We start from the raw sequence: 143,565 nt of genomic DNA on the forward strand, positions 1-143,565 counted from the left end.
AGTCTTTTTTCTGTTTACAGTTTACCTCATGCCACGGAAAGGCTTACTTAGTGGTTGCTCGATCAGTTAAAATAAATCACTCTTTGTGTCGCACAACCATTCCATTTTCCGGGGTGCGTTCATTTGTTTCTCAAGGCTACGGGTGAAAACAGTTCTCTTCAGAAGGAAAACTGCGTCATCAACAAATCGCTCGGTAACCTCGAAGGTGCTCGATCCACTGAACCGCAACCTGGTTGTGGCCAATCCGGTGAATTTTGGCACCCTGTGGGGCGATTTGAGGTTGGCCCTTTTTGAAGAAGAGATTAAGGTAGAAGGGGTGGGGGGGAGGGGGGGGGGGGGGGGAGAAATAAAAAACAAAACTGAATCCCACCGGAGGGGGCCTCGATGCGTCACTCGTCATTCCGGCCAGTGCGTGTAATTATCATTTACATAGCGTTACGGGAAGGATGGCGCGTGAAGTGTGCGTTTGACATTTATTTTTCGACTCTGATGAAACATATTTGCCATCAGTTGCAGCAGGGCCGAAAATCAAACGACATCGACGGGCCTCGAGGCCGTGATCACGTGCCATTCGTGGCTTTCGGGGTACGGCAAAGACCAGGCCAGAGGCTGCGTAGCGTTCAGACTGCGTTACGAAACAGGTTTCCCGAAGGATTGGATTGTAGCTGGACTCGATTCACACACAGCCACACAACGCGATGCGGTACGCAATACGCACGCCATTTCCCGGAAGTTCGTGGGTACGGAAAACGGCAGAAACGGTGGGTCATTTTTTTATGTTTGCGTACGAAACGGTATCCAAACGCACTGGCACGCACAAACACCAGCAAATTCGGGATTCGGGAATAACGGGAGCACGAACTGAGCGTGAATTTGGGGAGAGCTTGCCCGAGCTCGATAGTCCTGTAGGTTCCGCTCAGGAATCAGGGAAGGCACAGTGTCTCTTCTTCCCACTGCTGTCCTTTTCTCCTCTTCCCACTGCTGACATTGGTCCCGAAAAACAAAAAATTCTGGATGGTATCTCTTTTCCATTTAAAGAGCCCCCGGGTTACGCCTCGACGCCGAAAGAGTCCTTGAAATGTGATTGAAGCATAAAGTACCGTTCTTCTTTGTTCGGCACGGCACTTCTTTGTTGCTGAATCTGGGCGAGTGTCAGACCCATTACCATCATTTTTGTATCCCTTTTTTTCTTCCATGCCTTATAGCCTACCCCTAAGGGTAGGGAACGCTTCTAATGTTGTCCCTGATGTCCTTGCAACTTTGTTGCGTATGTGACGTAAGAATGTGATTTTTCGAATAGATTTTAGTTGAGGAAAAACAAATTCTACGCAGCACAATCCTAGCATATGGGTTTGGGAAAACGGGATCAGGCTAGAAATATAAATGTCAATCATTCGCACCGAACAAGCAACACCATTATCCTGAGGATCCATCTTTCGGAAATCATCTCTCAGGGGTAAAAAAACGGATGAAGACTGACGTACCGTACGGCATGTTTAATTATGAGGCTTGATTTGTTAATTTCCGCTTCTGCAGTCCATGCCGATCGAATATACCATTCACAAAACATACGTCGTAGTAACGCACGTAACAGCGTTCCATCGCACGCAATGTGCCCTAGTGTTCCTGCGTCGTAGCATCGAGGGAGTGCGTAAAATTTCGTGCCACTTGGTCGTTAGGACTCTGGGCCGGGGATAGTAGAATAGAAATTTAAGCCCATGATGAAATATCTTTCTTTTCCACACTTCAGTCCTCCCTTCCGTCGGTAATAGAATGCTACGCAAAAGCAGGAAACCGCAGTACGCATAGGTATCCATAGTTACTCGAGGTCACTACGCCGAAATGGAACCGGAAATCACGCAATCTGGGGTGCTATGTATTTTGTCGGCTTCTTGGTGATTGTTCACGTATTTTGTTTTTCCTTTCCACCTGCTTTACCCCTATTTTCTTTCCAGTTTTCCCATTCCTCCCATTGTGCGTGCGTGTGCAAGTCCTTCCGCTCGGTATGAATGGGAGTGAGCGTAATTTGGTTTTATTGATTTCCACCACATTTTCGGTGCGCGCACAAACACAAATAGAATGGCTTAAAATGAAGGAAAAAAGAACGAAGCGGCCAACCCCGCGCGAAGCAACGAAAATGTGGTTGGGCAAGGTTAGGCAGTGTGAAGTCATTAATTCCCTCTGTCCCTCCTTCAATAACCCCGAGCAACCTCCGGTTGGTCATTGAAAGTCCTTCGAAGGAGCGCGAACTGTGCAACTTTTAAGGCATCCATTATGTTGGAATTTCTCCATTTCTCCCCCCAGGGCGCTGAGCCACAACAAAAAACAAAAGGGGCAACAAAATAACACCCTTAAATGTATTCTAATATTTCCTTCGCTCCATCAGCTTCTCTGCGTATCGTAATTTGATACGATGCGATATTTTATCTTCGTTCGCTCGTTTGCCCCCTCGTTAGAAAAGATGCCCACGGCTAACCTTCATCCAGTGTGTGGCTCCGGAAATCCAACCACCAATGTCACCTCGTATACTACTACCACAGGACTACGACAACGACAACAACAGGAGAGCAATGGACCGAATGTTGAATGTTTCTCGCTACGCACAGTGTTTTACGTCCGCTTCCTTGTTCGGCCGCCAGCTCGGGGCTAATCCAATCGTACGTAATCCTTACACGTACACGCACATTTACAACATGCACTGCTCCTCGCCCGTGCTTTGGCACGTGAAAGCACCTGCCATCCTGTGTGGTAGTGATCGAGGACACGCAAATGCGGTAATTCAACAGTGGCCAGTGAACCAATGCACACTGGGGTGACAATTTTACTATTATCTGTAGTATATATAGCGAGGCGGGATGGTGACACCCGTGTGTGCGTATGTGTGTGGAGCGAGTAAGGTTTGAAAGTAAATAATTCTCACCCAGCGCGTTAAATTTACCTATTGTTTATCTTTAAACATGATTTTTTTAAATCTTAAGCCGTTTTCAGCTTCTGTTTTTTTTAAACACTCTTGTTTAACATTTAAATTTACAGGAAGGTGAATGGCGTCATGCATATTTATTAAATTTTTCTTAACACGTTAAGCGCTATGCCCAAATTGCACTGCTTTCCGTTCTGCCAGCGATTCGTAGAATCGCCGGCCTACCCAACGGGCTCTGTCGGTCCGAGCAGACCGACGCCGGCTTACGGGGAAGAACACTGTCGGCCCCACGGGGCCGACGTAGCGCTTAACGTGTTAACACAAATTGTGCGACCTTGAACTAATGCTTTGTGATTATATGTTTTAATAGTGGAACTTAACGTCGCTTAACTAATAGTGACGTGTACTAAAATTTCAGTTTAATTTCAAAATTGAGCAACTATAATCGGTTGGAAAACACATTTTTTTCAATCAGGCCCACTGAAGAACAAATTCGCAAACCCGATTCGAACAAAACGATTCGCCAATCTACGCCATGCGGCTATTGCATCACCAAGCAATGAGGATGATCGGTTTAGGAATCTTCTCATGGTGTTTCTTCATGGGAGTAAACAACATTTCTTCGAATGACCTCGATTCCTCTTATCAGGCGCTAACTGCGCTTACCTTACCATCCCTGATTCCGTCCTTCCTCTTCCGTACCGGTACTGTTACCTCTGCCAATCCTATCTAGTGCAAAACCCTGCTGCTGTTGCTGCTGCTGCTATTGCGATCGCTAGTATTTCTTTCCACCGAACGCATCCCTTTTCTAGCCGTGACATGTTGTTGTTTCTTTGATATGTTTAAGGGTTGGTTTTATTATTCGGTTCATCGCTACGGCCGGCAAAGCATTCCGCCACCCCTATCCCTTTGATATGAAATCCCTTCAATCGTCTTTTTTGGTTTTGTTTTCTGCTTTTGCTTTCATCATTCTGCCTTTGTTAAGCCGTATAGGAATCATATGGTGGCTAAGTGATGCTGCCATTGCCATCGGTGTTGTGAAGCTGTATTTAGTATCACCGTTTCCTCGCACTTCAGCTTTAAGCGTCCCCCATCTACCACCCTTCACCCTCATAACCACCCACTCAGCTTGATCTCGAGCTCTCGAGAAGTGACTGTGTGTGAGTGTGTGTATGTATAGGCTCGCATTGTGCTGGCCGGTTGTTCAAAACCATCATATCGCCGATGTCGCGCCCGTGTCGGTTGCCTACATAAAGTCTTTTGAAATCCAATTTGATCTCATAATAACGACATCACAATTTTTTTTTACTGCTCATCACACCATTTGTTTCAATCAAGTTACTTTTATGATAGTTTTCCCGGCTGCAAAGTATTAAACGTGTGACAATTGAAGATATTGTTGTTTTGAAAATACAGCTAATCGTTATGAAGGCGAAAACACAATCTACCAAGTTAAATTCCGACCGAAAAAGACTCTGCATTTTACGAGCCTTTGTCTCGCGGCTACCTACCGGCATGCTTCGCGCCCCGCGAGAGTGAGCGAGAGTGGTGTTTGTGTGGTTTTCGATTCGCGGTACTAAGATCGCACTTGCACTAACGAGAACCGCGGCGCACAGTGGGCAACAAGAGCTAATTAAAAAAAATAAAAATAGTTTTTCCATGTATTTTAAAATTTTCGTATCCATTGCTTGCTAATCAATTCTATCTGTCAGTACACTGCATTGATCCAAGGAGGGCGCGGTTCTAGATGACTTCGAATGCAAGGTCACCCACTAAAATGCCATTCCCTCGCGGGCTTTGTTACAGCAAATGTTGGAACGTCTCCGATGAATCGACGATAAGGTTAGCTTTTCATTCCATTATTTTCAGATAACGGTTACATAGACTGCATTTTCTTGTTACCAAAGCAAGGGTAGTAGCAGATAAGTTTCGAAACCATGGTTTCAAGTTTCTACCAGGCACTTGACTTGAGGTCATGGTTATTCATATGAGTCTCACCGTTTGAGTTAACTACAGATTTTTCTCAGCTGATATTACAAATTATTGAATTATTGTAAACGATAGAAAACCAATTTTGTCTCATATACTTTGTAATATGCTTTGGAAAATAGTACAAACTGCGCAACAAATTCGTTGTGTCCCTCTCAGGTTGTAAAGTGTAAGGCTGTGGGTAACATCCTACAATCCACCTGTACAATCCACAAAAATAGCCACCTTTGTACCCCGTTGTAACCACCGTGCGGTGACACACAGAGGCGAGAGATACATCCGCCGTTCGCTCCGCGGACCGTGCTCAGTTCGACAGATGCCGTCGTCGTGAACGGTCTTGGAAGAAACGACTCGCAGCTACACTCTAGCGCCGTCACCAGCGTAGAGCGAGGTTGCCATCAGCAGCAACGAGTGTTGTGTTACCGAACGGAAGCAAAATTAGAAGCAGTTGCAAAACGTACCACCAAGTGTTGTGTTTTTTGGTGCAGTCCCTACTGGCAACGGTACGAGCATGAATTTCGATTCCCGGCTCATAAATGTATTTTGCATTGATTTATTGGTTTCGTACCGGACTGGCTCGGTTCCATTAATTGATGGTACCGGACAGAAACAGGTTTACTTTCAGTTCGAGTGCATTTGAGTGCGGTTAGGGAAGTCGGGATGGGTAAAAAGGACAAATCGATAAACAGTAGTTCAGTGATTGGAGGAAAAACAGGCGATTACTCGATACCTTCATCTAACTTTAACTTAACGTATTGAGAAAATTTTTGAAAATGTGTGATAAACAGCGATAAAAGAAACGGGTTCGAAATATAGCACGAGTTTATTTGTAGACACATCGTCGAATTGATTAACATATTCGAAAGCCTCTTAAGGTACATTTTAAATGCAGTTTAACGAACAGTGGCTAGTGCAGTGTGAACCGTCTTACAGTTGTTTTTCCAACAATCGCGAAAGTAGTGTTCGGCGCTATGCGATGTGCATGCACCGATGCGTGTGATCGATGCACGGACGCGGTATTTGTTTTGTGTAACCGTTTTTTTCCCCTTACATGCATGCAATTCGCCAAACCAACTGAAAAACCCAGGAGGCTACGATAGGATCTGATTTGAAAAGGCAAAAAATAGGCTCGTCTTAGCCACACTACCGGGTACTTGTAAGGCAGAAAAGCGAGGCTAACGTGTTCGGTTGCCCTAGCACTACTTCACAATTGCCGTCCTAAGCTAGGGCTGTTGCACTGGTACAGCTTTACCGGGCAAGTCGCCGGGGGGGGGGTTTGCTTTTTTTTGTATTACCATTTATGTTGCATGCACTTTACTATTCCGTTCAACCGATGCAGTAGCTTTCCTGTACCACTTTTCCTTCGACACTAAACACGTGCAAGCCCGGCGTGAGGGAAATCGGCTCGAGAAACGGGTTTAGGGGGGCGTGCGTTTTTGCAGCAGGCGAGAGTGGCTTGAGAAAAGGCCGCCTTCACCAACACCATGCATTATTACTGCCGGCATTAGAAGAAGCTGGTGACTCTATTGGAAGTGACTAGTTTCCGATTCCAACCATCCAACCGCCGCTGCATATACACCACACACGCGCTCGTACACACACACCCACACATGGAAGAACAGGGAATGCACTTTGGGGAGGCAGAGAAAGGGCTCGAGAACGGCTCGTACGTGTCAAACGGTGCATTGAAAGTGAAATGTGCGTTTCGTTGTGCGAAGCATGTTTGGTGTTTGGCTTATTTAAATAGTTCCTGATAAAATCTTTGCACCTTTAATGTTAGATTTGAAACTGTTGAGCAATGTGGAAAACTAGCCTAATACGTAACATTTATGGAAATAGGTAAACGTTACCTTCGATATATGAAATCAAACATGTGGAATTTCCACCGTTCAAACCCCATTCAAACTGTCTCCAACAGTTTGAAATATCAATCAAAACCACTCATAACGTTTCTGATGATTGGTGAAAAGGGAAAAATTGCATCAGAATTTCTCTTCGGAAATGTTTGCCCACTCACGGGAAGAGAATTTAGATTTCTCTCCGAACAGAAATGCAAGCAACAAGTGCATGCGGTGAGTGCAATTTCCATAAACAGTTGCTGCACAGAAACAGAATGGTTGTTCAAACGTTAAAGAGAGTGTTGCAAAGTGCATTTGTTTAATATAGTGTATGGCAGGACATTTTAGTGGTTTTTACAAAACTGTTTCTTACTACTTGAAAATAAAGCTGATGTTGGTTTTGGTTCGTTTTTGCTAAACAAAGTTGTAACAAACGAACGAGTAAGGAGATACTTAACCGTGGGTACACTTTAGCCTGTAACTGTATAAAAACTAAGTGCATCAAGTGCGACTCCTCCACTAACGATAGGAGTGTTCACAAGTGGCCGCTCGGTGGCATCCGTTTTCCGTGTTATTGTAGTTGAACATTTCGATCTGATCAGCCGTTAACGCAAAACGTCCGTTCAGCCGGTTGATAAATTAGGCCGAAGGATACCGTTGCGTTGGAATTCGATTATTACGTTATGATATTCGCTCGAACTTGGTCTCGATCGGGACGGGGCGACACGGACAGGGTGCGCCCCACAGCTGGCCATTCCACGGCCGTTTGTCGCACACCTCCTTCACATCCGATTTATATCGATACACCAGTCCCACCGCTAAACCGGTTTCCATCTGAGCAGCAGGAAGGCGGCAGATAAAACAAGATGGCATAGATGTTCGGTCTCATATTTGGGTGTTTTTATGGTGATTTGGTTCGGCCCATCCTTTGCCGCTTTCTTCCTGTCGATTATTATTATGGCCTCTTGGCCATCCGCATGTTCGTTGAGCGATCCTTTTTGCAGACTGAAACAAACAACCCATCCGAAGGTTTGAACCGTATTGCCTGCTGCCTTTCCGCTGTGGGATGTGTTTGCGAACCGTGCCGATTCGGTTATCCGATTGGATCAATTCAGTAGCTCCTATTGCTTTAAGAAACCGATCCGAAATGGCACGTACTGTGTCCGCTGTGTGTTTGGACACAACTTGTTGATCGAAATCAAACGCTCATCGTGTTTCTCATCGCATCTCGCGAACCCGCGCCGGTCTATCGTCGGTGTTGATAAGCGCCGTTTCGTGGTAGTGGTGTTGGAGCACGACCCAGCGGGGGAGAAAGAGGACGGAGCGAAATCTCACACCGCGGGATGGTGGGGCCGCGAACCGCGGTACCCAGATGAGAAGAAGTAGGCAACAAACACGGCCAAGATCGGGTAAACAACAACCGGCTTCGGTTCAGCACGCATCCGCGATGGGAAGCTTGCGAGGCGAGAAGGAGAAATATGAACACACGAGCACAGACAAGGCAGGCAGCAATGTGCGAGTTGGTGGTGCGTGCGAGTTAACTCTGGCCGGGGAGCCCTGGCCCTTCCCGCGTTCCTTCAACGCCACGCCACCCCGCTGTAGCCAACCTTGGGTAGCCCGTCAATCTGTTGTGGTCGCCAGTTTGCCTTCGACGACACAGCAGCAGCAGCGACATGGCGACGCGCGAGTGCGACCCGAAGCTCACGGTAAAACGCATTCGGCAGCGCCGTACGACAAACAAGCCATTTATCTATCACTTTTCATACCCCTGGACCGCCGGCTTCTCGTCTCCTTGCGGGGTAGCGCTTCCACCGGGTTCCGGCACACTGAATAGAATCTCGCAAAGCTGCAGGGCAAATACAGGGAAAAAATGTCCTTCTGACAGCAAGGAGCCGGATCCCTCGCGGTCTCTCAAGCTAAAGTTGTTCGTAACGTAGATTTTGTGCAGCTTACAACATCATTGAAAATTAAATGACAAGTGAATATTACATTCATACGGCACGGAGAAAAGTACAACAATAAAGTTTTAGTACCTTGAATTTTCGGTTGGAAAGGTTCCACTGTAAATCCATAGCGAGTAGTGGACGCGCTTTGGGGCTGGTAGATGAACACACATACACCTTATGGCTATATATAGTGTACGGCATCAGCAAACGAACCAAACCTGCATGCTACTTGCCCTGCCACTCGTGGCACACTAAGGTTTGGGTTGATTTTAAAGGGATGCAGCCTAAAAAACCGGTGAGTCTAGCGATTCGATTCGGCGTGTGTGCGTTTATCCGACGGCGTGTGGCGTACAGGTTAATCAAGTACCCGCTTAACAGGATTAACCACTCTCGCTGGCCTCACCACAGCGTACGGCGTTTTTAGCGGCCAATCTCGAACCGGAGGACCGGAGGCAAATCCCTGCCATCCATCTCGACTGCCGTGTGGGTTGTGCGTGTGTGCCGTTGCGTGAACGTTTTGTTACTTTTCATCGTCCATCCTTGGAGCTGTGAAAACAATATTGTGGCATCATAGGGGCATGTCGTTGAGATGGTTCGCGTCTATCAACACGGCAAACCGGGTGGATGCGTTCACCGTTCTCGCGTGCGTGAGACCCGCGGTGAGTGCGTTCACTTCAGGGACCGTGGTTTATTAGCCTAATTTAACCGACAGCACACAGAACATACTCGCGCCCGTGGTGCTAAAGGTTTCGTTCGTTTCAGTTTCATTTGTTCTTCCCTTAACCGTGCCATAATCTTTTTTCCACCCACCCCACAGGAGGTGTCCCATCTCGTGCGCATCTCGTGAAATTGTTGTTACCGTGTGAAAGTGAACACAGCCGTGCTTTTAAAACGTACACAACAGTGCAGTAACGGGAGTGGAGAGTGAAAGTAGTAGGCTACGATCGTACCAACAAGTGCGCAAAGGTCCGACCAGCATCCCGCAGTGGTGGATGGTAGCAGTGCGTGTGCGTGCGTGGCCTGCTTTGCCAAGTGTTCTATAGTGCTAGCCTTCTATGCTGCCTCGTGCTGATCGTTCGTGTTGTCCAATAGATTGGAGCGTGAAAAGTGAAACGAAAAGCAGTGAAAAGTAAATAACAAATCATACGTAGCGAGGAAGTGCAAACAAACAGCATCGAATAAATTGACAAAAGTTGACCATCGGGACCTGGTCACGCGAAAGGGTCGGTGAAGTTTGTCCCCATCTCCGGTTTTGGCCCGGTCCAAAAACCTTGGAGGCCATTTTAAAGTTCGTACACGTGTGTGCGTGTGTGTGAGAGTGGTTTTTATTTCTCATAAATCAATCAGTATAGCTCCGGAACGCAAAACTAACCGAAATCAATGTACTCGATGGTGGAATACTATAGCGACATGGGGCAAATAGGGCAGGACGTAAGTATACCGAATGTTTAAACCAATATTTTTTCCACATTCCATAAACGTAGGAATATCGTTTTGGTTCATATAACGTCGCATACTGATTCTGACATCGATCACTTAGATTTCCTTTGCAATAACATGGATACTCTAGCGTCGCTCGAACAGTCCCATTTGGTCCATTTGACTCGTGTTCCAAGCGGCTGATATTCACCGAAACCTCCCCGGCAATTGGAGGCACAAGAGTATTTAACCTTCGACCTTTTGCATCCCAGCAACTTAACGCATAGTGAACGCTGTGTTTCGCGACCGTTGGGCAAGATAATGTACGGCTGTTGCTAGGGGGCCACCGCGTCCCACTATAGTGCCCCACGTTAAGCAGTGGGTTGAGATAAGAAACCATCAGGCTCAATTCCCCTCCACCCCGTCGGGCGTGCGACAATATGTCCAACCTGCATAGACGGACAAGGCAGACTGTATGGGGGGCAGGCGTCGTCGAGCCCAGAACACTGTCAATCTCGGCACTCGATAGCGATATGTCCGTAAGGCGATTTGGACAGAATTATCAACGTAAGACTTTTGCCGTATCACACTTTATCATTTAATTTTTTGTATTTCGTCTTGCGTGCTGTCACCTCGATTAGGGTGAACAATCTTTGACCGACTCGTGATACTAGCTGGCTGGTTGCGTGTGGAGGTCGTGAGGTTGTTATCGGTGGTTCGTCTGCTACTAGGTTGAAGAACAGCTACACTTTTGGTATATTTGTTGTTTCATTAGAAATGCTCTTTCAATTATCATAGCTAATTGGTTTAAATTTCCATTGACCTATTTCAAAGGGTACTCTATGACACCAACCATCAACCACGGATATTTGCGATAAACTCTGTGTGCAACTGGTGCAGGCCACTCCTCAGTTCGGTTGTTTTCTTACCCCTTGTTGGACGGATGCACTCATCGTACTGCCAGGTCGATGTCTTGTTAAGCCTTCGGTCCGAGATTGACGGTGGTAAACCTTTTGGTTAGTAACCGTATTTTTGGTCCCAGTACTTTCAACGCTATCGTCGCGGGGTCGTGGACAGAAAGAGGATTCAAGCGATTGTCGCGACCAGGCCGAAGACAACGTTAGCGTCCCCTTTCGGGCCGGGTTTGAGGACACCGCTAGGTGAGGGATTGGGTGGGTTGGTGGAGAAGGTCAATAAAAATTAAGCTTTCCCGTACCGGCTTCATCGAGCGGATTGTTGTTGTTTGTTTGACGGTAGAATAAATCCACGTCGAGCGTCGAGCCACATCCCAACAGCACACGCCCCTCTTTCCTTGCCTGCTACGGGGTACGGCACATTAAACCAATTACCGTAAGGATGGGCAAAATATATTTTATAAGCCATGCCTGCCCACCCCCCAGTGGCATACCCTGCTCCGGAGATGTTGTTATTTTTCCCGCGAAATGAAAGCCCCGGCTTAACGATCTCCGATCGCACAACGAACTTTACCAGCGTTGGGACGGGAAAGGGACGTTGGGCCTGACTAATTTGTTTGTGTGTGCCTGGGCAGGGTTCAACCAACCCTCCCTCCCCCGCAACGGCAACATGTTTGATTTGTTCCAACGCAGCTGATTCAATTTTCAAACAGGTTTGTTTTGGCAAATTTGTTCCATTGCCATTAATTACGGTAAATTACACTACCGCCGGAGTACTCGATCATCCGGATTATTCGTGCGTGTTTGATGCGAATAAACAACAGCGATCGGTCTGTAGACATCCTTACAATATTGTTGTTCCCATTAAACCACTCGACATCTGATTCTCCGTCGCTAATAAAACGCTTAAGGCAAAGTAATTTTTGTTCAATATTATGGAACACTGTTAATATGTTTTGTGGTAATTTGTTTAACGTAATGGAATTAAGATTCGTTGTTAGAGTTGAATCTTTTGGCGAGATTCGTTCAGATGGATTTATGAATCTTTATTGATTCGAATCTTCCACCCTTAATTATTCTTTCGAAACCTTAATGAATCTTCATGAATCTTTCATGGCTTTGTCACGAATCTCCAAAACTCTATCCTTTCATGGGCGTGGATTATGCGACCAAAAAAAGGGTGGTCCGTCTACCCGTTTTTGGCTCATAACTTTGCGTCAGTTAATGTAATCGTGAGAATCATGAATTTCTCATCAAAAGATTCATGAATCTCCAAAACGCAAAGAATCATGCGGATTCATGAATCTGAACCTCAATCACACAAATCTAGTCGTTGTTAGCGGACAAAATAATGTTAATTCCAATGTAACTTCCCCTCCAAGTATAGGCTTATCGAATAAATGTTGAAATGTAAATTTCGAATTTTTTTTTGTTTTACCAGGTTGTAAAAAATGATATGCAATGCCAGTAAAAAAAAAATAAATAGTGTACATTAGCTCAAAAACAACACATCTTATACATAAAAATAATATCAAATATACGTTTGAGAAATAAATTTAAATGTTGAACTATTAACAAAATAAACTAGAAACTCAAAACATGTTTTAACATGTTTATCTACTCAACGAACTTATCACATTCCAACTGTTTAATAAAAAGAAAAGATCCGATCTGCACGAAGACCAACAACATGGTCTGTTACATTAAGCAAACAGACAGAACCTTAGCACTTCTAACCCCGATCGAAATACGCGATATTGGTTATCGTGTGGAGCCGTTACCCCCCCTCCCCCGGTCCCTATCGTCTGCCTCGATTTCTGCAACCATCATCATCGTAATCGGCTTGGGCCGTTGTTGTTATGTTGTTGCAATCGGAATCGGTGCCTGAGATGCCCGAGGTGAATGTAGGTGAAGAAGTACTTGAACGATTAGCATTCGTTCCCTCTCTCCCTCCCTCCGCGCTAACGGCCCTGTTTTGTTGCAGACAATGTCTGTCGATTGAGTCGCGTAAAGTGTGCGTGTGTGTGTGTGTGTGTGTGTGTGTATGCCGTCCCGATAACGAGGCTTGATAAGCATGATGAAGGAGGGGGGGGGGGGGGGGATCGTGGGATGAGAAGTTACAACGTTTAGTTAGTTATCACACACGGTCGGTGGGCGATTGTGGTTGTCACGGGTCGAAATTCAATTGCATCTGTCCACTTTCTCCGGCTACCGGTTTGGTGGGGAAAACCGGGGGCGGGGAGTGAAACAAAGATGCACCGTGCGAGGAAAGATGGCCCAGCTGGAGCTGAGACGGGGGGGCAGATAAACAAGAAACAGCACGCTAGTACTCGCCACGCTAGGCGAAGGCCGCTGATAAGCCGGCACAGAAATAGAAAGAAGCCGACCCGTTCGTTGCTAGGCGGCGTCCGTCCAAATTTTCTTGCCTGAAGGTGCTAGGCACGGGCTGAGGCCTAAGGCGTGCCTGGGAGGTAGCGGAGGTCTTCACTTAGCATCGCGACCTGCCGACTCTACCCCGCTCGTTCTGTTTGTTCGCGGCGCGATGGGCTGTCTCGATGAACACGAGACCGGCGAAAAACGCACCCGATGGCAGTCAGCCGACCTGTTGTCAAGTGCCATCCAGAGGCCCGGTTGGAAATGTTTGTGCGTTGCCGTTCATGGGCTGATGTTGTTTTCACCTTCTTCCTATGTCTCCTCACGTCCCCGGGCTCAGGTCCTCATCTGTCCGGTGGGCGAATCATGTTCCGCTTAGTCATGTTCGTCAAGAGGCTTGGTTGGAGGGAACGTGCGAATCTTTGCCCGATCGCGTTTGGTGTTGTTTCACTTTCCATCGATCGGGGAAGGGGGAAGGGAAGCGTGACACACGGGGCGGATCGATCGGATGTGATGTCTCAAGCGCGTTTTATGACACACGGAGTCTACCTGATCCAGTTCGCTTCCATCGCATGACGAGCGGGATTAGACATGCATAGCGCTTGTTTTGTTTGTGTGGACAAGTAAGACACACAACGATGCCGAACGGAACCTATGTGTCACCTCGACGAAATTAACAGCCATCCATTAACGCTAGCCATCGTGTTTTTGGTGGAAGTGGGTGAGAATCAGCTGAACGGGTACGAGAATGGGTAAGATAACGATAGTGCAACCGCTGTTACCATCTCTCAACTTCTGAAAGATGTCCGAACCGTATATAGCGGTGCAGTGCACTCCACAAAATGAATCATCTTCATTAGGTGCGCAGGTCAATGACTTCCCCTACAGCTTATCGCGAATGGTACGATACACATCTGCGTGCTGTAAGACCCTTTTTCGGCTCCCCTCCTTCGGGGCGGGGTAAAGTCACCCTGGCGATAAGGTAGAAACTTGTAACTCCTGTACGTACCTGTTACTATCCATATCGTTCTCGGGTGAAAATCTATCTCTGTATCCGTTTATGGTTGGTAACTGGAGCGGGTCGGTTCGCACTATCACTGAGCAAATGGATCGGTTATCGCACCGTGGTGCAGTTTACTGATAGTTGCATACAATGAATGTGGTACACGCAACCGGGCAACCATCCCTTCGACGACACCGTTTGATACTCCAAAGAACTCCAAACCTTTTTCAGGACAATGTGCAACTCTAGTGGTGTCAAAAATCTGCTTGAAATACCCTTGTCGGCCTTCATGTAGGATTTCCTGACGTCACTCGGGTACTGGCCACCGGTTATCACACAAACCTTCTACCTTTGTCAGGACGTAAGCTGTTTAAACCTGCTGGTAACACATGCTGCAGGGGAGAGCTCTTCAATGGGACCAAAGTAATTGCACATTCGCACATTCCTCATGGTGGAGTGCGCGATTCCCAGCGAGAAAGTCAAGCCGCACGTCGTCATCGAGTTGTAATGTAGTCCGATTGTGGAACTACATATTACGAAACGATACCAAGTGCGTGCGCGTAAGTAGGTGATAATAAGAAAAAGTGAAGAAAGAAAAAAAAAACAAACGGTACGTACGTCGGGCAGTGCAATGCCCTCCGCTCCGTGTGTACATATCGGCCGGGCTCGGGCACCGTATGCACTGACAGCACACGCACGCAAACCCAAGCTATTACCAAACCACGACGCAGCACGCTAGGAACGTGGCCGCGGACGTGGTGGAATAAAACACCAAAGGAGGATTTAAGGATTATGTAATATCTATTATGGTACTGAGGTTTAGATATTAGAGTATGAAAATTTCGAATTTTTTTTTATTTCTAGTTTACGGTAAAATTTTGGAAAATAATCTATGCGGAATTCGACACCTTCACTCAATTTACAATTGCGTTTTTACACAATTTATATAAATTTAAAAATTGACTCAATGTTCATGTATGAACGAGCAGTCTTCTAAACAATACTAGCTACCTCAAAAAGATTAGTGTATTTTTGTCGATTGTTATAAAGCATATCTAGGATAGTATAGCTATATGCCATATCTGTACACTTTATCAAGAATGTTTATGCAAGGGTGAAGCAGGACCAAACACATAAGTAGCCATACGGCATAAGATCAGTGGCGGATTTACACTTATGGGGGCCGATGGTAGGCGGTAGAATGAACGGGACCCCTACGCAATATCGTAAAAAATTATAAATTTCGTCTTGTTTATATGCTTTTAAACAAAATCAATGTTGGATATTACTTTTAACCTACAATCAATCAGTTTACTGGCTGATTCCTCGAAGATTGGTTTTATCTATCTTGTCTAATAATTTTCATTCTATAGTCAGAGTAGAAAAATTATATAATTTTACTTCACCCATAAAATATTCGTTTAAACACATACCTCGTTTATCACGTACGTTCGTTTAAACACGTACCAGAAGAAGGATTGAATCACTTGGTTAATTTTACGTTAGTCAACAAAAAGGAGACTTTTTGTATTTTATTTTCCTTTTTTTATTATGTGAATTTGATTTGGTTCAAAAGCTTTTTTTTATTTGTTGTTGCCTATACATTACTCTAATCTAAAAATCAACGACGGAAAGAAGTGTTTTTTAATTTGCTAAAAATAGTTCAAAAATCATTACAAGACCGCTAACAGCTCCTGTGTCATAGGACACGCCCACGGTGCGGGAAAATAAATATCCCATGATTTGTTTGCCAGCTTCCTACTGTGCAAAGGCCACCGCACATCGTAGTGGCCAGCGGCAACATGGTTCAGGTTTTCTTTTTCCACCACCATCATCGCACTAGGCAGACGTTTGTGCACGCGAGGGAACCCGTCTTCGCGGCTTCGTTCGTGCTCGAACTTTAAGTAGATGCAGCAACACCTTACGAGCCGGCGTCGAAGGGTTGGAGGCATGGGGCATTAAAGTTCAGCCGGCACCAGGCCGGCACAGCAACCTTTGCAAGCGTCTTGTAAACGGTGAGGGAGGGAGGGAAAACTAGAGAGAAGGTCCCATCGTAGGGGCCTGCCCCTTGAAGGGAGTGCCCGAACCGAACCGTCTGACGCCCGGTGTAGTGTCTCGTATGGCACATTGGTTGCTGCTTGGTGGTGAGGTAAAGGTAAACAGAATAACACCCCCCACCGGACACCCCCCCAACGCACCCGGTCACGTACGCGATGGTGTTGGCAGCAAACTCCTCCTCCCCCATGGTGCTGCTGCATCAACATCACGTCCAAGCCGGCAGTGGAGCACTGTTGTCAAGCGCACTTGGCAACGTGCGCCGTGTTGCAACCCCCTCACTCGCCAAGGGTGGGAGGCCCAGATGGAGCCGGTAAAGATTCCGTGTGTATATCGCTTCGCTTGTGTGTGAGCTGCATGCTGATCATGCTTTGTCCTAAGTACTGCTACTCTCTCTCTTTTGGAACGCGCGGTATATTGATTGAAACCGAACCTCCCGGCCGGCTCGCGGCTTGGTCTTCGCCGGCCGGGATCGCGAACAGCTGAGGGAAACAAATGGTTCCGCAGCATCCACCCTGTGGCCACCTGCATGGTGGCGGTTTGGCGAGTTAACGGTAATTGAACAGTAACGAGCAAGAATTTGCATAAACACCCGTGCGGTGTGTGGTTTGTCTGTTCGGCCAGAGCGAACCCGTGCCGGGTGACACTGTTCCGGTGGTTTGCGCACTTCAGCCCATCCGGAAGCGCGAGTCGGAAAGGCAATGGACAGGTCGTGCCGCACACGTTGGAGGTCATCGATAACAGGCGAACTAGGCAGATAAGAAGCGTTAACTGTATCGATGGGATCTCGCGCAATAACAGGGTATTACAATGGTCTATATATGGCACGATAAATTGCAGATTCCTTTATCATCATCTAATCTAAGCCAACCGATACAGAATGTATAAAAAAAACTATAACTTTTCCAGTGAGAACGATGTCTTCATACTATCTATTGCTTATCTGGTGAAGTTAACACTTCAAAGCAGAGTTGGGTAATTCAGATACAGATTCATGGATCATTAAAAGAATGCCTGGCACTTTGAACGAGAAAAAGATTCATGAATGTTTGAAAGTCTATCAATGTCAAAAGATGCGAATTTCATAAAACTCCAAGGAAATAATTCAAATTTATTTCGTCGAAAGATTGATAAGACCAATGCTCGTTGGAATCTTATGTTTGCAGCCACGCAGAGATAGATTTCTAGACTCGTTTTCTTGCGCTCGTTAACCGACCCCAAAAAAGGGGTTCTGAACTGTATAAAAACACTCTGTTTTTAATTACTAAAACGGTTCTAGAACGTGCCCTTCCACGGCCATGTTTCAATTACCTCCAAACCTCCAAACTGGGCAGAGAACAAAAAACGCGAACCTAATTCCTTTTAAACTCGCTCATTAGACTTTAGGATCTTGATCTCTTCGCAGAACCGCGGGAGTAACTCTTGGCAAGTAGTGAGGAGGAGCCGGACTTCTTTCAGCTTGAGGTAACCGTGGGCGGAAGGGTTGTTGCTAATGCCACAGAGAAGGGGGGGCGATAATTACTTAATTACTGACCCAGTGCGCGGAGGGCCGTTAGAGGCGTGCGAGTGCGCACCGGAGCGCGAAGTCAGTGTCAGCTGTGTCTTCTCTCATAGTTGGCGTCCCAATGGTAGATCCCTGGTAGGAAGCAGGAGTTGAAGGTGGCCGGTTGTTTGTTTTACTGATTTACACTGTCGCGCACCAGAAATACTTCCATCCGGTCGAACAGTAGCAGCAGAAACAACACGCTTCAAGGTGTACATTTATCAAGATTTATCAAGAGCAAAGCCAGAGGAGTGCCAGCAAAACATGGCGCATGTTTCAACGGCGGGCGGCGAGCCGGTGTGCCAAGAACGGCCGTCTAAGAATAGAACCTGTTCCAGCGCGATCGGACCGATTCGGAACGGGCGGCTTTCGGCGGCAGATCATTGTTGATGTCACTGGATCTCCGTGTCGCGCCAGGCATTAGAAACCGGTTTCGCGTGGATCGGTTTCCAAAGCCGGTTGTCTACGGTCGGTCGGTCGGAGTGGAGCCTCGGTACCCGGTGTAGGTGTGCTAACCTCGCCGATCGTGACGCATGCTAGAGCGATCGCGCCTTTTGGACCTAAGAATTAAAGTCGTCCGACTCAAGCGAAGCGGGTCTCGCTGCCGAGGCCAACGAGGCGAGACGCTCTAGCTGGTTGGTGTTGACCGATAGTCTGCGACTCGTTCGCGCAGGTCTGATGATTAGTCGGGGCGGAAGTAGCGTGCGGCCCCGTCTAGTCGTGGAGGTCATTTGATTAACAATTTCGGAACAACAACATTTTGTTGTTCGTATTTTTTTCCTGCCTCATGACTACGCTAGATATCGTCGACTCCACTTGGGAGTTTGCTCGGTGGTCAAGTTTGGAGTTCGCCCTCTCGCGAACCGAGCGAGATGATGGCAATTAATATTCCTCGCACACAGCCACCAATCGGCAGCACATTCAAAACTCATGAGACGGGGTGTCGAAGTACAACACCACCAGCGATATACAGCGCTTCGAACGAACGGCAAAGGATCACCGAGCCGGGCCCGGTATATCGGTCTGCATGGCGCCGGCAGCATCGTCGACCCCGAACCCGAGACTACGTTTGCTGCCACTGAGGCTGCGCGGACGATAAAGCTGTTGAAACCGCAGCGCAGCGCCGGAACCCATGGATGAACAGTTATGGTCTCTCAAGGTTACAAATTAATTGGTGTAAATTAAGCTTTATTATCATCGCTGAATTTGAATACCTCCCCGAGCTGGCACTCCCCAGTCGCCGCCGTCGTAGTCGTCTCCGACGTGGCAGTGGACCCCTTAGGGCATTCGTTGGCTAGCAAGTGTTGGAACGCCTTCGTGTTACTCGATCAACTCCGTTTTTATTGTTCTATTTTTGGCCGAGAACCGAATGGCCGATGGTGGTACGCATCCTGCTAGCCTACATTTGGAGTTCTGACAGGGGTTCGTTATCCGAACCGAACCTCGGTTACGTTTTCAGCCGTTCAAGAGTTGTTGTTCCCGTTTTGGGCCTGCTTTAAAACAATGCCAACCGTCGATGGCAGAAGAAAATGGACGCGGTCCCAATTAAGGGTAGTTTGAGTTGGCATGGTATAAGATATCTTCCACTGCCAAAGAAGAGGACAATTAAGAATTTGGAGACTCGTCTCTAAGTGGTCTCACATCTGGAGGTTAGGAATATAATTTACGTTAAATAAACGTGAAGAAACATGTGTAAGTATACTAATTTGCTTTGATTTTCGTTACGTAAATATCTTTATGGCTCTTGATTATTCTAAGAGTTGATTTATGCAACTCTTATCGACCTGTCATATCTGTCATATCTTTGAGGATGCCACGATAATGAATCGATAATTATAATCGCTAAATCGTTCCGCGTATGACGTTCGTTAACTGGAGCAACGCAAGAATGTTGTACTAAATTTCATTCTTTGCCATAATCCCATTTATTGGTTCCATCAGTGCTGCCCGGCCGGCTGCCAAATGCTATAATTCCCTAGCTTCGTAGACCTTGGAGATGAACAATTTGCTAAGCTTTAGCGAGATAAGGTCGGGTACAAAAAAAAAAAAAAATGCCGACCTACACTTCGCGAACACACACGCACTCATACACGCCTTTACCCATTCGTGACATCGTTTTGCTATTTTCTTTATCTGAAGTTTTTGCCAAAATTTATGCCATCCTGCGTAATCCATATCAGCGTGAGATATATCGAATTGACCGCACCGAACTTTCCCTTCCCTGGGGATGGGTAGGGGGGGGGGCGGATCGTGAACCACTTACATTTCCGTGGTTTCCCAGCGGGGTGGCCGAACTAGATGTGTGTTTGCTGAAGAAAAGAAAATTGGCAAAATATACGTTGGTCCACTGCTCGGGGGAAGAAAGCCTAGCCTGGTGTCCCATCGTGGAGCGTTTGATTTATTGCAGTTTTGCCTGTTGTGTCGTCCGCGGTCGCCGTCCGTTTGCTGGCGGGTTTTTGCTACACTTTTCGCTTTCTTTGTAGCTTTCTGCTTTTTCTCACTGTCCCACAGAGCGTTCTAAGTATGCGGACGAAAGGCATTGCTATTAATTTACTCTAAAATACATTTTCTATTTTTGATGGTAGAATTCTTGTTAATGCGTGTCAATTATAGACCAACTTCTATGGGATCTAAACCCAGGTGTAATTGAAATTGCCCAGTTTTTTCGTTATCGTAATCATATAATTCTTGACTGAACTTCAAAATACTCTTTTATAGTCAATGTTCTTGCCTTGAGATATTACAGTATCTGTGGAACCCATTTTCCGACCTCTAGAAGATTTTCCAATGCTCCGCATGTTCGAAAATTCCTGCCACTAACACACAAAGTATTGCTACAAAGTTTTATGGTATTTGAACTTGGTTAGTTTTTGGCTTACAAGATGGCCGCCGTAGATGAAATTAATTTAGATGGATGTATTGAAAACATCGAGATCTGATCCAAGTACTGGTCAAGTATCTGTCATTTTAACTAAAAATAAAAAATATTGAAACCATAATTCTGAGTCGAATATCCAACGAAACAATCACATTTTTGTTAACCGAAAGAAATAGCTGCTCCGACAATAACTCACGTGATTGAAATCTTAGTAAAAAAAAATATTCGCACGCTAGGTAATCTATTGCGCGTAAACAATACGCCACTTCAGTTGTTTTTATTCAAGGTCCCGATTTAACGCGCCACAACTCCTAATTGCGTTATCTTCTAGATTTGTTTCGAAAACAGCGTCCAACGAAGCGTCACTCTAAGCCGCCAATGACGATTTTGTTGATCGTTATAATGACGCCGTTGTTGAAAGATACCGATATCCTTTTGAGGTTGCATTTTACGACTCACATCGGCTTCTGCAATGCACTTCCTCTGTCGTTTTCAAGCGACAAAGCTCAACGACGACCTTTCTTAGTAGATCGATGGATTCAGCTCATTGCTCCGATTGCTTCACGGCTTTGGTGCGCGAGGATCCCTCTGGTGTGGGGATGTTGTTGATGTTTGACTTTTCAACTTTTTTTCAACATCCTCCCCCACATCGTTCGTGATCATTTCCTCCCCCATCCCCGACGCAACGGTGTTTGGTGAGCGATATCGTTCTCGTTTCACGTTCGGTGGTGTAAACATAGAACGCATGTAGCTACTGCCGGGGCCAATGAACTCATTTGTGAAAATTTTATACCACCCACCGCTCCGCCCCTATCGCAACAGGTCCCGTAAACGGTTAGTACCGTGCCGCTTATTCTTCTCGTAGTGTAACGAATCGAAACGTGTGTGAGATTGTGTGGAAAAAAAAGAGAAAACATCAAGCAGGCGGTACAAAGTAAACCACCCCTCCCCCTCCTTTTCCCCTCCAACGGCCCCCGGAAGTCGTGGGTACGCGATAGTACACCACCGGCTTAGTAGACGATCTGGCGCACTGCACATTCGCATCTTTTGCTTGGCATTGGCCACGGGTTCAGTTAAGCCATGCACGGTTGGCGCTTCGCGGGGGAAAGAAAAGAACCCCGCGCAAATTCGGTTTGTTTGTGTTTCTAAGAACATCTGTGGATGTGTGTGTGTGTGTGGGTTTTTCTTTGACTCAACTTAAACTTGTTGCTCCTTTATCTTCGGCGTTGTTTTTTGCGCTATCCAAGCACCCCCCATGCCACGACACTGGAACAAATTTAGATCAAAACAATCGATGAATCGATGAAATGCAAATCTGTGGATCGGCAAAACAACATGCGCGCTACCACCAACACCACCTTCTGTGCATTGGGAAGGTGGCGTTTTATCTTTACGACTTTTGTCGCGCGAGGTGAGATTGTCGATTTTCGCACGGCCTTTAATGATGCTCGTGCCAATAAAGCCGAGCTATTTTAAAGAAAACGGCGTATTTTTATGCCACAGAAAGAGAATGGGGTTTTGTGTGTTTCCAAACAGTGCAGCTTCGGGTACTTAATTAGTCACCGGTTGAATTTCGCTCACCCAGAAAATAACTGTCACGCCATATTTTATTACTTCATTTTCCAACCGTTCAACCGGCACGGAGTGGCCGTTTTTATAAAACCGGAATGGAAAAATGCAATATAAAAATATCTAAAAAAAAAACCGCACCCCGCACGACACTATTATGAAATTGTTTTAAAACGTACAGAAAAGGAAAACATCCATCAACAAAAGCCATGTGAGTGGTAAACAGCACCGGGGGGGGGACGCTAGAAGAAGCTAAAACGGAGAAGGATAACATACGCACCCGTTGAAGGATACAAAAATACAAAAAAGGGAAAGGAGACCATTTCGCCGTGCCGCGTTTTTGGGGTGTGTTGAAAGCAGTGTTGTGATCCAATTTTAAATAGTTGTTTACCGGCCGAAGCAAGTTGTTGGTTCAGTGTATAAATAAATACTAAATATAGCGCAGCGCAGATTTTCCGCAGCCTCTTCGGGGTGGTGAGATTTTGATGTTTTGCCCTCCCCCGGATGTTTCCACCGTTCCCTTGCTTCTTGGTTGAGTTGTGTCGATTTGGCGAATTTTCGAATAGTTTTGGTTTTGTTTTTTATCCCGCGTTACTGGACGAGACTGTATGTTTTGTAGGCTCGGCTTTGGCGAATGTTCAATGATTTTGTTTTGTTTTTAATCGTAGTTTTTGTATTTTGTCGAACGTTCAATGATTTTGTTTCGTTTTTTATTCGTTCTGGGACGCTGAGGTAAAAAGTGATAACGACCCATTACCTTTCGGGCGGTAGCTGTATTACAGTTTTCGGACCGACGACATTCCTTTTGTTTTGGAGGTTGCAATATATTCAGCACGATGAGGGTGGATGGACACATTTGCTTCCCACCTTTCAGGTCGTGGATAAAAAAGACTTTGATCGAGAATTGGTGACTAAAAATAAGACGACGTTATAAAATTCAAAATCTCATTCCAATCCGACTGAACCGGTTCGGAATTGCGCGCTACGTGCAATCGTTCAATGCAGTTTGCTCCTTGCATGTTTTTCTTTTTTTCTTCTGCTGCCGAGAGAGTTGTTTATTGTTTTGCCCATGGTTTTCTACTATGAAGGGCTTTGTTATGCGTCTCTTTACCTTGTTGGAGTGGTTTTCAAGCACATACTCTCCCAGTGTTCCCGATTCGTTTTAGTAATCTTTTATTACCTCCAGTGTAAAACATTCGAATCCGGTTCCTTCCGAATATGCCCCCATAGTACGTCACGTTCGCAAGAATGAGTGTGAACAACAGATAGGACAGGCTGGAATCTTTTCGCCATAAAAGAATACTTTCAACCGACGACAAGGGGGCAAAACTTCCCGATTAAGCGTCTCCGATTCGTCCTCGATCGCGTGTTTGACGGTGGAAACGGATTCATTCCCTTTCTCACCCGATCCTCGTGTCCATTGTGCGCCGGGAACTTCTTATCTCGCACGGTGAACGTCTTTGTCTCCATCGCAGTCCAACGCAGAAACGAACGGATCCGGAGCGATAGTCCATTACGGTTCAGTTCGGTGGGCCTTGGGATGGATGTTGAGGTAGCTTGCGGATGGCCAACCGAACAACGGTTGGGCACAAACAGCCCGTCCTGATAGCGCTGCCCAAACAAGAACGGACCCCGGTTCGATGGTGCAAGCTTGCTGGAAGATTACATCATCCCGTACGAATCCCGGCTCTTGTTTTTTGTGCCGTTCCCGCCGTGAAATTTATGTCCTTTCGTGCCCACGGCCGAGGGATGCATGTTGGAGGGAGGCTTCAGGACCGCCCGAGGTCGTCGTGCTTCGGTGACTTCGGTGCCACGGGCCACGTCTTTAAATAGGAAGTAATCAAACTGACCTACTCTATCGCGTCGAGCTCGTGCCACCACCGCGGCGCTACAATGTTTCTAAGTGCTTCTAGCTCTCGGGCGCACCGACATTAAACAACCGTTCTGGCCGGACACGCTGCTCATCGAAACGGAACCATCGACCACGGTTGTGTGAAAAAACAGTGGTGGTTGTTGGTTATGTGTGCTTTATAAAAGTGCCCATAATGCGTCCGTTCCAATGGTAACGCGAGAGGAGCAGCGAACGGGTGGGTTACGAAAATAAAATACTTGATAGACCCGCATCGGTGCCAACACCCTCCATTCTTCGGAGGGAGGGAAAAAAATAGCCCCATCCAACCACCCTGGCGCGCTTAACAGGTTTACTTTGTATTCTAATCATACCCCGGGCGACGGCAAACAGAGCTGTACATGTATGTTTTGTATTTCGCCGCAGAACCGACCCAAACTGAACGAAGCGTAAGAGGCACGGCCGTGGAGGAGGTCGTACGGGGGGGTGGTGGGTACAAGGTACAACGGGGCCGACCGTGGAATAGACATAACCTTCAGCATAATTTGTCCATCCATGTCCCCGGCACCGGTTAGGATGGCCGATGGCGCCGGAGGACCTCGAAGGTGTGTGGAAGGTAAGGTACCTTAAACGCGTTGGGGAGAACTGTACACACTGCACAACTGATAAATCTGAGCCGCGAGGAGGATCTCTTCAGCAGAGGAAGCTCCACCCTATGGGACAGGGAAGCCCATTAGGAACGCAGCGCACGATCAAGGAACGCGTTTTGGGGTGCTGCACCGTGGGACCTCGAAAGAACTGTCACGATTTGTTGTTATTTTATTTCCCTTCCGCTTCTTAGCGGGAACCGCGCACCCAAACGCTGCTCGTACTCAAGACGGTAAGCGAACTATCGGCCGGTACGGGTTACTGGGTAACGAAACGGTTCAGCTGGCGGACCTTGAACGGTGGAAAAGTGCTCTACCAAATCCGGAAGAGGAAACATGCGTGCGAAGTGCGTCGTGAACACGTTTGCCATTGTTATTTAGGGTATCCATGTAGACGTAATGGGGAAGTGTGTTGATGGACGCGGGATTCCATTTGCATAAATGGATCTTCCTATTTTTTTTCATACAGAATGACTTTACGTAACAAAACAAAGCCAGCGTCCAGCATAAGTGTTAGTTGCGTTTGAAATGTATATTGTGTCTGATACTTTGAACGTACAGGGGTATACAATCGGGGTGTGTTATTTAAAATAGTAAACCAACTTAATTGCCCCCCTAGATCAAACGGACGATCCATAGATCGCCAACCACCATCGTGGTATCGTGTGTTTGTGGTTCTGTATGTTTTTTTTGTGATGCACAAAAGATCAAAAGAGATGACATCTACATGATCATCCTACTGCTACCCCGTGAAATCCAATCCCATAGTCCAGGGGTCGGCAAGCGACGGACTATTATCTTGCATGATTTTTACGATTTTTTTAGATCAAACTGGTTTAAGCACAAATTATATGTGTTGCCTCATGTTGAAGGTTATTTGCAAGTAAGTTGTTCTTTACTAGAATATAAAATTTCTTTTGTGGATCACTTTGACACATTACAAAGATGTGTTACATATTTTGCAATAAGTCTATAACCCTATAAAATACTTCTAATAATACTATAAAAAACCAAAGCCATTGCCCATAGGAAAGGCACCTGTATATTTGAGGTCATTATGAGTAAACACTTGAACACGTCTTGTAAAAATACCATATTATTCGAGAGCTGCTCGATGAACTTTAAGAAAACGAGATTAACACTCTGACGGCCGGGTACATCTATAGATGTAATGGCTCCGTTTCAGTTTGCTTCCGATCACATCATTTTGGTGTGCTATCAACGCTGTCTCCTGACACGCACCACATACTACTGGAAGTAAACAAATATCAAATGGAAAGTAAACAAATTTCACAGCAGCGACGATAGATCCTCTATAGATTTGATTTTCTTATGCTAATCTGAGATATTCTCTATATAGGCTTATATGGGCTTATCTCTAAGATAAAAGGAAAAGCGCTTGATAGCATTTGTTTCATTCTTCGGCAATAAAGTGAGAACTCTTGACACTACTTGTAATGATTCCAATTTTTCAACAACATACGCTTGCCAGCCCCTGCCAAAGCAGGCAGCGCGCGTACGCCAATTGTATTTATGGATTGATGCGAGATCGCCTTTTAGGCGACCGTCCGTTGCGACTAGGGGGTGTAGGCATCCAGACGGCATCTAACGTGGTGGATAGAAACGGATACGGATAGACCCCGACCCAACCATTCGCCGTAGAGAGAATGACCCCCATATTAATCGCACCATTGTGCGTCGCCCCAAACCCGACGCCGGGACGATGTTAGGTTCGAGGTAGCGATTTTGTTTACTATCGCCTTTCCGTTTAATATATGCTAATTGATGCAACAAATCGCAGAAATTTAAAGAAAAGGTCTCGCCTCCCTCCCCAATGGCATCTGCAGCAGTGAGCCACTTCATCCAGAGATGTTTGCGTTTGATAAAGGATGGAGGTTGAGGAAACAGAAGATATATTTTTGAATACCAGCATAGACACACACGTGATCCATCGGATTGGGTATAAAGTTGTCCCCGCGTGTACAAGGGAGCGGCACGCGAGTAACCTGAGCTGACGTGACTCGAGTTATGACGTGACTCGAGGAACGTACATGTTCCTAACGACCCATCCGAAAACAATCGATGGCCGATCTCGTTTAGGGCATGGCATGGGCCAAATGCATAAAACATCACAGCTCCCTTCCACTTTTGGGAACGGTTGTACAAGTGCGCTGCATGCCCTTAAGCAGTGGCTGCAACTTCTCTTGGGTATAGATGCAAGCAGGCAGAGGTCCCGTACTGGTCCGAACCGGGTGACGAAGGGTGGAGCTGACACCCACACTCGATCGTGCACGCGCTCTAGTGGTGTCGACTTACCGGGCATTTGTAGCAGGCATATTGCTTCTCCCCCAAGCCGCGACCATTGTGTTGCTGCAGGTCATATTTGGTGGTACGTGCTCGTGGGTCTATTTTTGAATAAATAAAGTGATTTATGATTGATTGTATTTTACTGTCCCCAATCGCTCTCTCTTTCTCTCTCTCTCTCTCTCTCTCTCTCTCTCTCTCTCTCTCTCTCTCTCTCTCTCTCTCTCTGGTGTCGCTCTAACACTATTCGCACCATCCCGGAAGCTTCCCCGGTGGAGTCTACAGCCGATCCCCATATTCCCCGTCCATCCAAACACAGGCGAGCACTTGTAATTGAACTTTATAGTCCCGCTTGGATACCCAAAGTACCCTGCGCCACCGAGTCACTAATGGATGAGATTGGAAGTAATATCGTGACTGTTCCCGAAATTGGAGCTCTACGAGAGTTCAGTGCACGGGGGAGTTAAAGCGCTACACGTACGAGATCAACACGTTCCAAGTTTTACGATCTTCTTGAATATGACAACGAGGTTGACTCTATGCGTCTAGGCTATCGTTCGTTGGTACTAAAAAGGCTTGATGATACCCAATCGATGAGGAACACGCACGCGTGACCGAATAACTACCAGGGTAAACTAGTCCACCGCGAGGTCTCCTTCATCAGACATCATCAGACAACAACAGACCATTTTGCATACACTCTGGTGATATCATCAGGGTAACAATTGGGGAAAACGAAACAAACTACACAACTCTCGCCAAACAGGTCCTTCGATAGTCCCCGGAATGAGACTAAGCCCCAACGGAGAGAGAGATCGCGCGAGCACCCAGGATCTTTAAATGTCCACACCAGCCAAATACCAGTCGCGCGTTCCAACGGTTGTTTCATTCATCTTCTAAGGCGGCCTACGCTACGCCTGGCCATAACCCCGAAGCGAAGTTCAAAGCTGCTGCTGCTGCTGCTGCTGCTAGCTGCTAGCTGCTTGGCATCCTAGCGGTGGCCCCGGTTTCGGCTTCATTTTCCGGCATAATTTATCACTTTGTTTTGATTCTCCAACCGCGCGGGCCACGTAGCGAAACCCGTTTGGCCATGTGTTCCTTCGTCGCGGTGTGGCGTGCGCTGTTCATCTGTTCCTAATTTCGATCGCGCGCGGATTTTGTTTTTCTCGGCCTCTTCGGTCGAGACGTTGAGCGCTTGTAGGGTGGCGTTCACCGCACGGACGAGGCGCCTCCACCATGTGCGACATCGATGATGTACCGTTTTTGTGCGTTCGAATTTCGGTTGGGAAGCTCTGGGAGGGAGGGAGGAACGGGGGTTTGTTTTACTTCTTTTAACGATCCTCAGTTCTCGGCCAAATTTTGTGTATTTTGCTCAATTTGCGCATCAAACCAGCCCGAACGTGCAGCAGCCCGCTCTATACGCAGCTAATTAGTTCTAGCTTGTTCGCTTCCTGTCGCGACCAGATGACACGCCGTTGCGGAATTGTAATTTACGACGAATCTGTTTCCTGGAGGAATCCCAATATAGACGAAATTCCGTTCCAAACGATACGTCTTACACTCTGCAAGAGGCAAACAAGGGAAAAGAAACTGTTTCCTAGAGGAAACATAATATATTTAAACAACGTTACGTCTCATATTCTGCGAGAGGCAAATAAGGGAAAGGGAAATACTACGGGTTAAATTTTCATTTCAATTTGTCACCAGGAAAAAAAAAACATCTCATTTGCGTTCTTTCGCTTCTGTTAAAAACATATCGGGAATAGTGCTGGCGTCTACTCGTCGCTCAGTTGCTCCCTCCCTTATGCCAAGGTCGCCGAGGACGCCGCCAAGATGATTCCGTCAACAGATTTGGCAACTTGTGACACCCCAAATGGAAAAGCGGCGAGGGTGCTACGTTGGTATGCTGTAAACATTTCATCAACCGTTTCTCGTTCGAGGTTACGAAAAACGACCCTCATATGGGACGGTCTGGAATCCGGTAGAGCGAACCGTTCGGCAGGAAGCACAACCGACGATGCCCTGTGGACGTCGTGCTGAAGTGCTGAACGAAGGAGATTCTGTTGTGGAAGTTGTATGGTGTAGCAAAACCAACCACTGAAGGACGACTGAAACGATCGCGATCGTCTGCGAGTGAATGTTGAAGAGCTTCTCAGCTGAACAACATTAATTCTTACTATTCCACACCTCAGCAGAACGGTGGCGTTCGCTAGCGAAGTCCACTGGAAATGGCTTATGGGAAGCTGTCCCGAGCCGATAGCCGTCAAGGTTCCATGCGAACCGCTGACTGTTTCATTTCAAACAACCACTAGAGTGTGTTCGAACCAATCTGGTTCCCCCCCAGGGCGATACAAGCACCCCATCCAGCGAATGGAATCGTCTTACGTACGGTACTACTTTTGTCGAAACTCGAACCGGTCCGTTCAAGGTCCCGCACACGTTTGTCGTAGGGATTGTCTGGAGCTTCTCGCCGGGTGGGTCACTTGTCCCGCTAATCACCCGCCCCAAAACCGTCGCCAAGGTCTCGCCATCAACCTCGACTGGAAGACACCACCGCGGGTGTAAGACTATCCATTCGACGATCTATTTTTGAAACCAGTCAAGCAGTGTCCAATAATTGTCTCACCGCGTCCAGATGGTCTCCGAACGGGACCGAACAGGAAACGATCGATCCCGGCTGATTCGGAAGCTTCGCCGGTGACCATGAAGTGCTGGCGCCATCGCCGTAGGGGTAAACTATCGCTGAGTGCTGCTCATCCGACGAAGGAAGCTAGCTATGACCGTTTGGTAGTATTTCCATTACCCTGTCATCCTCCATCACCGCCGGGGTTTTGGGGAGCCAAACAGACAGTTGAGTGGTATTGCGGGTGCGCGATGGATTGGTCCGGCTCGGCCATTCGGCAAACCATCTCTAATGGCCGATCTCGCAGGTGACAGGTTGATGGAAGGCAAATGTTTTGGTTTCATTAAAATTTACCTTACGTTACACACACCGCTGGCGCCATATTCTGAAGGTCTTCGGGACGATCTTCTACTGTGCGTGGCTTCATTCCAACGCCCAAGACGCCGGTAAACACATTCATCTTCTTCACTCACGGATCAACACAGAAATGTGTCACGCAAAACTGTGCTTATATTTTATTTGGTTTCATACGAAATTATGTTGACGATTAAATTGTCACAAAACTTTTCCAATGGTTCGGTTGGTTTGTTACCAGTTTGACTGCTTTTGAGCACTTTTAGAACAAGTTTTAGTTAAATCTTTTTGATGAAATTTGTTGTATCTTCTGTAGCCTACAGCTATATTAGTGGAATAACATATTAGTTTCGCGTATCAGATTTAGTTCTCTGAACTAGATCACGGTGGTAAAAGAACGATCGCTCTGGTTCAATTCTCTTAGTTTATCGATCTACTTATGCTCATTCTGTCTAAGTTGTTCACCAAATCTATGAGTAGAAACCAAATTTCACTGCACAGATTTCTTTTATTGCCTATCTCAAATTGATATTAAAACCAAAAACTTTAGGATCACCCCTTTACACGCGTCATTTAGTTTGACTTGATTTATTTTTGCCAGTAAGTTTGTAAATCTTGGGTGTTTTAGCTTACATTTTACACCAGAGCATTCTGTTCCAGAAGACGTTGCATATCTCTTCTAAAATAGGATGTTTTACGTTTGGTTTCCACAACTAGATTGTAAAAAATTAAGGGATTTGATTCTTGTTAGTTTCATTAAACAATATTGAGGTCGTTGATGAAATGCTGCTTCATTGCAATATCTTATTTCAACACTTGTTGAAGCTTAACTCATGGTAGGGAAATCTTACTTTATTTCAGATTTAACACGTTGATTGCCTTTTATCATTTTTGATAGTCAGCTGTCATTAGTTCTAAGAAGTTTTTGTCCCATATATGAATGAAAAAGCAGCATAAAAATTTTAGTATTATTTAATACCAATTCTTTGGAAAGCTTAATCTTTGCTTAACCTTCGAAAACCGTCGGTTTCATCAATCTTATTAACACATTTTATTAAAAAAGATTGAACAAAAAAGTGTGCTAAAACGCTTGGCAATCAGCGTGGATCAACACAGGATCAAACACCTGTTTATTCCATTAAATTTGCATGTAGGACTTGAAACTCTCGTATGTGGTATTAGACACGTTTGTCAACATGTTTTATTAGTTCATCTTCTTCAATTGCATAATTCAGGAACTTTTTAGTTCACCGCGCCACTGCATTTTGCATCTCTTGAATGAAGAACGCATGTGTTATTTCAGAATGACTGACCGTTCACATTTTAATGCAGTAAGCGATCTTTTCCAACGCAGCATAAGGATCGAACCTTAGTCAAACGGGGTTAGAAACTTGTCTCCGATTGTCACTCAAGTGTCGCAAAGCGCGTAGGGTGCTGTTAAGCTAACCCATTACCGGTGCTGTGGGGCAGTTTTTCCGGCTCACGTGTTCGCGCCGGGTAGCGCAACTTCACCCGGTGCGACAAGTTGACAAAACAATAATCGAACAACTCCCTATTAGAGACAATAGAGCCGCAGACCTCCGTGTCCTCCCTCGGAGCAGGGGCCAATTGCACACCATATTGTGTGTGCGTTGAGGCACGTTACGTAAAATGCGCACGGCGCGGAGGCGAGAAACCGATTAATTGCCGAGCGCGATCTCGCTGCGGCTTGTTTTAGTGACTATAGTTACACCACGCCACATACGACCGTTGAGTATCGAATATGGCCGGTCGCGACGATTGGAAGCATATTTTGTTGCCTTTCGACCGGAGAAGAAGGGATACTAAATAGAAACACACAAAAAAACCCGTCGCAATAAGGAAGCGCAACGGCGGTTGTAAAGCTGTATTAACCGATCGCTAGTGGTAGCCGGAACCGGCTGCCTGCAACAGGGATGGCAGTATGTAGCGCATTTCTGCATTTACGTCTCGTGGAACGTTTTGTCCGCGCGAAAAAAAACCCTCCATCTGTGCATCAGATGGAGCACGTTTCGGCAATTTCGGTCGCTACCGGATGGGGATCGTAAATTTTATTTCAAAAAACATACACCGCCCGTTGGGGATCGTGTTATGTTTTAGTTTTACTTGTTTTTAGTTTAGTTGAGTGTCTTCTTTAGTTGAAGATGAAAATTTCCACTCTCGAGTTTACTCAACATTTTGTACTAAATTTCTTCAACCATCAGCTTTTCGTTTCTTTGGTTTATTTTATGTGCAACAAATTTTTCAACCAAGATCCTGCCCAGGTTTGTTTATCGTAGCGTGTACTTTTTGGCAACGTTAATTCGATCCCCTTTCCAGCCTGACGTTTGCTTCGGTACGGGCGATGATGGATTGCCAACAATTTGACACCAGCAGGCAAGGCAAAAAGGCAACGACTTCAACTCGGCAACACATACAGCTTCACCCCAGGCCCGATATGCAAAACGACATGTGGAATGTAATGTAAACAATTTAAATTTGACGCACAGCTAGCTGAAACTTTCCCTCTCGAACGCACCGGCACGCCAGAAGAGGACCACGGCGAACGTTCGCCGTCGGTTTGTCCTTTCGCCACGATCAGATGTGGTCGCGAGCAGCTGTTTTCTGCCGTTGCTAGGTTTAAAAAATATTTACGAATCCGAAGAGAAGGCGACCAAGTGAATATAAAAAATGGCGTATGCAAGGGGGTAAAGCGATGTATATAAACGACAAAATGCTTAGCGTTCCGTATGCTACCATGGCGCAGACTCCATTGAAAACATTCCGTTGCTCCGTTACGTTTGGCATATGAATTTTAATGGTTACAATAGCTCAAACTGAGCAGCAAGCGAGAGATCTCCGATCTCCACACGGCCGCACGCACGCCCATCCATCCAATAATTCGACTCCATCCCCAAATCAAATAATCGCAACCCTCCCCTAACAACAACCCTGCACCGCCATCGGATGTACCGGAGTCAACCATGGCCGCAAACAGCCAACCCCCAGGCCTGGAGACATGCAAACAAATTCATTGCGGGTGAGATAATCACTATCGCACGCCGTGGCCTCGTGATGGCCCACCCCCTTACCTTACTCGGCTTGTCTACCGCGAATCGTGATGGCTATGATAATGAAACCTGATAGCCACCGGACAACCCGAGCCCGGCCGGCCGGCCGGCATACACCAGACAGCAATTTCGCAGCCGCGGCTGGTCCTAGGAGTTAGTGCTGCCTCGAACGCATGGTTGGCATAGTTTAAGTACTGGGGAGTGGCACCTGTCGGGGGTCCATCGGGTCTATTGGAAATCGGGGAAACCGGCTGATAATCGCACCGGTTGTACAGGTGCGCTATGAGGGAGGGAAGACATTATTCTAATGAGTACGTTGACAGGTTGATACCAAGGGGGAAAGGTAAGGGGGAGCGGGGGAGCAAGGGACACGCTTTGGCGGTAATCAATTTGATGTTTATTTTAAGCGTTTTCACAAGAAACCGGCGGGGAACTAATTATGATTGAAGTTGTCATTAATCATTTTACGGCCAGTTGGATGCCAAATGCCTCCCCCCCCCCCCCCCCCCCCCCCCCAGATCCAGCTACTCGATATCACCTAGGCAGGCAATCTACGGTTTCCTCCAACTCCCCATCGAGCTCTTCATTCATTCGTTAAAGTGTCGCGCGGCGTTGTTTTCCATTCTTCAAAAGTTTAAGTTTACAGAAGTAAACAAAGCTGGGGCCAAGCGATCGGAAAACGAAAGCAACGGAACGAGCCGCGCCGTAGGCCACAGATGTTTCCCATTAGTGGCGTAAACAGTTTCGCTTGCCAGCGTTTGGTTCTATGTCGATGTCGAGCATGCTTTTTTTTTTTTGCTTCACGGGGAACGTTTTTAATGTACCTTTGTTAAAAAGTGTCCATTCCCCGGATCGATGTTTGTGGATCGATTTTGATGTTGTGGCTGTAAACATGTTGGCCTATGTGCTCTCTCAGTGTCTCTCAAGCACGATCGATGAGTAAGTAACGCCTTAGTAGATCACATTTTGTGCCGCTTGAGACTGTAGAAATAGTACAGCAAGTACATCCCTCTTGGAGCATCTGTTTCGATGAGTTATCAGCTGGGCAGACAGCTGGTCATGGTTCAGCACCGCCCGCTCCCCCCATTCTCCCACTTGTTGATCAAGCCGACAGACAGCGGCTACAATGCTGCACGGTACGGAATCTGGAGCACGCTGATGCAACCGTGTTTATTCGGGTGCTTATCACCTCCGCCCAGCAGGAAGTCAGTGGCCAGCAGTCAATAAACGGATCGGGCGATTCCAGAACACTGGAACCCGACGCCCGGGCGTGGATCAGCTTGCGGTAAACAGATTGCAGCATCGCACCACCGACTGAAACCGAATCGGCAGAACGAAGGTTGCAACCCGCCGGCACGCTGCAGAAAAACAAGAACATTTCACGCTTATCTCAACCCGGAATGGTTCTCTTATTCCTTTCCTTTTTTTGTTGTTTGAGTAACTATTTTGTGACTTACACAGTTTCTAAAACAGAGGTGAGGGATTGACACGCGTGGAATGGGACTCCTAGCAACCGGTGGCGAAGGACATTGTCACATTGACCTTGTTTACCGTGCGGATCGGCGATGTGTGTTCCTATCAGTTTACTGCGAAGTGCTCGCGGTTTGGTGTCCATATCGCACCGGGTGCGGGATTTAAATTTGCAAAAGAGAAGGCAAATGTTGACGGCAACAACGAGTTCCGGATGCCATATAAATATATAGGTGTACTTTTTCTACGGCGGTGGTTGGTTTTCCTAGCCAAGAATGTCCACCGAAGGTGCCATGTTTGCCGAGCTATAGATGGAAAGGAGGCAAACCCTTTGAGCAACAACATGTCGTTACATGTGCCCGCTCGCCAGCTGTTGTCTTGTTGCCACAGTGGCAATATAGACTAATAAAACATTGTGTGTGAGTTACTTGTAGGGTCGGATGATAACTTGATATTCCCACCATTTTTGGGGTGATACTAAAAATGTACTAAAACCTCAACGGACCCAAAAGTGGGGCTTCATTTTTGCCCGTCACAAGGAAGTTGAACAACAACAAACAGCACGCTTTTTATTCTGCTCATTGAACCGCGCAAACAGCGATCGGATGTTTACGATCGTGCACCGGTGTAAGCCGGCAGCACCGGGTCAAACTATGGCAGCTTACGTCCGTCGGATGGATGTTATTTTTACCCGGACCAAACACCCGCTCCAATCTGACCGGCCCAGAGAATGACGTGCACGAAAGGGCACGGTCAGAGTGTACGGCAAGTGTTTACTTACATACTTCCCTGTCAAATTACAGCTGATTGGGGGTAGAAGCTCCCCATTTTCGGCCCCGTCGATGATGGGTTGGGAAAATGCAAACCCGGTGGAGGGAAATGGGAAAATGGTTCGAGCGAACGGCTTCGTAAGCATTTTGTCGGGGCGTTCATCCTCGATCGATGCTGTTGTGGTGGTGGGTTATCTTATCACTTTCGGAACAGCCGGGAAATAATTGGTCCTTACGATCACTGAAGAAAAACACATGAAAGGGTCAAGAACCTACGGGACTCTCTAGGCTGCAAATCTCATCCCCCTGCAGATTCGTTCGAAATTGACGTCAATGCGGCGGGTCTCTACTTATCAGGACACGAAGACCGATTCGGGTCGCGTGGGGAGATAATTTCGCTGGGGGACAACAACCGTCCTCGGTAGCAAACCAGGCGCGCGCAAACGATCGCGTCGGGATGTTTTCCTTTCGCTTTTTAATGAACCGATTCCGTTGCAGTTGGTAATCACGAACCAAAACTCCATAAACCCTACGATTATGCTCCAGTATGCATGCGTGCCGTCATTGGAATGTTTTTTTTAAATCCCACCCCGTGTTCTACGTTTCTCTTTATTTTTCTGCAGTATGGCTCAAAGAACTCCCCGACGGACAACTCGAATCTGGACCATGTCACCAAGGTGATCGCCTATCATCCGCGCTATCTGGACCACTTTCTCAGTACGCAAAAGTTTGTGCTGCAGTGCGATGGACCGCTGCCGTACGACTATAGGAACTACATTGCGATTATGGTAAGTTGTTTGGAACATCTACCTTTTACAGGTGGACCATTTTAAATGACCGTTTAGGAATGACAAAAATGGTGCACTCTAACTATAAAGGAATGAAATGAATCAACGTTATCAGATAAAATGGATCATTTTCCAAATTATGTTCTCATTGTCTTTAAAATTGTCATTAATTACAGGTTAAATACATTTACGAAAATAACATATTTCAAACTTATAGATCGTTTGAAGTTTCTTAGCAATAATTTGAGTTTTTTCTAATGTTATTTACTAATATAAATAACATTTAATATTTATTTATTAACATTTTTGTTTTAAAAGTTTGTTTAGGATGAAAACGATATAAACTGATCGCTCCATATAAGATTTTATAATACAAACGTAATGTCAAAAAGATCAAACGATATTACATATACATGTATATTGTAATATTGTTCTTCCTATTTTGAAATGTTTCAATTTTATCAAGATCGGATTTTTTTTAAGCTTGCTTAGGTTGAAGGCGAGTTATTTGAACGCGTAAAATAATTTATTTTGAAAAGATCAAACCATATATTTTTTTCTTTTTTTTTAATTATTAATTAATAATTAAATTTTAATTGTTGTTTTTCGATTCTCTATTATAGGTTAATATTATTAATTATAGGTTAAGTTAATCAATTTACACAATTTGGCATTCCAGTTGCATTTGTTTTCAAAAGGCCAAACTAAATGCCTTGTAAATCTAAATAGTATTAGGCTTTAATGTGAAAAAAAAGATTGATCACGAGGTAGCACCGGAAGTAATCGCTTTTACTTTCAATTTCTCCAGGCCGCTGCCCGCCATAAGTGCACGTACCTAGTGAACCTGTACGAGGACGTCTTCCTGAGGAACGGCGGTGATCCGAGCTGGCTGAACGGTCTCGAGCACATCCCCGCCAAACTACGTGCCATCTCTGACATCAACAAAATTCTAGCCCACCGTCCATGGCTGCTCAACAAGGGACACATCGAGGTACATTTTTGTCGTATTCAGTGTCAGGTTCACCGCCTTCCTCTACAAATAACTAATGTGGCTCGTATGTTTGCTCTCAAACTCATTCCTCAACAGCGCCTGACGAAAGGCCAGAACAGTTGGTCCCTCTCGGAAGTGGTGCACGCAATCGTGCTGATCGCCCACTACCACTCGCTGTCCTCGTTCGTGTTTTCCTGCGGGCTCACGCAGGAGCTGGACGGCATTAGTCACAAAGTCATCGAAAACAACAACGTTCTCACCCAGAAGACTGCCTTCAACCGTCTGAATGATCTGTACAATTCTCAGCACCCAGACAGCCATCCCCAGAACGGAGACGATGGTAGGGCAATCGGGCTTTGGGCTACGCGAACATTTTCCCATTGTTTCTAGAATTTTAAATAAAGTATCTATTTCAACCCGGTAGGCAACATCCGTCCGGAAGTGACCGTCGATGCACTGATGCAACGCATGAAGCGTCTGTCGGAGAAGAATGACGAAGCGTGCAGCGAAACCGAGCTGAGCAACCGGTTCAAGCATGTGGAGCAGCAGGCGGCCGAGCTGCCCCCGGTCATCCGGGACGCACCGGCGGAAGTCCCGCAGCAGCTCGGCCGCTACGTGGACGATCCCAGCTTCACATATCAGGACTTTGCGCGGCGCGGTGCGGAAAACATTCCGCAAACGTTCCGGATACAGGACTACTCCTGGGATGACCATGGATACTCACTAGTGAATAGGTGTGTAGGGGATCTTTTAAACTAAACCTTGACAGTAGCAACTAACCCCTTGGATGTTTTATATTTTCTTTTTTTTTGTCAGGCTGTACAATGATGTCGGGTTCTACCTCGACGAAAAGTTCCGGGCGGCGTACAACCTGACGTACTACACGATCGCGGGTCGCACGAACGTCGACACGTCCAAGTTTCGGCGCGCCATCTGGAACTACATCCAGTGCATCTACGGCATACGCCACGACGACTACGACTACGGCGAAGTGAACCAGCTGCTCGATCGCTCGTTGAAGATGTTCATCAAGACGGCCTGCTGCTTCCCGGAGCGGATCACCAAGCTCGATTACGACAGCGTGCTCGTGGAGCTGCAGCACAGTGAGAAGGTAGGTAGCAACTTTCCCCCTTTGCCTTCCTTCAGCACATTCTAACCACGTGGTCGTTATACCTCTGTTTGTCGTGTTCAGGTTCACATCAATCTTATGATCTTGGAAGCCCGCAACCAGGCGGAGCTGCTGTACGCCTTACGAGAAATTATGCGATACATGACATGATTGGCACCCACCGATATGAAGAATTAGGATGCCGTTGGCCAGTTTTGTGATGCCTGCCTGTCCTCTCCCTCCCCCACCTGGCCCGTTGGTTCCCGTTGGCTGAACGAATGTTTGTGGGTTGTTTTGCGATAAGGAAGGATTAGTCGCCATCGCGACGAATTGGTAAGGGAAGGATACGGGGACGCGTGATAGGAAAAGAAGGATGGATCGACGATCGCTAGCGTGAAGGAGGGTGTGTAGCAGGGAGAGGGTCAGGATTTGTGAAACATTCAGGGCAAAGGTGTATTTGTTTTTATTACGAAGATTGTTTGTGGAAAGGATGGAATGGATGTTGATGTTGTGTTATTGTTGTTAACTATATTGTACGGTCTGACGCGTTGTTGGTTGCGCATATGAGGTGGAAACATACGTTGCGTACGAGAAGGTGAGGCAGGTTCACGAGAATGGTGGCAAAGAGTGGAGGGGGAGAGCAAACGATGCCGGAGCCTTGGCTGGACCGGAGTGATGTGCAAGCATAAGGAATATTACGATGGGTGATATATAATTATAACTATTACTATACTAACGCTCTTTTCTACGTGACGTCGAAAAGGATAATGCTACCAAGAGCAAGAGCGAACGGCCGCCAACGTTTTTATTATTTTTTTTTTATGGAAAACTCTATTTCTAACAGGCAAACGCGAACAATGCAATGTTGAGAGAGCCCACTGTGGTGAGATCGTATACTTTCGCGAAACAGAAACACAAGACAAACGTAATAGCGTGCTACAGAATGGAGCACCATACTCAGGCCTACAACACACACACACACAGTTTATGCTAGCATCAGGGAGAGATTCAGGACGTTGTCTATTTTTGGATGATGGTTTGTTTATTTTTTTTATTAACTCCCTTGCAACTCTTGACGAAGATCTAATGTCTAATCAGGGAAAAACGTAAGTAAGGTATCGAAGCAAGAAGCGACAGCCTTGCGAGTAAGGACCCCGATCTAAGTGGCATAATAAGTAGGAAAACCACCCCATTCTGATCTCACTGTGATAAGGTTTTACTTGTGTTTGTTTTTTTTTATTCATTGCTGCTACATCAGGTTGTCGAATAATTGAGCTTATTCTTATTATTTGATGCGTTTTGATACGATCTGTACAATTTGTCTAGCTGAAATTCTATCAAATGAATTTCTATTGAATTCATCGACGACTCGCGTCGAATAGTAAGAATCAGCTCAAAACCCGGATCGTGAATTTCAAGTGCATACGATGGTGACAAATCCGCGATGGCTCATAATTAAAATTCGGTGGTTTTCTTCTGTTTTTCCTTCTCTATGTAACATCAACGACGATACGCCACCAAATGGAGGTGAAGTAACAAACTAGGAGAGTAGAAAAGCTTTATATTTTTAATTATTCGTTTAATTTCTACTCAATCAATGGTCAGTAAACATATTTGTACAGTAAAGTGTCTCATTGTCAACCATTCATTTTCTTTTTTGAACTTCCGTACCGCCGGACAGAAAATTGTACAGCTCCCCGGTGTAAGCTAGTGTCGCCAAGTAGCCACAAGAAAAAAACTGCACTTCGACCTTCACGTCCATGCAAAAACAAAAAAAACAGCAAAAACTGAATGATATTATGTACCTTTCTCGCTGCGATCTGCCAAGACAGCGGAAGCAGCTAGCGATTTGCTCCTCCATTTGATTCGATTGCAGACAATCCATCGCATTTGTTTTGCCTGCGCGATCGGTAGTTGAACGGCGTATTGTGATAATGCGAGCAGAGTGAAGGTTACGGAAAGCGAGAGCAAACTAGTCCACTGATGTAGCACGATCAGTTTCGCCAGTAAGGATTTAATGTTGGTGCATTTTTGTTTTAGAATATTTCACCACATCAAACGTTGTTTGTTCGCCGTCGGCGAATCGAATTGTCTGGTAGGAGACAGGAGACGTACGAACCATCGCTTAGAAGGAACGAGAGTATGAGAATCTAGCATATTTCCTCGACAACATCATGTGTTAAGGCTGCCAACCCGGTTGGCCGTCGGAAGCATGCATGGTGAAGCGGGAAAAGAGTTTGAAAAGAAACGAAACTACTAAAACTGCATCGATTGAGACAATTTCTGCGAGGTAAGAATATAAGCTTACGTGAAGAGAAGTTTGAAGAAAATATGACGATTTGTAAAAAAAATATAATGATCAATAAATTTTATAACGTATAGAGCATCGTGTAATGTGCGCTTTCTATGTACGCCGTGGTAAGGATGCGAGCCTAATCTTGCGCTTCTGCACAGAGGTGGAATTTGTATTGGTTGCATGAAGCTTGATGAGATACGTAAATGAAATCATACGAATCAATTTAAACTATAAACAATACCAGCACGTCGGAATAAATTCGGACGCGGCGCATACGGTTGGACATTGTGATTATATTTGTGCCAAAACCAAAAAAAAAGAAGGAAGAAAGAACCGCGATCACAAAAAACTACCGATCGAGAAAGAATCATATTACACACGAATCAAAAACAGAGTAAACATGAAAACCTCATGCTTATTTTATATCTTGTACAAAGAAGGCGATCGTGGAATAAGGGTGGTAATAAGCCATCGATCAAGTCCTATAGTTTTCTCCCCTGATTAATGTGCGTCTGTACATCAAATAACGCCGTTATTACATTGTCGATGTTGTGCCTTTCTGTAAAAGAAGTAAAAACACAGTACACCGAACGTGGGAAAACGCGAAAAGGGTGTCTCATTGTTGCGAAAAAGAAGCGATAGAATACTAGGTGCTACAGTGATTGGAAGCGTATCGATCAATCAAAATATGCAGCGTTTGCAGAGACACTAAATATTGTTGTACATCCAGGGAGTTGAGGAGGAGCGGATGCAGATAAAATTAAGTGTATACCGCCATGATCACGTATTAAGCGCGCAACCGGAGCGAATCGATGTATCAATTCGGCAGGATTTGTAGGAATAAAACAAACAAAATTTTATAAACACAACACCACGTTCGAATTTCTTATCTCTTTCATTCCTAAATAATCCGAAATTTAATTTAAAAAAAATCCAAACTCAAACACCGTTCTACATCTAAAATGGTAAACGGACGACCAGGTATTTAAAAGTGGAAGAATTCTACCCTTGATTTTTTTTCCTAAGTAAGCGATCTCGTTTGGTATGCTGCTGCGGGTAATAGTTTTGTCAACGTACCCATAAAAAGTGCCAATAATCTAGATTTTGAAAATTCTAAAAATGGCAGAATCATCGATTGTTTAAGCAACTCCGATAAAACGGAGCATCGAAGTGTATTTTGTAGCATTTGCAGTCTGTAAAGTAAAACAGCAAGCCGAGATCGGATGGCAAGTCCTATCCTGTTTAGATAGTGTTATATTGCTGGTCGAGATTGATGTTTCCTAGGTATATACGCTGGGGTAAAAGCTATTGTTTTCTTACCTCTTTCCAAGGAAGCAGCAGACACACAGTATATTCTCGCCAATCGTGGAGTTCACGTCCGATCGAGCTCGTGTTGGAGCCACAGTTTAATTTGGCCCTCATCGCAGCGATACAGTCTCGAAGCTAGACAGTATTCAAGTATGTCTGCTCGTTTTAAACCAAAACAGGAGATCGATCCTGAAATTCCAGAGCCGATCGTGGTATTCCGGTACAGCAACTCGCCAGCCCGTAAGCATGAAGCTAGTGACGATCACCGTGTGTGCTTGTCGCTGGACTGGTCCCGCCTCCAACGGGAACATGCAGAAAACATACACTCTCCGGATGCTAACACCATAACTAGCAGCAGCGAGGATACTTCCGCCGAAGAATGCCGTTTGCAGATCGCGTGTGACAGTGAGCACAGTGAAACCATGTCGCACCAGAGCGAATGCTCCGAGTCAAGCGAAACGTTGGTTTTCCCGGACCCGACAGCAAGGCGAGCAACCATAGGTTCTTCGGAGATTCAAAACCTGGTACCACGCGCGAATGGAAAAATTTCACTACGTCGTTGGAACACAATGATCGCGTTGGAAAATTGCGAAGTTCCGCTGGTGTACCACAAGAACATGGCTCGCAAGTTTCCGGTGCCAGCACGTACACCATCGCAGGCGGAGCAACGTCGGCGAAACACGGAAGCGGCTCGGCTTAGCCGCGCAAAGACGAAGATCGCGGTAATGCTGATGGAAAAGGAACAAAAGAAGCTGGCTGAGGAAAATATTGCCAGAAAGCGTCTGACTGCTGCGAAGCTCGTTTACGCAAACGCCCTACGAACTTTAGTAGGACTACCACCCTCGGTTCAGTTGATCGACCTCAAACCGAATGGTTCTGGTAGCGAGGATTTCGAAGCCGAGTGAAATGTTGCATGTCACGTTTCATAAACCGTTAATTTGGTTTAGAGTACACAACTAAATACTCTAGTAGGAGTAAATATATGGTAATAATAAATAAAATAAAACAATTACTCGTTTGTAGCGATTTCAATCCATTTTAAACATAAACAGCACACACACAAATTTTCGTTGGTTGGGTATGTGCATGGTTGGTATGTGTATATTTGTTATAGACCATTTATCAGGTTTATGTCCGTTAATACTGTGCATTAATTAATTGTAACTTCAGCTTTTGCTGCAATTTTATGATATTATTGAAAACCGGTGCTTAACCGTCACCCGTTCAACCGCCTACCCGGGTAGTTTTTGGAGTTTTGTTTTGTTCTAACTTTTGATTGGATTGACGTATCGGCATGAAATTTTTAGAATACCTAGAAAAATTCATTTTCGATCGTTTTGCTGAAGAAAAAAAATTTTCCAAGGAATTGAAATAATTTTTATTTGCGGTTTTTGGTTGATACCCCTCAAACGTTCAACCGGACTACCCGGGTAGTCCATACATTTTGTATGGGAGACTCCGTTTTGCTGTACTTAAGACTTAATAACTTTTTATCTAGATGTCGGATCGATTTGAAATTTTCAGTGAAGATACTTGAGGGTGTTTCCCAAAATATTGTGTAGTTTTTATAATTTTAAAAATTCATTAAGTATGTTAATTTGAGGTTCCAAAAAATTTCACCATTCACATCTACAACCATTTATCTGTGTAGTTCATATAATTTACATAGAAGTTTGCTTTTTCTGTATTTTAGTACTGATATATTTGCTCGTAGATACTTAACTACTTGAAATGTTTTGGAAAATTGCATAAAATATTGTAAAAATTAATAAACTCTCAGTCGCTTCATGCTATCTTCATGCTTCAACTGGGAACAAAGTATTGTCCGTTATTTAATTCTTTTTTCGTCAGAAATGCTGTTCCTAGTAATTCTTCTATAAGTCTGTTCGGTTTTATCTATTCAAAGAATTGAGTTTTTCCATAACGCTCACTATTACTTAACTTTTGTTGTACTTTGAATCACACACATAGTCGACTAGAAACGGATTAATAAACGTGTTTGTGGCGCACATTTTCTGAACAAAATGATGTATAGCATACTTGTGTTTAATATTAGACTAAGATTTTAATGCCTAAACGTAAGGCATAAATGTTTAAATTATCGAATTCGTGTTTTCGAATGAAACAATCCTACTTGAACATTTCTAAAACATGTTTAAAAAAATTTAATAAATTTCTGAAAATTTCAAGTAATTAAGATTCAATGATCAAAGATACGTATACTGAAATACATAAAATGCAAACTCTTATCTAAAATGTTGAAGCTACACAGGTTTCGGTCATAGATGTGAATGGTGAAATTTTTTGGAACCTCAAATTAACATACTTAATGAATTTTTAAAATTATAAAAACTACACAACATTGTGGGAAACACTTTCAAGTATCTTCACTGAAAATTTCAAATCGATCCGACGTCTAGATAAAAAGTTATTAAGTCTTAAGTACAGCAAAACGGAGTCTCCCATACAAAATGTATGGACTACCCGGGTAGTCCGGTTGAACGTTTACGTATGTAGGTTTGGTTGAACGGGTGACGGTTAACTGAAGCGCATTTTCAACTCTACTAATGCGTTACGTTTGTCCACGGTATATACAACCCACACGACAAGAACAATCATGTGTTCACCTTGCTTGTCGGAATGGCGTTATCTCTTGACATTAGCTGTCAAAGGATGTAACTCTTCGTAACTGCCCAAATTTCTGGTGTTGGGAAAATCAATTCCCGGTTGGGATTCCAATCTTTGGAGATCCAGATCTCCGAATCCGAATCCCAATCAATCGTATCATACATGCACATCTAACATGCCAATTTTTCATATGATTTGTTTCAACTCACCTCGTGTCTAGATCGAGTTACAGGCTGGCCCCGGTTTTCGTCAGCCTCGGTTCTCGTCGTTTGACAAATCGTTCGAAGCGGGTTTATAGTAGCGTGCTTTGTTCTTTACTCATATGATTCATTGCATTTTGTATGACAGAAGATCCGAACATGGACTCATAAACGAGTAGTGCAGGTTTTCTGCTTCAGACTACTTTGCACAATAAAAAATATCTTCCAATTGAAGCACTGAATGTATTATTGTAAACCTAAACGGCATTGTTTGATGGACATTGATTTGATGATTAAATACACAAACTTTGTTATAGTTTCTAGAACACCTTCATATTAATCACTAAAAATTCAGATGAGAATAATGTACACATCCAACTTTTGTTTTGTGTCTTTCAAGTCTTGAGTAGGTATTATAAACGTAAGAACTGTAGTCCGCTAGCCTTGGTTTTCGTCGCTGTCAAAGTCCCGTTTGGTGGCGAAAACCGGGGCCAGCCTGTATATCACATTCAAATAGATTGCGATATAGTCTGAACCGAATCAAATCGAGTCCCAAACAAATCAAATCTGATACGAATCACAAACAAATCAAATCTGATTCGAATCCCAATCTTATCAAATTAGTGGAATCCGTCAAATGGGATAAATCTTTGGAACCCGAGTCTTTTTAATCCGTCAAGGGGTCGAATCTTCGAATCTTCTGAATCCCGATTCTGCCAACACTACAAATTTCCCTCATCATCCAGTGCGAAAAGAGTGGTGGTTTGGTGCAATTAAAGTTAAAATAGCGAGCAAAATGGCTGGAAAATCTAGTGAAGAAGTCGAGGTAATTGATCCTTGGGGTGTTTGGTCCCGATTAGCTGTGTGGTTTGTTTCGTTTGATGCATTTTGTGTACGTGTAGCGCCGTAGATAACCTTCTAATTGGCAAAGTACAGCGAGCTAGTGCCGACGAGGGACCAGTCAGTGCCTTTGCATAATGTAACATGGCTAAAACTCCATATTGAATCCTCGTGCACAATTCTGCTGTCCGGTCTGCTACAGGTGGTACATGTTGGAAGATCTGCAGAAAAGAGTTCAAAGTGCACGGGCTGATGATTTAAGAACGTGTGTAGCTCAAAGAAAAAAGCGCGAAAAGAAATGCCTCGATGCTCTCAATACATGAAATACCAAATATGGAGCATATATTGAGAAAATCGGACAGCCTTGACGGCGTTGTGAACCAGCGCCAGTTGTTATCAGTGTCGGCTGATTTGTCGGGCGCGTGACGCGGTCTTGATGGTTCCCTGCGTTCCGGGACTTCCCCGATGCATTTTTTGAGGTTATAGCTTGCAGCAGTTACTGCGCCCCTTGACAAGTCATCCGGATTGCAGCGGAATGGAAATGGAACATACAGAACTGAAAGGGAAAAAGAGAAGGTCGACTGACACTTTCCCTTTTTTTCTCTATGCAATTCACGTGGATACGTGCGGGTATGAAATAAACCGAGCGGCAGCGAGTATATTTTTTAGATTATTCGTAACATTGCAGTTTCCATGGTAGTTAGTAGAATAGAACGAAGGATAATGATCTAGCAACCTACTTACACCCGAGACTTCGTTGGTAATTGTCAGTTGAGAGCAATCAGTTAAGGTTTCATCTCGAACAAAGTTGCACGAAACAACGCAAGAATGCTGGAGATACCTTTGAACTTCGATTTTTACCCATACCGCCATCGCTGCCATTTCGTAATAGCAAAAATTCTCTACCAAGTCGAATAATCGAGTAATATGGTAATACAACTTTTCTTCATCTTCTCCATGCAGCAGCAAAGCTCAGAGAGCTCGGAGCAGAGCAGTAGTCAGAACCAGATCCAAACGCTTACAGAGCAACCGGGTGCTGCAGCCGAAACGATCGATCCGGAAAACCTCATTAAGCACCCGCTGCAACACACCTGGACACTGTGGTACCTAGAACTGGACCGTTCGAAGTCATGGGCCGAGTCGATGAACGAAGTAGCGAGTTTCTCCACCGTCGAGGACTTCTGGAGCCTGTACAATCACATCCGTGGACCGTCCGAGATCAAAGTAGGCACAGATTACATGCTGTTCAAGTCGCACATCCGCCCGATGTGGGAAGATGAGGCAAACAATCGCGGTGGCCGATGGACGGTCAACATGAACAAGCATCTTTCGGACAAGTATTGGTTGGACACGGTAGGTCCATGCTTTCCAAATCACTGGAGGTAGTTTCCAGCATTACATATTTATATTTTTTTCCATTTGATTCATTTATCTAGGCCTTGTGTCTCATTGGAGAAAGTTTCGAACACTCGGACGACATCTGTGGCGCAATTGTAAATGTTCGCCAAAAGATCGATAAAATTTGTGAGTCTGCGTGCGGCGTCGGAAGTGGTTCAAATTTTATTTACATTTCTTTTTTAATCCTCGTAGCTATCTGGACTGCTAACTTTCAGAACCGAGAGGCGGTGATGGACATCGGACGCACCTACAAGGAACGGTTAGGTCTTCGTGCACAGATCTATTATCAGAACCACAAGGACACTATGATCAAATCGGGCTCGTCCACAAAGGCAACTTACTCTGTCTAATAGAGAATGCGTAGCTTATCATATTGTACCATTATACACCAGGTGTGTGAACGTGAATGAGGATATGCCCCTATAGGATGATGAAATAGGAGATGTATGAGGATGTGGTGACACTGTGAAAAACCACAGTGTAGTAAGGAAACGATTTTTTTATGAACTAGGATAACGTTAGCTAGCATCGGCATGCGAATTGAAAAAGAATTTACTATTCAAATGATCACAGATGGTGAGCAGGAGATTGGTCGAAAGAAGACCGCGGGATGGAATTCGAATTCACGAGAGATGGAACGAACGAACTATTGGCTGTATAACATGTCTTTAGGGTTAGCTCGCGAGAAAACAAGATTTCGACTTTTCCACTCAGAGTGGGGTCATTCGAAGTTACACATTTACACGTGTCAGATTAGTACCACCCAATCGACTAAAAACCGCCTGTGTTCAATCAGCAAATATCTGCCCCGTCTCCAATTAATTGGTTCTTTGCCGTTTCTGCTTGGTTGAGCAGTTCTGATACTTTCGATCTTATGGATAGCAGTGTAGGATGCACGTGGGTTGCGTAGCAACGGTTCTTTTTTGCCGTGGAATGCCCCATCACGATTGAAATGCTCATTACAAACTGCTTCGCTTGGTTTGCGTAGGTTAAAGGATTTTGGTTGAATATTGTAAAACAGCATCAACAAAGTTCTCCTTGGTTGTCGTTGTGGTGCTTTGCTTGTGGGAAGGAAACGTACTAGACGGTGAATTGCACGCATCGATTAGAGAGTAGGGCAAAGCACAGCACTTTCGCCCGTATACACGCTTCCTTGCACACGTGTAATGAGTTTTGCGCTGGATCGTATTGATATCTAGGGCATACCAGGGAATGGATTTGTGCGCTCTTTATATGACCACATGTATAATGGAATTATCTACTAATTATGGCTACCTTTTATGCATACATTGATTATAAACCTCCCCCATATACATAAATAGAAACGGCTGCTGTTGCTGATTGATTAATTTGTAATACCAACTATATTACTTTTTTATGTTAATGCAAATTGTATCGTAAATTATTCAGTAAAAAAAATCGTTACAGAAATAAAGAACTTGAAATAAATATCCTTGGTAGTGTTATTTGTTTGTTTTGCATCCAATTATTTGTCCCTTAATAACTAATCAGTTAAAAGAACAAAGAAAGTTGTAATAAATGTTTTGCCATTCTTTGTTTTAATGAGTGTTTGGTGAGTTAAACTTTAATGTCATATTTGAAAGGAAATATTGTATGCTGATTGCGTACTATCACCGAAATAATCAAGGAATTTACTGTTTTGTAGATAAATATCGTTGCTCATAAAAGATAGCAGTATATATTTCTCAAATCATAATTTCTCCCTTCCTCATGTGATACTCTGAGAAATTATTGCTTATATCCCTGACGCGTGTGAGTAGATTTGTAATAAAAACTTAACTAATGTAAGACTTTGCTCGAATGATGATGGCACTTTAAACATCAAGCATATTTTCCACCTTTCGTTTCAAATCCTTTCTCCGGATGTTTTCCAAAGCTTTCGTTAAGGTAGAAATAAATTGTTCCCCAGAACTTTCGCCCAATTTTTGCTCCACACCTATTAGCATCTCGTATATTCGACTCTTTAAATCGTTTCTATGACGCTCGTTGATTTCATCTAACTCAGCTTCCGCGATGTTAAGGTATCTGCCGAAGACCCTCCATTCTTTTCCGACTTGATTCTGTAGTAAACTGTATATAGCTTCTCGCTGCTGGAGGTACTTTCCATGAAATGCGGAAACGGTGCTTTGTTCTGCTAACTTTATCTTTTCCACCTCTTTTTCGAGCAACGATCTACGATCACGTTGACGGAGATCTGTAGAAAGTATTAGAGAAAGGTTATTATTTTAATGTAGATTATGAAAGTAGTGAAACCAACCTTCCAGATAGAATCTCCTTATTGCTGGATAGTGTGAGCTGATTGTTTGCCGGTACAACTTGACAGCCTTTGCAATATCATCCGAACTTAGTACCAGCTCGAGCCGCTCTATGACCTCCGGTTTCAGGAGACTGAGAAGATTTCGCTGCTCCAACAACTGCAGAAGATCCTCGAAACTAGCCACCCTACTCAGTTTCCTTCTCGAGTGGACATCCTCCCAGATGAGCTGTTTGCACCGTTCCAAGCGCTCGGGGCTGGTGCATGCATTCTGTGCCAACAGTTTTAAGTTCAAATAGTCCTTGCACAACTGTTCGTACAAAACACGATCCTGAACGAATATTTCCATCGGAAATTGTTGTGGGTGATACGCGGGCGGAAAAGAAAACAGCTTTTCGGAAAGAACTGCCAAATACATTTGCGCGCCTGTCACGAGACGTCGCGTTTATACTGCCGTGTTTGCATAAGGTTGTTCGTGATAGATGTTTTGTTAATCTAGGTGTATGATAGTTTTAAATATATATTTTAATATTTTCAGGTGATAGTTCTGATAATTATTCGTCCTTTAAGAACTGAATACATCGAAATCGGCGGGATATTGGACCTGGCTCGAATGCAAACAAGCGACACGAACAACAGCCCGTTTCTCGCAAGATCGCGACACGAACAGAAAACCGTAATGGTAGTGGGGATGGAAGTTCGTAGTTCAAAACAAAAACAATGTACTTTTCTGCCCCGACTGAAGTACAGTCTTCGTCAAGTGGCTGAGCAGTCGAGAACACGTAGCGGTCGTTGGTGGACTGCCAAGCGCTTGTTATATCGAGTCTTCGGCGCACTCATCAGCTGAGCAATAACTGAGTAAATTAACCGTTCGCGAAGCCCGTGTCGGTTTTTGATAACCGACCGTCAGAGTGTAATGATAAGGCGGAGATAATAAAATCGGTGTTGCTTTTGAGCAAACAAGCAGCTTTCGCGGACGGTGATGTCGTGGGAAAAATCTGCTTGTGAAAGTTTGATGAAGCTCCTCAAACAAGAACCAATCTGTAACAACATACACTGAGCCTAAAGTGTGCCTGAGGGAAGAATGGTGATTACGTTTCGCTCGCTCTGTGAGTTAGGAAACTAAATTAAACAGAAAGCCAACATCCAAGCAACCACTCTGTGACGCTACTATGGCGTCGACCATATTGAAAGTTTTCCCAACGCAGTGAGAAGAGAGCACGAGTGTAAAATTTTGCGCACATTGTTGTGCCAGACGGCATCCGCATCCGCTGCCACCGCGTTGTGTGTTCCTGGCGAAAAGGTGGAAACGTGTACATTTTCGGGCCCGTTCTACGACCCGGGGTCCCAAACAACACCCTCAAATTGAGCTGGAAAAAGTGTGTGCATGCGTACGGCGAGCAGCGTTTGGAAGGTCGCCGTCATATTGCGCTCGGAAACCCCGATATGCAATGTGTCCGTGTATCAACAACCACCCGCACGGTAATCGATCGCAGCAGCCGTGACACACCAAGTGGGGTTCTCTTTCGTCACGGCGGAAGTGCGTTTAGTTCGCATCAAGTTGGCAGGTTGCTCATGCCATATGCATCGTCTTTACCAGCATCATCAACGTCGTTGCCTACGTAGTCGAGAGAAACGGTGAGGAGATGTGGAACTGAGTAGCATCGCAGATGAACCGCGCACGGTAGAATGTAAATATTTTCATCCCATCGCGTCCCGATGTACGGTCGGTTCGATGTATGGCTGCTGTTTTATGTAATCGTACAGGCAAATCCGTAGCGCCCTAGGTGAAGTGAAAGAAGTGTCCCCATTGTGCTGCGAAAGTACCCAAATGGAAAAACATTTTCCATCGGTGCATTGTGTGTGCGTACGTTGTGCGTGGGTGTGTGTATGTGCATTGTGGTGCTTCTGGATTTCCATCGTTTTGTCCGGGGAATATCGCACTTTCCGGGATTCCATCCGTTGTGGTTTTGAATTACCCTTCGCGCATGGGGGCGGCAGGTTTTGAATTGAATCAGAACCCGAATACGGAAAGCTCCCCTTCCCGTGTGCATGGCAGGCGTCGATTGTTATCACCTGCCGGTATGCGTGTTTGCTTTTTCAGGTGCGGTCGTGTTAATCCTATTTATCCAATTTTGTTTCCTTTTTTTAAGTGCTTTAGAAAAAGTGTAGCTGGTGATTAGATTCTAACAAACATCGTTCAATAAGAAAAGGAATAAAACCCAACATCAACAACCAAACGTCAAATGAGTGTGTTCTAAATATACACAATTTCAACCGTATCGTGTATCGAAGCGAAGCGGAAAGGTCATCGAATGTGGATACAGTGAAACTAGAATCGAGAGAAGCAGCAAAGAAAGATCCGGCCCGTGTGTTGTTTGCGTGTATGTGCAGGGAAATTTCGTGACCTAGCGGGTTGCCCCCTCATCGTGTACACGCACCCCAAAGGGGGCTGGCCGGTGCCATAGATAATTGGCCATGGTCAGCGGTTGAAGCGCGGATTGAAGGCCATTAACGCCCGACGCCGCAAATGCTGTTGGAGCAGTGAAAAGCAGCAATTTTGGTCGAGAAAAACGCACCATCCCACGCACCGAAAGGAAACGACTGGTGAAAGGGCCACTAGTGAGGAGCACTCCAGCGCAAAGCAAAGCGGACGCCCCATCGAATACGCGAATCCGGACCGGAACAAGATGTCGATATCGAATGGGAAAACGTCGTCCGATATCGAGAATGTGGACTGGAACTCGTCCGGGATGCTAACGCACACCAGGTAAGGGAATGTGGGGTGGATTAAACCTACCCTGTTTGCGCGTCTCCGTGCGTCTGTTGGAACGGGCAGGTATTAGATCGCGGGAGAGAAGCCCGTCCGGTCCATCCGGGAACCGGTTCCCGAGGGTTGCGCTGACTGGATTTTACTTTTTTTTTGCGACTCTACTAGTTTCATAGCTTGGCGATAAAGTGTATCTCCATCGTAGCAGGCGTTTCCCCCTTTTTTTTGTTCCATCTTCTTCGCTCTGCCATTTCAAAGGTTGCTCTGACTTCCGCTATTACCGCTGCTGTCCGGTTTTAATGTCGCATCGGGACGATCGGGGAACCTGTTTCCTCGACACCTTTGGCTGGCTGCGTTTTCTACGGCATATCTTCTTCCACACCGGGGCCATTAGGGAAGAGATTAGAGAAGAATTTTCTGTCCCTGAAATGTTCCTGTCCGGGGCATTGTCAGCGTGGAAGCGGTGTTTCATGGTAAATAACAAAAAAGGTTTAACGCTCGTTCGCAATAGTTCCGGAATAGTTAACATTTCAAAAGACAATGCCATTGCTGTATGCCATGAAATTCCTCCCATGAAGGCAGTTGTAAATACAGCACAACTAATGGAGATTTTTTAACGTTCAAGGTGAAGTACGAATATTTCTATTCAGTGACCCCTGCTGACGAATACTTATTTCTTTTTAATGTATCTTACAGAACTGTTTCATGGACATGTATTTATGAATGTGATGTGTTCTGGACAGGCTGTGTCATCAAACACGTATTTTTCAGTGTAATTCAGCTGATCTCAGTTGTCAATTCTTTTATTTTTAAACTTAGGTTGTAGTCCCGTTGAGACTACTTAATTAATTCTTGGCTCTAGCCTAAGCCTCTTTAGCTTTTATTTCTTCGAACATTTGCAACATCCGTTAAATGAAACCATCATTGTACTCAACACACGCGACAACTCTCAGGTCCATGACTAGACCGCGACGCAAAAGCCCAGTCAAGAGGCCAGTTTCTCTGCTAAAGGTGATAATTGTTGCTTCTTAATTAGTTTGACTTCTGTCCGACGCAAGCATCACTGCCCAAGTACCACCACCTACTTACCTGCCTAAACTGGCCGAAGGATGCAACTTTCTCCACGATAAGTGCGGTGTCGCATCAGAAAATGCCTCCTAAACAACTAATGTTTTGGACTCAATAAGAAAGATATGTTTAAGATAATTTGTTTCAGTTTGGTTGAATTACGATAACTTTTCGCTGGCATTTGAGGCATCCAGCTTCTCAGTCTGTCGTATGTAACAGCCATCATTGGTCATTGGCTGATTTTATGTGCATTGCAAATATCCACCACGGTTACGTAAAACTTTATCTTAAATCTAGAAAGTATCCTCCGAAAGTATGCGACATCAAACAAAGGACTAGTTTCACATTTGCTTCATTGTGATCTGCTTCTCTAGCATTTTGTAACCTCACCTAATCTCCTGTGGAAGTTTCCTTCCGCTTTATATAACGTCGTTAAATCGTGATTCTTTGGTTGTTTCCTTGGAAGAAAGCGAATTTGAACACGTGGGTGAATTTGGTCGAAACAAAACCAATTTGACAAAGCTGCTTAAGGACTTCAGTGCAGTTCGGAGAAAGTATACTCTAACTAGTACGAGGGTTGCCTTTTAAGTTTCGGGATTTGAAAAAACTGGTGATGCAATCTACCAACTAACAATTTTATCGTAAAGTTTGGCGTTTTTGAAGTTATACGTACTCAGAACGTTTTGACATACGAGCGCTATTTGCGTTGTTAAAAAAATGTTAAAAGTGTCAATGTCCGCCAAAATGTGGAATTGGGTCGTGGACATTTTCGGGCAATTATTTTTTGCAACTTTCGACGTGAATTGACACAGCAGTTGTGCATGAATGAACTTAATTCAACTTTTGACGATGAAGCTCCATCAATGATCAGTATTTATTGATGATTTGGAGAATTAAATCGTGATCGGAGTTCACTCCAAGATGATTTTCGTGAAGGTCGTCCAAAATCAGTTGTTGTTCTAAAAAACATTGATGCTATGCGTGAACGGATATTGCAAGATCGTCATGTGACTTTTTGTGAGATAGAGACAACCTTAGGTATTACTGGGACCAGCATATACTTAATATTGCATGAACATTTAACTGTTAAAAAAATTTGCTCGTGTTGGATTCCACACAATTTGTCAATCTCTCAAAAAAAGACTCGTGTCGAGTGGTTGGAAGAAATGCTCGAAAAATACTATTGAGGTGCTTCAAAACTCGTCTTTAATATCGTGACAGGTGATGAGTTGTGGATTTACGTGAATGAGCCCGAAACTAAACTGCAATCGGCTATACACTGGGCCCAAAGTTAATCCGGACGCTCAAAAAATGAGCATGCGTCCGACTTTGTGGTCGATTTTAGAGTACTTAGAATTGATAACAATGATTTTTGTTCATTGCATCTTCTTGGTGCACCTTCCTACGAAGTACGTGCAAAAAGAACGGTGAAAAAAATCGTACCCAAGCGGTGCAATAAACAATAGAGTGGAAAAAGTCAGAATTTTGATGGCCAATCGCAAAGTCGGACAGTTATATTTCATCGTACGTTTGTTAGCTAAAGTGGTGTGTAAGTTAGTTTCGACACTTTATATTTGTTATTATCGATGCAGACGGCTCTTGGGCATCGTTAGCAGCACTCGGATGATTCGATTTATTATTTTACTGAAGTTTTTATTGAAATATTCGTCACACTACTTTGTTGGAACGAAACATCATCATTTACCCATCATAACGATTGAAAAAGTTTTTAAAAACATATGAAATTAGACTTACATTAGCAAACTAACAATTTCAGACATCATTAAAAAGTATAAAACTTCAAAAAGTATCGTAAAATCACCAAAGAACTGCTTTTTGCAGCACACATTTCGGGAAAGGGAAGGTAGAATGATTCGATAAACCATTTAATGTAACCCATTTACTATTGCTCGTCTACTAATTCTCATCTACTACCCCTAATATTATGTAATTTTCCAACTCCTTTAGCCAACATGCTCTGTCATATTATTAAGGAACCTTCAACAACTCGGACAGTTTTGGTTAAACACTTTCCCTCGAACGCACCATATGTATCGCCATCTATCTGAGAAAAAATTGCTAATTTTTGTGTCAACTGTAAACAGGACTTGCACAAAATATCATGATTGTTTAATTTTAACTATCTTTTCGACGTAGAATGATATAATTTGTTCCTCAAATTATTATATTAAATGACATCAGCTCTGACACATCAGTTGTCAATTTTTCTCCGATATTAATGATTTCTTTCCTGGGGTTCTGGCATGCAGCCCATTCCAGTGTAAATAGTTCCTAATAGTTAGAGCACTTAACAAACACTTTTAGTAAAGTTTCTTTTAGATCTACGGGAGTAGTAAAAGGGTTGAATCGATTGGTTCTTCCTCCCCTTTCCCGAATTGTGTGCTGCAAAGAGCAGTTCTTTGGTGATTTTACAATACTTTTTGATGTTATATACTTTTTAATGATGTCTGAATCTGTTAGTTTGCTAATGTTAGTCTAATTTCATATGTTTTGAAATCTTTTTCCATCGTTATAATGGATAAATGATGATAGTTCGTTCCAACAAAGTAGTGTGACGCATATTTCAATAAAAACTTCAGTAAAATAATAAATCGAATCATCCGAGTGCTTCTAACGATGCCCAAGAGCCGTCTGCATCGATAATAACAAATATAAAGTGTCGAAACTAACTTACACACCACTTTAGCTAACAAAAGTACGATGAAATATAACTGTCCGACTTTGCGATTGGCCGTCAAAATTCTGACTTTTTCCACTCTATTGTTTATTGCGCCGCTTGGGTACGATTTTTTTCACCGTTCTTTTAGGAAGAAGGTGCACCCAGAAGATGCAATGAACAAAAATCATTGTTATCAATTCTAAGTACTCTAAAATCGACCACAAAGTCGGACGCATGGTCATTTTTTGAGCGTCCGGATTAACTTTGGGCCCAGTGTATGTGGTGTTTCAAGATGAGCCGAATCCAACCAAAGTTGTTCACGCGCGAAGCACTTCGAAGCAAATGGTCGCATGTTTTTTTCGGAAAAACTGGATATATCGCAACCAAACCTCTAGAACAACGCAGAACAGTCTATTCTGAGTAGTACACAACAATTTGTTTGCCAGTTGTCTTCCAAGAAATCAAGAAATTCAACCGCCGTCGACGGATCACCCGTCACCACGACAATGCGAGCTCTCACACATCGGCTCAAAAACTGCAGTTTTGAGTACTCAAAACATCGATTTGATGAGTTATCCGCCATATAGTCCTAGATCTAGCACCAAATAACTTCTTTAAATTCCCGTACGTAAAAAATAAACTTAGAGGTCAACGATTTTCAACACCTGAAGAAGCGAAGATCTCTCAAAAAAGACTCGTGTTGATTGAAACTTTAAACATTTTTGTAACAACACAAATAGCGTTCGTATGTCAAAACGTTCTAAGAACGGATAACCTCAAAAAAGTCAAACTTTACGATAAAATTGTTAGTTGGTAGATTGCATCACTAGTTTTTCCATATCCCGAAACTTAAAAGGCAACCCTCGTATTACAAAGTCAAATAGAAAGGAAATGGTGCAACTATGGGGATTCGTCGGTGGAGAATGATACAACGACAAACGCCCTTATCCCCTTCGAGTGCGGTCTGTTCCTATTTCCAGTTGACCGAGTTTCTGTTGGTGAGCTTTCCTCCCGATCGAACGTTGCTTCCGGCTTTCTCGGTGCAATCGATCTGCTTCGAACGATCGTCGGCCAAAGTCGTTCCCGCGGAAAGGGTTACTCATGCGGAAGTGAGCATGTCAAGGTTCGCGACTAACTGAAACCGGCGTAAAGTGGTACACCCCTCGGAACTGGGGAGGGGAAGGAAACGGGGCACCAGATGCTGCGGGAACGTGCCCGATGCAATATTAAATTACCTCGTGCTCGTGGCATAAAATTCTCAATCCACCGGGAGGGCAACACGGCACGTGCACTAAGCGCACAAACCCGCCCCAAACCAACAACAAAGCCGCCCTCTCTGGTCGAATGCTGGAGTCATCCAACCGAAGGGAGATGCCGTAGATGTACTGTAATGCTGTTCCGTGTTTACCCCAGCACAACATACCCTCACCCCTCGTGTCCGGACCCGCGGTCTGCGTGTGTCTATGTTATCAGTGCAAACAGGTAAACACAACGCAATCGGGCTCCGTTTTATCTTTCAAGCTTTTCGTAAACCCGTGGTGGCCACGGTGGAACACCGGTAGCGACATCGGATAAGCATCCATATCCCCCCGCTTTATGCCTACCCAAATGTTGTCGGAGATTAACGACATGATATGCACGCTGGTCGGGAGAGTCCACGGGCGGTGTGGTGACTACGCGGTAGCTGCATCTCTGGGCTTGGTCAAAGATAAACAGAAGAATCTCGGTGGGCTAACCGCGGGACGATTTCATGTGGTCCGCGTGGTATTTAGATTTGCGTTTAATTTATTCCCGGGATTCCCGAGAAATTGGCAGGAGGTGCAGTCTCTGGCTGGGAGCACTGGAACTGTGACACAATTCTCCTTCCAAGAGCGACCACACCTTGGCCCCGCGTCCGAAAAAACCGAAACGGAGCTTTTCCTCGCCGTTGATAACGCAAACGACGATTGTTGTGTTCTCTTCAAGTAACCGTGGTGATTTTATCATATCAAGTTTTGTATAGTCCATTTTCTGATAAATTATCAATTAGCGAATGTGCCAAGCACCCGGAGCAACAGCGGATGGGTTTGATTTGTACCTAGCGTGGCGGAACATTGTTTCAAATGAAATTGCTACGTTTAACTCGATTGTTTCTTTTTCGCAATCCCTTTGTTTGATGGCGGAATTACGATCGTCGGGGATTTAAGTAGCGCGAGAGGGCTTGCTTGATTGTCCCGACTATGTCTAATCAAATTTACCTTCCGTTACATCGAAAGCTAAGCCGCCGGTAAATGCATGTCAGTCACCACGCAGACCTTGACAGGGACACGCCGGTCCTTAGTCTTTGGTTGCGAAAATAATGTAATCTGAGGCTTAGGCTCCCCTCACTCCACCTCTGTCTATATTTTATTCAACAGATAGACGTTCAACCAACGCCAACAACTCTCTCCAATCGTTTCCAACGTCGATGGGATGGAAGTACTGCATTGAATGGTGCAGCAAAAATTATATAATTTATTGCTAAAGTGCAGCCCTCGACGTTGTGCCCGGACGTACTCGTCTCCCATGGAGACTCCAGAATGGAGTTTGAATGTGGCTTGGTTTTGTTATTTCTTTTAGCTTTCCCCCCCTAAGCTCGATCCAGTCTCGTAAAAGCGAGGTGTTGATAAAGATGTCTGAAGAGTAGCAAACACGACAACGTCTGCGTGAATCGTCACTGACGAGGAGAATTTCTAGTACTGGCAAAGTTATTAAGCACTAAACGCTCGGGTTTTCACGTTAGCATCTAACAAATGAGCTTCAAAGGTTAAGTAGAAGCTTCACTTGCTGGATAAATCCAAGTCCGATAGCTGTGCGAACATTCTGAAAAAACGTTGGCATTAAAAAAAATTGCCAAATTTTCATCGGCTATAAGAAAAACGTTAACCAAGCTAATTAAACGAAGAAATTACAATTAGTTAGTTAATAAAATGAACTAACTAATTGTATTCAACTTGGGTATACCGAAAATGTACTTTGGAGATGCTTGAAAGTAGCTTCAAAGTACTTGGAAACATCGAAAATATACTTTGGAGATGCTTCAAATTAGCTAACTAATTGTAATGTTACATCTTTTTAGTACCTTTAAAAAATAGTCCGCCGGCCAGTAAGCGACAAAACCAATCTTGTAATGATGTTTTTTAGTTGTGAGGCATTCATGACCAAATGCTACTTCGTTTGGACTTTAAAATGTTAGGATAGGTCCTACCTTTAACTGTTGAAAAAGTTTTTTTCGATTGGTTGTAGTTGGGAGACATAAGGAGGGTTAGCAGTGTGGAGTATTTCAATTATATTTGACCCGTTCATTTCCTCCGATGATCTTAGGGCATGATTTACTGTGGTCAGGTTTCTGGATCGTACTCTTTATGATGTTTTCTTATAAAGTTGCTTAATTCCGGAAGACACTGCACACTATACACTTCTCCATACGCCGAAAGTCTTGACAGGAAGAACAGCGACTTTGTGCAAATCCTTCTCGCTGGTTTTCAGCCACGATATGGCGTCCTAAGGGAGTAAAGGGACCCCAAAACATTTTAAATATACTGTAACCAGCTCCAAAAGTAATATAAAGTACCAGGGTTTTTTTACCACTTGTCGCCGTCTGGCTTTAAATAATCTTTGGTCACGTGGTCCGCAATAAAGCTAGTTGTTTTAACACACAACCAAACGTAATGGTTTAGTGTTTTGGCCATGGCGGATTCCATTTGCATGATACACTTGAGCTTGTTCTAAATTTAACAGAAATGCTACTCTTTATTTTGCTTTCAGCTGAAAATTGCCAGCGTTTTCCGTTTTTGCATTGAAAGTCGTTAAAATTTGTCAATTTTTTTAAATGCAAATTTTAAATACTTGCGTTGGCTCATTTAGAAGAACCGTTAGAATTGTGCAAAAGCTTTTGGAATACATATTTCGGTAAGCTCGAGCAACTTATTTGCAGCACTGTATGTTTTTCACAAAATTGAAACTTGTACGCATTACTGAGTCGCTTGTGCTTATTTAACGAACTAACTAAGCATTTCGTTTGAGTCGTGAAAGAAGTTGTTTTGACACGAATTTGTTCTCATATACCAGATTTAAAAATCACCTGTTGGCTGAAGCCGTCCGTCACCACTGATAGGATTTTTATTGTTGCCTTGGATTTACGTCTCCAAAGGCGGTTTTATAAAGGTTACGTTTCGATTTCCCATTTATTGTAGAGTGCCATACGGTGAGTTGACCTCGCGCAGATTTTTTCCCATTCACTTGCCCATTCGGCCAATAATTTAGGCTTTTTCCTCTATAAATTCGACAGCTGTGGCATTGATGGTTTAATCGATCGCTCAGAGAACCAATAGAGACTAAAGGAAATCGGACTGTCCGTGTAATGTCTTCAATGGGTTATATTCTGAGTCGGTTGCAAAGTTGCAAGTTTCCAGCATTCCGGTATTAATTTTTGAATTATCGCGTTTTCCCAGGTGCAAAGAAAACTTTGAATGCATATTACCGTAATGACATTATCTTACTTTACTGAAATTGCCGGAAAGATAAATTATCCTATGCCGACACTCGTCGCCTTCTCGCCTGGTATGGAATTGCTTTCAAATTGAGCGATGATGTAAATGGGCCCGTAAACCGTGCAACACCCGGGTGCATACGAGCACTTCTCAGATCGTCGTTATCTGGCGTCTCATTAGAACCGTCGTTGACCCAATCGACGGATCGGGTGGAGCAGGTTAACGACGAGAATGGAAGTAAGAGATTGCAATCGAAACTAGTACTAATCTACGCCCATTTTTTTCCCTCCCCGGACAGCCACCAATTCCCGCTGACGTCAATGTGATGTCACCCAAGGCGGCGACAATGCGACGACGACGACGACACGATGGCCACCACCGGTCGGTTGGTGATTGCAAAATAAATCCACCTTCAAAACACCTGCCGCCCTCTGGCACAATGGTGGTGAATCGCAGTGGGTGGGTCCCCCGGTCGGATGAAGCTTGTGGAAAGTAGTGGCATATTTCGCGGCTTGCCACATTACTCCAGTCGCTTATCGTCGCTCCCGAAGATCGAGCTTAAGAAGAGGGCGTGTGATGTATTGGTCGATCGACCGACGCAGCTGGGAGGAAAAGAAGGGGTGTGTGACATCGCGACCACCGGCTGCAAACTGCACGTTTTGCGAGCGAAAAGAAACGCTACGCCTCGCCGGCCGGATCCGTAACCTTCGCCGCGCAGCAGAGCCGGTCCGAGCCGGGCGTTCGACTTTAGTCGGTCGGTTACGTAACGGATATGTACCCCTCCCCTTCAACGTGTGCCATTGGACCGGGTCGGTGAATTTCCCTGTCGCGCTTTAGTGCGCCCACACCGGGCCCGGGGAGGGCTCCGGAACGACGGAGTAAACAGATTAGCGCTGGCAGGCGAGCGCCATTTTATGCTTGAGCATGAATTGCATGCCAAAGCTGCAGGGAAAGCTAACGCCAAGTCCGGCTTAAAAGCCGATCCGATGCTGCAATAAAGGCTCGGGTGGATGGGCAAGGCTAGCTAGCAGATGAGAGTGGAGGTGTACGTACGTACAAAAGTTTACTACTACCGAAGCTAATTAGAGAAGCTTCTATTCGATCTCTTTCCATTCTATCGACGCATCGTTCTAAGACCGAAAGATGGAATATTGTTCATCGTTGCAAATAACTCATTCTTATAATGAACAACCAAGCGTTCGCATTGTAAAACAACTTTACTTAACTTTAACTGTACACCATACGATTCGGTCGGACAGTTCGGTATGTTCTTATTTGGAATGTGGAAGATTTTTGCTACAACTAAGTTTGTTCTACATTGTAAACCACGTAGGAAGCAAATATGAATGTGTTATTTGTTGAAAGGTTTCACGATAACTCCTAAGTAAACCATCAAATGTTTTAATAACTTACTACATCCTATATGGGTATGTTTATTTAAAAACATCAATCAAGTACTTGTACAATGTTGCTAGAGTCGAAGGTGTTTGCGCCGTTTGCAATTTTATCAGTTCCGTAAACATTTCATTCGTCGAAGTGTATACCAATACCAATGTTTCTGTTAGAGCTAACATGAATTTATTATATTGTTATTATTAATTTGCTTCAACCAGCCATTCTATTGCATTTTTCCTCGTTTCGATCGATAAGGCTGCGCTCAAATTAAAAATAATTATTACTTAATTCTTCTAAACAACTGGGAAATAGTAATTTGCTTTATAGCTTTGCGATTTAGATAGTCTGTACAAGCAATATGTTTGTACAATTTTGGTTTAAAAACATAGAAAGTTGAGATCTGGCGCCTCGCCCCTAGATTTTCTTTCTAGAAAATGTTTACCGATACTTGATGTAGATAGAGAAAGTATTGAAAAACGAAATTTTCATATTAAAAATGAGTATGTAACATAACTATATTATTATGGATGCCGCTGCTTTTTTTTCTGATCGCTATATATTTTTTCCATCTACGCCCTTTCACTTACAAACCAAGTGCACGGTTCAAGTACCGGATCGGTACCTCAAGCTCGAGCGGCAGGTTTCTTCGAGCCCCGAGAGATGTTGCGAAACCGGGTTGTAGGTTTTTCACCTTTTAAAGAAAAGACGAAGAGAAAAAACAAACCCTCATCCAAGGTACGCACGCGTTAAAGCGTTAATAAGGCAGCCTTCCGCTTGTAAAATATGGATCTTCCTTGGCCGGTTCACCGGGTTGCCGGTCGCACACACACACACACGCCTGAGTGGCTGCGAAAAGCTGCGGGCAAGTAATAAAAACCGAACACAATAGCTGCTACCCCACGGGGTGGTGTATCGTGGAGTCACGAAAATGTGGCCGAAAGGAAAAAAAAACGAACATTGATGAATCTCACCGCCCAAGGTCAAGGACAAGCATGGCCAAGAGTTTTTTCTTTGCGGATCCCCGCTCGCGGGACGATCAAGAAATGTTTACTTTCACCCTTACTCGCGAAATAAACCCCAGTAGTGAAGCTGGCAAGACGCTGAAGGCGGCAACGACTTGGTTTGGTGGACCGCTTTTGGATGGCTCCTCCAGTGTCAATTTTCCGCATGGAGGAGTTTTCACATGCCACCGCGAAATGCTGCAAAATGTGGTGGTTGCGGCGACTACGCTACGAGCGAGGTTGAACGTTCCTTCACCCCTTCCGTTGGTCGGACAAAAGGCGTAAGACAAACCAATAGCCACCCCTTCTCCCGCTACAGAGGGTCGTTTAATGTGATTTTTCCTTTGCAGCTCAACGGATCTTGGCGCGCGGTGTATGTTCTAGTGGACAAGTTGAGCGGGGCGCAACCTCAAAGGACAACCTTGTCGGTGGCCCAACACTGCAACTGTTGTCTTGTGACCGCCTGGTGATTGACCAAAAGGATTACGACCCTCAAGATTGCGCTCCGAGTCTTGACTGTTCGTTTGTCCGTCGAAAGGCCGGTTGTACGATGGTTTGTGCAGGAGAGGGAATGCAAACGAAAGGTCAAGTGCACAATAATAGCGTTGGACCATAAATGCACCGATGGACAAGGACATTCGGCAGCATGCACACCACCGCCTTTTGGGGTGGAATTTCCCTCTTCTTTTCCACCCAAACAGATCCGTACCATCTCGTTTACTTAGTGGTTGATTTGTTCAAATTAATCTCTTGACACCGCAGACTGTTTGGTGCCGCCATAAAATGGTTTGCCAAATGACATTGACCAGAGGAGCTAACAAATATCCACAAACTGGATGTGTTTGACAACATTTTTTTGCGCAATAAGTTAACTGTCCAACGATGCAGTTATCACTCTGGGTTCCATCGTTTGTTTGTTTGTTTGTTCGTTCGTTTATCTATTTTGCAATGCATCAGCAAGGTTAAAAGTAATTCGGTGGACTTTTGCTTTGGTTTGATGTGAAGAATAATTTGCAACATGCTGTCAAAAACACGTTAAAAGGTGGGTTAATTATCGAAATTGAAAATATAAATCTTATCCAAGGAAGGCTTCATCAGAGAAAACAAGCTAAGCACGACACTTTTCATGAGTATTAAATTCACACAAGCCGCTGTCCTATCACATGCTTATCATTTGAATGAATGCGCCAACCTAAGGGCCTCGTTTATGCGCATTTAAAATGCCCGTCAAAACAACGCTTTGTCACACATGGGAATCCACAGCCGGTGTTGCACAACCTTTCCCAAGGAAGGAGGAAGCCAGAAAAGAAAGAAACGCTCCTCCGTTATCGATTAAACGGACGTGTCACGAACCTGGTGGCGGAATCGGCGGCGGCGTGCTGCGGATCGCAACCGAGTGCCCCTTCCGGAAGCGCGTGTGGAAGGGACACCGTAGACGTAATGGGATGCGGATCGGTATTGGACCTTCTTTAAAAATTCTTCTCACATCCAATCAACCAACAATACATCCCCCCGCCGCCGCCGCCGAATGACCGGTTGACCGTGAAGGGGTTGCGTTGCGGTTCCGGAAGCCCCGGTAGCGATCAGTCGAACCTCCTGGGTGGGTGGTGGGATGCGTTGCATTGGGGATTGGAAAAGCTGAAGGCTAGATATATTGATCCGCAGCAGAGGGGGGAAAGGTAGGGTTGGAGTATTTTATTGTGTTTAAATTTTTCCCATATCTTTTCTTTCGCTCGTCAAGTCGCTGGAATTTTAAAAGAAAAACTACAGTCAGGTTATGACGTTACGACGTGGGGTTTCTTTTGGCAACAAACAAACATAAATTCAAATATGTAGTCCTAATGCTCCCACTTCAACCCTGTCGCATGCATGGAAATGCGATAACTACCGGGTGTGTACCGTTTATGATTTAAAACTGTTTTCCATGGAACAGGTAAAACTTTCCCCACTTTGGGTGGATGGTTAACGAATTTTCACGGGGTGTCGGAAAGCGACACATAAATCTAGCTTAATTTGTACTCCGTCTATCCTCCCACATACACACACACACATACAGAAATTTTCCTCCCGCAATCGGGAGAAAGGTTTCACACCCTTCCCGTAATGTCCTGCAGCGTTTTCACACATTCCTCTCGCCCGGAGTTGGGGTTTTCATCGAGAGGAGGACCGTGCGTCATATGACCTCGTTCGGTCGGTTGTTTCCAGGCCGGGAAATAGATTGTGATGTCGCACATGTTTCAGTTTTGCTTTTAGTTTTCCCCTATTTTATGAAACAATCGGTTTTGTACATTAAATTGTTTCAAACTATTTTAATTTTTCTCTTTCGCGCTGGACCTTTGCCGAGTTGATCATAAAGATTTCAACAAAATACGTTTTATTAATGTAATAATGTAGTCATATGCTATTCACTAAAAGATATTAAAAGGAAACAATATCTGAAGTGGAACGATTCCACGGTTGACGAAAGCCCGAGAGTATGGTCTGGGGGGCAGCTGGGGATGTGTTGATAAGTTGATTAGAATTACGCGCGGCACCAAAACCGCCACCGGCGCGCTTTCCATCCGCAGCCGGGAAAGCTTATTTATGTTTCAAAGGTTAATGTATTGACATTGGCCAGTGACACGCGCGCACTTGATGAAATGTGTCCCGAATCGTTCGGTAATCGCTCGGGCCGCGGCACACAACACCATTGGCCACCAATGATGTGGCAAGCGTGTGCACATTGCTTTCCCCTCCGCGCGCCCACTCGGGGGAAAAAGAAACCCATTCCGTGTGCCAAATGTGGCAAGGTGTCGGGATTAGGATGGCGGGGGAGATGCACCGCCAACCCCCGGGGGGAGAAAGTCGACGTTCGTCTTAGTTCAGAACGTCCCAACGTCCACGGCCGGGAGTGTAGGTTAATGATTTCACGTTTAAAAGCCGCCCCGTGTTATTGTTGCTGCTGCCGGGAAACTTTTACACCCCGCAAAGGCAAAGGGCACAAACGTGCGCGTATGTGTGTGGCGCTTGATAAGCGGTGTACGTCATCGAATTTCGATCGATTAGTTTTCCCCCCCGAAAAGAGAGGGCTTGCGGGGGGAAATGAAATTAACCTCGACGCCGCTTTTCCCAGCTGCTGCAGCACCGTCGATAATATTTCTGTAAGCGTATAATTTGGCTGGAATTTTCTGAAATAAATCATCCTTACAACCAACACAACTAACTTCACGAAATTATTCAGAGGAGCTAGTACCTCAAATCGTGTTTGAACAACTGTTTCGGTACTACTTATTCATTTCGGGACCTCCACAATTACGCCGCGAGTGTGGTCCTTGCCCTTTCAAGGGAAACCATCACGCAATTGGTGGTCCAATTTCTTTTCGGTCCTTTGATGACGTCCTTGTCAACGTCATCAATCTCAATTTCATCGTTCGTTTCATTTCACGCCGAGATTAGGTTTTTCTCAAGCTCTACACCCTTTGCTATCGAAAGTTAGTTTGGCCTTTCAAAATCTTTCATCTAGTTTCGGTATTTTACAGAAAGATTTGTTTTACTCCCATCAATGATAAACAATTTTAAATTATACTGGTTGGAAACTGTACGATATTATTCAAAGAGAAAATTAAAAAAACTTTTTCAAACAAAAACCGTTAAAAAGGGCGAAAGTGTGCCCGCTGTTCAACCAAAAGTGCGTGACTGGAAATGGTGCACACGTTATTTCGTCATACACTGTCAAATGACAATTCGCCACTGCGTGCTCGCGTGCGCGTGCGTGTGTGTGCGGTAGACCCTTTCAGAAAAGGGCCTACTACGCATAAGTCAGTTGCAAATCGACGCTAACCCCAAATATTGGTCGTTCACTTTTTTCTACAAGTTTTTGGAAGTATTCTGTTGGAAAATGGAGGAAGAGGATCAGTGGTACAATCTGAAGTGTTCTTGTCAACCCTGGAAAGAGGCGCGTTGCGAGAATAGACACTGCTTTGCCAAAACCATACTGTTCGAGGATGAATACTGTTGGGGACCGGAAGCCGCCATCTGCGTGAATCCCTTCGACGTGCAACCAACACCCAAGGGTCGGCCACAGCCTTTATTCGTCAAGCCGATGCAGCCGATGGAGAAACGGGGATACAAAATTGGTCCCGTAATGAATGTGCAGCAGATCAATGTTGAAGCTTCTTCGAGTGGCTCTCTAGAGCGAGAACCAACAACGCTGGATACGCTACCGCCAGCGACGCAACGTGGACGCAGACGTGGTCCCAACAGAAACGTGCCGCATGATGATCTACTAAATTGGCCTTTTTCGAGTGTCTCCATAAAGGAAGAACCAACGGCGCTGGACACGCTGCCGCCAGCGACGCAACAGTTTCGTAAACGTGTTACGAAGAAGAAAACACCGCAAGATGATCTTGAAAGCTGGAGTTGTTCAGGTGTCACCATAAAGCAAGAACCAAGAACGCAGGATATGTTTCCGCCAGTGACGGCACAGGGTCGTAAACGTGGTCCGAAGAAGAAAACACCGCAAGATGATCTTGAAAGCTGGAGTTGTTCAGGTGTCACCATAAAGCAAGAACCAAGAACGCAAGACACGTTGCTATCACCGACGCAATGGGGTCGTAAGCGTGATCCCGAGAAGAGCGTGTCGCTTGATGTTCTCCAAAGCTGGCCACGTTCGAGTGTTACCATTAAGCAAGAACCAACAACGCAGGACACGTCATCGCCGACGACGCAACACCGAGAGGACCACGCGTACCACGTGTACCACGCGCACTACGCGTACGATCTTCCGAAGAAGGAATTACCGCAAGATGATCTCCAAAGCTGGCCTTCCTCGAGTGTCTCTATAAAGGAAGAACCAACAACGCAGGACACGCTACCGCCAACGACGCTACAGGTTCGTAAACGTGGTCCGAAGAAGAAAGTACCGCAAGATGATCTCCAAAGCCTGCCTTGCTCGAGTGTCACCATAAAGGAAGAACCAACAACGCAGGACATGTTGCTATCAACGACGCTACAGGTTCGTAAACGTGGTCCGAAGAAGAAAGTACCGCAAGATGATCTCCAAAGCCTGCCTTGCTCGAGTGTCACCATAAAGGAAGAACCAACAACGCAGGACATGTTGCTATCAACGACGCTACAGGTTCGTAAACGTGGTCCGAAGAAGAAAGTACCGCAAGATGATCTCCAAAGCCTGCCTTGCTCGAGTGTCACCATAAAGGAAGAACCAACAACGCAGGACATGTTGCTATCAACGACGCTACAGGTTCGTAAACGTGGTCCGAAGAAGAAAGTACCGCAAGATGATCTCCAAAGCCTGCCTTGCTCGAGTGTCACCATAAAGGAAGAACCAACAACGCAGGACATGTTGCTATCAACGACGCTACAGGTTCGTAAACGTGGTACGAAGAAGAAAGTACAGCAAGATGATCTTCAAAGCCTGCCCTGCTCGAGTGTTTCTATAAAGGAAGAACCATCAACGCAGGACACGTTGTTATCAACGACGCTACAGGTTCGTAAACGTGGTCCGAAGAAGAAAGTACCGCAAGATGATCTCCAAAGCCTGCCCTGCTCGAATGTCACCATCAAGGAAGAACCGACAACGCAGGACACGTTGCTATCAACGACGCTACAGGTTCGTAAACGTGGCCCGAATAGGAAAGTACCGCAAGATGATCTTCAAAGCTGGACTTGTTCGAGTGTCTCCATAAAGCAAGAAACATCAACGCAGGATACGCTACCGCCAACGACGCGACGTGGACGCAAACGTGGTCCCAACAAGAACGTGCCACAAGATGATATCCAGAGCAGGAGTTGTTCGAGTGTTTCCATAAAACAAGAATCCACAACTCACGAACCAACGACGGAACGGGGATGGAGAAGTTGTCTCAAGAGGAACGTGCCGCCTGATGACCTACAAAACGGGACTTGTTCGAGTGTCTCCATTAGGAAAGAACCATTAACACAGGAGATGCTTTCGCCAACAACGCAACGGGGTCGCAGCCGTGGTCCCAGGAAACAAGTACCAAATCATGATCTTCACAGCAGGCCTTGTTCGAGTGTCTCTGTAAAGCAAGAACCACTGACACTGGAAAAAATGACTTCCGTGACACAATATGATGCACTTCCAACATGGATTAGCTCCGACATCTCCCGAATACCAGAGCAGTTTTCACACAGATCGCCAGCGACGCAACAGAGCTCTTCGAGCAATGTTATACGGGATAGGAATCCAATGTGGTCAAGCTCGGGTGGCTCCATACTCGAGCTGGAATCGAGTCCGCCAGCGACTCCTGTTACAGATCCATGTGCTCAAAAAAGAAATGTACCACAGCACCGTTTACTGTCAATGCCATCACCGAGGACACTGTTGAAGCACCCGCGAGAACCGTTGACACAATATGCTGCTCGTCCAGCATGGATTAGCACGAACATCTCCCGAATACAAGAGCAGTTTCCACACAGATCGCCAGCGACACAACAGAGCTCTTCGAGCAATGTTCTACAGGATAGGATTGCAATGTGGTCAAGCTCGGGTGGCTCCATACTCCAGCTGGAATCGAGTCCGCCAGGGACCCCTGTTACAGATCCATGTGGTCAACAAGGAAAAGTACCACAGCACCGTTCACAGCTAATGCCATCACCGAGGACACTGTTCAAGCACCCGCGAGAGCCGTTGACATCGGAAAAAATGACTCCAATGACACAATATGCTGCTCGTCCAGCATGGATTAGCACGAACATCTCCCGAATACAAGAGCAGTTTCCACACAGATCGCCAGCGACACAACAGAGCTCTTCGAGAAATGTTCTACAGGATAGGCATATTCTAATGTGGTCAAGCTCGGGTGGCTCCACACTGCAAGAGCTGGAATCGGGTCCGTCAGGGACGGCATCCCCTGTTACAGATCCACGTGATCCTAAAAGAAGTGTGCCACAGTAGAGATTCACAGCTAATGCCACCATCGAGAACTCTGTCGAAGCACCCGCGAGACCCACGCACATATTTCTCTTAAACAGGAATCGTCGGATGGAGTCTAGGTCAATTTGCCAACTACTCTCTACGGGATGACTCCAGAAACAAGGAATTAAGCAGAATGATCAGGTTGTGTCATTCATTAAAAGTACTTATATAGTAACAAAGCTGAATTTACCTGTAACAACTGAACTCGTTACCTCATGTTGAAATCATTAATGCAAAAAGTTGGACAAAGTGTATTTTTGAGAATTGAAATAAAATAGCAGTTGACCTGCCAATGGACAGTAAAATGGCATATCGCAGGGGGTTTTCTTGTGTGAAATAGAACGAAAAAGAGGTATCGACAATCAACCCGGGTGTATTAACCGATTCTGTTCTTCTTTCAGCGAAGCGATAGACTTCCGACGGAGTGCTGGTTGTCCGCTCGAGGGTACGGGGGACGCCAAACTGTTTGCAAAGTGCTAAGTGATCTCGCATGCCACAGCATTCATTCAAACATGGATGGCAACCACCGGCGCGATTGCGGGTCTACAAACCGGTGGCGCAGAAGGCTCCATCTCATTTTCAATCTTGTTCAAGCCGTGTGTCGCCACCAGTAGGAGGTAGTGGTGATAAATTTTATGACTTAACCGCGCTGGAGACGCACGGACGCTGGGGGCTGGCTTGACGAGAGGTTAGCCAATTTTTCTATTTGGCGATCGTTCGGTTGCGGCACGCGGTCGCAAATTCTCCGACGGGACCGGTTTTCTACGCACCCCATTTCTGTGCTGATGAGTTGGTTGTTCGAGAGACCGAGGTGGTTCCAAAACTGGAAACGGTATGTTGCAAACTGCTGCCACTGCGGTTCTACTTGTGTCCGATGGAATTGGGAGTTGTTCTAGATGTCGCCCGAGAAAGCCGTCATCCAAACGGAACGAAACACAAAACTGGTAGACTTGATAGCAAATGTTTCCATCATAATTTTCCTCTGTGCACTGGCAGTTAGGTTTGCGCACGGAAGTGTGTGCAAGTGCAAGTCGACTTCACAATGTTCGTATCGCATCCCTGAAGGAACTCTTCATGCGCGCAGGGCCCATCTTATCAGCTGTTCCGAATAAATGGGACCCCGGAAAGTAAACGCCTCTTAGAATCAGAACCGGGTGATGACGTCGACTGGAGGCAAAGCATTGGTTACGGGTGCAACCAACGTGTTGCTACGCAGTTGTCAAGCGGTTTCTTTAATAGTAGTAATCCACCGATTACTTGATCGTTGACTATTCCTTATCTGGTCCGGTGGATTCCCTGCCCTGGGCGCATTCGCAAAGCACGCTTTGTTTTTGAGTCTCTCGGGAGATATTCTTTTTACAGTTTTCTAAATAAAGTTCTATTACTCAATCAACCTGTAATCTCTGTACCATACGACACCTTTTTGTTGCTGCTAGTCTTATCAGTCTGCTCGAGGGAAGTAAGTTAGTAGAACCATTCGCGATTGGCATGGGACAAAAAAGCCATCCCTTTCTCTCTATCTCTTTCTATTCCAGGTTGGGACGCTGTTATCAGCGCCTATGACCTCAGAAAGACCGATGAAACGTATCTTGGTTCTACTAACTACATCGAGCTGGCGGTTTGCTCGAAATCCGTGGGAATTACTTCGACTTGTTACTTTGAAAGTATAAATGATGTTTTCTGTACTTTTTTTAGATGGCGCTGTTTTGAATCGAGACGTGATAAACATGAGTTAAGTCTCACAACCGGGACTTAATGGTCCCATCGTACCATCCGTGGACTACTTTCTCCCGCTTGTTAATTGGGGCGCGGTCGACCTTTTGGAGGCGGTGCGCTTTTACCACCCACCCGCGACCGGAACTGTCACAATAAATCCTCGACCTCTCAACCAAACGTATGGAGAATGGATCCTGCCGCGCTTGGTCGGCCGTTCGTTCGAGGTCACCCCGGCGAGGCAAGCAAATGGAAACCATCAAACACCTATGGCGTGTTGGATAGAAGCAGAAAGGGTGGCGGGGGCCGGAGATCGGGTTGCACTTACATCTCCATCACTAACTACTACCCGCCAGGCCCATTACACCGACGGGGTTCCGGGAAATAGGTCATATAGCGTGGAGTGGGTACCGGTTTATATGATGATAATTAAATGGAAACCACAAGGATAAACGTGACGGATGAGTTCCCTCTCAGGCCAAACCCCCCAACAACCCAACCCAAAGCACCAAGCCGCTGTGCTGGAGGAGGTGGAAATGTTGGAAAAAGTGACAGCTTTCATCCCATCGTTTCATGATGGCCACAAACGGGGCCCGTCCGGTCGGGGTGCAATGCTTTGCTGTTGTAGTATTCGTCCACATCAAGGCGCAGTTGGCGCAGCTGAGTGATTTATGGATATTCTTTACCGGATCTTCATAACGCTGTCTGCAGCGGGGGAGGAATTCTATGCGGCCCGAGAGTGCAGAAAATTGTCGGTGTGTGAATCATTTAGCACGACGCTGTCTGCCAATCCGTATTTGCTTCCGCTCGTTTCGATCCGTGGCCAGCGAAAATTCTTCACCCGCTGTGTTCGCATCAGTCCTTGACATATTTTGCTTCGCACCAGGGATGAAAACGTTCTCCCGATACTTGACGAAGGCCACATACCGATGAAAGTTCTTCCTTGGGGTTGATGAGGGAAAAACAAACATCTACCGCTTCTGCATGTGTTCTGTGTGCCATTGGTTCCTACACACACTCTGTCTGTGTGAAATGCCGGCCGCAGCTCCTCGCAAAAACATTCATAGCGCATCCGTTCAAAATGGTAAAGTACCGATTAATGATTCCTATCATGAATGTTACTGGTTCGACGTACGTATGTTTTATATCAACCTTGATGGGTTTCACCTTGATGGTTTTATCACGCAACGTGTGTTCTGGCACACGCTCACCGGGGAGAGGAAAACCCCTCCGGTCCGGTAGGGTTTTGTAATTCTGGCGAATGGTCTGGGGACGTGGGTTTTTTTAGCATGCATCATTAAATGGCTACTGTCGGCCGGATTTGGCGTGGAGTTGATGACCACGAATCTGGGCGGAAGGTCCGAAGTAGTGGCACCGTTTTGATTGTACCAGTGTAGGTCATTCGAGGCACCCTGGTTGGATTTAAAATATTCCAATTCATCGATCTCTCCCACGGGAAGGATTGGGAGGGAGCCCTAGAGGGAAGGGAAGGAAGTCAATAGAGGTGGTGACAGTTATTGCTTTGACTACCGGTAATTCTATCCGCTTCCCCGGGGGGAGGGAAGGAGGGGAGCGGGCTCCAGACACCACACTGTCGCGCCTCTTCACGCTTGTGCACTTTTCACTGAAAATATCATTTAATGTGTTTTTCTTTTTCCCCCTTTTCTCTCCCATTGCAGATATGGCTCCACCAGCAGTCAAGTGTCGCAGAGCAGTGGCGACATTTGCCGTATCTGTCACTGCGAATCCGACACGCTCAACCCGCTGCTGACGCCCTGCTACTGCTCCGGAAGTCTGAAGTTCGTGCACCAGACGTGCCTGCAGCAGTGGCTGACGGCGTCGGAAACGAATGCCTGCGAGCTGTGCAAGTTCCCGTTCATCATGCACACCAAAATCAAACCGTTCAACGAGGTACGGACGAGGAGGAGATGGTACAGGAGGGTTCAACTGGGGACAACTCACTGGGGTTTTCGTCAAAACGTCAGCAGAACGGAATGGGTGTTCCGTTTTTCCGTGCGTTTTTTTGCTTCCACACGTGACACACCGAGACGCGTTGACAATAACTATATGAACCACTTTTTGAACCGTTTCCAATTTCCATCGATTGAACTTCTAATCGATTTTTTCTTCTTCCAATTTTATGGTTCGGAATCGGAGCGGCTTCAGCTGGCGTGCCAATGGCCCCTGGCATATAGTCCTAGTGTCATGGACTTCTGTCTGGCACGAACACTGCATATCCAAACATGCCCTTCACGATGAACCCGAGACCAGCGGACGGGAGACCCCTCTTTCCTGTGCACACACACACACAGGAAGGTGCTTTGTTTTGTCCGACTCTCGATACACACCAGCTGATCGAAAAGCGTTCCGTTCGGTCGTTCGTTCGTTCGTTCGTTTGCTCACCCAATTTCCAACGAGACGCTAATCTGCAATGCCAATCGGACGGGCAGAGTAAACAATCCTTGTATCATTAATGACGTGTGGTGGTAGTTTCGGAAGGAGCGGGTGTAAAAGAGTTCGTCCTTCTATCAGTAGATAAACCGCGACGACGAACTTTATCGCCAGCGCGCGAAACCTTGAACGGGGGAGATAAACAAAAAATCCATCCATCCCCCAAACCAATTTATCCCATCCTGTGGATGATGTTGAACACACAACGAGGGGGTTGTTACATTGACCTATATTTCACGTCGAAGCAACCATCATTTTTCGCAGGGAAGCGTGCGGGAGGGGTGGTACATCAGAAGTAGGAGTGCGCTGGCGGTTCTCTTTGTAAAAGCTGGATAAGTGGAAAGTACGAAACAGTTCTGCTTGGTAAATGCGCTTTCCGTTCGCCATCTTTCATCACGTTAAACCAACACAACTAACCCCGGGTGGAAAATGAAACGTAACCATGCTGATGGCGCTGGCACTGGCACCACCCATCCCCTGGTCGGAATGTTCTTTGGAACCCTTGACGAAGGAACCTCACCATCCATGTGGACGATGCACCCACTTTCGAGTACTCTCTCTCTCTCTTCGTTCCTCCCAATGACCCTCCCCAAGTTCTTTGCAATAAATAACTTTCAGTTCCAGATCATCGTGGTCCGCTATACTATCAGAACGTTCGGAAGGAAAAGAAAAAAAAACCCTGACTTGGCGACAGGCGGACGGCGAAGGTCATCTCCATCCAAACCACGGGGATGGCGCCAAACGGCCCCGGAAGGTGGCATATTAGGTGGTTGGTGGAAGCTGACATCAAAGTGTGCTGTCCTGAGTGATTTTTGCGCGTCCCCATTAGAGAGAAATCCAACAACGGGAGTGGAGTTTCCCGGAATGCTGAGGTTTTGCGTCACCACAACCAACCAAGCGTGTGCGAAAATTTTCCTCTAAGGAAAGCAACAGAAAGAGAGAGAGAGAGAGAGTGAAGAACGTGCTAAACAGTTCGTGCATTTTTAATGCTTTCACTTACCATTTCTTTAGAGGGTCCCCCGTGCTAGTATACATCTCCCGGTTCCGAAGGAAAATAAATCCGGGAGGAACCACCAAACAACATGCAAAAACCCTCCCCTCGCAAGCGATGGTAAATGGATAAGGAGCGCCGGTACGGGACTCGCGTTAACGATAATGTGCATCGTGGCCCCGGTTGTTTTATTGTTGTGTGTGTATTTATTTGCCATCTCGGTGTGATATGGGGGAAGGGACGACAGATAAAACAGCTCGATTTGGTAGGACGGTAGCGCCAGCAGCGCCACGGAGTCTAGTCTCCGAAGGGAGAATAATGAGTGTTGGATCGCGTGGCGATGGATTGCCGTTGGGTGTTGTGTTGCGGTACCGACCCCCCTCCCCTCCCCCTCCCCCTCCCCCTCAAGTGACCAGTGGTGTTGTTCCGGCGCCCGCGAATGGATTTATCGCTCGTTATCGAAGCAATTATATTTCTGATGGTGGACAATTCTTTCCCCTTTTTAAATTTTCATTTGGGATACTAACCCATACGGAATAATCGGCATGTAAATGGCAACACCTCCCTGGTCGTTTAACCCTCAGTGCATCATATGTTTGAAAAGAAGTGGAAGATTTATTTTTAACATACATTTAGAGGACTACACAACACATCGACCTTGTGTGTAACACGAGCACGAGAGTTTCTTTATGAAATATTTTGTGAAAAACTGTGTTTTCCCGAACAATTCCTCCTTGGCAATGAGTTTCTACAATGATATTGATGCAGATGAATGTATCAAATTTCATTGATTTTGAAAAATATGTTTATTATCGTTATCGCTGCTTGTTACACAATCAATGCTCTTGTTCTCTTCATTCGATTGTAGATGAGACATTTTCAAAATCTTTTTTACTTTTAATTTTTAGACAGATCTATGGCAAGCCTTTTTTGATGAAATTTAAAATGCTATAAATACTTATCAATATAAACACTATATCAATATTAAAGGTTCAATTGCCAGGAATGTAGAAATAGGTACCGTATAAAATACCAGTTAAATTAATTTCTTTATAGAACACTACTATTCGATACCAAAATCTTGGATATAACACGTGGTGTTTTACCTTAAAGATGAGACCCTAATCCAATGTTGCGATCCCACGAAAACGAATTAAATTTAGATAAAATTATTGACATCTTTGATTGAATTAATACAACTGCTTTTGATAGCATAGTACTTTTGAAACATTATTCAATAGTAGTTTTAAGTTGCTAAAACTAATTGGCTTTGCAGCATAAACATTCCAGATCATTACAGCCTTTTCCTCGTACGGTACTTGAACTACGTACATTGGATGGTCAGTAGAATATTTCACCATTATTATTATAATCCCGCTCGGTTGCCTCCAAGGGTGAAAAACCCTAATAATATTCATTAACATATATGTTGGCCCTATCATGGTCACGACTCCCTCCGCGCGGGTCGTGGCACCGTAGGCGCACGAAATGATATGCGTATCGCGCTTCGGATGGAAAGATAATTCCTTTCGTCAGCTGACCACCTTCGCATGTCCGTCCGACCTTGTCCGATTGATGTAACAACGTCATCATCGGCCGCGACATTGGTATCGCCCCGTTTTTTTGTTTTTTGAAGTTCAAGTTCGGCACCATTTTCTTTGCTTGTGCTGCACCCGAAAAAAAGGAGCGAAGATACGTCAACCGGGTTAAATAATGGATGCGCTGAAAAATGATGTTCCAGCTCGGTGTGACCATAATAGGGAGGGGCAAAGATAGCGACGAAAACTGGGCCCGCGACAGTTGAGGATGAGAGATTTGGCAGCTTTTCTTGAGCCTCCCCACCGCCCAACCTTGTCCCGGTGTCTCATGGTTGGCACCCCTTGGCCATGGGGCCGGGAAAAATTGTATCAATCTGTCTATGGGATTAGATGGGGTGGTCATTTTTTCTTTTCGTCCGTCCATGAAGGTCACGTCGTCGGAAGGCAAAAACCATCGCTCCGTCAGGCGACGTCTTTCGTGAGTTTGCTTGTGCATCGCCGATCGAGCTTTGTGACGAAGAAACCTTTTTTTTTGGTGTAAATTTAGCATCACGGCCCGGCCACAACATATTATGCTCGGCGTCCAAAATGTCACTGAAAACGCGACGAACGCAACAAATTAATACCATTTAGCAGCGAATCGTCGGTAGCACTTTGAAATACGTGGTTGTGAAAGAAATATAATCCGTTTCGTTGTTCTTTTTGTGTCTCTTGTGTCTCTGCAGTGGCGAAGCTTGGACATGTCCGGTGTCGAAAGACGGCGACTGTGCTGCGCGGTGCTGTTCCACTGTGCCGCCGGCCTGTGCGTCATCTGGTCGCTGTGCGTGTTGATTGAGCGAGCTGCCGAGGAGGTGCGGCGCGGTCAGATCGGTTGGCCCTTCTGGACGAAGCTGATTGTGGTCACGGTTGGGCTGACCGGTGGCGTCGTCTTCATGTACATCCAGTGCAAGCAGTACTTGAGCCTATGCAACCGTTGGCGCGCGAGAAATAGGTTTGTAAAGGGGGTTGGCCTGGGGTCAAGGTAGATTCGGTTAAACATATTTCTGCTTTTTTCCGTTATACTTTGTAGAATACTGCTCATTCAGAACGCCCCGGAAAAGATTCATCCACCACAGTCGCCGCAGATGCCCCAGTTCCGGCGGGTACGGACGGCGGCCACATCAGGACAACAGCAGCAGCAGGCGCTCCAGCAACAGCATCCATTCGGGGCGATGGGCATCAATGCGGTGAACAATGCGGTCAGCGCGTCGGCAGCTTCCGCCGCCGTCCTCGGTAGCCATCACATGCACGTACGATCGTCGTTCGATCATCCCCTCGGCACGGGGCTGGGGCTGGGCGGTTCCGCAGGCGGAGGAGGGAACCACTGCGAGCTGCAGCTGAATCAGCAGGGACAGATCATCGCGGCAAACATCGAAAGTAATTCGATCGATCGGTACGATCGCGACTGGACACTGGACGACATCAGCCAGGTGTCGTTCAAACCGTGCCTCCAGGGAAGTGGCAGCCTTACGCCGATGCCCTTCCACGACTCGCTGCACAACGTGTGCGAATCGAACGGTGGTGGAAGTGTGGTGCCGGCTGCCGGTGCTGCCATACAACCATCCGCGCAATCTGCCTCTGGTGAGCAGAACATGAATAACAGCTCCAACACTAGCAGCGGAAGTGGCGGCGGCCCTGAGTTGAGCTTGCTGAACAAACTGAACAACAACGGTGCGGAACGAAGCGGAAGCAGCTCGCCGAATGTCGCGATCGCCGCCACAACCGCTGCACCGGGCACCATTGGACGCTACGTAAACTCGGCCATATTCCTCGAGAATCGTGATATACTAAACGACCCGTCCGGTCCAGGAGGATCGGTCAATACGGAAGCGGTGACGGTAGGGGCGGTCGGTAACAACAAACTTTACCATCGCCACTCAACGGTCCTGGCTGGTGGTGTGCCGCCGTCCAGCACTTTTGCCCGAGCCGATGGCGGTGAAGAGGAAAGTAATGGCAGCGCCACAGGTGGACAGGAGTGGACTCAGGATCAGCAGTCGGGGGGAAGTAAAGCATTCCGTCGCTACTCGGACACCAAATTGTTGCAGAAGCAAACGCTCAGCTTCGTCCAGCCGTCGGAACCGCTGGCGCTCTGTGAGATTGGCACGCACACCAAAGACCAGCTGTTGCTGAACCCGAAGAGCATCATCTACGACATGACGAATCTGCTCGGTCCGGCGGTGATCATTCCCGGGGAGCAGGATGGAGGGACAAACGACAATGTGTCCGGTGCACCCGGTAATCATCGGCACCATCATAGTCACCATCATCATGGGCATCATCATCATTTGCATCATCATCGGCACCATCATCCGTATCGGCACCATCAGCAGCAGCAGCAGCAGCAACATTCCCCGGCGGATCGAGCGACCGGAGACGACACACTGCCCTCCACCGACATCCAGTTTGATGCCGGTGTGGATGATGATGCACTGGAGATGAACATACAGGAGATTCTGGACTACGATCAGCAGCAACAGCAGCAGCAGCACTTTTTCCCCAACGATAGGAAGCACACCGCACAGGCAAAGGCCCCGAACGAGCAGCGACTGTCGCTGGAGAACATTCTGCAAGCGTCTTACCATGACGATCCAAGCACGGTCCCGAGCCGGCCGTACTATGACCACGGTCACGCACCGATCTCCCTCAGTCTCTCTAGTAAAACTCCGCCGGGGGGAGGCACGGTATCTGGCCGGATAATACCGTCACAACAGCATCCGCACCAACAGCCAGCATTGTCGTCGTTTTCGGCCACCGGCGGGGCGTACCCTCATCCACGTTCCACGATGGCCGGTACGATCGTCGTTTCCGGCGGTGTTACGGATCATCCTCTCCGATCGCCACCGGTACCGGAAATGCAATCGTACCAGCACCCTGCCGGCCCCCACCATGCTCATCCACAACTCCAGCAGCAACGTTCGCACTGCAACGAATCCTCCGCCGGTACCACCGGGCACCGGTTCGGGGGCACCAACGAGGGCGGGACTAACAGCAAGCACAAACTGTTCAAATCCCTGCCCAATCTGAGCGCCAGCAGTGAAAATCTGCTCCCGTAGAATGGACCATTGGTGGAGTAGGGTCGCGATTATTTAGGATGAGGCTGACGTGCGATTAAATAAACAATGGTAATATATATGTGATTGTTCGCTAGAGGTAAACCAAGCCGTACGACGATATTTTAGCAGTTTTTTTGCATTATGTGGTACTCAATCTTATAAACTTTTAAAACCGATGTGAATAGGTGAGAAAACAGAATGGATTAGCGAGTGCCAGAAAGCGAGTGTAGACTCAGCGAGAGAAACGGAAGGACAGGCAGAGAAATGCGGGTTTTGTCCAACGGAAAAGGGAAAAGAGGGCCATCGTCAAATAACAACGGGGGCCTGATGGTGAGAATGCGTAACAGGATTGGATCAATCAAAAGAAACAACAAAAAATACTCCGTTTTCCCCCAACTTTACCGTTCTTCTCAATACTCTATCCTCCATAGTAGTGACGTTTTTAAAACAGTGAACTTGCTAAAACCAATCTTAACTGCATCCGTAACCGAACTCTGTTGCTAAAAGTTTTCTCTGACTGTTGGCCAAATTATTATTGGCCCCGCCACACAACCCCCGTCGGCCAGGGTACTCTTTGTAGATAGGCAGCAGCAGCAGCAGGAAAGTGCGTGTGTAGGAAACAGATAGTCACATGTGGTAGATGGGAAATGTCGTGATAGGATGAATGATAATGATGAGATGGTGACTAAGAAGAATCTTTTGGATTAGCAAAAACAAAACAAAAATTAGATAAAGCAGGAGACGCCGCGACAAGATTTTAAAGCCTTTCGGATACTATTCCATCCCACCCTTCGTTGTTTGAGTGCTAGGGATATTAGGAAGAAAAGAATGGAAGCGAGCAACGGTGGAACAGGATTTCCCATCCAAGTGCGTGCGGACTGGAAAGAAACTTGATTGTACATTTAATACTAGCGATAGATGAATGAGTAAAATAATTTTAATTGACCTCAACATTCGATTGTGTCATTTCTTTTATTCTTTTTCGAAATATTTCGTTGATTCCTGTTCGCAGCGGATAGAGTGAATAACATGTTTTTAGAATTGCTCTACATCAGATGTCCTAATTAATCCAATAAATAATTATAACAATGATCGGAAATTACTCGAAACGTTTTTTTCGAGAAAATCGTGTGTATGCGATAAGATTTCTTTTAAAAATGAGTTCGCACCCACTGTGGTTTTCAAACTGAAGGAACGATTGGAGCTTGCTGGGTTCATATCAACTGTACACCACTATTTCACGCAAATAGTAAGGCAAGGTGCATATATTACAAGGTGTTTAACATTTCAATTAATTAATTTTGCTTAGGATTCAAATATTGTCAGTATTCTCAGTATACGTACAGCTAAATCGAGAATAGTTAAATCTATCTAAATATGAATATTTCGAAATTTTTCATTTTACGACACGAATCTTTAGCGCTCGAACCTAACTAACCTTGGTCAAAAGCTAAATGTTTTGGTCTTTCAGGCAACGCTGCTGTCAGTTTCGTTCTGTTGTTAAGTTTTGCCAGTATCTTTGATAACGTCGAACTGAACGATTGTGCAGCGAATGATGTTCTCGTGGTAATTCTTTGCAGAATACTTTTGTCGGTCGGTTGCTTGAAAACAGGTGCTGTCCTCCAAAACGTGCTAGAAAGAGTTTCCAGCCTACTTTGTTTTACTTGCAAGAGTTTGCAGGAGGTTAACGGAGCTCAATAATTTATTCGCGGGTGCACTCGATGCGACGGGCGGATCAATAACCCTCGCTTTCGGAGCGCGGCACATCAGAAGGCAGTGTGGTGTGGTGCAAGGAAGTAGCAGTGTGATCAGTGTGGTGGAAAACAAATTTATCTAGCGCTCCGCTTTTAATCCCTATCCGTTTGCCTTGCGCTAGTGTGTGCTTTTTCGTCGGTTGCCAGGGGTAACAGTGAATACTGGGAGGCGGTTACAAACCGAAGGGCTACCAGAAAGGTGTAAAACAACGCGTCCCGTCGTCGTACCAGCAACCCTGACCTGCGAGGGAAAACTGTGCCCCAAAGAAAACTAACCATCTGCACTCGGTACAGTATTCAAAATGAGTATGGCCGATGGGGGTGCGGAGCTGCGGCGCCGTTTGCCAGCGGAAGGTGAAACAGCAGCAACAGCGGACGCACAACAGCAGCACGAAAGCCCCAAACAACAGCAGCAACCACAGGAGTGTGCCACCACGGAAAACTCCGACCATGTACGTATAAGAAAGTTCAGTCCGCCAGAACATTGCTCAAGAAATATCCAAGAAAATTATCTTCCACGATGGTACGGGTGCAAACATTTTTGGTTCGCAATTTATCGATTTTTCATTTTCCTCGCACCCGTACCATCACCGCCTTCTAACGCCGTTTCCTTTTGCTTCGCAGAGTTTTCCCGAGAACGGGAAGAATCTGCTTACTGTGTTGTGATGGATTTTCCAGAGCAAAATAGAGAGAGCCAAACAGATAGCGATGAGAGATGCGACGGGTTCCGCGCAGCAGCGGTTTTACTCACGTTATGCCCAATTTTCTCGGACGTTGGCGTTTCCGCCACCGGGTGGGAAAAGGGGAACGCTCCCGTTCACCATTCCCGAGCAAATACGAAGGAAAATTTCTCCCACGCGAAATTGCTTCATGGTGCCGGATTATGGGGCTGGCTGGATGTAAACAGCAAACTCTCGCTTGCTAAGCTTGCCTAGATTGCCTGCTGCTAGCTCTCCCAACGAACCAGCCAGACGTAAGCAGTCGGTCAACACATTGTAACAACATACTTCTTTTCATCTTTTTTTCTGGCCCTGGAATGTTACATCCATAAGGTGCATCTTATCTTTATGGCCCGAGCAGCACGGAGCACTAATTAAATTTGCAACCAAATAGCGCCGGGCACAATATTGTCCCAGCCTTTTGGGACCATTCGGACCGTTCGCTTTGGGACGTCTGGAAAAACGATTACACCCCTCCCGTGGCAGTACCAAACGGAAAGCAAAAAACACCCACTACTCGGTAATCCAATTCCCACCGGCAACCAGTGTCGTAATGGCACACACGCACGCTATATAATGCCGCTTCCGGTGGTGCCCCCATACTGTGGAATGCTGGTTGTCTCCTGCTAATACTTCGTTTGTCCTTTTAACTGACCCCCCCCACCAGGGGAATAGAAGAATCATGTCATTGATTAGTTTGGTTCGCTTTTCTATTGAATCGATGCAACCAACGCGAAGCGTCGATCAGCTGGCCAACGGATGATCCAACGGTCGCGCATATTGGTGCGGAATCCCAGTAGGCCTTCGTTATGTAAAGTGTGTAACCTTTAGTAGCAGTCTGCTTTGATAATTGGCTTTCGACAGCTCACATCGTTTGATTAAACTCGCTGAACTGTCGGAAAATCAGACTTCAATCTCTACTAATTGGTCTAGCTTACCGATTGCCGTATTCTCACGTGTATAACACAACCTTTTCCATGCACAATTACTTTGGAAACTATCGGTGGTAGTAAATACGTAAGAGTTAATTTAATTTTAGTTTTGTGTACAATTTTTTAATATTTATATCACCGAGAAGTAAAAACCTTGATGATTGAACTAATGGTTCACAAGTTTATATTACAAAATATTCACGATTAATTGAATCATTACTGTAAACATAGCTGTAAAAATATCCACGGGTTGTAAAAATAATCATAAAAATACAAATAGAGCAGAATAGGTTCCATCCGGAACGAATCCCTTGTTGGCTCTACCTTATCTTCTTGTGCGTGATAATCTTATCTGCAATTAGAGTTGATACTCTTATTAATTTCTTCCCAAAATTTCATCCCATATTCCGGGCGATATTAAATCGAATTGAATTAAAACATATGTTTCTATTTGTTCACCCACAACAATAGAGAAGATTTAAAAATAATCCTTCTCACCAAATGCTTACACTTTCTCTGAGAATATTCATTATTCTTAGTAGAAAGACGAAAAACTCGCAAGTCATAGGGGTTTTCGGCGGGCGAGCAAAGACATCAGCACCAGTAAGAAACGGAAACATCCGACACGTCGCGCCATTGCTAACCAAAGTTCATATCAGTGTCCATTTTTTCCCTTCCCTCCCAGCCCTTGCTGGTTCGTTTCGTTTAAGCAGCTGTTCGGTTGTTGTTTACTCGCCTTCAGCGCTTGGGATGATGATGATGATGATGCTGCTGCCGCCGTGGGCTTAGCGTACCGAATGCGCTCAATCAATGTTTTCTAATCGCACCCGAAACGCCGAATGTGGGTTAGAATGGGCTCGTGATGGACGCTAGAGTGTGGAAGTGGGAGATGGATGAAATAATTATGTAACATCACTTACCACTTGACACATCGGTCATGGCGTACTGATAGGGCCATCTCCCCTCACCGTTAATCACGATGCTCTCTTTTTTTTCGTTACTCCATTTCTTATCAGTGACGAATGGAATGGCGTCTGGAATTCGTATCCCGCTCCCAGGTTGTCCAGACCTAATCTTTAAGATGTAAAAATCGGAGGTCCAAAATGCATGCTTAGAAGCACATTTTTGGTGACAATTCATTTTCTATTCCTTTTAGAGAAATGGACCGCCCTTCTTCCGTTGGATAGCTATTCCCGGTTTCTTACTTTTCAATCACGGTCTCGAATATTGTAACATACCGCCCTGTCGTTCGGTTCTGGTAAGCCTGTACGTCGATGTTTGTTGACGCAAGCACATTCCAGCCGAGCGATTCATAACCGGTTTCTTTTTCGAAATCTAAACAAACATTGGATTGGATCAAACGTTGGGCCTCAAAGTGAGAGTTCTGTGCCTTCCTTTTGGCCCAATTTTTACGTATAATCTTTCTCCAAATGTAAAGAACAGAAACCCAAATATGTTAGTATGATCAATTTGGTATTTGTAAAACAGTTTGTTAAAACTAATTTTTAATTTGGAAAAACAATGCTTTCAATCTAAATTGGTTTTAGTTTTGTGCATATGTTATATTTGTGTATTTATTTTTTACTTAAAATCATACTCAACTGTACTGGTAAACTATGTTCAAATTAAATGATATAGAATAGAGATTCTGAAACCAGCATCTTAAATAAGATCATATAATCTCCAGCTGTTCCTCGAGTAAAATCCATATGACTGTTTGATAATGCCAGAATATTTTATTATAGACATATGATTTAAATTTCTGCGGTTGAAAGAGTTTGGACTCAAATGTTGCAAAAACTATCGATAGTTATTTGTTCTTTTTACTAAATGCATAATTTTTTTCCATTTGTAGGTTGACTCGGAAACAGAGACGGAAGAGCGGCTGCCGGACGAGAAGTACGTCGACGAGATGGCCAAAAAGCTGCCACAGGGCACCAACAAGATGCCGGAGGTGCTTGGTCAGGCACTGAGCGGACTACCGGATAGGTGAGGGTCGCCGGTTTCGATTCATTTATTCGTCGGACAGCTTTGACTGTTCAGCTCACCTTCCGGTGAAGCGTTGCACCATTTCGGGCGAGTGTATAAAAGAAAAAAAGGTCACACTGTATGGCTGTTGAACCTTGTATCAATCCCCCCACCAGGCCGAGCGTTGTTTACTCTATTGTGCAAACTTAGTCGTGAAAAGCCAAACGAGCGAGGCTCGTTACTAATTAAATAACTCAAAAGCAAAAGCCCAACAGCACGCCATTCTCACCGACCGCAAACTAACTCCCTTCCACTGGATCGTTTGAAAAAGTTTAAAAAGCAAAAACAAATGGAAAGCCTTCTAACCGTCGAGTTCGATTTCCAACTCCTCCACCCGAGAACGTTTCCGAGGCCGGCTGCTCTAGACACCGTTTGGCCGTGTGCGGTATTCGATATTGCTACAGCAACCAGCATTTACCTGCCCCTGTAATTGGATATAACGTTCAGGTACCCCACCAGGTTTTACTGACCAATCCCTCGCACTGGTCGTGAAGCGGCTGAGGATTTCGCGGTCGGTTCGCGGTTTGCGTCGACGCACGGCGAGAATTCACTTCTCGACATACTCGCTCAATGCCAAGATCAGCATGACGGGCAGTTTAACGTGCGCTCGCTGAATGTCATCTATTTGCTTTTGTTTGCCGCAACGTAGGTTTGCAGGTTTTTGGTGTTGTTCTGTCGAAATGACAACGGCTCATAGATCACGAAGAAGGGGGTCAAACGCTCAACGAGTGAGCTCTGGATATTTGTTTTTTGTTGTTTTATATTAATGACAATAGGATGTACGAGGATATTTATCTCCACCTTACCGTTGGCCACAAGAACTGCTAATGGGTTCGGACGTCATTACGTTCAAGGGGGTTTTTTGTCATCCATGGATGGTGTCGTTCCGTTGAAATAATGTACAATTTGGTGCACAAATCCTTCCAAGTAGGGTATACGTTGAGTTGTAATATAAGGCGTAGGAAAACTATGCGATAATGCAAGTAAAATTATAGTTTTCATTCCAAACTCCGCCCAATAATAGGTTGGTCTTCTTCTTCTTCTTGGCGTAACGACCTCTTGGTCATGCCTGCCCGTTAAGGGCTTACGAGACTTGTTTCCCTGTTGTACGTGGATAGTCAGTCCTCTCGTACAGGGGAGGGTCCGGTCTCGGTTGGGATTCGAACCTACGCCGTACCCACCGCTCGGCTGTCGCGGACCCCCGCGGGTTGGTGGTATTATTAAAAATTACACCGACAAGGTTTTTGATGCTCTGTACAAGAAGATAAAGAAAACCTATTTCCTGATACATTTTCTATCCTTTTCCAGATGGAAGAATTGGGTGATACGAGGCATCTTCACAATGATCATGATCAGTGGATTCTGTCTGATCATCTACGGTGGCCCGCTGGCGTTGATGGTAACGGTAAGTATTGCGAGCAAGAAAGCGTCAGCCGTAAATTACCAAAAAACTACTCTCCTTTTAAAATAACACTAGAGCAAATGCTTTACTTTATTAATTCTTATTGGGTATACCTTCCTTAACCGATGGTGTGTACTACATCCATCACCCTATGGTAATCTCCGCTCTACAGTGAGTTTATTACGAATATTTTGGTGCGAACTTTTGTGCCAGGGATATGTCGGGTTGGCCAGTAAAAAGGTTACGAATAGCGGTATGGAGGTGTATGCTATTTGTGGACAGCCTCTTTAAGCTGCTGATCGATGGACTTTGAACATTTGGCACAATTTTCCACACTATTCCTGTAAAGAGGGGGGAAGAAAGGTGTGTCCATCAGTGTCCAGAAAGTGGGTTTGCGATGGTGGGTTTCATATGTCTTACCGAATGACGTTGGATAAGATCTTGTTGCGATTCTGCTCCGTGGCCAGCTTCGTTTGCAGGACGCTCACCAGATCTTCTTTGGTTTGCAGTTGCTGCTTGAGCTGCGAGATCGTTTCCTCCTGGGCCTCGAAGATGACCTGAAGGTGAAAGTGGGTGGGTAGTTACTTGTCGTTTGAACAGTTCCGTGGGGGGAAACAGTTCCCAAGGAACCCGGCATACCCTCGACTCTTCCATGCTCTCCGAGTACGATGGGGGTTCGTCGAGGCAGAAAAAGTCTCGCACGGCGGTGCACGACCGCATCAGGCCATCGCCGAGGATCGTATCGATGAACGTCTGCAGGCCCTGTATCCGGTTGTCGATGAAACCGCTGCTGAAGTTATCGCCGAACCATTTCTTCCTCGGCAGCACCAACGTACAGTGGGGGAAGAGCGTTTTGAGCTTGTTGTTCAATCGCACAAAATCGGTGTACCGGCGTAGTACCAGCCAGCAGGTGTGCGAGATGCTGTTTTCGATGCGTAGCTTGAATATCTGTACGGGAAGAAAATGGATAGCAGAGGCAAGATTTACTATAATTGCACAAACGAGTAAACATATCTAGAGATTGGTCTTACGAAAGCTAAAACGGCAACAGTTTCCCTGCGAGTGTGAAGTATTACTTGTTACCGAACGGCGGAGGGCAGTAATTTGACCCAATCGTCTTAATAATGAGTCCGCGTGAAGGCAAACATTCATCTTCATCATGATGTATGTAAGTGTGGCGTAACAAGCGCGTAATTTGACCGGTTTGTGTCGTATCATCACAATTATCACAAAGGCTCCGAGCACTTTGGAGATGGAGCGTGCCTTATTTTTTGGTCGACCAGGAGTAAATAAGATAATGTATGTAAAAATAATATAAAACCTGCCTTAGACTAGACAAATTATTCATAATATTACTGGAGAAAAAAACTATTGTGGCTTAGGTAATGCATACGCATTGAATTTCTTCTCAGTTATTTTTTTTTATCATGAATCAACAATGTGATAGTTGCTAGAAAATATGTGGCCAACATTTTCCTTTTTATTATTTGATGAAAACGAGCTCTTTGCTGTGTTTTAGGAATCGTGATAATATTATTGGTTAAACAACGAAGTGGACCAAAACAATTGTTCTCGGTATGGAGGAATGGATGATATTCGGTATGGAGGAATGGATGATACTCTTCCAGTTTGTGTTAACGCGTAGGAGAATTCGTAACCTAGTTTGAAAACAGAGTACAAAACCAATACTTTTTCTAAGATCTACTTATCGATCACGAATTATAAAACTCTCGAAGATAAAATGAGTTCAAATTCATACAATCACAGTTAGTTAATTTTTCCTTACTGATTCAGAACACCCCCAACCATCGTCCCTATAGATTGTTTTCGTTTTTCATCCTACTTATGCATTGTTTTGAAAGTGGTTTACTCAACCGTGTAATCAATCTGTCTAAACGTATCTTGACCAGATTGAAAACTGCACTCGCAGCTGAAAAATGAAACCAGCGTTGGACTTTGCAATAGTCGTAGGTTGCAAAAGTGGCGACGATAGTTCGTTACAGCCTGACAATCTTTGTTGCAATCATCGTCGGAAGATTTTCATTTCAAGGTCCGTTCCTCGGATGCGCTTTACTATAGTATGGTACTATGCCACACCAAGAGGTGATAACAGAAATCGGTAGAGGATAGGAGTAGTGTTTGGAGTGAAACCGGCGTCAAAGGAATTGCTAATTTCAATAGGCGGGCCTGCATATCTCGCACCGAGATGACGTGATGTATACTTCAGGTTCAAGAAACGTCTTCACAGCACACTAGATCAAACGTATACGCATACACACACACACACACACACTTTCTCTCTCTTCCTCGCAACAGATCGCAGCAGCCACGCGAGTAAATGGTGTGTACTACAATCTTCACATCCAAGTAGCACAATCGCGCGCGCGAGGTTTTCGTGAGTCCGTCCGTGGGTCGTTAATTCTATCGCGCCTGCGCCACATGCTACATCCGCGTGCCAGCGTAAACACCGAAACACGTATCGCGGACGTGTGTGCCATCCGCCCACCCACTTACCGTGAATCGAGCCCGCTCCTCCATGACCTCGTAGCCGACGATGGGAATGCGGACGGCGCTGCCATGGTTGGCTTTGTGGTGCAGCAGTTCGGCTTTGTTGTTTGTTGCCCCGAAATCGCTGCCGCTCAGCTCGGATGTCCGGCGGCTTTCATACAGCCGCTTCGACGGCTGCTGTGTGGTCGTACTTGATGCCCCACCGGTGCTCCGGACACTCCCGGGACCTGCCGTTGGTGGCGCCCCGTTGGCGAACAGTTGCACCGAGTGGTGCTGCTGCATATTCTTGACGGCCAGCGTCTTGAGACACACTTCCGACTTGGCACCGAGGTAGAGATTGTTGGTGCTAAAGCTGCTCCCACTGCTCCGGGACACACCGCCCGATCCCTCGGCCTCCACACCACCACGCCCCTCGCGATGACGATGGTTCCCGGCGCAAAGATCGCCCTCCGATTTGATCGAGCGCAGCCCCGAACGTATGTTCGATGGTGAACCGCGCACGCCTAGCGTTGGATACGAACTGGAGCGCCGCAGCGTTGATTGGGGCCGGGTTAGTAGTGTGTTCCCGGGTGCGTTTCCCTTCTGTTTCCGTTTTGCATTCTGACTCTGTATAATCGATTGCACCGAAGGAACGGCCGGTGCACTGCCGTCGACCACCATCATGGGACCGTCCGGGTAGTGGCTACGGGCTGTCATCTTCATGGCCGCCGCCGTCGTGTTGGTCGTCGTACTGCTGGCATCACCGCCGCCGCTATTCATTGCACCAACACCAGGGCCAAGCAGTTGTTGTTGCTGCTGGTGGCTGATAAACTGTTGCCTCTGGGAAGACGATAATTTCTCCCTATCCCGCTTCTGTATGGCGCGTAGCGACATCTCAGTCCGTTTCGTTCACTCACTCACAGCACAACAAAGGAAGCACCCTTTAAAAACCTTACACACACACAAAACCCGCGGAGAGTAAAAAAAAATCCGCGGCCCTTCGATAATAGAAAAAGGTCTCTCTGTTTATTTATCAAATTAGTAACACGTTCTCCGCGGTGATATTGGCGCACGCTTGTGTGTTAGTTTCTAGCGCGCGCGCCTCTAACGTGTGTTTCAAAGGCAGTGCAGCTGTTTGCAGAGCACACTTTTATCACGTTCACACGCGGTTTACTCGCGCTCACGACGGAGATTTGACAGATCGTTTGTGATCTTGTCTTGGTCGGGATGCTGCAGCTCTAGGATCACAATGTAACAAAGAGAAATACTCTGTAAGTGGCACACTTTAATTTATCATGTCGTATGTTGATTGATTCACACAAAACGTATTAATTCACACACATTTCCTTCCCCACAGAGAAAGGCACTGATTTGTATCGATAAAGGGCTTCGAACGGTCCACTGTCCTGCGCCTGATCCTATACCATGACTGTTTCGAGCTGCTCCACGAACGGTACTGCTAACTGCGGTCCACCTAAAAACCGGACGAAATCCGCATCACCTTGTGCCTTTGCGCGTCCAGCGTCCAGCGAAAGCGAAATAATAATAATGTTCGCGTTGCGCACAAACTTCGCACAACAACAATAACCCGAGCAGCAGATGGGGGCCGTTTTCGCCAAACGAAAGCAACACCGTGTCTGCCTCAGTTACCCTCTCCTCCCTATTTGTTTCCTGCACCGCGATGATGTCTTTTCACTTGCCTCAGGTGGAAAGTGAGTTGTGTTAGGTCGCTCGGTTAGGTGCAGTTAAACTGCTTCTGGTTTGCATGCATAAGCGGATTTCCTTCCGGAGGCTTTCGAAGTCCTCGGCTGAGGTATGCGGAGCGAATGCTTCGACATTGCCCTTCGAACAAATGGGGAAGAAAGTAAAACACTTTTCACCGCACGCGTAAAAGAGAAAACGGTTTGATAAAAGCCACCCTCAAGGCCCAAGCTGTACGGAACACTCGCAAAGCACTCGCGGGACGTACGAAACGAAACTGTTTGGCGAATGCGTAGATTTCTCGTATGGCCGCGTGGGCGTCACGGTTTCGGGGTATGCCTTTTGTAAAGCAACACTTTTACCGCAGCGAACAACTCCCGTGGCAGCGAGTCGAGTCTCGAGTCTTGTGGTTAATGATTTCGCTTCGTTTCGCCATCAACTTCAGCCCACGATCGCTGTTGTCCCACACTCACACACAGCAATGCTCCGTCCCGTGGCGATGCGCGACGATGTCCGCGACTGACTTGTTGATGTTGTGGGCAAAGCGAGAGCGCTCCGAGGCTGTAGCGGCCGTACTGCATGGTCTGGTCGACACGATCCTCTCGGATCCAAGAAAGAGGGGAAGATGCATCCCCCCACAACGGTCAATGTTCACCAATACATGCGCGCGCGCGCCTGCCGACGTTTGTGGGCAATCCGTGGATGCATGAATCAACCATCGGCTCGCGTTGGCCGCTTGAGATGGTTTGCGTGCACGCAGAGGCCGCACAGCGCAGCGCGGCGGTATCGCTGCAGCTTCTACACAATGATGAAATCCGCGACCAGGTGATCGCCGTGTTTCTATCACAACAAGCTCTTCCGAACGAACCACACGAGCGCATCGCGGCCCGCGTTTGTTGTTGTGGAAAGCCGTCAAAACATTTGCTCCACTATGGGCACACGGCACGGAACTAGCATCACGCGATCCGTTCGTCCATGCTTTCGTTCATGGAAGCGGGCTTATTTTGTGGCCGGCATGTTGCTGCCGTCCCATTCGTAGGACATGGGAAATAGCTTAGAAAAATTATCCCTTCAAAAGACTTAAATCAACCACAATCGAGGCATGGCCTGGTTTTTTGATCAAACTGTTTCATGAATATTTTAGGAATTACTTTAAAAAATGGGATCAACTTGGTTTACAAAAATTGTGTGAAAAAATCGTTCCTGTACAATGCGATATTTTAAACAAACTAACAGCATACTTTACTTTATCGGCAACAATCGGCTTTTTGCAGTTTTCTTAAAAACAATGTCACCTGCTAGCAACTTTTTTAAATATGCTAAGTACTTCTGGTGGGTCGCTATAAAGTGTTCAGTTTTCAGTCAGGTCATCAACGTGTTCTTAACCTCTTTTCCCATGGAATGGATTTGTCTTACAAAAATTCCGAAAGTTTAATTGTAACAGCTGCAGTAACTGATACTTCTATGATAGAAACGTTTTCGATGGCCATTTTTGATGACGTATGAAGATTTTGCGAAATTAAAGCATAGCGAAAATCACGTGAGGATCACCAATGTGGCAGCGCATCGAAAATTCTATAACACGATGATGAGCTGACTGAGAACTGAACTCTTTATTTCGTCTCTAAAAACAAAATTGGATCGCTTCTATGCAAAACAATCCGCCACATATATATTTAATAGAATAGAACTTAAACTGCAAAATGTCGATTGCATTTTCATGCATTCACAACGATTACTCACTTTGAATTATTTTATTGTACGAATACATTATTGACTAGCGGTGTACACGGACAATTAACCTTACTCTAATTCCTTCCTTTGTTCTCCTGTTTTAGGCCCTCGCTGTGCAGGTGAAATGTTTCCAAGAGATTATCTCGATCGGTTACTCCGTGTACCGCATTCACGGATTGCCCTGGTTCCGCAGTCTTTCCTGGTACTTCCTGTTGACGTCGAACTACTTCTTCTACGGTGAAAATCTGGTTGACTACTTCGGTGTCGCGGTCAGCCGAGTGGTAAGGATCCAAAGCATTTTTTTCGTTCATGAAAAAGATTCTAACATCTTTGTTTCATTTACCATTGCAGGACTCACTCCGTTTTCTAGTCAAATATCATCGCTTCCTGTCGTTCTGCCTGTACTGCATCGGATTCGTCTGGTTCGTGCTGTCGCTGGTGAAGAAGTACTACATGAAACAGTTCAGTCTGTTCGCCTGGACGCACGTGGCACTGCTGATCGTGGTCACGCAGAGCTACCTGATCATTCAGAATATCTTCGAGGGCTTGATCTGGTTCATCGTACCCGTTTCGATGATCGTGTGCAATGACGTGATGGCGTATATGTTCGGGTTCTTCTTCGGCCGCACACCGCTGATTCAGCTCAGTCCGAAGAAGACCTGGGAAGGGTTCATCGGCGGCGGGTTCGCAACCGTCGTCTTTGGCCTGCTGATGTCGTACGTCCTCTGCCAGTTCCAGTTCTTCGTCTGCCCGATCGAGTATTCGGAGGCACAGGGCCGCATGCTCATCGAATGCGAACCGAGCTATCTGTTCCGACCGCAGGAATATCACATCTCACTGGTACGAAAGGAGCGGAACGATTGTTTGTCCAACGAAGGGTCTAATATGTTTTTATTTTCCTCGCAGTTTGCGTTTAGCAAAACAGTCACGATGTATCCTTTCATGCTCCACTCGTTGTCGATGAGCATCTTCAGCTCTGTGATTGGACCGTTCGGTGGATTCTTCGCTTCCGGATTCAAGCGCGCATTTAAAATTAAGGTAAACAACATGCATACAAAGATGCGATGTAAGATGCCCAAACTAAATTGTTTACGATTTCATTAACAGGACTTTGGAGATATGATTCCTGGACACGGCGGTATCATGGATCGCTTCGATTGTCAGTTTTTGATGGCTACGTTTGTGAACGTCTACATCTCCAGCTTTATTCGCTTCGCTTCCCCACAGAAACTTTTGAACATGGTATGAAGAGTGGCACTTTTCGTTCTACAAAGATGTATATGCTAATTATTCCGCTCATTTCAGGTCTACAGTCTCAAGCCAGAGGAGCAGTTGCAGTTATTCAATCAACTGAAGGGCAGTCTAGAGGAGCGAAATATTATTAATTTAAATTAGATTCCACCGAGCGTTTAACTAGTTACCGTTGTTATTGTTATTTCTATGTACACATGTTTCAGTTGTGTTTTTTTTACATTGTTAGTTCTTTCCCAATTGGTAGTAAGCTGCGATAATGCATCAACTCCAAACCGCTGACCAGAGATACGAAGAAATCCGCGTTACCCTGTTTCAAATTACATTTTGTTGGCGAATGTTCACGAACACTGAGGATACGTGTCCTCTAAGCGAAGGGTTCCGAAACAGGCAACAGTAGAGAACCGCGGTTAACGCGAAAAGAATGATCTCCGGGACAACAAGGGCCAATGATTTATATCACTTATGATCACTTAGCTATGAGTAGGAACGCGTTCTCTACGCGACAGTATTTTTCGGTTATTTGTTTTGCTTTCGGGACGCCGCAGTGTAAGGACGATGTTTATGGGACAATGCTGTGGACTTACACTCTCATAGAAGGATTAAAAAAACAGATACACTCAATTTACGACGAGCATTATTCTATTTTCCCTTGTTTTACAACAACGGTACCTTGAGATAAGACGCGAAGTGTGTTGTTTAATCGATGATTACCCTAGAGATAACGTAACGTTGAAAGAAAAGGAAAACGAACATATGATTGAAAAGCAAATGCATTAAATATTAGGGCCGGTCGTGCAGGTGTCATCGTTTTTTACGGCTTTCCATCAACACACAGACAGGCAAGCGCTAGACTCAATATGGATCAATAATGGGAGGAGGATCCTTGTGGATACTACACAAGTGGCCCAGTCTTGCACATAATCGTTTTCCATCATCACAGTTCTCCTGATGATATATTGTATATCCCTGAAGATGGTGTAACACGAATCTTGAGCAGGTTTCGCCCTGACTAAGCGGATCAGTGAATGAGTTTAGCTTTACTTTTCTCCGATGAAATGCACTTATAAGCATATCATAGAAACATCAAGCCATTTGTTCTCATGAAAAGAATCATGGACAAACGGAAAGTTATTCATGTCCAATACATCTGACAAATATTCCTTGTTGTTGAGGATAACATTCTACATGCAATCGTGTGCATTGTATGTCGTGTTGGAATGGAAGCTGTAAAAGGTAGCACAATGCACTAGATGTGTGGTAAGGTAATAATGAGCGATTGAAACAAAACCCCTGGAATTAGTGCGAAGAGAATGGTGGAGAGTTAAACGACGAAAGTCAGTCGACAAATCGTACATGATCGCATATTTAATCGAACTGAACCGAAGATACCGAAGCGTCGCGGTTGCGTTCGCCACTCCGGGCGAGTGGCGATTGGCAGCAACAGAGAAAAAGTAGAAACTTTTGTGCAAATTATATTCTATATATACATATACATAAACATAATGTAGCAGATGAACTGATATGTAGGGCGAACCAGATGAGGATGATACCATTTCATAACTATACCAGAGTCTATGTCGTACGTAACCGCGCATCTGTTTGGTGGAAGATGATATACTCTTTAAACAGGACACAGAAGCCAGGAAGATGGAAAGAGAAGCACCGTGGCATTCATCACAACAAAACCGGACGCAATGGCCACGAGGACATCGTTAATCTAGGAGCGATATTAGAACTAACAGGTTACCCGGCCGACTTGGGACGCGGGTAGGTGTGTCCCTTGCTGGCAGGTACTAAGGTGTAGGTTGATTTGTAACCACCAACAAACGTAGCGAATATCATGATGGACCCTTTAAAAATCTTACGTTGGACGATGACGATGAGCTTCCACGGGCATGTTTCGAATGGACGGAGAAGGATACAACACAGCTTCCCGATGAGGGCAAAACTGGATTCAGCATGATTTCACGTGACTGTAGATTCGTAAGTGAGTGATTTTCCCAACTCTACATGGTCGGTGGAGAAACCGCAGCGCAGATAATGACCCCCATCCCCTATTTGATGTCGATGTTTTACCAATGCCCTTCAACTAGGCGTACTTGCGATCTCCAGCCACCCGCATCAATACCACACGGCCGTAGTTGATTGATGTTTAGATTTTGTTTATTTTATAATGCAACAACGTTTAATAAAGAAATGTACGAGGCAATCCCCGTTGTCGTTTGCCCCCCTCAAACGGCCCAATCCCATTTCAGCCGTTTTATAGTCAATGGAAAGATGATGTTCATGCTGTTCATCCTTGGTTTTTTGTTTTGTTGACAAATTCTAATCACCTCCAACTAGTTCCACAACCATGTGGTGGCTTTGTTCGACGCAATAATGCGACTATTACATCGTTACATGGCGGAGTATCGCTAGCAATAAAAGTAGAGATATTAAGGTCGAAAAGTCGTTTAAGAACCGGAGTTGCTAAACCAAACTAACACTTATAATATAAATATGTGAGAAAATATTTAAAGCTGTTACCGCAAATACTGAATCAGGCCGGGAGAAGGAGAGTGATAGAAGAAAAGAAAATATAATGTGCAAAATATAAAGTAAATCCATTCCTCTGTGGTCCCTTGAGTTTCCACTAGTTTTGCGCATCGTTTGATAAAGCAGGATCGTGAAGTGGAAAACGAAATCGAAATTTTGACGATACATATTCCTTAAAGTGTCCAATAAAGAGCATCTCAACCCGTGCCCTATGTCCCATTCTCTTCGATGTGAATGTAAATGTTTGTACTTGTTTATTTAACATTTAAGCAATTTTGAACACGGTAGATGTTTGATGACAGATGTGTTTTCACATTTTATGAGTATGTTTTGTTAATTTTACTACTTATGAAATATACACTCTCCATCCTTCCGAGAATCTCAGTGGGAAATTCCCTAACGAGGTCTGTCCTATTCGATCATTGTTTTCAATCTTATTCTGTTCGATGTAGTGCTCTTCAATCTCATAAAAAAGGTGTACCGTTCTTTTCCTTATCGACTATGTGAGTGCTATTTTTTCGCCTCCCAAAAGCTAAATATACCGATGGTTTGAATGAGAAGTTGTGAAATTTACTCTTGCGGGCCTTGTATTTCCCAATCGCGTTCGAGAGGAATTCGAATCGACGCGTGCACTCCTAGAAAGGTGTTTGCCCCCGTTAGTCTACGATCTGGTCCAGACGAAACCAGCCGGCACGTGGCCTGACGAAGCATTTTTTCGGACGGGGTGTCGGTGACCATTTGTTTTGTTTTGTTTTGTTTTATTTATTTTTTTTTGTGTCTACGCTCACAGTAAATCGCTTGCAGAACCGTAACACGTGCGAAAAAGACATTTTTAACGTCGTAACGATGATTATGTTAAAATCTCCTGTCGTCGCTGACGTCGTCGTTCGGGGCACAGTTTTCCGGGCATGTCGCCCCTTCTGAGCTCTCCGGCTAATTTGTGGAAATTCCCATGTATAAAAAAAGCGATGGAGAAATCTTGAAATAAGGGTTTCAAGTTTTTCTTATGGCCATTAACCTCTAATCCAAATGTGATTGAAGTGTGTGATTTCTTTTTCATTGGGCGAAGGTTTTTTCGCCCAATGAAATGCACCATTTGTCGGTTTGTTGCACTTTTGGCCGGAGGGACTTATTCTCTACTCGCTGGAATTAGCAAATTATGCTTCGGTACACATTGCAATCTTGCTGCCAGTTTGATAGAAAAGGTAAAATTAAACAGTGGAAAAAGGGGGTAAATCTACATCAGCATATCTAGTCTAGCGTGGGAAGTGATTGTAAAGCGATCGCGATTATGCCCTGCGGGAAATTGTCTCATCTGCATGCCTATCTTAATTTGATTGCGTAGAATTTGAAGCAGATCGATTATGGTATGCGAATTTTTCATTTTCAATGTTAGTTGTTGAAATAGACTAGTTGTTTTTTAAAGCAACCTGGTAATATTCATATTAGACCGTTTTTCCGCTTTCGCTATGATATTTGACTTCATTATTCCACGACTCCGAAATCCGATAAAGTCTTTAAAATATATAACTTCATTGCTCAACCACTCCGAAATCTGTGGAAATAAATACCAAAAACACAGAAGTTTCAACGAAACTTCTTATTAGCATCAATAAAGTTCCATTTACTTATTTCGTTCAATCTTATCACTGCTAAAACATTTTAAATACACCTTCGTATGTTTATAATTCATTGCGGTGTCTTGAGGTGCAAAAACAACCGTGTGAGTTGTGCGAAAATTGCCCCTCTCTCCGTCGCTTAATAACCACTGTTCTTCATGATGCTGCTGTTGATGGTATGGGTTCAAGTTTAACGTTTCACCCCCGGTTGATGATCATAATGAAGGTATCACCAACGGGAGGGACAACACTTGCCACATCCAACAGTTCAACGGAAGCCGCTCAGCTGATGTCCCATGAGGTTGCCGTCATGGTTAACCCTGCCCTCTAAGAGCAGCAGGGTTCCGTTGCTTTCGTCTTAATTCCCACAGAAATCCTCCCACCTTTGAAAATGTCGAAGCCCAAGTCGACTGATGAGTCGAGCGATCATTGCGCACACAGGCCGTGCGCCAGTCGTGCACGGGGAGTCTTCACGAGTGGTTCATTATTTCGCGATCCGTGGAAGCTGGAACCGTGATTTCGAAGGACTAGCTAATTGGCCGGGTGAAAAACAAACGGAAGTGACGCAGCAGTGCATTAGGGTGGCCTGTGGTGGTTGTGAAGTTGTTTTACCCACCTTTAATGGAGTTATTGCCAATAATTTCACCACATAAGCACATGCAGTACAGTGTCGAACCGGAACTTCATTAGTGCTTCAGTGGTGGATTATTTTTGTGGAAGACACATTCTATCGTAAGGTGACATTTAAACAGGTAACTTTTTGCCTTGCTGGGATAAGATTCTGTTTACGTGACCTTCGCCCAGTATCCCCACGGCGCGAGAAGGGTTTTATGTGATCGTCGTAAAGATCGTTAACACGCACCTTAAATTGGACCACTTAAGTGAGATATCAACTGGAACTAATCGTACCTTTTTGGACGATCAGAAGTGTACGAGCAAAAGTTTTTTTTAGTGAGTTTCTTTAGCATCTATAAACATGAGGATGAACACCGCTGCAATGTTAATATTGCCGTGAAAAGAAAAGTAAAGAAGAATAAACCTTAAACTGTGCAAAACTGCTCCGAAGAGCGCGCCAGCTTTGATGGGAACTTTGATCTTGTTAATTACGGTTCAACAGTAGTGGCATTTTTTTTGCTTCCAAAGCCTACTAAGTACCATTCGTCGTTAGCCGATGGGAGTCTGTCGGCCCATAAGCTCGGAAATTGTACTGTGTTTTTTTTATGTGCAAAGAGTTGTTTATTGATTGAGTTGCTGGAATTTGTAGAGGAATGTCGCTGGGAAATTGTAATGCGAAGTACAATACTATAACCGGTTTTTTAATAGGTAGAGTTTTTCTTAGAAATGTTGTTTGGTACTCCAGCCCTAGGTGTTTGTATATTTTTAGTAAAATTGCTTACAAGTATTCCTAATAATGTTTTTAAATTTAATTCACAGAATCTGTGTATGAAATCTTCTGAGAAGCGCAGATCTTATTTTACAATGCATGTAAAATTCGCATATAATTAGCCACTACGGTTATCCTTCTGCTGACATTAACCATAGTCAAAGCACAAACCATTTTCTCTATGAGAGCGATGTACTTTTGGAGCCTTTAGTTTTTCGAGATAAATGTTTTTTAACGATATAAACAGGTTTATAGCATCATGAAATCGACCTTTAACGATTTAAGTCATGATTGGAGGCATTAACTTGGTCGTATAAAATACAAAGATTTATGCCATGTTAAACACGATTTACAGTACATCGTTGAGGGCATCGTTAAAAAAGTATCAATAAATTGCAAACAAGGAGTTTTTCTTTCATCGGAGTCTCGAATTGCGAACTCTAGATTTGCAAGCATAGAAATCTCCCGGGAGGTAAGCTGTTGCGACAGCATAGTACCACGATGACGTTAGTGAAATATAAAAAAAATCATACAGCTCACCACAACGTACACAACAAAATAAGAATGATAATGGCATCCGAACAAACACAAAAAAGTCTTCATTTCTGCTAGACTCGATCCAGACGACCCGGAATGAAGCTTTTGCGGGTTCGTCGCTTTCGTCACGCTTGCAACACCCCGAGCGTTGATGTCTTTTGTACTCGATTGTATGCGAGGGAATTGCCATCCATGATGTTGCACCTTTCTTCGTCGTCGTGTTTTTTGTTTTTGCGTGCAGTCTGGGTTAAGTTCCAGTTTATTCATTAGTTCAATGAAATGGAAAGTTAAACAGTAAATCTTGACGGGAAAATTATCATTTATTAAATCTATGATCGTTATTAGGGTTAACAATGAAGAGGAGGAAATGGAGTGCGAAACAAATACACTCCGTTGATTCGCTGCAACGTGTACGCTTATGAATAAAACAAAACGGACGTGTATGATAAGAAACAACAAGTGCAACATTCTGCAGCAGAATCATATAGCACTTGTTTCTGCAATGGTGCAAATAAAAAAAGCCGAATTGAAGTGCTCTCGAAGTCTGTTCATCAACCTAGAAAATGACTGGGAAAACAGACCGTGGGATATTTTGCCGATCGAAAACGGCTTGAAAATAATAAGAGTATGACACTTCTCTTATGCGTTTTATTGGTTTAAGCGAAGCATTCCTTTTCTGTCTTATCGTGAAGGCTCAAATACAGGTATGCCCCAATTTTCATCGTTTTCACAAGCTGTTCGTCATTGTTGACGCAAGCAATGAGCGCTGACTAGGTTATTATTGCGGTGATTGGTAGGCAATTTGACGTCAATATTCCATACCCTATTCCAAGATACGCTGCATGGCCAATAAAATCCGTTAACGGAGCCTTCCTGTGCTAGGGTTTTATCCTCATGTTATGGTTTTGTAACGAGTTTGTGGATGCATGCATGAGCATGAAAAACTAAGCAGTAGCAGGGGAGATACTATTTATGAGATTTTGACTACCAACTAAAGAGCTCCACCTGGTTAACATCAGAAGATTCATTGCATTGTTAATACTAGAATAAATTTCTTTGGAATCTTTCGATAATACGATTTGGAGGTCATTTTGACCGCTCTTTTTAAGACGCTTAGTTAACTTAATAACTTCTCTATTTTTGAAGTTTTCTATGATTCATAAACGACAACTTTTTAGTATATTAGTTGGCTTATATCTTTTTTAATGTTTTATGCACCTCTTCACCATCGGGATCGAATTGGAGGGTATTCATTTTTATTTTTTTAAATTTGCTTAGTCATCTATGGCAACTAATTTTATATTTTTAAGATCATAAATGACGCTACGAGCTGATCTTGAAGCTGTTTATTTTTTAATTTTCCTTAGTATGGAATTTCCGTTATTATGAAAATTGACGGTCATTTTCAATGGTCCATTTACAATCGCAAAAAACATGATTTTATTTTTTTTAAATGTTGCGTAATGTATTTGACTTATAGCGCACACTTGTTTTTTTAATTTGTATCATTCATTATTATTATTAAGTTTAGTTTGAACGGCCAGAGCGTATTAATGCTTCTTCAGCATTCTTGCTTGTCTTGCTCGGTTGCTCAGTGCCCGATACTTGGCCAGGCAACCGCCCTACCGATCAAGACGTATAACATTTACTACATATACTAATTACACGAGACTACGAGCAAGGATTAACATATACTAGTAGGAATGGATAGGACGTGGGAGGCTAAGGGATATATAGGGAGGTAGAGGAGAAGGTCAGAGAGTGATTCCGAACTCCATGGCGAAAGCGAATATGATCCGTGCATACTTGTAATCTATCTGTCCCAAGATGTCACGGATGGGGGTCACAGGGACCCTTCCTGCCGCTCGGACTGCGGCAAATAGTTCGGGTCTGGCGGCTTCAAACTCCACGCGCGACCAGAGGAGATGGTCTATGTCGTGGAATCCGTTGCCACAGCTGCATGCTTTACTACCAGTTATTCCTATGCGCTGTAGGTGCGCATTCAACGCATAATGGTTTGACGTTAGCCTCGACATCATGCGAATGAACGAGCAACCCACAGAAAAGCCTTTGAACCAGGGTCGCAGGTAAACCCGCGGTGATATCGAATATAAGAACCTACCGAGCTCATCCGCATCCCACAAGCTCTGCCATCGTGAGAGACAGAGCTGTAGTTGGACACGGAGGAACTCGTGAGGGGGAATTGGTCTCTCGAAAAACAGGTCGGAAAAGGCTCCCCGTTTGGCCAACTCATCCGCTTTCTCGTTGCCGGTGATGCCGCAATGAGATGGGATCCAAATCAGAGATACTCTGAATGAATTATCAAACAATGAGCCCAGAAATTCCAATATCTGTTTAATGAAATAATCGGGGCTCTTAGCAGCCTTCGCTGACCTGAGGACCTCCACTGCGCTGAGGCTGTCCGTAAAAACATGGTAATTTGTATCATTCATTTTGTAGATAGAAAAATTGAAAAGAGCTCAAATTTGCACTTTTCATTTACACCGAGCTAGCGGAATGATAAAAGGTGCATAAAAAACCAAAAACATCAAAAGATAGTCGACAAATAGCAAAAGCAGCCGTTTACAGATTAAAAATATTTTCAAAAAGTCTTAAAAAGGTCAATTTGTTTCACGGAACTGGTCGAAAATATAAATCCTAAAATTTTGTATAAATGTGGCTTTGAGTTCTAGGAATGGCCATTTTTTGAAAAATTATTCAACCTTCTTTTGAGATATTTAACTCCACAATTGCGTGGGGCCAAAATGACCGCTATTTGGATTTGAGTGTTAGAGCCGCAATAATTTAACATGATAAATTCATTATCGTTGTCTCATCAATTTTGATAAACGATCTTCTATTTCTAACGTTGGCTTACAGACTTGAACATAGTCTGACCTGCCACTTTCAACTGATCCAGCTTAGGAGCGGTTTAAGATAACATCGACGTATTCTCGGAACGTGCTTCGCACGCGAACAGGAAGCCTTAGCACATGCAAAAGACATGGCGTTAGAATGGAGCATCAATCATCTGTCGGTGCTATTTGTAAGTCCGTTACGATTAAAATACTACCCGATCAGTTTGCGGATGCCGCGTTTTACGGTTTGCATAATTCTAATTTTTAGATCATTTTCCTATATCGGATTGCACTCGCGAGTGGAATAGCGTCACCATACCCGCATCCTACACTGGCCCCAAAATACCTCCCATCCTGTGGTACATATGGTCAGCCCGTCTGTCCATTCCTGCCGGCTGCCCCGGGTATGACACCGAAGTGTGCCACCCCGGGGATGACGTTTTGCGAGACAAACCCCGACTATCCGGCGTGAGTATGATCCATTTTGGAGAATGTTAGGGGCATGAAGCATGTACACATGGGTTGTGATGATTATATTTTTCAGATATCTCATAAAACAATTGGTTGAGGCGCTCGGCTTTCAGCGGATTATCGCCAACGAGGAGCAGATCGATTTTAACGCCTACAAACCGATGGAAGAGGAGGAACATCTTCACCATCATTATCACCATTTCTATGGTTCCTTCAGTCAAATGGAGCAACCGAAGCCCCCGGTGGCAGGATATAGTTACAATCCGCCCGCACAACCAACGCTCCAGCAGCAACCCTCGAACATGGTCAGCTTCGATGGTCCAAAACAACACCCGCCGCCGCTCGTCCCCCAACCAATCTACATACCAAAGCCACAGCACTCGTACAACTACAACAGCTACGTGAAAGCACCCACCTTCAACCGTCACAACCCCACCCCCGGTGGCCAGCAGGGATACTTCTATCCCCCACCGCCGCGCTCGTCGCAGGTTACGCAGTACAGCCCGGCCGATTGGCTCAAACGGTTCGCGCGGGATCTCTCCGACAAACACCAGCGCCAGGCGCGGATTGCAGCGATGCGCCGGGTCGACGAGTCGGTCGATCCTTTCGACACGGAACCGACACCCTTTCGACTGCCGGCCATGTTGCTGAACGAGACGAGCTACGAACAGTTGCGGGGGGAAGCGCGCGCCAAACGGCAGACGGCGGAAGCGTTGCGGGAACCACTCTGTAGCGTACGGGAAAAGTACATCACACCGCAGACGGCACTCAACACGAAGGGTATCTCCAGAGTGTTCCAGTTCGCTAACAGTTTATTGATCCACATACTAATGTTACTAATGTTTTAGGTAACTGGATGTTTGTCGTGAACCAGGAGAACTCCCGGCAGCTCGTGAAAACAGAAGTTTGCTCGTAAGTATTACAACAATTGGAAATGCATCAAAACTGGATTTAAGTAAGAGTTTCAAAAGTTGTTATGCTTACTTTTTAAAGATGCTATAAGATATTTAAAAAATTGTTTCTTGTGAATTTCTTATTGCTAATCACTGTACAATTAGTTAAAATTTTATATCATACGTAAATATATTAAATTTAAGCACTAATATTCGTCGGGATTTCCAATAAAAAAAATCCATTGCAAGGTTATATCATAAAACTTGGAAAAAGATTTGCACACGTTTCACAAAATAGGCTAAATGATGTAAAAGTTCTCAAACCACGGGCCAAAAGAATCATTTTTTAATTTTTTTCTTCACGTGTTTTAAAATTTCTATATTAGAGAAAAGTGGAAAAATTACTAAAACATCAAAAATAGCTTTCTTACATAGAAAAAAGTACACCAACAATATGCAAAAATAGATATAGATTTATCCTACGGGATTGAGTTCACCATATCCTGGTCAGTTTGTTTAAAAACTAATTTTTGTTTGTGAGATTCGTTATTAAAATTAAGTTGAGACTTGCGAATGTAAGTTCTAAATTAGTCTAAATTAGTTGAATGTTATTGAATCATAATCGAGTTTCGATTTAACATTAAACAAAAAGACTTCCTGTATCAAATTTCGATCAAGTTGGCGATGGTTCGAATTGATGCAAGGATGAATTAAACTGACCTTACACAACTCTAATTTTATGGTCGCATGTACACTTTGTTGGCCAAGAAAATCCATGCAAAACTCCCACCGAAATCAAGCACTCGGCTTACTGTCGATACACGAGGGGTGAACCTACCAGAACCTGTCTAGGTTTGTGAAACTTTCGGAGGGCTTTTTCCCGCAAGCAGAAGACAAGCCACCAGTCGAAGGGAACGTGGTCGGAAATCATTTTCCCCGGTGTCGAACGGTTCCTTATCGGCCGCGGTGACCGTGTCAAGGGGAGTGCGCATTCCACCGGAGGGAACATCGAACGACGAATACCGGGGGTTGTTCCCCTAATGGCACTTTCCCTACACCACCAACCTGACTATTGCACCCCAAAAGTGTTTTAGAATTGTTCCCCTAGCATCTTTTTACAGCGAGCACTGAACGTACAATTATTAACCTGCTCGAAATCTTCTTCCAAATTTGCGCACTTCCTTGTTTTTCTAGGTCAACCGAATGCTCCAACCTGTGCAGCTTCCCGATCGGCTACAGTTCCCGGTGCGAGCAACGGTACGTCCAGAAGCGCCTGCTAACGCTCGATCCGTCCGGTCGGACACTGTACGTCGACACCTACTGGTTTCCGAGCTGCTGCGTATGCTCGCTGTACTCCGGAAACTGAACTGGCGTGGACGACACTTTCAAGAGGCTTAGAAGAGTCCTTTTATGCAAAGAGTTACAAAATTGTACTTCTACTCCACGCCACGGCCATCATTGGTTCGTAATTGTGCTGGATTACGTTCAACCAAATGACATGATCGGAAAATGCTCAACAAGGACTGTAATAAATGATATATTTTAGACACCAAAACCCGTCAACGTCATTCAATGATCAATTATTTTGGATATACTATGTTGAATTCAATGTAGTAGAAAAAAGTCGTTAGCCTATTGTTTGTATCGTTTAGTTAAATTTCCACTCATCTCAAATACCCAGCAAGTTAAATTAAATATTGAAGAATTCGCCTTTATTAAAGGATGGATTGTTTTGTTTTCAAATTCAGTATGTTCAAAAAACCGCAAAGGTTAAATTCATATGTAGATTATAAAATTATTATTATTATTATTGTCTGCTATACTGATATATTATATGTCTGCTTAATGATAATTAAATTACATTGAATTGATAGTATTTTCAAAATATTATTGATTTGATTGTAATATTTTGAAACAGCCAAATAAAATTGTTTTCCTATCGTTGTTTCTGGTTTTGCTCTCAATATTGAGTTATTCAAATCATTTCTTCGTAACGTCCTGCAACGATTTCTTAAATTTAATATTTAAATAATGAGCACACATGGCAAAGTTTATAAAAATAAATCATCATATGTTTGTCCGCGTATGAAAACGCAAGGCACCCGGCAGTCGCTATGGGGGAAAAATATGCTAAAGTGTACTAAAACATAACATGAATAATTTTCAAATAAACCCCACCAGGACGGGAAGAAGGAAAAGCGCACGTCAGAAGGGAAAAAAAATGTAAAAATCGCACAAAACTACAATGGCGTATCATAAAGCAGTCATCACGGCATCATCAGCCGATCGTGGACAATACTTCGTCCGCAGCAAGGATACGTGCGCACGGGATGAAACCGACGGCACGGGAGACTCCATCGCAAAGAATTATGCTACCGGTAGATCATAAATTTTATTTTTAATCAGCCACGGCCCGGTTCGCTTGTTGTGTGCCCGGGCCCGGTGTCGATGGACCCATCTCACATACACACACCGGAGAACTCATTTGGCACATAAAGGTTTCGCTTCCCTGTCGTTGGCTTTTCCTTTTCCTATTCCCGAAACGGGCACTGATGTTGGCCTGGTCGTCCTTTTGGACGTTCTGGTGGTCTCATATTTCCTCGCCGGTGTGTACGTTTGCGATATATTTATGGAAGTGGTGATGTTTGCATTAACAAAAGGGATAATCGGGAACCCGGCAAGGATCAGATCGGAATTCGGCACATACGAGCGTAGCGTCTGGCAGCAACAAACGTTTGCCGCACTCGCCCCCGGGGGCCCCCGAGGGCCCCGCTTTAGCGTGTTGATGTTTGCTGAGCGGAAAGGAAAAGAAACTCGAGAAACATACGCGCAAATCCAACGGATCCGTTTTTGGCAGACATTGTACGTACGGTGCGCCGTGTTTGATGGATGTCCATCAGCAGCTCGGCGAGTGCAGCGTGCCGGAGAAACATCTGGGAAATTATGCATTTTATCATAGTTTATGAGGGCGATGTGAACGAGAAAAGACCGAGAGGGTAAAAGAAAGAAACGAGCGAGACCTTGGGCAGAGGAAAGTAGAAGTCCGAAGTAAAACTGAAAGGTGATAAAGAGAAATGGAAGTGTGGAGGATTTATCGATTTCGGATTTCGAAATTATAGAAAGACACATGTCGTACTGTGTATTTGCTTCTTTAATCATTTGTTTCATGGTGTAGAATTCAATAATCACGTACGAATTTCTTTAAGATTTTTATAAACGACATATTTGCATACTATTCCCTACTTTTGTTTAATCAATTGCATAATACAGTAAAATGTTATGTGTATATTTTTTTCAAACCTTTTTTGAGATATTTTTAAATGTTTTACAGCAACTGTAGATAGAAAAAAATCACAACAACCTGTTACAATTTAAAATGTTGTGCCTTGTCACTTTTTTCCACAGAGATATCAAAGATTCAGCATACATCTTACGATCAGTAATCTGTGTCAGTAGTTAAATGAATATTCTTAAAAATTTCAATGAACAATTATTCATGACTTTTTTTCCTGTGGCTGAAGCTGTATTTCTTGTTGATTTTGAAATTGTCAGTGAACATTGCGGTGTGATGTAAAATTATATTCCAATCTTCAAGTTCAGTAATTTGGTAAGTGAACTAAAACTCAAGAAGCAACGATGAGTAACTTAATTGTTGAATTCTTTAATACTTAGATCCAAACGCGTTTTGGTAGCAATGAGTTGACATATGGATTTTTAGGATCTTGGTCATATCTTGTTTCTGTTAACGATTAAACAATGACTTGTGGCCATTCGTTTTTGTTGTTAGGACTGAAAACTCCAGTAAAAAAAAGTATGTATGTTAGAGCATGAAAAGTAAACCGAACTGAACAATTTAAAAATAACATTATTGAACGTTCGTGTTGTGAAATGTTTGCAAGGAAGAACTTTACCAGAAGAAACCATATAATAGAGTTTCATATCAAGCTTGATATATTGACCGAGCAAAATATTTTCCTAGTACAAAATCGAATGGAAAATTTATCCTAACGTTTCGATGCCTCCAAATGTCACCAATAGCGACGGAGTAAAGCAAAAAAAAGGAGTTTTATAATGAAAAAAAAAGGAAAATCCTCCATCACTCACAATTCACCTCGCAACACTCGAGAGTCACTCCGTTTTCATCTCCACCATCCCCTGCATGCACCTTCCCACGGAAGTGCATCGTCTAACGTTCGTTCTGCTCCTGCTTCAACTGCATCGCCGTATCCGTTCATCGCCGCTTTCTCGTTCCCTCCGCGCGCCCTTCAAATGTCCCGCTTCAGCGTGTACCGTACCGAAAACTGCGTTTGCGCACGGGAAGGGACGCAAAAAAGGGCTCGGAAGCCTGTCAAGCGTGCGTTGTTCGGCGATCGTTTGGATGGCGTTTGCGCGAGCTACGTACAATTTAACTACACACGCGCGCTGCGATGAATTTGATGGCCGCAAACAGAAAGGGAAAGAGAGAGTGAGTGAGGGAACAATTTCCCGAGCACATAAAGGAACAAGGATGAATGTCCTGGACGGCGGGGGGAAGTGTGGCTGAAGTGTGCGGTACGCTGCATATATCAACAAGAATGGGAAAAATAACACATGGGAGCGAACGAGACGACGGGCTAGCCGGACGATTCGTTGCCCTCGTTGCCGGCTGTGGCCGTGCCTCGTGTAGGTCCTTCCGGATCGGAAACGGGTGTGAGCAAGAGGGAAGGGCTCGTGGTGCGGGGAAGGGCGTACGAGGAGGAGCAGGGAGGTGAAATTAATGGAAAACAAGCGGGACAGGAAAAACGAGACCGCGCAGCATAAGCCCTTCTTGTGCAGGAAGGAAGGAAAAGAGGGAAGAAATGAGACGGCGGAGTGGAGGCAAGCGAAAATAAAACTCAACATCTGCTCGTTTTTATAACACGGAAAACATATCAAACACATTGAACCGAGCGGCGTCCGCGGGTTTTAGTTTATTTTATTCCATTCTTACCCTCAAAAGGAGCGAAAAGGAAGGAGAGTGCAATTCTGGATTCTCCCTCCTTTCCTATGTTCCGTCAGTAAACGAGTGTGTGTGTGTTTGTAAGAGCCAAGCCAGGGACAGATAATGTGAAAAGTGGTAGAAAAATCGTAAGGACTTATAGTGCAGCCCGTCCGATCCGTCCGTCAGGAGTTCTCCCGATCGAAAGATACGATGAAAGAATGGGAAGAGTGTAAGGACCGGGTGGAAGGGCAGCAGAAAACGTAGCATGACCACATGGCTGACGGCGCAAGCGGACCGCCGGGTTCCGCGTGGCACGAGCCGTGCGCGCATAATGCAAATGCTTCGGGCTCGCGGAGACAAATGATGGCCCAAAACGAGACCCAGTAAAAAAAGGAGCACCGAAGTGTGGAAAGAAAGAAAAGAAAGAGAGAATTCGCTCAAGGAATGTCGTCCGGCGCGGCCCGAAGATGCGGGAGATTCTTCTCGAGATGTTTCGAGGTGTCTCGACCGTCCGGCGGAATCCCGGTAGCTGTCGGGAAAGCGTTGAAACCTTTCCTTTCGGCAACCAGCGTGGATTCGCTGGAGGGATTTCAATTTCGAGCAAGCAAAAGGTGAATTTTATCTCACCCTTTTTATGTTTCCTTTTTTCTTCGGGTGTTGCAATGTAAGATGATCACTCTCAGGGAAAAGGTGGACTCTGGGAAAGATGAAAGTGTATTTATGTCAGCAGAAGGCTTACACTTATGTCGTTCGCTAATTGGATGTTAAGGTAAAGGTGTGAAGAATATACTCCAGTTTCATCGATTCATCTTCAAAAAGAGTTCGTGTGAGCAAGAGTGATTAATGTTATTACCTGAATCGGTTATAAGGAAACGCAATCATTACTTTCTTACTATGATTTGTGGCTATCTTGTAGTTTCAACAAGTTGATAAATTAAACAATTTTCTTTTTTCTTTTTAAATTTCTTTTCTATTTTATATTAATGTGACCAGAATCATATTTCTAGCGACTCTTTTGTGTATGTTCTAGTTGTATCTTACTATTTACTCATTTAATTAAGTTCTCTCAGTTTTCAACAAATAATCATGCGTTATTATTACGACGTTTTCGTATTTAAAATAGAGCTAGAACTTTGTTCCAGTTCCAACTCGATTCGTGCTTTGTTCTTACTTGATCGAGATTTCGATGCTTGATTATTTAAATGATCTTCTCTTTTTTTCTTCAAACTTTAAAATGTTTCTTGCAAACATTTGTACAAAATGTTAAATAATTGATCTTTTATCCACAATGTTTTTCGAAATGAGCGTATGATAAATGTCCTGGGACGTATTATCGTTTGTAAGGACAAAATTGCCATTCGTTTCATTTGATGACCCTCGGCAGACGTTCGCCCACCTTCGAGCTGCACATGCAACGATGGGTGTCTCCGCTGGAAGCCATTGTACGCCCGAAGGACCCGAGATTCGTCGTGCACGGTGTGGCGCACAGTTGCTGGCATTTTCCTCGGTATAACATGCTGTTACGGTTCTCCTGGTTTGGGGTGGTATGTGAGCAGCTGGTGCGTATCAAGACTTCCAGCCTCGGTTCACCTGGTTGCGGGTCAACAGGCTTTTTTCCCAATCACTTTCTTCCAATCGGCCCGAGGACGGTGCTTGAACTTTGCAGCCGAGCATCGGGAGGGACAAATAAAATCCTTCTCCTCGGGGTTGATTTCCCCTCGTGGTACCTGGCGGTTTTACTGGGTGCTTTGTTTGCTTTTCAAAGCTGCTGTTTTTTTGGCAAAGGTGAAACGCCTTTCTTTGGCAACCGTCAGGAGCGGACAACGAAGGTCCTTGGAGAACGAGGGCTGCATTGCGCCGATTGCCGATCATGTTCCGAGGCGATGCTCGTACACAAAAAGCGATCGATGCCCAGAAGGGAACATTGTTTGCAGGAGATCGCCGGGCCAGGACTATTGGAAGGAGAACTTGAGACCCGCCGGGCTTCGTCTTCGGCGTGTGATGGAATGCTATCGATTTTATGTTTTTATCCATCTTTCTCGACCGTTTCCTTGCTTCTGCGTACGCACAACCATTGCCAGCATGCCGGAGGATTTGTTTTCCGGGGAAGTTTTTCATTGTTACCGAATTGAATGTGCCAAAGTTCGCCGTTGCATTGCGATGCGCTGGCATGGAATCGCTTGGTCGGATCTTTCCTTGGCGAGGCTGCAGCTGGCGATGTCTTCGAGCACAATCCGGTAGCAGGCCAACGGAAGGTCAAACCGAAGGCTAAAACATCTTCACCCGGGAAACGCGGGTCCAAATGTCATCAAATGTCGACGCAGCGAGCCATCCCAGGTTCTTATCAGCCTTGCAACATACTTGTTATGCTGACTAATGGTGATTACTGTCGCAAAAAAAGAGCAAATTAGGAAAAGAAAAAAAAAAACGGTGTCCCCGATAACGGTGCACGTTTGAACCATTTATTTTCTACCGCGTGCGTGCGTCATTTTGTGATCCCATCCGTGGCCGCGACCGTAAGCAAGGAAGTTAATAATGGTTTTGGCAAATGATGGTGGAAGTGCACTTTTCGCGGAACAGCACATACATTATACCAGAGGAAAAAAAACACATAATGAACAAACGGTCATCGCATCTGACACCTCACGGCACACGACGGCTGAAGGTGAGATGATATTAATACAAAAAAAAAAAAAAACAAACGGGAAATATCGAGTGAAAGCACACTTTTCTACAAAAAGTTAAATTTTTAATGCAATTGCACGGTTGGCTGGAAATTATCAGCTGGCGGGCCGTTTGATGGCAGCAAGGTGAGTGTGGACATTTTTATCTCGTTTTTCCTTCAGGTGATAATTTGTTCTTTAGGAAGTTTTATATTCTGGAATGCTTGTAAGGTCACTGGCCTTCACCTTAACGTGGCGTTCTCCATGCGCATCTTCATGCTACTGTTATGCAACTTTGAGGACGATTGCAAAATTTATTGCCACAGGGTTGTAATAACCCATTCTGAAATGACTTCTATCAATTAATTTATATTTATTTCCTTTTTGGACCTTACACACAAACTGGACGTTTGGACCCATTTTGGGACGCAAAATCTTTAGAAATTAATGTACATATCATCGACCTGATAAACACGGTTATTTAAATAAACCTTTTTATTTTATGACTACCTGGCAGGAAATATTTCGTTGAAACATTATTAGTTAGCTTATTTAAAAATGGATTTGTATATTGTTTTTCAGATTGGGTACCAATCGTTCTATTTTTTTTTTTCGTTTAACTGTTAAAGCTTCGGAATGTTAATTTTTTGCTTTTCGAAGTTTTTTGATTCAGTATTCTAGAATAGTTAGGTTAGTAATAGGAAGGAACGATAAAATGTAATTTAAAGATTGTAAACACCCACATAGTAGAAGTTGTGTTGCGTGTGTTTTAAAAATTATGCTTGGGGAAGTTTAGCCCATTTGTAATTGGATAAAAATCAACCCTTAGAATTTGTTTTATAACCAAATTTCATCAAAAATGAATTTACTAACAAAATGTTTTAAAAACGCTTGGCAGTCAACGTTTTAAACCATCTGGTTTCGAAAACCAACCAAGGAATAAGTTTGCCAAGATTTGACTTTTATAATTACTACAGTTTTAATGTTGCTTTTTTAATTTATTTACGAGGCAACATCTTTTTAGAACTCATGTCAGTTGGCTATCAAAAATTATAGCCATGGCAGTCAACGTGTTAACACGTTAAGAAAATACATTAAAAGACAACATCTCAGCTTTTACGTGTTTGTGAATACTACTGAATTAACAAAATATGGCCTTTCGGGATGATTCCGCTTGAAATCCCTGATGCGTGTTAGTAAACCATTATGAACCTTTAGTAAGCTCCCCATTTTGCGCACGTGAACAAACTATAGCAACCCTTTTTTGACACGCTTTCAAAGCGCTTTCCCTCTCGACCTAATTTTACAATTTTTAAAAATTTATGAAACATTGTATTCCCACCACGTCCGATACAGGAGTGGTTTTTTCCTTTTTTTTCTTATGTCCACTTTTCTTCTTTTCTACTTCTAGCATGAATGCATCTTAAAACGCGTCCTTCGAAACTTCAGTTGGGGGGAAGGTTTTTTTCCGTTCCTTATTTGCTGCGCAATTGTTCAACAGCCCTTTTTTCTGCACAAACGGGGCAATAGGAGCGAATCGTCGGGCTAACGAGCTGCTACGCACATTCGCACACATTTGCATTAATTTTCCCCTTTTGTTGTGCGGGCCCCCTGTATGACAGCCCACGCACACCCTGGCGCCAACTGCATCGCACTCCCTCGGGTTTTCGTGCTCTTTTCCCTTTTGTGATCCACGGAATCCGCCAAGGGGTTGCAATTGAAAATGCGTTCTTTTCTCGAACGCATGATGACCCCGTAGCAGAATCCCGTTTCTTCAGATGGATTCCCGGAGCCGAAAGGATTCCACCCCGATGGGGCAGGTTCCGCAACAGCTCGAGATGACGCATTTTCCAACCCCAACGCGGATAGGGGGTTTCGTTCCCGATTTCCCACTTGCGCGAGTTAAGGAAAAAAGGATGTTTGCAAAAGGATGGCTTTGTGAGGCTCCGGAGTGGGTAGCGTCGTAAGAAAATTTCCCGCTTCTCGAGTGCTTCCTTGTGGGCGGCGTGTGCATCCCGCCAAGAACGACCAGCACAAGTCGCTGCTGGTTCACCCGGGTCCCGGATTGGTTCGGTTGGTTGGTTTAGTTAACGGATCGGATGCGAACGGGAGCCAGGATGTGCGTACATCTTCATCAACGCCAAAGACACCGCTAAAGGCGCTGGCCGTTGGCAGGGAAAAGAAAATCGATTCTTGTTCCACAAACCAGCACCACTTCTACGATGGAAATCCTTTGCCTAGTCGGAAAAGCGTCCCTTTTCCTTTTTCCGTCGTTCGTTGAACTAAGAACATTTGCTGCCACCGATTCCACCGATTAATCCTTGGCAGAAGTGCGTCCTTTTGGGATGGGGAACGTCGAGCGGATGCTCTAGGATAACGCATTTTCCTGAGGGCAACGAGAAGAAAAGAAGTTCTCCTCCCACCGAAACGATCAGTTAACTCTTGAGGGGCAAAAGTTTGCGAAAGTGTACAGGGTTTTTAATTTGTTCAGTATTTTGTATTATGTTTGCTGACCAAGACGAAAACATCTACTACATATTTTAGCTTTTTTTTATGTATGGATTTCTATGTACACCTAAAACTCGACCAATATAGAACCGTCGCTTCTGAAACTTTTCACACATTAAGTTTAAGTACTGCAGATGTTGTTGAAGGTTTGTTTGATCACTATTTTTTGATAAAATCATCTAAATTTTACAATTTAAACTCAGTTTTACTAACCCAAACAAAACAAGCATGTAAACAAATGTCAAGGTGTATCTACCATAGTTACACTAAGGTTTATACATCGCGGGGAAATTGATGAAATATCAAAAATTTTAAATATGTCGTTATTGTAACTATTAAATTCAAACATATCTTTCAAGTATTAGTTAAAACCATAATTCTTTTCTCAATTCCTTCTTCACCGCGCAACGCCGGGGCGTCAAGCTAGTTAATAATATTGTTGAAATCAGCAAACCAAAGAGAAATTTCCAAAATATTCACTTCACAATGTTTGAAAGAGCAACACATTTTTTTACGTTTCTAATATTTACCATCGAATTGAAAAGTCAATTAAGTTCTTACAGTTTTGTTTAAACAAAGACGATTACGAAAAATGCTGATTCCATTTCAACGTGTTTGGAATTTTTACACAACAATGTCACGAGAGAATCATTTTTGAATATTCAACAAGATAAGACAATGTGACAAACCCAAAAGAAAATTACATAACTCTCTTATTGTTTTTCATATATTTTTTCTTAAAGGATATTGTTTTATACACAACAGTAGTGAAAAATGTGGCTAACATGGCCTGGGTGAAGGTAAAGAGTGCACCACGTGAATAATTATATTACTAGTGTATGTATAAAGATTTGTTTTTTTTTTATTTCTTTATAATTACATAGTCATAGTTACATTATCGAAACATAGTTGCCTACCGTTCCGACAAATTAAATTTAATTATTTGTAACGTCAAAAAATGAATTTTTCATCGTATATTTTCATTTTTCTGAGCTATGAATGCAAAAGTCCGTCTCGCATCTGTTTATTTAACGAAGTGAAATTGCCAACGGTAAGTATCATTCTATTAAAAACACGTAATCTTGTGAAATTTAAAGGTTCAAGAAGTTGTTGGAAAAGGTGAATAAATGGCGTCATTGGAAAAACCGGTAAAAAAAAAGAGCAGTAAGGTGCGAAGGAACTGCTCGCGGACTGGCCGGGTTCGTGCTGAAGGATGCATTGAATCATTATCCTTTGAATGTTGTCCCTTCCACCCTGCGAAATCATTCCACCCGAAGTGTATGTGCGCTTGCAAGTGCTAGTGTATGGAAAACGCACTTTTAACGCGTAGTAGGAATGAGCAAAAGCAAAATAGGAAAAACACTCCATCCCGGATCCTATCCGCCGGGATAATCAACGACGGAAGAATGATTCATCCTCCCTGATTACTCACACTCCTTCGGGTGGTCGCAGTAGGCAGTGGTCGCCCCGTGGTCCTATGCAAACACCAACACACATCAACCGAGCGCAGGCAAAGGAGTGTGAGTATGTTTTGATCCTGCCGAGTGCAGCAGATGAAGCGATGGAAATGGGGAAAAACATGGCATGCTGCCCTGCCAGATACCAGCAACGCACCTCATTGCCAAGGAACGGTGGTGTGGATGAGTGCGAATGTGTTTGTGCTTCTACGAGTTGGAAACCACATCGTTCACCCTTGTGTCAGCTGCTCGAGCTTCGTTTTCAAACACCCGACGCCGAAGATCCTACGCCGGATGGAAAACGCGTTCGGAAAAATTCAACACAGCCATACACACTGATACACCACCAGGACGTGGACTTCGGGTGTGTAGTTGTGAACCAATCGTCCCGCAAGTAGCGAACTAAGGAAAACAAGTTTCCCGTTGCCCTGGCAACGGACCAAAAACGGGAAATGGTGCTCGTTTGGCACGCGTTTTTCACCGGTTTTTGTTATTCTTCCGTCCTTCTTTTCCGGCACCCCGTCGCTCCCCTGCCGCCCCCTGTCCCGCACATACAAACGCACCGAGCGCAACAAAATGAAATCCTCACGGGATTTTCCCTTTCCGCCGTGCCGTGCTTGGGAAGCGAACTTGTAGCGAACTGGCGTTCGGAAAAACTCAACATCGTGCGGGCATTTGGGGTTCGCCTGTTCGGTTTTCCCGAACGCCGCGTAGCCGAGCGCTGTTTGCGGCGTTTGCAGGAGCGCATTTCTACGGACCACATGTTTCACATTTTCACAACGACGCGGTTTTTCCACTGCAATGTGGTTTACCGTTTACTCTGGTGTCCGTTTTCTTTTTTTTTAAATTTTGTTTTCGTTTTATGGTAAACCGAAGGAAAGTTGAACCTCAACTGCGAGTGTTTTAACTAGCGTAAAACTAATTTGTGACGGTAATTAATCTTTTACCGGTTCCGTTTTAGAGTAATTGAATATATATTTAAGGTACTATTTTATCACACATTTAAAGACATGTTTTAAACTTATCTTACTCGTTTCAACAGCAAAATACTCAACCATTTTAAACATAGTTACCTCCTTTGAGGTGACATTTCTAATTCTAAGCAACAGTCGACGCCAAACGTCAGCCCATTTCCAGCTTCAGACAACCCGATGATCGAACACGATTTGCCGTACTCGCTGAGTATGGAGGTAATAAAAGTTTTACGATAGTACTATAGGTACTTGCGATACCGACGCGTTCAGTACTGTTGTAAAAATAAGAACGCAGTCAACGAGCGCAAATAAATCAAACGCCGAAACCGAGGCAAAACTATTCGCTAGAAAGATTTAATTCGCCAATGAAAATAAAATACGGATCACGCTTCGAAATGCTTGTAGGACTTTTTATTGCGCCTTTGGTATGAAATGGTTAGTCTGATAATGTGGAAGCGACCGGGATGGAGGCTGCGTATTTTATGGGATTAAAAAATTGTAATCATGCAATCAACCGACCAATCGAAAACGGGATGAGCGCGTTTGTCGGAAAAGGAGGTCGAAAAAAAACAGTAATTTGCTGGTTCAGAATATTTTGTCCATTCTTCCTGAAGCAGCAATTTCAACTGCATTATGATGGTGATATTAAACACAACAGCACATACACACACACACACACGAGCACGAGCATCATGAGGCACACTAAAATAATCAAATAAATCATAAAAAAGATCCACGGCCGTTACTGGAAGGATGAAATGAGGCGCAAACAAACTTGAAATGGCCGGAAAACGCAGCATCGCATGCGTTGGTGCGCTGGTTCGATGGGGAAAACTTCACGCACCGGTTGGCCATTTGGGAAACTCGGTTGCTGTTAGTTCGCGCTCCATGGTATCCTTCCACTTCCGGGATTGTCAATTGCGATGCGTTCTGCACAAAGTTTGCACCACTCGTTCGTAAAATGGTGGTACAGTTTGTGGGATTTTTTAAGCTGTCCCGGTTGGGCAGGGTTTTATTTATTTTCTACTCGCTCAGCTGACGCTGCACTAAAAGCTGATTACGGTATCCAAACAACAATCATCAGCATCAACATAATCTTCGTTCGGCTGGTTAGCAACTGCCCCAGGCAGTGGGCAGAAAAGGCAACGGGAAGGGGGAAAAATATTGCAGTTGAAACAGGAAAACGGGTCGTAAAGTGTATGTGCCCGATTTAAGTCAACCGAAACCAACGTCCTGCCCACCGCCACCATGAGAGGGCGATTCATTGTCCGGTGGGTTGAGGATGAATGGTGCTGGCGACGAACATAAACCACGTGACACAGTTCGGTAGCAAAACCGTTTTTTTTGGTTTTTCCCCAATTTTTGGCGGAAAGCATGAATCATACTTACGATAACAGGCGTAGCATGAAACGAGACGCGGGTTCTGTTTTTTGTATCGCTCTCCCGTTGAAGTGTCCCCAAGCAGGACTTCGGAAAAGCGGGTACCGGGTAAAAGATATTTGCAGGAAATGAAAATGTAGTTTCAAAAAATAAAAAATAACACACCGAACAAACTGCCCCTACAAACACGCACCCCAAACCCGCGAAGAAAGAAAGGAAAGTGTGCCGCTCATCAGGCCACAAACCAACTGGCAACTGATTAACGTGTTTTAATTTCCTTCAAACATCATTTTCGCGCGGTTCCTCACCTTCACTTCCGTTTCCGACAAAGGATCTGGGTTTTTTTTTTCTTTCTTGGCTGATGGTCTTCTCTCCCTAAGAGAACTAAACGGCCAACCCCGGGCCATGTCGGCGTGTAATTTCTGGCGGTTCGAAAGTTATGGTGCAATAATTTCATTTCGATTAGAAAATACGCTCAAGCTGCAAGGTTTTGCTTACTTTATGGTACCGTGGTGGGGGGGATTTTTCAGAATGTTTTTTTCCTTGCCTTTTCACTTGCGTTCATTTTCACCGCAAACCGTGCAACCGGAAGACAGTGAAGTCACATCTCTATCGCGACATCGGTGCGCTTCACTTTGCTACAGTGAGTGCAGAGCTACTATGTGTAGAAAATGCTATTTCACTATTATTTAACAAATTTATCAGATCTTTTAATAATTTACCTTTAAAAAAACTGTACGGATCTTTAGTTCGCTCAATTTAATTTATTTTTTAGTCAATATCCCCAGGGTTTAAATTACATATATCATTTGAAGCCTGTATAAGAATCAATTTAAAACCATGAGAGTCACACATGTATGTTAATATCAAGAAATACGTTTATATTTTTCAATCGTACGCACTAAGGGTCGTTAGTTTTTATAAATAACAGGGAGTTTTGGTAGCCAGTTGGAAGGGTTAAATTATTGAAGGTGTTATTGAAGGTTGTGCATTTTATTCATAACAAAGTAAAGCTACGATTTGCTTTGACGACGACTTTTATCGTTTTTATTTTTTATCTTGTTTTTTAAAATTAAAATTTTCTTCGTATCATTTTCTGTTAAATTATAATGGAGTATTGATTGCTTTTTTGTATTATAATTGGTTTAACCGTAGTTTTTTTAAGAGCGCCAAATTCCTTTAGTTTATCTCAAACATCCGGTCAAAGGTCCGGGATATGGCATTTACAGTTTAAGTCCTTTTAAAACTTTGTTGGTTGTTAGTTTGTATATTAGAAAATCCTATGTTTATGAAAATGTACAAAAGTACAAATATAGTCAAACACAACACAATATTGAAGAGATTCACCACTGGTACCACCTTTACTTTCTTTCTAGTGTCTTTACTATTATAGTTTCAGGCTCCACTGTATCTCACCGTTTCACATCCACATTGGCCTCCAGTCCCCAGGCTCAACCCGGAAGGAAGTGTGGAAGTTTAAAACGTCATCTACCACCATCCTCGCATAAACGTTGCCCCGTTTCTTCTTGCCACTCTACCTTTCTTTCCTGCCACAAGTTTGGGACTCCAATAAAGTTTATGAAATTACGGGAATTTCTCGCCGCAGCTCGCGTAAATGACGATGGCACGGTCTGGCAGCGAGTATCGAGGACATCAACACCCTCCCGTGCCAGGTTTGGCCAAAAACTCGTGCGCTCCGAATACGAGAGCTGCGGGCAATCAACCTTGAAGCGCGTGTCTCGCTGGGAGCGGGGTAAGGATCGTCCTGGTGGCACTTGATCTGCTCATTTTCACTCCACCACTTTTCCGCTCCGTCGGAGCTAGTTCACCCCGAGTGTGTCGCCTGCGATGAAAATGGCACGCCACCTTCGAAGGATAGGCCTGCGTTCAATTCCTTCCGGCTTCGGATTTTTTTCTTTCTTTTCCCTTCGCCAACTTCACTGGATGCTGCAAGCACCAGACTCGATGGAATGGTAAAATTTTTACCAACCAAATGGAAACGGAAGAATGCTGCACAGAACCTGCCGTAGCTCGGAAGTCCGGCAACTGTAATCTGGAACCTTTCATCTTCCGTCGTTCGGTGCGGAAGTTAGGTGATACATTGGCACGATAGGAAGGCGGGCCGTAGCCAACTCGCGTACCGATGGTTGCGATGATAAAAATAAATAACTCAATAAATTTTTGAGATAATTTTCTCATTTAAACAATTTAATAAATAACAGTAAATACGAAAACAAGTGCAACGGCGGAAGGTCTGGTATTCAAACCATTGCCACGGTGGAAAGGGAAAGCGCTAAAAGTGCCAACAAACGGTACGCTTGACTTAGAAAGGTGTTTTTCCTTACGGGTTAACACCCTTTCCATAGGGCTACGGAAGTGCCAACAAGCCGTCCGGGGGTGTTGAATGAAAAAGGTGTCTTAATGACACTGCAAAGACGTTTCGAATCTTAGGGTAAGATAAGGCGAATGGGACGGTAATCGTTTGCCCAGGAAACCGAGTGGGCGGGGATGAAAATTATCCTAACCTTTTACGGTTAGCAGTACATGTTCGCAAGTCGATTGATTTTCTAGTGATGGGGAAAGTGATTTTTTAAGCACCCAACTGTACTTGAATTTGAAGAACAATAAGTATTATTTTCGAATGATACTGGGGTAAGCAGACATTAAAAAGAATGTTTTTAATTTGATTAGTTTTGAAGGGTCGAGCGACATGTTTGCTACATAAATTAACGACCTTTTCGGGTAAATTAGTGCGATGGAAAATGGATAAGCCTCAAGCTATCTTTACATGTAACAAATTTGAATTTCCTTGAACATTTTTTATGGTCAAAGAAACATCATTTATTGAAGAATCCTCAAAAACAAATTCGTGCCAAAGTAGAATGTTTTGCTGTTAAATATATTTAAACATTATTGTTGGTTTTCTGTTTTGACATAACTCCATTTAGTTTGACCTTTTTCATTTACTAAAGAAAAATATAAACTTATCCCCAATCTATACCTCTACATTTTTAAAATTGGCGTTCAGGGAAGCACTCAAAAGCGAACTTTATCAAATTGGAAATTTTCAAAGGGACCATAGTTTTCATGGATAGATTTACCCCATTTCCCAGGAGTAACCATTTACAGGGCGGGTGCATTAATCTTATCGAAGCGTTCCATTCGCCAGACGGGCGAAATGGGGGGTGGAAGAAAAAATTGAAGAATATAATCATGCCAATCGAACCGACCGAGACCAGAGCTATAAACTCTACGCTCGAACACAGATTCTCATTCCCGGTTGGCATCGGAATCGGCGGATTCCGACTTTTCCCACCGGAAAGGCCGGGAGACGCAGTCGCGTGCCATATAATCGTCGAACCGTTTGGAAAAGGGAGAGGAAAAAGAAGGAACGAAAAAGAGGGACTGAAACGAATACATTAACATAAAACTCTAATTAAATTCGAAGACCCATTTTTCATTCGCGTCCAACCCGATTCGGGGACGCCGGTTCCTTTACCGGACACGCCGAAGGATTTAATCGTCCTCTGTCGGTGCGGTATGAGAGAGTCGAAGCCTGGTGCCACGTGCCCCGAGATGCGTTTTACGGCTGACCGACAGGAGCAGAGGCTTTCAGTAATCCCTGCGGTGCACATATTTGGGAAAAAACACACACACGCGAGAATTAATTCTCCCATAAGGACACATAGGCTGGATCGCCAGAGGAATAGACTTTGAGAGCCAGACAGTGCGGGTTAAGATTTGTTTTTGTCCCGCTTCCAGGACGATACCCAAAGGACCCGAAAAGTCCAACTGCTCGAAAACCAGCTGGACCAGCGGGCACCAGCATAGAATCCCAAGATGCATCGAAGCTGCGAAGGAAAATTTCAGAGGCAGCGAGTTCAGAAAGACGCACAGTGCGTCGAAGGAGCGATGCAAGTGAATGAAGAGAAAAACAATCAGAACATGTGACAAATGTGCTCGAGCCCAAATGCTGCGTCCCATGTAGCGGACGGGCGAATGAAGAAAACCATGCACGCCGAACAGAGGAATTGCACCGAAACCAACTACGCTCGAAATTGAGGTGGTTGAGAAAAGTTTGATGACCTGCAGAACCTGGGTCTGCTTGAAACCGATGCACCGGGCCCTTTTCGTCTACCCGTGCGGAAGCGACGCAGAAGAAGGTGGCGCAAGGTGGTGGAAACTCGGTACGGCCAACTGGTGTCCTTTTTCATGCGGGCAACGCCAGCCGACTCGAGCTGTGTAGGTGACGAAGCAGCTTTTTATCCTCCACCTTCGAACGAAGAACGAATGAACCAAACCAACCACGGACAGCGGACGGACGGAGCGAACGGTTGGCGCGGATTTCTTGCCCCTCCCCTCCCCCTGCTCCTGTCCAGACACATTCTGCCCGAGCGCTCGTTGAACATCTGATGCCTGTCGGCGGGGCACATCGTCTCGATCGACGTACGATCGTGTCGGGGAACTTCTTCGCCGTCTTGCACTATTTTTGTCGGAGGTGAATTGTAAGGACCTTCCTGCTGTTGCCTTGCCAGTGTGGAGGAACATTGAGTTTAAACCCTCGCGGTAGACGCGGCCGAGTGCTGCACAAATACAGCGGCCCTCGGAAAAGAGGTTACTCAACTCGTCTGAACGTAAGTCTTTTTCTTGTGTTCAAGATCGTTGCTACGGTTCGTCAACCAGCATTTCTTGAAATTTCATGGAGGCTTCAGTAAGACTAGAGGAAATATTTGGGTTATTTTTGAAATAAAAAAAAACAAACTTCATTTTTCTAATTCGTTATAAATTTTTTTTATTTACTATTCACGAAAAATCCGTGCTTGGCAAACAAATTCAATCAAGGTAGATAATAAATCAATGATGTTAGATCAAAGATCTTTTCAGCTAATTTTAACGTTTAACATTTTCTAGAAGCACATTTTTTTCAAAGACATCGTGCTCTGAGTGTTCGATGCTGTGCGTTGTTTTTCATTTACATTTACATCACACAATATGTCAACCAATTTTCGTCTTTGATTACTTACAAACAGGTTTATAATAAATTTTAAACTCTTATCGATATGAACCCAGTTCAAATTTTGTATTAAGAATTATTGGATAAAAGTATCCGTTGGTTTGATTTGTTTTTGAGTTAATGTTTTAATTGATTTCGTTTCTTTTGCTAAAGAAGTAAATTTGAACGTAAAATATAACTTTTATTTACTCTTATTTGGCTCTGGTTTTCGAATGATATTAACTCAGTTTAAATTTAGTACTGAGTTAATTGGATAAATGAATGTGACATTATGCATGTGTTATTATGATTTCAGGTTAATGTTTTGATCGTTCGTTACTTTATTCGATCAGCATATTATTCACAAGCTGTAAATTTGAATATCGATCATAACTTTTATATCTTGCGTTGCGTACCATAACCTTGGTATATTATTTTTCTCTTATTTTGCACTAGTTTTCTGCACATTTTTCTCATTCAACGAACCGAAACGTTAAAGTATTTCAAACAAATCCGATTCAACATGGACAAACGTTAACTTGTCACAATTTATTTGGTAAGTAGAATATGAACTGATTCAAATCCAAATTAATAAAAGCTAGCTGAAAGAAACCTTGTTAAACTGCGTCGGTTAGTGCATAATATTGCTTTACTCATACTGCTTGGACGATGTGTGCATGCTTTGGGGGCTTCAAACGGTTTGGAATTGCACGGCAAAACTGCACCTGGTGCATAATGCAGAAAACATAAGGACCCCTCTGAACAAACCGCAACCGAAAAAAGAAAAGCGAAAACGAAAATGAAAAAGAATGGATCGCTTGAGGAGTTAAAAATTAGACCTCTCATGGTAAAAACAAAACACCCTGAACCAATAAGAACAGGCGGAAGTGGATATTTGGTGCCGAGAATGACCGCAAGGAAAGGATTGCACGTTACATTAAAAGGTCCTCGGCAAACGGTGCAAACTGCACTTGCCGGTGCAACTAACGGTAGTTACATTATCCTCTCCCCTTTTTTCAATCCCGTCCGTCTCGACCTATAATGGGTGAGTGTCCTTCGGGGAGGCAAGAGAGGGATCACTGCACGGCACTAGAACGGTATTTGAAGACCTTAATTCTCCTCGAGAGACGTTAGGATTTGCGCTTGCCCGTTGCGTGCGTCCGTCTTAAGGCATCGTTTAAATGTCGTGACCACAAGGGTTCTGCAGGTTTTCTTTTCCCTCCCGGTCGGGCCAGGTGACGGCCGCACGACAAGTGGCGATAATGTTGCCGACGCGTAATGTGCACCGTGTTTTACCTATTATGTTTTTTTTTCGTATCTGCACGCTGGGCTGCAAGACAGCGGCCCCCTGCACGACTTTGACCTTGAACGTCATTTTTGCGTCCCTCGGTACCGTTTGCCGCTACCAGGATCAGGGTCACCGGAAGCATCCGGGGTACGATCCCTTACTTCTAGGAAGTTCAAAGGCGCGCTTTCCCCCAAATATGCGCCCTTCTCGAATGGCGGCTCGCCGGAGTGAACAACAAGTGAAAATTGGAATCCTCGTGCCACCCTGCGCTCGCTAAGTGCCGGTCCCCTCCAGGACGGGATTTTCCCCTTTTTTCCGTTTCGATCCGTTTTTACGCGCTTGCACTCGTTCTAATGTTTGCTACTTTCCTGTTAAATACCCTCGTGCAACTTGTGAACTTGACTTACCGCGAGGTACGTGCGTGTGTGTGTTTGTTAACATAAATACGATTGTACACATGTTTTTTTTTTATGAAAGTCACCCATGCTGCAATCACGCGTGTCTCCTGGATTTTCCCACCACCGGCCCAACTCCCTTTTGCGGAAATGTATGCAAGGATATGGAAGACGTTGTCCTCGTTTTCGTCTTTCCTTCCCTTTTTCTTCTCCATCGCAACTTATTTCCTTCCGCTGTCGAACAGGAATAAATGACTAATCGAGGACATTCCCCTCAGGGGCAGTTCAAGTGTTTTCCGGCCGACCCTCCTCTGAAGGTTCCCGCTGTTCGCGGGGAGAGTGAATCAGGTGCTTGTGGTTGTGGACAAATTGTAACAAACCACCGTAATGACCCTTTTCTTCAGCTGCTCAAGAGGTTGTGTGGTCAGCTCAGATGGGTCCTTTGTTTCTTTGCACGATTGCAATTGCGGTGGACGTATTTTTATCGTGGTCGTCGATGAAAGTTGATGAAAATTTATGACCAGCACCGAATGGCGGTTCGTTTTTTGTGTGTTCCTCAAACCAGGTAATTACACATTTGTTTCAGCAAGAAGTGCGGTTGTTGAAAATGTAAGTGGTTAATGTAGAAGTCTTGCGGTTGAACGGATTGTGAACAAAAATACATTACTTCCCGTAGGTGTTTACTTGTGTGTTTCTTGGAATTTATTCCGTTTTTCAATTTATTCCAATTCATTTTTAAGTTATTTATTAAATGTAATCAACCGTGTTTTATTTTAATTAATTGTACACGGTAAAAAAGAAAAGGAGTTTCCACTGTAGGAACTGGTAAGGCTTTCCACCACAAAACATCCCATTCGGTCCCATATTGAGTGTGATAAAAATGTGATTTTTATTGATACTACCCCGAGTGAATATTGTCTTTTCAAACGGTGCGCCACGCTGTAGGCAAGTGGCACTTCGGAAGGGGAGCAAACGGGGTAGGAAAAATAATTCCCTAAAAGGTGGAAAAATATATTGCCCATACGTGCCCATGCACTGCCGTTTCCCCGGCCCGACAGCCGTCATCACGTCAGGATGGCTCGACGTCCGACTGCGTTCGACAGATTTCACACATAACTTTGGAGCAATTTAAATAAGCACCGGTGGATGAAGGTGTCATCGCCAGCACACCGTCGCGTTCGCTGTCGTTATTAGACGTTCGCGTCCTCTTATGCTGAGGCAGCAGCAGGACGCGTCCATTCGTTGCTGGAGGTGTCAGAAATAAAAATTCTTCCGATTAAATTGAACAAAATTAAGGAAACTTCAAACTTTTCACCGCTTCGCAACCGGTGCCGGCAAGAATGGGAAACGATAGTCTTCGAAGCGGGAAAGATCGTCCAGGGGATGCGAATCCGGAGCAGAAGACAAAGCAAAGCAGAAGCTCGACCCGTTTCGGAGCGTGTGAGTTACGGTCGCAACAAACGGCGGGGCGGAAAATGCTTCTTCGGCGCGGGTTCTTCGAGTTTCGACGGAGCCGACTCCAAGTGTCAGGATTTCCACCCTCCCCCCCCCCCCCTCCACCCACGCATTGTCCTTATTTTCCTACCTTTAACTCCCACCTCCCCTTTCGTAACGGACGTGACAAAGTGAGAAGCGAACCCGGTGTCGGTTCGGGGTTTTTTTCCGGGCCCAGGGAAAACGCTAGGAAAAGCCAAGCTCCGAGCGGCACAGGGAAAACAAATTCAAAGTTTTCTGCCAGCATTGCTGGGTTGTCGATTTTTGTTTTTCGTCCCCTTCTTCCAATCCGTCTCTTTCTCCTGCGCTCGAAATTCCGCCTCTTCAGCACTTTCATCACACACCTCGCACCACTATCATTACTTTCCCAAACTCCACACCCGAAAGGCACACTGTGTTTCGTCCTTCGAATTGTTTGGGATTTTTTTCTCTCACTCTCTCTCGCCTTACCTCTAAACCAGTTCCACACTTGCCTGGAGGAAAAACGCGCTGCCAAACTTCTCGTTCTTCTGGTGTCAATGGGCAAGCGACACAATAAGCGCGCATCTCTTCATCTCTCGACGGTGCGCATAAAAAAGCGAAATTTATTGGAAATAAAGGCAATGTAGCCGTTGTCTTTTCCTCGGGCACGGGGGCTTCACTTCGTTTCACGCAACACCGGTGCGCTACCGGGAAGGCGATGGGCGAGATTTCGATTTTTTATTTCCCGTCCTTGTGGCGCTTTCCTTACTTTCACACTCGCAATATTGTTTGCGCAGGAGAAAAAGTAAAGTTAATCCTTGGTGACAGAAATTAGTTTGGTGCTTAGGCAATCAGAGGTTACGTGACGCAATCAGTGTTTGATTGAAAATAGTAGCACATTCTAAACAGAACAGTAAATTTGTTTAAAGAAAATATATCCTTCTGGTACTTTTCAGTTATGTGTGATGGAAATGGGACATACTGGAATTAAATCGGATTAGTTGGAAAGGTAGCATAATTAACAAAAGATGTAGTTTTTGTTGATGAAAACCAGACATAAAATATGACAACTAATGTATAAAACGAACTCGTGCAACTTTTATCACTTTTCTCGTTGAATAAACTAAACAAAAACCTTCCGTGGTGGTAGAGAAAATTTGCATTCAATCATCTACCAGTTCATCCGAGTGGCAATGGAAAGCGAATGAGAAAAACTCAATCTCGAGAACCCACAGTTCGTGAACGGGAGGTAAACGATGAGCGACCAATAAACTTTTATCATCTTTTATCATATCCATCTTTTTTTTCCTGTAATTCTCTCCCCGATAGCAGGCACACTTTTTTTCGAGTATTCTTTTTTCATGTGCAATTTTTTTTGCCATTGATCATTCTTCACGTCGGACACCCGCGAGAGGTGAGCCCGTGGTTACCGTGGAAATTCTCCGCTCGAACGGACATTGCTGAACGCGGGAGGGAAAAGCAATTCCGAGCAGTGTATGCGCATAACTTTGACCGGTGATTGTGCAGTCGAGAGATTACTGCTGACCGCTGGAAGATTGCAGACGGCTGCAAAAATCTAACCCAACAAAGTGGAAAACAGCGGGTTTTCGCCGGACAAAATGATCGCTTCCACGGTATGTTGTAAGGTTTTACAAATAAAAAAAAGCCAAGCACAAAAAGAAAGAAGAGCATTAAATGCAAAAAATAACATGTGCAAATCTAGGTGCTCCGGAGGTGGTCAACCAGCTAGAAAGAATGTTGCAGCATGCAGAACATAAAAAAATGCACATTCTCAGGCCCGGCGGATTGGTGGGCTTTAGCCAGAAGCAGCTAGAAACCGACTGATGCACAACGTTCTTGTGGCGTGGTCAACGGAAGAATCGCCTCGGGGAAGCCCGACGTTGGCTCCTTCAACCGTGACCGGAACAGGGAAGGAGTTTTTATGCTGTTGCGTGGCACTTCTATTCAGATAAATTCCTTCCACACCGGCCACATCGGCTCGGGGCGTTGGAGAAATATGGTGGCTAGTGGACGAACGTGTTTGCCTAGGCGCACAGAAGGAAACGATGGTGGTCTATAATTGATCGTTTTCGCGTTCTCGCATAGCATTTCCAAGCTTCGTTCTGCCCTCGTTCCTCCGATCGTAGCTGGTGATTAGTAGTGGCGGTTTTGAGTTCGACATGTTAAAAGGACGATCCTGGGACCAGCTGGCCGTTATCAGGATCGTCCATGTTCGTTGAAATGAGAAGTTGGAAAGAAAATGCAAATGATCGATTGATTGATCTGTTAATAAACCTGGATAGTGGATTGCACAAAGCAAGTAGCGAAAGAACTATGGTTTGATACCATTTATAAATAAATTCGCTCAAAGATTGTCAGTTATCAGCTTCTAATTAATCATTTTTAGCCTAATCGACATAAAAGACCATTTCTTGTTATAACAGTTTTTGAATTTTATTTTGTTGTTGTCTTTAAATTCTGTTCAAGTCAATTAACTAGTTACAAAACCTTCAACAGCGCTTTCATCTTGGTCATAGATATCAAGAATAGATTTGTGTATTGTGTATATAAATGTCCATTCTTAAAAGAAACCAAATGTTTAGTGCATAGCAGAATCTCTTACCTTTAAGTTTTTACATTATTTTTGTTTTCCTATTTGTTTTAATTGTTTAAAAGTTTGATTGTGGAATGTATGGTATATTTTTGAAGTTTTTATGTTTTCCCATCTGTTTTTATCTTTCATCCATATAAATTGTTTTTACTATCTTCTAAAGTAAAAACTGGCATGAGGTAATAAAATGTTAACTTCATGGTACTGAAAGCTTTACCTTACATTTGGCACACATATTTCGTATGACACGGTTCCAAGTCATACTTTTTGAAATGTATGCTTGCTTTATTCGAGCAATCATCATCAGTGCTTCGCGAATGGTAGCATCATAATTCACCAGAATAAATTTTGAAAACCGGCCCTGGCTTTTTGCTATTCATTTTACCTTTCGCGGTAGATTGTATCTTTCGCTGCATGTAGCTTTTGTGTTTTAGTTTGGAAAAATTTCTATTTGTTTCCTCCCCGATCTGCCGGCACTCTTCCTGCCTCGATGCCAAAATCCAACCCACAATCCAGTGCGTCCTGTCATTATTATATTGTGTAGGTTTTTCACTACCAACTGCCGTGTTTTGCTGCTTTGGTTGGGATTTGGTGACTGGTTTTGTGTTTTCATTTTCATCTCTTTTATTTTCCCGTTTGTGTTCCCTCGGCCAACATTCAGGATGCAGAATGAACTGCAGCACCAACACACGCGTGCCACGTGCAACGGTGCGTTTAATTTGCTCACCGTGAATACATTTACACGAATGCGTATATCGCTCCGGCCAGGGAAAATGTTTCCGAAATATTCAATTCGAACCCGTCCCTCCTGAAGGGGTTTCCCGTGAACCGTACCTTTGTGCTTGCTGTGTCTGTGTGTAAGTGTGGTTGGAACTGTTTGTGTGAATGTCCACTTGCGATTCGAGTGCGATTTCACATCATGCACCGCTCTTTTCCGCTTTCCGTTCCCGGCTAGCGAGCGGCAGGACATTTCAGGCCCATTGCGGATCCCTGCTAGAGTCCTTTTCGTCCATATATTTTGATGATAGGCTTTCTGATGTGTGAGTGGTACATAGGCGAGCTCGTTCGAGTATTAATGCATGCCGTGATTGTTGCATCCTGTTTCATCTTTTCAGTGCTTTGGCTGGATGCATTTTCCCGATTCCATTTTTGAAACTTTTTCAAGCCTCTTCACACACAAGAACACCAGCACGGATAGAACGGTGTGTATGTGCGTTGTATGTATGGCGTTGCAAAATTAATAAAAATTAAGGATAAAAAAGGCCAACACCGAATGGAGTAATTTAGATCGCCACCGATGCACCACTTTTATCGCACTACGAAATTGGCACCACCAACAGCACATGGTTCTGCAGTGTGTGGAGCAGAATCGCACACTTCATTCGCATTTGCATTCACATTCGGGTACGAATGGAAATGCGCAGAGTGCGCCGCTACCACTTCCCGAGCTTATCGGTGCAATATAATCAGCTCATTAAAAGTGTCCTTTCGAATACGACGGCATACGGGAAAATTCGCCCAGGGAAAGCAAAAGATAAAGCGGAACAGGAGAAACGATATGGAGTCGGGATAAAAATGGTCAGGCTCCCTTCTGGATGCAAAACCAAAAGAGGAAACATTTTAGCAACCAACCATCCCGAACCACGAACGTTATCCTGACACACAATCACTGGCCACGGTGAAAAGAGCCACGTTTCGGCCGGGATGTATGTTGCAATACTATGCTGTTTGTTCGGTTTCCACTCCTTTTTTTTCAATACCCGACGAACAAAGTTGCGCGACGGCGAGTTTAGGAGCAACAATTTCCATACAAAACGCCCGGGCGATGAAAGTGCTACCCCAGTGCTCCTCTCCGCGAGTCTATACTTGCAAGCGGTAGCACAACATCGCGAACAAAACACCGCGACGAAGCGATGCATCAGGAGGAATTTCCTCATCCCACCCCTGATGGACCCATACATGCAGATAGAACTGCAACACGGAAAGGTTCGGACCAAGGCGCATTAAACAGGGTAGGTTTGGTAAATGTCGTTAAACTTTTCAAACCATAAAAACCCTGAAGTTGAATCGGAAAATTGATTCATATCAAAACTTAACCATGACTACGATGAAGGCACTTAAAAAATGAGTTATATTAAATACCAATGAAATCAGTTTTCGTAACTGCCAGTATTTTCTATGCATTGCTGCGTTAAACGCATTAAGGGACTTTCTCTCGCGCTTCTCAGGCGAAATTAAACTTCGCAGGAAGTTCTTGAACTTCTTGCTTCAGCGTATATACTCGATCAATAGGTTGAAAATTAGCACTGCACTTGTTTTATCTTGAGCAGTTGCGAGAGTCAGAACGATCTCTCGCACAGCCACCTATCGTTAACGTAACGCTATGATGTTCTTTGTGTCCGGCTGGTCAAAATTATTGTTTATTGATTACTGCGAATGCGAAAAACCCAAAACAATCGCTATACATTTCTCATAGCATGATTCATTATGATTCATAATGTAAAGAAACAAAATATTATGTCAAAAACATGGGTCTTCTATCGAGCTATTTTTTTCAGTCGTAGAAGTGTAGTGGAGACTTAAAAGACACTTTTTTAAGTGACTGAAAGCAAGATAAGTGAACCAGATCCAAATATTGCGCAAAATAAAATCAATGTGTTCAGTTTGATATCAATGATCACTTCAAACACTGCTCATAATTACCAAGCAATGAAGAAATAATAAAATATTATTTTGACAATTAATTATGAATTTGAACCAAATGTCAACAAGCCAAAGTAAACCAACCTACCGCTCTATGAGCCTTGGGCAGTTTTGCCTGCTGTCAGCAGAGTTGTTTTGATTTTGCCACCGCTTGCAGAGTGAAATTGCTGTTCACCAAAAATGTGAAGAAAATAGTAATAGAGCGGCAGTTTTCGTTAATATTCGGTAAGTAAACGTTTTTGAGATAAATGATAATCAGAAAGAATCCAAAACTGTGCTAATTTTTATGCATATTCTCTTCCAAAGTTCAACGCAAGCAGCAGCGGCACCAGAAGCCCAACCGCGGTGTCTTCACGCGGTGGAATGCAAGTTCCGTGCGGAGATGGCTGATTTTTGCAGTAAAGGCGGCTCCTGGCGAATAAGTGGTTTGTAACGTGTTGTATAAATATATTTGAATAAAAAATGTTCTTTTAATATAAAATTACGACTCAGGAATTTTCCTTTGTACATGATGACAATATATTGAAAACATCGCCTCTATTAAAACACCGCGCATTGTATAAAAAACATCGCGTCACGCCGTTTTTGTCACGCGACCTACATATTTCGCGGGTTCCATCAGTACTCTGATGATACCATGAAAAACGCTCTTTTGATAGTGCAACATGCGTATTTTTGTTACTCGGGTAGTGCAACTAGGACCAAACGTGGAGAATGGGGCTCTACCTTGGGGTGTCAGTTTTATCCTTCTCAAGCCGTAGGATAGTTGTGCGGCAAACTTAAAAGGGGGCCAACGTATTTGTTGTAACACGTCCTCAAAGGGAGCGTGGAAAAAAGGGTGTCCCAGGCGAGGGTGGGGGGGAGGGGGGGGGGGGGAATGTAAAAAGAGTGCCGCAGCAGAAATCAACCAGCGTGCTACAAATTATGGCCATCCTACAACTGTTGCCCGAAAAAGGAGAACTAAGCCCATCGTCCAGTTTTTGCTCCACGGCGAGTCCTTTCGCGATCAGAGTTCAGTGGCTTTTTCCGTGAGTTGGGGCGTTTGTGTGTGTGTGTGTGTGTGTGCCAGACGTAGTAACGAGCCAGGACGAAAACAGGGAAACAAAAACTTCTGACCGACTGACTGACCGTTGTTAAATTTCCCCCGGCTGTGTTATTTGCATTGAAAGTATTTAAAACTATTTTGTATGTTTCGTTTCGTGTTATTTTGTTTTACGAGTTCTTTTCTATGCTTTGTTTTGTTTCGCTGGTCCCCATAGATTTTTTCCCCTTTTTTTGTTTGTTTTTCAATGCACGGCATCTTTTTCAGATACTCATTTATGTCTTTCCCCATGTCGTAGATGGAGATCGCCTTTGTATCGTTGCCATTTTGATACGGCAAACCTTGCCTTTGTTCCTTTGTTCCTGTTTTATTTTCCACTCGTGTTTGTGTGCTTCTTATTCGTGAATAATTTTCACTATCTCCCGCTCCATAACTTTCCTTTCGGGATTGTTTCGTTTTTTTTGGTCGTTCGTTTTTATTTTCATCGTTCCAGAATGGCCCTACCGGCAGGTCCTGGCCGTGTCGTTTTGGTTTTGGCGCAATAGATAGATAATGAGTGCAGCATAAGGCAGCAAACCACCGCTGGAGGATATAGAGTATAAATGGACGAAATTGAGAGGAGGGTAGTTTTGTACGATTACGGTATAAAATACTATAAAATGCCTTCGAGGTGATCAGTAAAAGGTATGTTTTTATTTTTCGATTAGATTGCATAAGGTAGAGTAGAAAAGATATAAAATATCATTATGTTTTCAAGGATGGGAAATACGGTCCATCTCTGAGGTAACCTTTTCTGCAACAACTTGTTTCCCGGCTTTTCTTCTGTTAAAGTAGTACAAACTGGCCATCGAGCAGTTCAGCAAGGTAGAATTAAAAAACAACAACTAAATATATAAAAAATGCTCCTTCACGCAAAATATTTAATGTAAGTAAGTAATTACACGTCCCGCGCTACCGGTCGTCCGGTCCGATGCTGGGAGAGGGTGACCCGGGCGACATGGACACCATCCACCATTACCCTGGCAGACCGTTCCGCTTCGGCAGGCCCCCGGCAGGACACGACGCACGGACCCCGAGCACTACGGGCGGTGCAAATTGGCAATTTAATGGAGTTGCAAATAGGGAAGGACCAGTAAAGTGAAGAAAAAAGGCGCGGAGTCAACCTGAAAAGGAAAAAAACACACCGATCGTTGTTCCTCAACTGGCCAACGACAATGGATAAGCGAATGGGTGGCCAACATGTTCCATTTGTGTGTTTATGCAGATGCAAAAGGAAATGGGCAGCAAGAAACAAAAGAAGTTAAAAACACAGTGCGGTCGCTTCTAGACAATGAGAAAAACATAAAAGTGCATTGTAGTAAACTGGCAGTACTGGATAAATGTCAGCATGAACATCTGAAAAATGAACTGTTTGCAATTCTAGTTTAACAGTAAAAAAACTGGAACAGAGGTAAACACTATGATTATAAGTTTTGTTGAAATTGATAAAAATGTCTAATTTCACAGCAGAAAGAAAACAGAGTAAGGAAAAATGAAGCAACAATGCCAATAAAACCTCTTCAATCCATGGCATGAAAACAGGTCTGTAGAAAAAGCCCTTCATTCAAAAATAGCATTCAGAACAAGATTGAATAAAGAACTAAGGCTGATTGAAACATTAATATCGAGCATTTTCACAAAAAACCCATCAGGTACCTTCCGCCCTGAATGGACGCAGCCAGGAGAATATCGAATTTGCAAGAACATTCCCCCTCCGTTTGGGTTCCGTCTGGCCATCAGGGAATATTTTCCAATGTTTTCCGTACACACTACGGAACGTCTTGTGATTGTGCAGTGTGGCGCAGTGTACGCCTTGTTGTTGGTGGGGCGATGAGATTTGACAGGTACGGTAAGGCCCTGGCACCGTTCGATCCATCATTTTGGACAGAAATTGAACGAACCAGAGGGTTGTCCACACACATCTTCATTGTGCAATTCATCATCTGATTGCACTTTCTCTGCAGATTGGAAATATGTAGGGAAAGGGGGCGCTTGGGTCGCAGTTTTGTTATGCGTACGAATTCAATTGCAATGTTGCTATTTTCCTGTTGAATGACGATATTCAGGTTTGTAGTTTTATGTTCTCAATGGAAATGCTGTCTTAAGTATTGTTTATATTGATCTTTCGTACTTATTCGTCGTACTTACTTGTTATCTTTCGTACGTATTATTTTGTTTGTTTTCAAAGCCAACGTGTATTTATGGTAGAGCTTTTCAATATGCTTCGATTATATTTCTTCTGGTACAACATTTCATGCATCAATATTTATTTATTCAAACCAAGACCATCCGTGGAATGTCCTGGAACATTATTGTTTTTTGAATTCTCAATTTGCATAATATAAATACACACTTATCCTTAATACCTTCTATACAAATAAAACAATATCCACTACACACCGTTTTTAAAAATCAGTTGGATAGTTTTTCCAAAAACCTTTAGCTTATTTTTAATTAAATGAAAACTAGCAATAGTAGCTGTAATACTAGTTTAACTTGCTTATTAATTGTTATTTTTTTTTATTATAATTACACAAGGGAAAAATCAGCTCGTTAGTAGCTGAAAAAAGAATCTTGTTCGTGTTAGAGTGTTAATATGACTTGGTTCAGTATTCTTGAGTAAAGATTTAACATCCTTTGAAGGATGACATGAAGAAACAAATATGAAACATTTCGTTTTGTTTCTGAATGAATCCATACATAGAGAATATTAATGTAGTATCTTATAAATAAATCTCAATCAAAACACTGCGAAGACACCTTACTAGTTGACAGAAAAAAAGAAATGGCAATATTTTCAGAAAACTCTCTCGAATAGACTTGTGTGTGGAAAAAACGGCACACGCAGTGGACACATTCGATTCGATCAATACCATCTCTCCTGCTGCATGTATCCCAATGTCCCTTACGTTGCTCTCCAGCACGGAGCAGTCCCTGGATTTCACCCAAACACATTCATCTACGGGCTGGAAATTTAATTTCATGTGTCCAGGGGGTGTACGGTTTGGCGTTAAAGCATCCCTTTGGTGATTCACCTAATGCGTTCGTCCTTGATGATGATTTTTCCAACCAAACGCGTCCAACCTTTGAACGCGTCCTCCGTGCACTTTTCTCCGGACTTAATGCATTCCACCCACCGCACCGGCGCGATTGCTCGGCGTTGGAGTTGGTGTAACTTGTTTGAAAGCCGCCCAGCACGCATTATATTAGTCGAGTGCAATTCAGGGTCGGGAAAAGTGAATCCTCGCTTCCGACTGGCCGAAGGGGACCATTTTTGGCCTGATTAAACGGAACCAGAGCGCGATTCGATTCCTCGATTTCAGCAGGACGAATCCAGGGTAGGGCAGCCAGCACTAGCATCAACACGATCGCTACCAACAACACCACCACCATCACCACCTCGGTGTTTCGATGCTTCACCACATGCTCAACATGACCGGGCCCGGCTGGCGGCGTCGTGTATGCATTAACGCAGGACTAATGTTGATTGGCGTTTTTACGTGCCAGCTGCTCGTGTTTCAGGGTTCCCTTTTCGTCCTTTTTTCATTGCCCTGTCGCCCTGCCCTCCCTCGGAAACCCCTACCCAAATGAAGCGGGTTTTATTTGCCGTACTCTCTTCCACTTCTCTGCTTCTCCTCTTTATTTCACTTTTGTGTCATTTCGCTTGCTTCTCTTGCACTCCTTTAGCGCTAGTTTTCCTTTTAGTTCCTCGATCCGAATGTTTTATTTCCCGTTTCGGTGTTTGTGTTCGCATCCGACACACCTATACCATATCGATGCCGCTGATGTGCACGAAAGGATATTCTCCCAGCGTTGCGAGATGTCGCCTGGAAAGAAAATTATTTGTGCAAGTTTTCCCGGATGCTCGATTTGAGTATGAACAAGTTCTTTCTAGAGCACAAGAAAGTATATTACTTTTGTTGTATTCACACTGTCTTTTGCTTCTCATTCGGTTCCTACAATGTATGATCTCAATAGTTCAATTTACGCGACCTTCGCTGATTATGCTCGCTACGGTGTTGGCTAATGAATAAATGGATAAACGCGTTTAAAATGCTAAACCAACTATAGCCAGAAGCCGCCTTATGGCGTATCGTTCATTTATTTTATGAGAAAATTGAAACTCGTTAGTCATCAGGCGTGGTGGCAGTTGGTATCTCTTTTTTGATTGCCTTAAAATTTCTTTGAAGGTATTAACATGGTTTTTTAAGTTCTACTATAGCCTATGGATTGAGGAACGTTTCATTCACGAATATTCTCTTAAAAAATGCTGCAATGCTCATTAGTAGTTCTTATTAAATACTATTCTAAAATCATGGTAGCACTATTGGGAAAACTCCCATAAAATAATAAAGCATGGTTCAAGGCTTAAATTGGTATTTTCGGAGGAAACAAGAACACAGTTTGAAACTCTTTGTTCTAACTGATTGTTCCGAAATTTCAAAAAGGAAAAATGCCTTTTTTGAGAGGTGCTTGAAAAGTCTCTTCTGCCGTAAGGATACTTAACTTTTCAAGTAACCTGATAGGGGCCATATATCATAACCAGAGAGTAAAGTATGCAAAAATAAAACCAAATTGGCTACCTTTTCTGCTTCCGGTGCATTTTCGCTGCAGCGACAAACAAATCTCCTTCGTTCGTCAGCGCCCGATGGTGCCAGCATCCGTGAAAGATGTCCCCGTGGCTCAACCATGTAAAAGAAAGGAACAGATTAAAAAACCTGAAATGGTGGGAAAACAAAAACATAAAGCGAAGGAAAATACTTCATTTCCGGAAACCCCACTCCGGTGCCGGGTACGAGTGGGTCCTCCAACGGTCGTTAGTTTCAGAAGTCAACGCCGAAATCCTGGCGGCAGCGTTGGATTTGTGGTATGCCGGGTGGAAAACCTCGGCCTGCGAACGAATAGACGCATCATGCCCGGGGTGACAGGCGGATGATCTTGAGCAGTTTGCGTTGTCATATTCCTCCGATCAGGAACGATGATTTTCCTTGGGGCCCGAAAAGTGGAACCCGAAGGAACCGGGATTCAAATTAAAAGTGTCGGAAGAAACAAAAAACACCAGATGAAGACGCAGTAGATGTGTGCGTGCTGAAGCCGGCTTGTGGTGGAGAACACAGAAAAGGACATGAGGATACGAAGCGGAGGATAACGCGCGGACAGAAAATGCAACGCAAACGCTGGTCGTTACGCACACAGGCATACCAAAAGGGGAACGCGCGCGCTTCGCTTCGATGCCCTTTTGCTTCGGGATCTTTCCTGGGATAACAAAAGCGTCACTTCGTGCCCGGTGTTGGTGTGCGTGAAGTCGACGTTTTTCCCGCTTTCTGTTCCGTTCGTGTGGTTACGGATTGCGCACACTTTATTGATGTTTTGGTAATTTTTAAATGTTCGAATAACAAGTAAAAATGTTTAACATTATTTACGGAGGTATATCGTGTGTTATCTTATCTAAATGATATTTAAACGATATTGATATTTTTTTTAAAATATTTTTTTCCCGACCCTTTAAAAATTATTTTAAAAAAACCCGTTATTCACGAATGCTTGTCGAATAGTAAATAATATGCAAGGTTTGAAGTGTTGTCGCTTGTTAAACTTTATACGAAATGTTTGTGACGCTCTTGAGTTTCATAGTTAATTTCTTTCTTTTAAGAAGAGATTCGATAATTTTCTTAACAAGTAACAACAAAGGAAATTCTTTTTATTGGTGTGAGATTAAAATGAACACACTTCCGGATAAATGCAAGGAAGAAACAAGGAATCCATTTTCGACTTTAAACGAACTCCGAAAGTTTTGCTGCTAAACACGCACCCGATACTTCGGGTTTCGTTCTGGGTGCGTGTGCGTGTGGACCGGTGTGCGCATCCCTTCAGTGCAGCCGGAACAACCGACGACGACGACGACGACGACGACGACGGCAAATGCGGGCTCAACCGCGTGCCATGCAATGTTTATCGCGTTCAGTTTTTGTGTATCTCTTCGTCGGATGAGAGGGTATTTCGCTCCGGTGTGTGCTTCAGCTCCGTGAAAAGGTGAGCCGTCGATAACAGTGCGCGTCCCTTTGCAACCGAATGTTAGCATTTTGAGGTTTCTGGCCGATAGTCCCGTCCGGTTTCAGTAGGCTACGCCATTGTGTGGTGCATTTTTTTAAAACCTATTCCGTGTTGGGAATTAGCGTTTTGTAATTTTTAACTTCTTAAAATAGAAGAATGGTGTAAATTGAGTGTAATGGTTGATGTAATAGAAGTTCCGAAAGGAGGAATAAAATGAAGCAAAACACTTTGCAGGCGCGGTGTACAGAAGTGGTGTTGCAAAATAGCTGATCAACAATGTTCAGTCAGTGTCAGCTGTGTGTTTCGTTGTGTTGAATTATATTTCTGACCGGAACAAATATACAATTGTGATACTGTAAGTTTCAAGCTCGGGACTATCCTGCGCTCTTAAGACAAGGTGATAATCGAAAAGAAGAGTCCTGAGGTGTGATTTTGCACAATTCATGGTGCGTGTTGAGAAGATCCAAAAAGCATAAAACCATCCACTGCGCGTGTAGCTTTCCAACAGTTGGTTGAAGGAAACACATGTCTGGCAACAAGGTGTTCAAAAAAACCAAATGTTTCCATAAAAGGGCCTAGAAATGCAATAGCGGTTCATATCAGATAAATTATGTTTGCTCAGGTGTGAGCCAATAGAACGTTTTATGGTCGTATCGTGTCTTCATTGGATGAAATTTAAAGTACCTTCACAACGAAAACTACGTTAAACCGTCATTCATTGTGAAGTTAGTTTTGATCGTCGACAGAGAACGACAATTCAAGTGATCATTGATAAAAAAGTAGTCAGTTCTCGTGTCATTACTCAATCCCTTGTTCCCTTTCGGGCGTACGAAAAATGCACACATTTCGTCGTGTCAGAACACTCCCGGGATAGATACGAATTAAATCAAATCAATTGTGCCTAATCAAGCAAAATGGAATTGAAAAAACAAATAGATGCCAACACCAATGTGTTGCCAGCATGCGGACAAGCAGAGGATATGGAAGGAAAAATCAAAGAACGAAAACGAAATGAACCACGAACGCGCATTATGACGTGTGATATGTGCGCGGGTGTGTGTGTGTGTGTGTGTGTATGTTGCGATGTAGTTTAACAACGATAACAGAAAAGTGTGATAACAAACCGCGGTTTGGTTTGCGCCGGGCTAGGCGTTCGTTTTCCTCGCGCGGCGTCCATTCTATTTGCATACACGTACGCCGTGTTGTGCGCACAGGAACACGCACATCTTCCCGGGCCGCGGAGAACCCGTTCCGGTTTCGCCGTTGGCGCGCAAATGGTGGCAAGGGAAAATGGGCGAGCTGTTGCGTACTGCGTGTGTTTATTTGACGCGTTGCCTGCCGGTTCCTGATTGTCACTTGTTATTGCTATTATATTGCCTGGGTTTTGCCGTTTATCGTTGCCGTATTACTTTTTGTCAGCCCAAAGTAGGCCTGTGTGCGCTGGCAAAACGAAACAGAGAATGTAAAGAAAGGAAATGTTGTAAAACGGCAGGCTCGAACACAGCCAGCTGATAGAGTTGTTCGCCGTGAGGCTCTAGTGTGTCGCTGGAAAACGCTTGTGAAAATTTATTGTGCTCCCGCACGCACGCGGGCTTCTTAGCAGTGTTTTTGTGCTATAATGGGCGACTGAAAATGTGAAGAAGGAAAACAAACCAACGTTATCCTTTTTCCAATTAAATTAAGTTTCACTGCCTGCTGTGTGAAAACGATTGACGAAACCGACAACCGGAACAATTGATGATCGAAAAGCGGAAAACGAAGATACCGCTCAAGGACAAGGAATAAGTATTCTCCTCATGATGCTAATACTCCTTCTTGTCATATCTAGTTTATAATGCACTTTGTTTGTTTCAATTTTCCTTCCCAATTGACGTATTAATCTTTGATCTGCTCACTGCTGTTCCAACGTTGGAAAACCCTACCCCGAACAATGATCCTTTAAATTATGACACCTTTATCGAAAAACAACCTTTTTTTGTGGTGCTCTTCTCATTCCCGGCTCCCGAACCGCTATCGTCACGTTATTTTGATTATTTTGATTTTTCAATTACGATTATGATGAAATGGTTGGCCGATAAGCCCCCTTGACGGTGTGTGCATGCGAGTGACGATAACCGCTGGTCGACTAAAATATAGCGACCCAGCGTCCGATAACGGAAACACCACGAGGCTCACGAAAGGTGATGATGATGTTGATGATGATGGTGGTTGATGGTTGCGATGACGATTACGCAGGAAGTGATAAATTCATCGTTTGACATCATGATGGAACAAACCTGGTGGTGTTTGTGGTGGGAAAAATGGCCGACACACTTTCGGGAGGTAGTTGCAGTTTGGATTAGGTATAATTTTATCTCTTCCAAACTTTGTCCATCAAGGAATGCTCGTTAGAAAAGTGCACCTTCCGGGTGAACCATCTTGCGCAGAACAAAACAAAAAAGGTTTAGATGCTTTCCGATCCAGATCGACGTAAAATTGACAGCCCGGAAAGTGTCCCGAAAATCGGTTCGTTCCCGCAAAAAAAAAAAGAATGGATCCGAAAACCATCCCAACAATACGAAAATGCATCCTTCACGGGTCTCGTCGGTCTCGTCTTACGTTACGATGCAACCCAATACCTTAAGCCACCACCGTCCTATTTCCCACAGCACCGTGCATCCATTATTCCTGCCCTGGGGTTTCCAGAGCGCTTCCCGTTTACCATTTTCGGGTACCGCAACCTCGACGGAATCCTGTTCCCGATCAACCGATCCGATCCAACAACACCTGGACTGGATTGTCTCTCATCGAATGCACCAGAAGAAGAGGAAGAAGAGGAGGAGAAATGAACGAAGGCTAATGTCTAGTCCCGGGGCCGAAATGCGGCTGCACCGAAAGGACTTCCTTTTTCGGCCGATGCTCACCTGGTGTGTGGGTTTTGTTGAACTTTTCCTCTACATGTCACAATTTCCGCGCTTCTTCACCAAGTTTTTAGTAAGAGCGTGAGAAGGTGTGAGAAGGCCCTTTGGGGAAGTGAATGAACTTTACCAACCATCAAATGCTTCGTCTGCCGGTTTGATCGAGTCCGTTTCTCTGTTTTCTATTATTCCCTCGGGAAAGCCGACTCACTATCTCGTCTCAATATTCGTTGGGGATCTGATGGATCGTGGTTGATCAATGTTTTATCTTGTTTACTCGAACGTTGGAAGCCCTTTTCAGACTTTGGGATTTGTGTTTACGCACCTGGTCGTTGTGTGTGCACGTTTGTCAATAGTGTTAGTCATCGTTTTATCAATCTCTTCTTGTTGATGACCGTGATACTAGCATTTCGCAATCAGTATTATACTTTGTTTTATTGACTTGAAAAATTGTTACATAAAAATTGTGAAAAACCTACTTTCAATTACACTTTGTGCGATCTGTTCAGCGGAGGGAGGAAAATGCAGTATAAATGGAGTGCCCTTCTGGCGGCAGAAGTGGATTTTCAACCTCTTCGTAGTTCATTCCACCCGGCCAGTGCAAAAATGCAAAGCCCCCCTCATTCTGGAAGGTTCAAGGACCTCTTCATCGGATATTGTGTATTTCGTGAAAAATGGGCGCCTCCCTTACGCGATGCAACATGCAACAATCGTTCACCAGCGAGCATTTTAACACACAACACACACACATACTAACGTTCGCTGTCAACTTTCCACCAGCTCCATGAAAAGTGACAGTGAATCGGCGTGAAAGGGGATTTTTCCGTAAACCCTTTTCTCGTCCTCACCTTCCTTGTCCCGCCTGAGAGAGTAAGGTTTATCTCCCGAATGGCACGTTTTTCCTCAAGCGGAAGGAATTTCAACTGCCGTGTTGTGGATGGGGGCGGTTTTGGGGTTGGAAAATGGTTGGAGCCACTTGTTTTTGGGACGCTTCAGAAGTTCGTTTTGTAGAACACCCCCCCGAAGTTGAACGACGTTGAGTTCCGAGTTCTTTTTTTCCTCCCTCAATTAGGTGGGGAGGTTTTCCGTGCACTTATCTCTCTCCCCTCGCCATGAGTGCATTCGTGTGTTTCGAGAACAGAATCCCCGAAAGGATCTGCTGCTATCTGATGCTGCAGTGCGTTGCCCTTTGCATGCAAAATGGGGGGAGATTTTTTTCCCTGCGCCGGAAGAAGTTTTACGTTTGGCGTTGCATAATGAACGACACAGTTTAGGGAGTCCTGTTCGTACTCCAGGTCAGAAAAACTGGGTATCAGCACGTGACAACGTTTCCTTTTCTTTTCCTTTATCGAAAATGCTCACGAAAGTTGTATCATATGTTTTTAATGTCACATTTGGATCCTCCTCGGTCCCTGCCCTTCCATTCGGACAGATTAATTAACGGAATTATTTTTGACAAAGTATATCCACTCAATATCCTGCCAGTGCCATCTGTCACATTTTGTGATGCTGTCGAGGTGTCAGGCTAGCGAACGAAACTAAACTTCATTACTAAGTTTCTATTTCTACCGGTGATATGGTTTTTTACTCCTTATGTTGACAAAATGGTTGCGAAAAGAAAACAGGAAGAAATCCCTAAATCTTTCTTCTGCCTCTCCGTGCCTCATTTTATATACGTTCGACGTTTGAAGACGTGCTACGTGCTTCATTTTTGGCGATGTTCCTCATTCAATTCCGCCTCCTTCACACCGGTACGCCGTAGACAACGTGGTGTAATATAAATCAAATCTCGGTGCGGAAAACTTTTCTTCGCGCCGGATTCCGGATTGGTCCACGCGGGTACGGCTGGATTTGGCTGGATATCTAGGATTCGTGGGTGGCCTTAAATTCACATGGCGTCTTTGAACCTGATACGCGGGTGGTGAGTATGGGTGTGTGCATGTGCGAATCAAACAAAACGGATGAAACAAAACCGGAAGTCTCCGCAAAGCAGGGAGGAGAAAAGCAGCGTCCCGAATGGAAGAGAATGGCATAAACTAAGGGTAAAAAATGCTCAGCTTCCTCCGTGCATTGCCCGCGGACGCGGACACGTCTGCGACTATGAAACTCTCGCTTCCGACGTTTTTTGATATCTTCTGTTCGATTTGCCAACTTTTGGCAGCAGCAAAAAGAAGAAAAGTTTTTAAACACAGTAGCACATCTTCACAAGGCGCGCTGGGAAGACGTTCCATAACGGGGACTGGGAGGGGTTGGAGTACAGAAATGGGAAAGATTGGAATAGAACAAACGGACTTCTATCCTGGACTGTTTTTACGGCCCCGGACATG

The 143,565-nt window shown here is 44.5% G+C and overlaps 8 protein-coding genes across 10 annotated transcripts in view; 6 read left to right on the plus strand and 2 right to left on the minus strand.

Moving 5' to 3' along the window:
- Positions 1–9,106: 9,106 nt before the first annotated feature.
- Positions 9,107–40,800, plus strand: LOC131262108 (sestrin homolog). The gene is made up of 8 exons (XM_058264031.1): positions 9,107–9,352; positions 9,511–10,124; positions 36,156–36,320; positions 37,129–37,311; positions 37,408–37,651; positions 37,736–38,045; positions 38,128–38,422; positions 38,504–40,800. The coding sequence occupies exons 2-8, from the start codon at positions 10,074–10,076 to the stop codon at positions 38,588–38,590; spliced, it is 1,335 nt and encodes a 444-aa protein (XP_058120014.1). The 5' UTR covers positions 9,107–9,352; positions 9,511–10,073; the 3' UTR covers positions 38,591–40,800.
- A 4,780-nt stretch (positions 40,801–45,580) lies between these two features.
- On the plus strand, positions 45,581–48,555 carry LOC131262735 (eukaryotic translation initiation factor 4E1). Of its 2 annotated transcripts, none has more exons than XM_058264800.1 (4): positions 45,581–45,677; positions 46,655–47,044; positions 47,128–47,215; positions 47,282–48,555. In XM_058264800.1, exons 1-4 carry the CDS (start codon positions 45,648–45,650, stop codon positions 47,437–47,439), a joined length of 666 nt encoding a protein of 221 aa, XP_058120783.1. In that variant the 5' UTR covers positions 45,581–45,647; the 3' UTR covers positions 47,440–48,555. The 2 variants fall into 2 exon arrangements, with proteins under 2 accessions (XP_058120783.1, XP_058120784.1); XM_058264801.1 differs by having other exon boundaries at positions 45,591–45,677; positions 46,658–47,044.
- A 261-nt stretch (positions 48,556–48,816) lies between these two features.
- LOC131263756 (fas-associated death domain protein) lies at positions 48,817–49,734 on the minus strand. Its single transcript, XM_058266012.1, has 2 exons — positions 49,368–49,734; positions 48,817–49,304 (listed from the first exon to the last, which is right to left on the minus strand). The coding sequence occupies exons 1-2, from the start codon at positions 49,711–49,713 to the stop codon at positions 48,925–48,927; spliced, it is 726 nt and encodes a 241-aa protein (XP_058121995.1). The 5' UTR covers positions 49,714–49,734; the 3' UTR covers positions 48,817–48,924.
- Positions 49,735–50,132: 398 nt separating this feature from the next.
- LOC131262395 (homeotic protein proboscipedia) lies at positions 50,133–80,452 on the plus strand. Its single transcript, XM_058264389.1, has 5 exons — positions 50,133–50,222; positions 51,518–52,134; positions 73,119–73,350; positions 77,145–77,410; positions 77,489–80,452. The coding sequence occupies exons 2-5, from the start codon at positions 52,055–52,057 to the stop codon at positions 79,509–79,511; spliced, it is 2,601 nt and encodes an 866-aa protein (XP_058120372.1). The 5' UTR covers positions 50,133–50,222; positions 51,518–52,054; the 3' UTR covers positions 79,512–80,452.
- Positions 80,453–81,065: 613 nt separating this feature from the next.
- Positions 81,066–93,843, plus strand: LOC131262303 (phosphatidate cytidylyltransferase, photoreceptor-specific). Of its 2 annotated transcripts, XM_058264277.1 has the most exons (8): positions 81,066–81,717; positions 84,772–84,905; positions 86,253–86,349; positions 92,373–92,549; positions 92,620–93,108; positions 93,175–93,306; positions 93,376–93,510; positions 93,574–93,843. In XM_058264277.1, the coding sequence occupies exons 1-8, from the start codon at positions 81,568–81,570 to the stop codon at positions 93,661–93,663; spliced, it is 1,404 nt and encodes a 467-aa protein (XP_058120260.1). In that variant the 5' UTR covers positions 81,066–81,567; the 3' UTR covers positions 93,664–93,843. The 2 variants fall into 2 exon arrangements, with proteins under 2 accessions (XP_058120260.1, XP_058120259.1); XM_058264276.1 differs by having other exon boundaries at positions 92,620–93,306.
- Positions 86,552–90,178, minus strand: LOC131262304 (uncharacterized). The gene is made up of 4 exons (XM_058264278.1): positions 88,861–90,178; positions 86,986–87,294; positions 86,767–86,903; positions 86,552–86,687 (listed from the first exon to the last, which is right to left on the minus strand). The coding sequence occupies exons 1-4, from the start codon at positions 89,725–89,727 to the stop codon at positions 86,615–86,617; spliced, it is 1,386 nt and encodes a 461-aa protein (XP_058120261.1). The 5' UTR covers positions 89,728–90,178; the 3' UTR covers positions 86,552–86,614.
- An 8,758-nt stretch (positions 93,844–102,601) lies between the features above and the next one.
- Positions 102,602–105,185, plus strand: LOC131265197 (protein spaetzle 5-like). Its single transcript, XM_058267459.1, has 5 exons — positions 102,602–102,643; positions 102,724–102,923; positions 103,000–103,706; positions 103,775–103,838; positions 105,014–105,185. Exons 1-5 carry the CDS (start codon positions 102,602–102,604, stop codon positions 105,183–105,185), a joined length of 1,185 nt encoding a protein of 394 aa, XP_058123442.1.
- A 33,077-nt stretch (positions 105,186–138,262) lies between these two features.
- LOC131265198 (methylcytosine dioxygenase TET) overlaps positions 138,263–143,565 on the plus strand; it is a 176,905-nt gene continuing 171,602 nt past the window's right edge. The window contains exon 1 of the mRNA XM_058267460.1: positions 138,263–138,320. The gene's annotated coding sequence lies outside the window, so the exon portion shown is untranslated. The remainder of the gene's footprint in view (positions 138,321–143,565) is intronic.

This window comes from Anopheles coustani, chromosome 2, assembly GCF_943734705.1.
Source record: "Anopheles coustani chromosome 2, idAnoCousDA_361_x.2, whole genome shotgun sequence".
Classification (NCBI taxonomy): Eukaryota; Metazoa; Arthropoda; class Insecta; order Diptera; family Culicidae; genus Anopheles; species Anopheles coustani.

Coding starts and splice junctions, on each gene's coding strand:
- LOC131262108 (XM_058264031.1), top strand. CDS start 10,074: ATGTACTCGATGGTGGAATACTATAGCGACATGGGGCAAATAGGGCAG. Junction 10,125..36,155: donor TGGGGCAAATAGGGCAGGAC/GTAAGTATACCG, acceptor ATTTTTCTGCAG/TATGGCTCAAAGAACTCCCC. Junction 38,046..38,127: donor GGATACTCACTAGTGAATAG/GTGTGTAGGGGA, acceptor TTTTTTTGTCAG/GCTGTACAATGATGTCGGGT.
- LOC131262735 (XM_058264800.1), top strand. CDS start 45,648: ATGGCTGGAAAATCTAGTGAAGAAGTCGAG. Junction 47,045..47,127: donor ACAAGTATTGGTTGGACACG/GTAGGTCCATGC, acceptor TCATTTATCTAG/GCCTTGTGTCTCATTGGAGA. Junction 47,216..47,281: donor CCAAAAGATCGATAAAATTT/GTGAGTCTGCGT, acceptor TAATCCTCGTAG/CTATCTGGACTGCTAACTTT.
- LOC131263756 (XM_058266012.1), bottom strand. CDS start 49,713: ATGGAAATATTCGTTCAGGATCGTGTTTTGTACGAACAGTTGTGCAAG. Junction 49,305..49,367: donor AAGGAGATTCTATCTGGAAG/GTTGGTTTCACT, acceptor TACTTTCTACAG/ATCTCCGTCAACGTGATCGT.
- LOC131262395 (XM_058264389.1), top strand. CDS start 52,055: ATGTCGATATCGAATGGGAAAACGTCGTCCGATATCGAGAATGTGGAC. Junction 52,135..73,118: donor GGGATGCTAACGCACACCAG/GTAAGGGAATGT, acceptor CTCCCATTGCAG/ATATGGCTCCACCAGCAGTC. Junction 77,411..77,488: donor CGTTGGCGCGCGAGAAATAG/GTTTGTAAAGGG, acceptor TATACTTTGTAG/AATACTGCTCATTCAGAACG.
- LOC131262303 (XM_058264276.1), top strand. CDS start 81,568: ATGAGTATGGCCGATGGGGGTGCGGAGCTGCGGCGCCGTTTGCCAGCG. Junction 84,906..86,252: donor CTGAGCGGACTACCGGATAG/GTGAGGGTCGCC, acceptor ATCCTTTTCCAG/ATGGAAGAATTGGGTGATAC. Junction 93,511..93,573: donor CACAGAAACTTTTGAACATG/GTATGAAGAGTG, acceptor CGCTCATTTCAG/GTCTACAGTCTCAAGCCAGA.
- LOC131262304 (XM_058264278.1), bottom strand. CDS start 89,727: ATGTCGCTACGCGCCATACAGAAGCGGGATAGGGAGAAATTATCGTCT. Junction 86,904..86,985: donor AGAGCATGGAAGAGTCGAGG/GTATGCCGGGTT, acceptor TTTCACCTTCAG/GTCATCTTCGAGGCCCAGGA. Junction 86,688..86,766: donor ATCTTATCCAACGTCATTCG/GTAAGACATATG, acceptor CCCTCTTTACAG/GAATAGTGTGGAAAATTGTG.
- LOC131265197 (XM_058267459.1), top strand. CDS start 102,602: ATGGCGTTAGAATGGAGCATCAATCATCTGTCGGTGCTATTT. Junction 102,924..102,999: donor ACAAACCCCGACTATCCGGC/GTGAGTATGATC, acceptor TATATTTTTCAG/ATATCTCATAAAACAATTGG. Junction 103,839..105,013: donor GTGAAAACAGAAGTTTGCTC/GTAAGTATTACA, acceptor TTGTTTTTCTAG/GTCAACCGAATGCTCCAACC.